The sequence below is a fragment of the Adiantum capillus-veneris genome, chromosome 12 (genome assembly GCF_014529385.1).
Source record: "Adiantum capillus-veneris isolate H3 chromosome 12, ASM1452938v2, whole genome shotgun sequence".
NCBI classification, from domain to species: domain Eukaryota; kingdom Viridiplantae; phylum Streptophyta; class Polypodiopsida; order Polypodiales; family Pteridaceae; genus Adiantum; species Adiantum capillus-veneris.
This window is the reverse complement of record NC_140942.1, coordinates 123236986-123381164: the sequence shown is the minus strand read 5'-3', so window position 1 is coordinate 123381164 and position 144179 is coordinate 123236986. Positions and strand designations below refer to the sequence as shown.

Sequence of the window (144179 nt, the reverse complement as noted above, 5' to 3'; positions counted from 1 at the left end):
AAATCACCAACTAGCTACAGACAGTAGCCTTTTGATATGATGCACTCTCAAAGGGATTCTCTATTGCAGCTTGTTGACAAGCACAATAGGATCAAGGCTATGGCGTTTTGAGATGCTTGTCAAAGCTGCAATTCACCAACCCCCAAAGGTCTGCATTCACTCCCCGCCTGGGCGTCTTGAAATGCAACTGCAATATCTACCGCCTACCAAACTGACAGCCTGCCTTTTGATATGCTGTTGCGACTACGGATTTTCTTGCGCTATGGACAACGTTTTGCGATGTAGTCTGCCTTGCCTGTGATGGCATCCACCTTGCCTAGGGCAACGTTTTGATATGCTGACAGTGCTCCTACCCGCCTAGGATCCGTCATTGAGTGTCTTGAGATGCTACCGGTGCTCCCTGCCTGTCCAAGATTGTTGCACCTTTGCCTGCCAATCCCCTAGCCACCGACTTGGGCTCTGATACCAATGTTAGGTGTTGGAACTATGGTGGGTGATAGCGGCTGCAAGCCATGGCGAGAGAGAACGTGCATAGGAGATTGAATGAGAGGAGGGGAGAGAGAGAGAGAGAGAGAGAGAGAGAGAGAGAGAGAGAGAGAGAGAGAGAGAGAGAGAGAGAGAGAGAGAGAGAGAGAGAGAGAGAAAGAGAGAGAGAGAGAGAGAGAGAGAGAGAGAGAAAAGAAACGCTATTTTATATCTTGTAAAGCCTTATAGTATAAAAGAGATTAGCCATGCAAACTTCTAACGATAACTGGAGTTGCAGCTGCATGCTACAAGGGGAGTTTCCGACGGGCTTGGAAACCCAACAAGGGTATGTGTGGACTACAGGAAATTAAATGCTCATACCATCAAGGACCCTTTTCCACTACCCTTTACAGATATGTTACTTGATGAAATTGTAGGCTATGAATGTATAGCTTTATGGATGGATACATCGGCTACAATCAACTAAAGATAGCACCAAAAAATAGAGCTAAAACAACATTCATGACTTAATGGGAAGTATTTATGTACCTAGTTATGCCTTTTGGCCTTTATAATTCTCCATCAACGATGTATGATGGAGATATTTAATGAGCTCTTACATAAGTTTCTACCTATCTTTGTGGATGATTTCACGATCTTTTTCTTAGAAGAATGCATCTACTATTTTTGGAGATGGCCTTTGAGAGATGTAGGGAAAACAAAATTTGTTTGAATCCTTTCAAGTCAATATTTTTAGTCTAGAAAGGGAAACTTTTGCAACATATCATTTCCAACAAAGCATTGCCTCTATATGAATTAACCAACAAGAGCAATAAGTTCATCTGGACTGAGGAATGTGAGCAAAGTTTCTAGTGCATAAAGGATGCGATTAGTAGGAAGCCATCCTTTGCCAACCAAACTAGGATGTGATATTCCATGTGCATGTTGATGCATCTGGAATGGTGATGGGGGCAAATACTAGCCCAGCCTAATGGGAAGACAGACTATCTAGTCTACTTCACTAGTCACTGGTTCAGTTCAGTTGAACAAGGATACTCTACTACTGGATGAGAAGCATTGGGAATTTAGTGCCACCAAATTCAGACATAACCTTCTGGGAAAATTGTTTCACTTTTATGTGGATCATCCAGTTCTATTATTTCTAATCAACAAGGTTGTTATTCAGGGAAGATTAATCAAATGGATGATATTCTTAATGGAATTTGAATTCAAAATCTTCCACAATTCCAGCAAAGGAGGAAATGTTGGCATGACAACAAAATTTAAGGTCAGGGAGTTCAAGAAAGGAAATTTGGTACTGTTATATCATTCAAAGTTGGGACCAAAAAAACCCAACTTGAAGATAGCATTGTCTGGACCCTATGAGGTTGGTTGGATATTCTCTAATGGAATAGTTTGATTGAGAGGTTTATTTGGATTGTTGTTGCCTAGAGTTTACAATGGGACCAAGATCAAACTATACTATGCTAGATCAAAAGAAATCCTGGAAGCATCAAAACCAGACAACCATTCAGACTCCGACAATGAACCAGTGGACTTGTCCCACATTAGACTAGTGGGGAAAATGAATTGTCAATTTGGAAACCAATGGAATAGTCATCACACCCTCCATATCACGTTCAAATAAGGGAAGAATGAGTAGGAACACTTTAGTATAATGGTCATCAGTGGCACATAAATGCGACAATCATTAAGGGAATTTTGTAAGTAATAACGACCAAACCCAACCAATGCATGAACAATGCGTCACAAATGGTGCACAAAAAACCAAGGCAGGAAAGAAGTACAACATTCAAGGATGTGTGAGTATAACAATGAGACGAGAGTCTAGTTCTCCACTTTACTCACAAAACCTTGTGTGACTTGCGTTGTGCCCTGTAGAGCTTACTCCTTTGCCCTCCACAACTTCATAGCCACATCAAAAATTCTCATCACCACTTAAACCTGCTCCATCCACAGTAATTGTTGCTCTACCAAACACTCCTCGATGTTATTTCTTTAACTCTCTTACATCTACAAGTGAGTACTCTCTCTCCACACAGGACTACTCACCTCAATTGTGTATGGGCAAGAAGAAAACACCTGAGAAGATGAAGGACACCATGGAGAAAATGACGGCATAGAATGAGCCTCTTTTGGCATTTGTTGCCAAAGCAATGTGCTCTATTGCACATAACAAAATCAAGAAGTATGTATTCCAGGACAAAGATTAGAAATTGCTCAAGTTATGGATTTTGGAGGTTATAGTTGAAGTTACACGCATTCCTTTTTATTCAGAGATTATTCAACAGGTCATCAACACCTTCAACCTAGATAAAGGAATGATACAAGTAAATGGGATTTCATTGGAGATTACCATAGGGGAGTTAGTCCATGCTTTTAAGCTGCCATACACCAATAAGGCCACACCAACTACCATTGATAAGGTCAGCCAACATTTGAAAGAAGATGAGCAGGCCTAGAAAAAGAGGAAGTGAGGTCATGCCATTTTAGTAGCAGCACACTCAAATGTACTCCTGTCTACAAGTTTATCATTTAAGCTACCATACGCCAACAAGGCCACACCAACTACCATTGATAAGGTCAGCCAACATTTGAAAGAAGATGAGTAGGCCTAGAAAAAGAGGAAGTCATGAGGTCATGCCATTTTAGTAGCAGCACTCGAATGTACTCCTGTGTACAAGCTTATTATTGAAGCAATGAGTTTAAAGAATAATCCAACTTATATTTTTGATAAGTTTTTTTTGTCATGCTGCTTGCCAAAATTCTCAATCCCATAGCCAGTATTAACATTAACTCATTCTTGTACATCAATGTCGTGCAGCAAATGGCCTGGGTTAAATCTCACAACCTATTCAAGGCCTAGTATGTGTGGCGGTTTCTTTATTGGGCACACTACTCTTCACCACACTCAAATGTTCAGACGGCTTGGGTAAAAGTAGTTGGTAAGAGTTCAAAGAAACATAAAATCACTTTATCATCAACTTAAGAAGACACAAAAATAGAGTTTATAGTTGAAGGCAAAGGAAAGGAAGTAGCAACAGTAGGTGTTAAAAGACCACCACCCCAGACAGAAGCAAGCTCATCTAGAAAAAGACAAAGGACCACAACTTTGCTACCAAAGTTTCAAGCTCATGTGCCAAAACCAGCAAAGGTAGCCAGTCTACCCCTCCAGCAGAAAAAGCAAACAAATCAGATGACAAGATCCCTACACCTATTATTAACACAGATACAATTGGTCTACAAAATGTCAAGGCCACCAGCATTGTTCAGACCCAGAATAGTACACAACAGAATCAAGTGTCTGAAAATAGTACGGAGCTAACTCAAGACATCGATCACATTTCAATGTAGTTAATTACACTAGACAGACTACAACACCTCCAAAACAACTAGTGAAGGGGTGACTCATTATGAAAAAGCCAGACAGAGCCCTACTGCCCTACTCATTTCCAATGATAGTCTATGAAACTGATCAAATAGACCCCGATACCATTACACAAGGGTGTCTAGTTGCTATTCACTTGGGATGGAATACCATAGTCAACACCATAGGGAAAATGATGGAAGCTCAAGCTTTAGTCTCCAATACAGAATTAGCTAAAGAGGAACTCCACTAGACCAAGGTAGAAGTAGCAGCATTAAAGAAGGAAAAAGATAAATGGCAAGAAACAAAGTCTGCAATTTCAAATTTAGCAGAATCAGCCTGCTCGAACAATATCGAGTCTCCAGAGGAGGTGGGTAGTCAAACCGCTGAGAATGTTGTCATGGAAGAAGAGAAGAATATTTCCCAAAAGTTAGTTAAACACTTCAATACTATGTTGAACACAAAGAGGGTTGACTACAGAACACTTCACGAAAACTATAATTTAATGAAAAAGGCTATCCTAGAAAAGTACATTTATCAGTCTTTGGTGGACATTTTTGATGCACATGGAGACCTAACTCTCAACCTGAATGATCTGCAAAGGATCATAGAATCTATTGAATTGGATCTCCAGCACAAGAAAAGAAGTACAACACTACACTGGTCAATGAAACCATTACAAAGTTCCTCAATAATCAGAAGACCTAAGATGAGGATTATGAAAAAGATGAGGACGAGCCTGAGGATGAGGGGGTGGAGAATAACCACCAAGAGGGCAAAGATGATGATGATGACAATGATACCCCACCATCTACTCCATCACCAAGATCAGTTGTTGCAGGAGGATCAAAGCCTAATAAGGACCACGGCTCTGATGGAGAAAAGGATGCAGAGGCTAGAAACCAACAACAAATAGGAGCGAATGACTCCTAGCATCGATACCACAAATTGACTAGCAACAGCCAAGACAGCAGGCTTGTATGAGTTTTTAGAACAATGCTAAGGACTGAGAAAGCTAAAAGCTCTCCAGATACAAGAATTTTTGCATGATGAGACTATCTACTCACATCTAGAAAGGTTTTTATATGCTATATGGAAGTCAATGAGTTATCATAATCAACAAGTTTGTCAACTGACTCCACATCCAAGTTGTGTACAGGTAGGTGCAAGAAAGAGTCCTAGAGTGGTGCATTACCATTGATGATTTGTAGTTAATCCCTTCATAGAAAATCTTGCCACTGATAATTTGAAGGCTCTATGATTACAGCTAAAAATGTTTCTAGGCACCAAACCCACTTACCATTGTATGAAGGACACATGGTTTTAGATTAAAGAAATTTTGATTCAAATACCTAGCACCATGGGAGTTTTAGATCAGCAAATTAAGGTCATGCTTGAAGACAATGCTACTAGTAGTAAGGTGCCAAAGACTTGGATGTCAATAAGGGAACATGAGATACATCTCAAGATTCTGTATCATCTGGTTCAAATCACTAGAAAGATAATGCATCAAAAAACCAGATGGTCCTAAATTTTTTGGAATTCATTCTAGATCCACCATTTCTGTTATATTCCATTCCTGCTAAAGAGGCTGAGCTGCTAAGTTTTTTTCCAGCTCTCTATCCAACGCATTGCTTAGAGAGTGCATATGAAGGAGCCACCACTAAATGGACAGCTTGAAATCAAGTATTGGATGAGGCTTTGAAGAGAGACCAGGTTGATGATCTAGTTAAAGCTTTCCATAACTTTAAGTTGAGATGGGCCAATAGCAAGTTCAAATTCACAGAATAATTAGGATAAGTAATCACCTGCTCCAACTCATAGTAGAGGCATCTAATATACCTAAAAAGGAGTTATCCAATAAGGAATCCTCTAAACTACAGTTCAAAGAAATGGCTGAAATCATCTTTTGAAGCGCGCATCAAATGCAATCAGCCTCTTCCTCAAGGGTGAATACACACAATCTCTTACTCTCATAAGCTTGTCAGAGCCCAACTCACTAGAGGCAAAAGAACACTTTACGATCCTGACACTAAAACCTAGAATGCACTAACTCCTTATGAATTCGAAATGAAGACAATGTTGGTCCTACTATTCAACAGGCACCTAAAGTCCTCTACATACCACTAAAGAAGAAATCTCCATATAAAAAGAAGCAGGTCCGTTAGGCTAACAATGTTTAATTGATCCATGCCTTTCAAAAAAATTGGTAGATACCAAAATTCAAGAAAAGGGGGAAGGAATGTAGATGGCAAGAACAGCTGCTTAGCAGGCGGCTAGACTAGTAATTCCCAGAGACAGTTACTGTGGTAATTGGTACAATGCATGATCAGTCAAAAGTCCAATTGTGAGGCTATAAATAGGGGCCACACTACTTCATTTTGGCATGAATTACTCCAGTGGTTCTTAGCTATGGTCGCCCAAAAGCATCCCATAGGCTCCTTGTACGTCTAGGACTAAGAAGCTAGTCTTGAGCTTCTCTTTACCGACTCTAATCTACATATTTGCAACTAGACCAATGGCTTGAACTATTTGGTGGTTAGCCATTCTCACTCTAAATGGTGCTCGTTTTAAATTGGTGATCCCCAATTTCTGCCTCAAATGTTCATCCAAGATGTTGACTCCAGCTCCCCCATCCAATATCACTCATGACAATGTTCCCATTGCTTTTCAACTTGTAGTTAATTTGAATAATTGGAACCTCATTGTCCCTGATGGCTATCAAGTCTACTACTCTTGCTTCTCTTGCTCAATTTCTACCTTTCTTTTTTGTCTAATGAACTTTGCAACTTTTGGTAATGTGCATGTAATATCATCTAATTCTATCGTCAACTTTTGAATCCTCTCATAGACCTTCACATATATTTTGTCATGTTCATTACCAAAGCTACAATCTCAATTGGAATTTTTCTCCTCTTAATTGCCTTCATGGTTCCAACGGGCTAACTTTTCTTGTCAAGTCGTTGGTTGATTGTGTGATGGACTGTTTGACTGGTCCTTTATCAATTCAGTACCTCTAGCTTCGATCAAGTCTAATATGACTTGTGGTACTTCTTCAACCAGACTTTGAAATGTGGCCATCATGGACTCATTCAATCCAAAGAATTCCTTCTCCCTTGTTTGCCATAAGTGCTCTTCATGAGCCCTTGAAGACTAAGGCTATAATTTCTTAATTGTCTGGGCATCTGAACACTTTGGTTGTTCTCCATTTTTCTTTGCCAGATTCTGTGTAAACTTGTTGCTAGCTCTCTCGTTGTTCTTGCCACTCATCAACCACATTTTGCTTGCCTTTGGTCTTCCATACAACTCTCTGCTACTCCCACTTCTTAGTTTGAGCAGTTTGCTTCTTCTCAAGTTCTTCTGGAATTTCTTCAATTATGATAGCTTTACTCTTGGTCACAATTGTGGACTGGCACTCGTTCTGGTGCCTTCTGTTCAAGTCCTTTTGGTTTGGTAGCATGTAGGCACTGAGCTGCAAAGCCTCCATATTTTGACATGTATAGAAATTTAAGCTTCATTTTCCAAAGTTGCCTCTATCTCTACCCTGGCCAGTTCCCCCCTGGAATCTGCCTCTGCCATTACCAGTTCCTGTGTTGGTCTCATTTCTTTAGAACCACTTGTTACATTTGCTTCTTTTGCCTTAGGATTCTTCACTGCAATCATTGATAAATATTTTCCCTTCTTGAAATGATGAATCCTAATGCCACAACTATTCCATACATGCCCATATGCCTTGCAATATGTACATTGTGAGAATTCATCAAATCTGTGGTCTCTCAATCTGCATTTTGAACACCAAATCTCTATCTTTTTTAGTGAAGGTCTTTTCTTAGCTATTTCACCGGTTTGATCTGACATTCCTTCTAGCTTTCTATCACGATCCCTTCTTCTTGGCTTTACCTTTTTCTTTCGAGTCACTCTCAAATGAGATTAAAGTGGTGCTAGACTCTGACCCTTCCCTCGATGACTCACTGTCACTCGATTGTCTTTTCTTGTGGCCCTTCTTCTTTTTGTCTTGCTGCTCCAATTTTAGAGTTTGAACCAGATCATTAAATTTCTTTGTGGGTGCCGAAACCTCTTCTTCCCTTAACTTCTTGCTTTAAACCCATTAAGGAGCAAGATCACATCTTTTTTTATGATGGAGGCTCCTACAATGGCCTTAATCTTATCCACATAGCTCTTGACCGACAATTTGCCGTGCTTGATTTTATCCAGTTCACACAGTATGTCCTCATCACCCCTATTACGTGAATACTGCAAGTAAAAATCTTTAGTCAACTTGTTGTAGGATCTCTAATGCCGAGCTAGATAATGGTAGTACCATTTTCTAGCTGCCTCTTTTAGTGTCTGAGACAATATTACACGCATTCATTCTCATCCATGTCCTTGAGTTCAGCATAATGTTCAAAGGCTTGGATGTGTACATCTGGGTCATATTTCTTTCCTCCTTTGACGACTGGAAATGAGATTTTTAAGTCAATAGAACGTTTGTGGTTACGTTCTCATTCTGTGAGATGATTTCCTATCTTTGGATCTTCTTTTATTGTTGTAATGGTAAGTATCAACTTCCCAATCATTCATATCTTCAACCTCAGTCATTGTGTCTTCTTCAATCTTCTTTGCTAGTTTATGTCCTGCTGATTAATGAGTTTGCTTCCTTCCCTCACTTTCCTCGTTATGTTTCTTGCTTTGCCTGAGATCCATGGGATCTGGTTTGTTTCTTTGCTCTCTCTACATGTCTTTGCCTGGAATGGGTCAAGTGATGTGAATCCCTTGATTCATCAGCTATTCCTAGTCCTAGAGGAATATAAGTCCCATTCCCATTTTCTCTCTTAGCATCAAAGCCTTGCTCTGACTCTTCTTGGATTGGGATGACACAGTCCGAATCATCCCTGAATCTAGTAGTTGTCCTTCTACCACGTGCAACTCATATGGGTGGCATGGTTGATTTTTGAAAGCTCTAACACCCAACTGGGAGATGGTCGTTTGTCAAGAGCAACTTAGCTCAAGCCATCGTGATTGCCAAAATGGAATGACACTTATGGCAGCTATTCCAAGTTGGTCAGTTAGAATTAGTTCAGATCAGGTTACACCTTCATATCAAACAAGACTCAAATGAAATGAAAAGACTGGAACTGAATTATAGATTGAGCACTGAAACTGGAGACTAGGACTAGATTATATTTAGATTAGTGTAAGCCAGTCTTATTTAAATCTACTCTAAGCTCCATCAGAGTTACAAAGATACAAGAGCGTTAAGAGCTCCAAAACACTAAACAAGGACAGTATGCCAAAAATGACTAGTCGAGAAGAGATTCCACAAAATGGATAGTGGGACCTATATATAGCCACTGGAATGGACCTCTGACTGATTGTCCATTGTGCCAGTAATTGCAATAACTAATAAACAAGGACAATATGCTAAAAATGACTGGTCGAGAAGAGATTTTGCAAAATGGATCGTGAGCCCTATATATAGCCACTCGACTGGACTTCTGTAGTACCTACCCTTAGGAAATACCAGCCTAGCCACCCATCTATTCCTTCAACTAGCGATTGTTCCTACCAACTACAATGACAGAATATATGAATCACTTTTGGAATTTGACCAAGGGTTTAGGTTGCTAAGACAAGAGCAAAGGTTCTTGGACACAATACAACCATGTATTCTTTCAAGTTTCACAACAATGCTACACAACTTGCTTTGATGCAAGTGACATGGTCCTGCATAGCTACATGGTAGTAGTTACAGGAAGGGTTAAAGACTAGTGTACCAGGCACATTCTCTGTTAATTTTTTTCCTATCATTATTAATTTTCCTTATGATGGAATCAAGGATCCACTCTGGGTATTCTCTACTCTTTTTGTGGCTGCCTCTCTTAAGATGAACATCGCGGCCTACAAGGTAGGGATTATTTTGGCATGTGTTGTCCGACACAAGGTGTATACCATGGTTTAAGAACTCATGGAGTTTGGTTTAGCCAGTGTGGAGAAATGAGGGTCCCTCTCACTCTTGTCGATGATGAGTGTTTTCAATTACCTCCACGCACAAGTACTTCTTGTACTTGATGGATGTCACATGTACTGGCATCACTATATGAGACATATTCCACATGTGGAGAATATGAATCTTTGGACCAGCATTGGTACCTTTTTCTTAATTATGTGTCATGACAAAGTCCCTATATGCTAGTTAAATCCGTTTAATAGACCGCTCAAATCACGACGTAGCAAGTGTTACCATATACATGTGGTAGTGATGTGTGACGTATCAAGTGTTACCATATACATGTGGTAGTGATGTGTGTGAACACACTAGGACCGCCGGGGCATTTTTTCCCTCTTTAGGAGGTTTTTCCCCCTGTGCATTGTATATACGCCCATTCCTCTAGGGCTATCAATCTTTCCATTGCACACTAAGTAATACACTCTCCATTGTGTGCCTTGAGCTTCCTTCATCTTCTCCAAGCTGTGTGTGTTTCTTTGCAACCCTAATTCCAACAATTGATATCAGAGCAGGTTGCGTCCTCCCGGGCTTAGTCGCCAGCTGCTCCAGTACACAACTGCTCACTTTCTCCGATTTCAGTGAGCTTTGGCGAGCGTTCGCAGATGACAAATACTTTGGGTGAGCTTGAGGAGCTCGGTCTGCTCAGATTTTCGATTTGGGCTTATTTCGGCCTTCGTTTCCACTATAGGCAGTACTGCACATGCTATTTTGTCATTTTGTGCAGAATTTTTGTTAGTGCCGTTTTCTGCCTAACAGGTGCCTTATAGTCTTCAACGGTTTGTGCTATATAGCACGTGTTGTTCTCGCTCCATTTCTCTTATTTTCGAGCAGTTTTCACATCAGGTGCAGCATTTACCATGGCTGACAACAACAACACAGATGTGTTCAAGATGTTTGCTGCTGAGGACAGGTTGGATGGGGACAACTACCCTATGTGGGCTTATATGATCCAACATGTACTTGTGTCTAAGGGCGTCTGGAACATTGTGCAGGGCATTGATGTACGTTCTGGTTCTGAGGATTTAAGTGATGTTGAGGATTTTACAGGTCTTGCTGTAAGGATTGCTGCTAGAGTTGTTTTGCCGACGGCAGAACAAGCTCGTTGGGATGTTAAGGATGCACAGGCTCATGCATTGATTGCGTTGTCTGTGAAGCGCACCATTGTTCCTCACATCCATTCAGTGCAATCTGCAAAAAAGTCTTAGGATATCTTGGCTGGTCTTTATGCAAGTCGCAATGAGGCTAAAATTGCTTTGCTGCGTAAAGAGTTGGAGTCGAAGATTATGCATGAGGAAGATGATATGGACACTTTCCTTGCTAGTGTCAAGGATATCAATGAGCAACTTATTTCTATAGGTGAAGTCATTTCAGACAGTTCCCTTGTGCAGACTGTTCTTGATGCCTTACCAGATTCTTACCAGACTTTTGCTAGTACTTGGAGACTTATGACCCAAGGAAATCCTGAAGTTGTCAAGTTTGATGCATTACGCACATTGTTGTTGCAAGAGTCACTTTCCAGAAAAAACAGGACTACGCAGCGTGCATTTGAACAGGCTTTTATTGCTTCTCAAAGAAAGGGTGGTAACAGCAATGCAACCACTTCTTATGGTTCTGCTGCGAGTGGCAAAAATTCTGTTCCTAATGCTTCTGCTGGCAGAAATTCGTCTAGAAATTCTGGTGATAAGGGCAAAAAGAAGATGCGTTGCCATTATTGTAAAGTCAATGATCACTTGATCAATTCGTGTCCTAAGTTGAAGGCCAAAGAGGCTAAGAAGAAAGAGGGTGGTTCCATTGCAAATGCTGGTTCCACTACAAATGCAGCCATTGTTGAGTCTTCTGTAAAAGGAGACTGTAATGTTGATGTTGATGCAGAATGTGCTGCAGAGTGCACTTACAATCCTGTTGTCCATGATGCATGCTTGTCAGTTGCTGCAGATTCACATGTGTGGTATTTCGACAATGGTGCTACAAAGCACATTACCTCACATCGTGAATTGTTTACCTCTCTCGAGTCTGTCCCTCATGGGAATTCAGTCGCTTGTGCCAACAATGCCTCTTATCCAGTTCAGGGAGTTGGAAAGATTGTGCTTACTGCTGCTAATGGTAGTTCTTTCACACTTGTTGATGCACTTTATGTACCTGGGATCAAGAAGAATCTCTTGTCTGTATCCGCACTTGCTAGACTTGGACTTGTAGTCAAATTTGTGGATGACAGATGTACAGTTCATGATCTCAGTTTTGGTGATGAAATTGTTGCATCTGGACTCTTGTGTCGTGGGATGTATAAGCTCACTTTGTATGACAAGTGTGGACAAAATTTTGCAAATGCTGTTGCAAATTCAAGGGCTATTTGAGATGCAAAACTTTGGCATCCACATTTTGGTCATCTGAATTTTGCCAGTTTGCTGCGTTTGCAAAAATTTGATATGGTTGCTTCTTTGCTGCCTCTTGAAGCACCTGTCAAACATGTTTGTGAAGGCTGTATTTTGGGTAAGATGCAGCATTCTAAGTTTCCAAAGGATGGTTCAGTTCGGGCCACATGCAGGTTGCAGCTTGTGCATAGTGATGTTTGTGGGCCCATGCAAACTCCGTCCTTGGGCAGTTACCTGTACTTCATGACTTTCATTGATGATTACTCCAAGCATGCATGGGTATTTCTGCTTAAAGCGAAGTTCGAAGTTTTTATGTGCTTCAAACAATTTCTGGCTATGGCTGCAAATGTCTCGAAATGTACTATGGGCACCCTCCGTTTTGATCGAGGGGGGGAGTATATGTCTCATGAATTTAATGCATTTCTGGCTAGTCGTGGGATAAAACACCAATGTACGGTGCCTTATACACCTCAGCAAAATGGTGTTGCTGAAAGGAAAAATAGGTCACTGACGGAAATGGCACAATGTATGGTCAAAAGTCAAGCTTTGCCGCATTCTTTTTGGCTTGAGGCCATCATGTGTGCCACTTATGTACTTAACAGGTGTCCTACAAAAGCTTTGCAGTCTATTACTCCATATGAAGCATGGCATGACCTTCTATTGAGCACATGCGTGTTTTTGGCTGTTTGGCATATGCTTTGGTGCCACAAGTGCAGCGTAAAAAATTGGATGATAAGGCTATCAAATGTATTTTTGTTGGTTATAGTGCTGAAAGCAAAGGTTACAGGTTGTATCATCCGCAAACAAAAGGTATTCTGGTTTCTCGAGATGTAATGTTTGTGGAAGATTCTGTTCAGCCCTTGTTGTCATGTACTAGAGACAATAATGTAAGCTCACAGGACATTTAAGACACTTTGTTGCCTCTTTTCAGTGGTGGAAATACAAATGTAAGTTCCAAGGAGGCAAATGTACAGGCTATGGGGGTTTCTGAAAATGTTCTAGATCAGCCTATTATTGATGCAGATGTACATGATGTACTTGATGAGGAAAGGGCTGAAAATGAACAGGCTAGAGGTATGCCAAAATGGCTTGTGCACACTTTGCGTGACAGTAAATTGGATGCACCTTTGTCTAGTCGTACTCGTTCAGGCTCTCGCCATGCATCTTATGCATCAGATTGTTATGCTTTGGCAGTGTCTAGCTTACATGATGTTGAGGAGCCTCTGTCTTTTGATGAAGCACATAATTCAGAAAATTGGATGACTGCCATGCAATCAGAATATGATGCACTCATAGAAAATGACACATGGACTTTATGTGATTTTCCTCCTGGCAAAAAGGCCATTGGTACGAAGTGGGTTTACAAGTTGAAACGCAAGTCGGATGGTGAGATTGATCGCCATAAGGCTCAACTTGTTGCAAAGGGTTATGCACAGCAAAAAGGCATAGATTATGAAGAGACTTTTGCTCCCACTTGTCGTATGAGTACTGTGCGTTTTCTATGTGCATTGGCAGCTCATTTTGGTTGGCATGTACATCAATCAGACATTGTTACTGCTTTCTTGAATGGTGACATATTTGACGAAGTTTATGTAACGCAGCCTCGCGGTTTTGTCATAAAAGGACAAGAGGACAAAGTGTGCAAATGTAAGAAGGCTTTGTATGAGTTGAAGCAATCTCCTCGTGCTTGGTATGAGAAAGCTGGCACTCATTTGGTCAAACAAGGCTTTCGTAACAGTCCAACAGAGAGCACATTGTATGTAAAGCGTGAGGGTGATGTACTTCTCATTGTGGTTCTTTATGTCGATGATTTGCTGATCACTGGACCAAATGAGAGACATATTGTTGAATTTAAGGCTGATTTGAATGCTACTTTTAAGATGAAATATTTGGGGTTGTTGCATCATTACTTGGGTATACAGTTTAAGCAGTGTGATGGTGGTATTGCCTTGTGTCAGAAAAGTTACATAGAGACATTGCTATGTAAGTTTGGACTTGAGGATTGCAAACCTATTGCCACTCCCATGGAAACAGGTTTGAAGTTGAGTCTACATGATGCTGGTGATCCTGTTGATGTCACTCTTTATCAAACTGCTGTTGGCTGCCTCATTTATGTATACAACACGATGCTGGATATTCAGTTTGCAGTCTCACAGGTCAGCAAATTTATGCATAGCCCAAGGTTTAAGCATTGGCATGCTGTCAAGAGGATTTTTCGCTACCTTAGTGGCACTTTACATCTTGGCTTGTTTTATCCCAAGGGGGGATCATTGCCGCCAGACTTACATGCTTTTTCGGACTCAGATTGGGCTGGTTGTTACGAGAGTGTCCACAAGTGGTTTTTGTTTCATGCTTGGCAGTTCATGTAAATCATGGTTGAGCAAGAAGCAACCTATTGTGGCCACTTTGAGTTGTGAGGCTGAGTACAGGGTAGTCTTCACAGCTACAATTGAGTGTGTATGGCTCAAACGCCTTATGGCTGATTTGGGTGTTGGACAGGACACTGCCAACACTATCTACACTGACAGACAGAGCGCATTGGCAGTTGTGAGGAACCCAGTTTTTCATGCTCGCACAAAGCATATTGAGGTGCATTACCACTATGTCAGGGAGAGGCTCTCAGCAGGAGAGATCAGCTTGGCTTATGTGCCAACACAGGACAACCTTGCAGATCTTTTCACAAAGGCATTGTCTCGTGAGAAGCTTGAAGCTTTCCGCAAAGCTTTGGGCTTACTCCCCTTTGTGGACTGATCATGTCCTTAGGGCATGCAAATTCCCTTTACTCATGTGCCAGCTCTCGTTCACCACATCACTCCAGTGGGGATTTGTTACCATATACATGTGGTAGTGATGTGTGTGAACACACTAGGACCACCGGGGCATTTTTTCCCTCTTTAGGAGATTTTTTCCCCCGTGCATTGTATATACTCACATTCCTCTAGGGCTATCAATCTTTCCATTGCACACTAAGTAATACACTCTCCATTGTGTGCCTTGAGCTTCCTTCGTCTTCTCCAAGCTGTGTGTGTTTCTCTGCAACCCTAATTCCAACATCAAGAACAATTTTGGTGGCCAAACATTGACAGATTATCTACCTAGTAAGACTACTTAATGTAACAAGTACTATTACACAACATTAACGGATGGTTGTTTCAACTTTTAGGCTGTAATTCTACATACCTATCCTACCTATAGCAAGGCTATGTCATGTCAATGGAATGTTCCATTATTTATACCTAGATGTGGTTTATGTTCACATTTTATTATGGTTTAAATGTTTTTACAGGGCTACCCCAAACACTACAAATTGCTACGATGCAATGAAGGAAGTACCCAGTTCTCTTTACAAGAGCGATTTACACAGGGCTACCTCAAATACTACAAATTGCTACAATGCAATGAAGGAAGTACTTAGTTCTCTCTACAAGAGCTATTTACATCTCTATTCCCTCAAGTCTTGTATATGGTATGAGCATAAACTAAGCCATGTGCATTGGCAAGCACAAACCACTCCAATCATGGAAATGCAAGCTCGTTGCTAATGCATTCACACTAGGTGTAATGTGCTCTAGTGTTTTAGCAACTGCATATCTGCAACATCATGAAAATTGGTACAGTAAGTGCAATATCTCTATGGATTTTATGAAGAGTGTGTGGTGCATGCGGAGTGCGAGAGAGAAGAAGAGCAAACAAAGAGTGATGGTGGAGCTCTTAACGAGGATTGGAATACCTCACTCCTCCTTATTATTCTATATGATCAAAAGAATAAATAAGGTTAGTACAGTCAGTATGATGGGTTTCCGACCAGTTGGCTTGAACCCTAACAATCTCCCACTTGAAGGCCAACATGGTCCATGTGGCCTATGTATTTCCATTTGTACAATTGTCAAGCATCCAAGTGGTTCACCCTACATCCATCATCTCCATGAAATGTGCAAACCACTCTGAGGATAGGCTCTTCATAAGAGCATTTGCAAGGTTATCATCCGTATGAACCTTGACTAGTTGAATGTGCTTGCTAGCCAATATGTCGTCTATCACATGATAGCGGACTTTTATGTGTTTCGACTCGGAGTGAAACTCGAGGTTCTTCACTAATGCAATTTCACTCTAACTATCACTTGAGTCTGAGTAAAGCCAAGATATCCCACTAGGCAAGCTAACCACAGAGCTTCCTTGCTAGCATCAAAAACTGCCACATACACTGTCTTTGTGGTAGAAGATGACGCACAGTTCTGGAGACAAGATCTCCATGACAAAGCTGCTCTAGCAAGCAAAAAAAAAAGCTAGATGTGGATCTTTGACTATCTACACAACCCGGATAATCCACATATGTGTAACCCACAATAGATGCATCATTGTTCTCAAAGCATAGGCACTTGTGTACCGTACCGTTTAGATATCTCAAGATGTGCTTCACCACTTCCGAGTGCTTTCTACCAGGATTTGCCATTAATATGCTAACCACTCCCACTCCAAAAGCAATGTTTTGTCTCGTGGCTACCATGGTGTACATAAGACTGCTACCAACGACTAAAGGATATGGTACCTTGGCCATTTTTGCTTTCTCAACATCAGACATGGGAGCATCATCATTGCTAAGTTTTTCATATGCTTACATTAAGTACTCAATGTAGCCTTACCCCCTGCCTATTAAAATGTTGCAAGACCTTGTGGATATGTGTTTCCTAAGACAACTCTAGTATTCCATGTTTTCTATGCCTCTTGATATGCATACCAAGAAAGTGACTTGCATCTCCCAAATCAATTGTGTGCTAAGTGACTTTATCAACATGGAAATACGTCTTTTGACTTCTCACCAATGAGTGTATCAACATAAAGTATCAAGATGATAAGTGAACCATCATTCAACTTTTGGGTATATGATCAGTGATCTTTTGGCTCCTTTATACCCTTGGGACTGCATGTACTTGTCAAACTTCATGTGCCACTACCTTGAGCCTTATTTAATGCCATACATACAATGCCTTATGCAATTTACACACCAATTTTGCCCTCATAGGCTTCTCAAGTTTGACTTCACCCTTAGGTTGTTTCATGTAGACATCCTCATCAAGATCCTTGTGAAGGAAATTTGTCTTCATGTCCATCTGGACAAGTTCCATGTCCACAAGACACGACGCAATCATCTTAACTACCGAAGAAAAAATCTCATCAAAATCCACGACTTTTTTTTGCTTACAACCCTTAGCAGCCAATCTAGCCTTGTACTTATGCTATAATCTTATGTCGTATACTTTTTCTTATACACCCATTTGCAAGGCAAGGCTTGTTTTCCCTCTGGAAACTCTGTCAATTCCCAAGTCTCATTGGCCATAATCCAATTAATCTAATTGCATTGCCTACTCCCACTTCACAATATCTTCCGTCTCAATAGCCTCTTGATAGCAAGTAAGCTCTTCGGAATCAGTGACCAATAGAAAGTCTAATCCCGACTAAAACTATTGAGGGGCACGAGATACACGTGTAGATCTCCTCGCTACCTGACTACTGGACTCTACTCTCTCAAGAGCATCATTAGCTCTATCTGGAGCACTACTTGTGGTAGGTACATCATAAGTAGATTGAGCTATTTGTGTAGCTTGACTTGAGGATACATCCTTGAATCTAACTTTGCGATACTCAACCTCTTTCACAGGATGTCTATACATCTTTGATTCATTAAAGATCACTTGTGAGTTGTGGATGACTCTCCAAGATCTCATGTGCCAAAGACGATAACCCATCTCTCCATTTGTACCATAGCCAATGAAAATTCATTTATGTGACTTGGGGTCTAGCTTCTTTCTAAGCTCTTTAGGCACATGTGAGAATGCCTCACACTCAAACATACTTAATCTGTCATAATTAGGCTTCTTGCTTGTCCACATATCATATGGAATCTTGTAGTTCAATGGTGTATTAGGTACCCTATTGATTATATGCACCACTGTCATAATAGCTTCTCCCCAAAGCTCTTGAGGTAAATCTACCATAGATAGCATGGAATTGACACTCTCCTGAATAGTCCTATCCATGCACTCAATAGCTGCATTCTGAGCAGGTATGTATGGCGTAGCAAACTACCTTCTAATGCCTCATTTTTTACTAAATCCCTTAAACATAGTGGAGACATATTCTCCCCCAATGTCAGTGCGCAAAGCCTTCAACTTCTTGCCTAGCTGGTTCTCAACCATAGCTAGGAATTTTGAAACATAGCAAAAGCTTTGTCTTTTCTCTTCAAGAGGTAGACCCACACCTTTTAAGTAGAGTTATCTATGAATGTTAGGAAATATAATTCCCCCCCTAGAGACTTATGCGACATAGTCCCACATAGATCACTATGAACCAAATCTAATGGATACCCTAACTTTCAATCTAATGTCAAAAAGGCAAGCCTAGTCTGTTTTCCATATATACAATGCTCAAATAAACTAAAACCAAAATAGCTTAACACGGGGATATACCCAAAATGCTGCAATTGCTTCATTCCGTTTTGACATATATGACCAAGCCAGCTACGCCACAACTCTGTAGGAGGCAACTCAGCTACATAGGTAGAGTTCTCTTTCACAAAAGAGACATCCAAGGAATATAATGGGCCAGACTTTTGGCCTTGAGCATGACCAAGTTACCTCTTTTAACAATTCAGGAACCATTTCCACAATGTAGTGTATCCAAGATCATCAAGCTATCCTATTGAAGCCAAGATTTTAGTTAGCTTTGACATATATCTGACACCTTGAAGTAGTAAATCAGTACCATTTTCACATCTCCAATGTCACATATCTCAAGTTGATAAGAATCACCAACTTAACTAAACCATGTGTAGAAGAATAATTGGAGAACCACTCCTGGTGGTGAGGAGTAACATGAAAACTCGCACCTGAGTCAATAGTCCAAATCTGGGCATAACATTTGTCAAGACGTAATAATGCCTTTGGACTCGAATCAAAAGTGAAGACTAGTACATCTGTGTTGTGGCACATCGGGAACAACATTAACATATGGGGACTCAACAACATTGAGCTTATTTATCTTCACATTGCTCTTAGGAGATGTAGGACTTACAACAATGGCTTTACCCTCCTCTCTTTGCAATAAACTAAAATCCTTTTTCATGTTTCTCTTCTTGTGACAATGGTAGCATTCAATGTTCGTTGTGTCACATCAACAACTCTTGCTATGTGCGTTCTTGTGATCATGAGAATGACTGCAATTGTGACTATGACCTCTCTGCCTTTGATTGTCTCTTTGCCTACTTCCACAACACTACGTGCGTTCTTGTGATTGTGAGAATGATCGTGATTGTGACTACGACCTCTCTATTGTTGATTGTTTCTTTGGCTATTTCCACTAGACATATATACATCACTATGCCCACTTGTGTCAAGAGACTGACGTCAAATCTCTTTTGTGATCAGAGCATTAGTAACATCATTAAAAACAAGATTTCCCTTAGGGGTAGAGTTACTGATGTTAATCTTGGGAAGCAAGTGGCTCGACTAGTAGCTCTTGGCATTAAACACAACACACTCCACTATGACACTTGATGTGCACTCTATCTACCAAAATCTTGGATGCTCTTTTGCAGACCTCTCACCTAACCACATGCAAATCCTTGAGCAAATCAACTCCAATTCACTCCAAACTTCATAAGCATCGTATTGGGACTATATAAAACATGTCTACGTCATTAGACTTGCAATACGACTCCAAAGAAAAATGCAATTTTCTCCTGGCAGCCTGATGTAGGTTGGATTTTCAAAAATTCAAATGTGCCTGTCGGGTTCTCCTAAGTGCCAAGAATCATGTGCAACTGGCGAAATCTCAAAACGACACTGAAATAGAGAGAAATGTCACCTAGAAGATCATAGACGTAGTTGCTCGGTTTTTACGCAACACTTGCAATGTAGGCATCTACACAAAATCCACATTTGATTGCAACTTGGCTCTTCCAGGGAAAAAATCGTGATTTTTTCCTGTTTCCCATATTTATCTTTCAAACAAGGTGAAATTCATGCCACACCTTATACTGAAAGTTATGAGCTAGCTGATGACTTTGCAGTGTGTTTTGAATCACCTTCATTGCTTGGGCCTAGTTTTAGGGCTTGTGTCTGAGGCTTCTGCCTCACAACATATAGAGACCTCCAAAATATAAGATCCCATTCAAGAGTTGTTTTTACCCTAACTTGGACATGTGTGCCAAGTGTACAAATCCAAATACCGAGTGGTTCAAGGTAGAGAGAGAAAAATGCAATTTTTTCTCTATCTAACAAAAAAATAAACTTTTTCAACCAAACAGTGATTCATACATACTTATACATTTATTTCAAACATTTTCATGGTGACTCATCATTGAACTCATTATCAAGTGGACCATGGGGCCACTATGTCCTCAAGAAAGAACCTCTAACTTTGACACCCAATCCCTCGGCTTGGTGTAGTACCATGCATCATTCCCCATTGTTTGGGAATAGTCTCTTGAAGCTCCTGGTAAGTTTTCAACCCATTTCATCATCCCATTATTGCTTTACATTGATTTTGGCGGTTTTTTGGGTTAGAGGAGTTTTTTTCCATTGAGGAAACCTATAAATCATCCCATCCATGCAAGTTTCTTTACCAAAGTTCAATGCTTTGTTACCCCAAAGCTACTGGCCAAATTTGGGTTCATTCTAGTAGCTGGTGAAAAATGCGATTTTCTTCTGCAGGGTTTTGCTAGTGGCCCAAAATTGAATTTTCAAGTTAGGGGTGTGTTACTCAACCTAAAATCAACCATCCCCTTGATTTTTGTGGTGATTGGTTGTCCCAACTCGGTATAGTCATCTTTTCTCGGTTTGAGCCACAATCGTTCTCTCCCGTCGCCGGATTTGACATGCAATACTGTCAAATGGCAGTGTACTAGGTAGAGAACATACCTCTAATATTTGGTGTCGAAGCTCGAAGTGTGATGGATGTGGGGATCACAAAAAAAAACCGCTCCAAAGTAGCTTTCTCTCTCTCACACACACACAAATTCACCACTGAAAATTAAGGGTTAATTGGGCCTTGCCTATACATATCCAGAGCTCCCAAGTCAGTTTTTCCCCCACCTCACAGTTAGTCCTACCTCATGTGTTGATGACCACCATGCCAAAAAAGTTTGAATTCGGACATCGTACGTCCCCCGATTCGTCCAATTTGTCTGATTACACTTTTCCAGCTTAAAAATATTTTTCGCAGCTTATTCAATTTTGGCCATAACTTGCTCATTGTTACCCCAAATCGGCTTTTGAAAATTCATATCTCTTCCTAAAGATTTTCTTCTAGTCCAAACAATTTATCCTTGTAAGAAATTTAAAGTTTTGACCCCTCTGATGGTATTTGGAGTCCTCTAACCTCCTTTTAGCCTGCTTTTTGAGTGGAATTTGTCTTAATCTCATGCACAAGAGAGTAATTCTAGATTTGGCTATGTGAGTGTGCTCCTTACTCTGGGGACTTCCTCTGGTGCAAGTATGGGCTCTTCAAACCTAGTGTGGTTAGGGTCAAGGAAAAAAAATTGCAATATTTTGCCCTCCCTAAGTGAAATGCAAATTTTCACTTTTAACCTTATTAGTGTAATCCACACCTCAACACAAACCCCTTGTATCAATTTTAGCCCAAAAATCTCCTTCTAGCAAAAGTTGAGGAGAAAATCGCAATTTTCTTCTTGACTCCAGCTTTTGGTTACTTTTTCCAGTTGTGGTCAATTCCCAAGTGTTTTACCCTTCTTCAAGAGTACTTGTGCCAATTTTCAACTCAATTGAGCAAGTGAAGTGATCTCAAGCTCTATTCCAACACTTTTTCTGACCTAATGGTCAAGTCTTGGCCCCAGACTCACTTTTTTATATTCAGTTTGTACCAAACTTCACACAAATGCTTAAACACATTAGTCAAAGACATTAATAAGGTCTCATGCACAATCTTTTCCTATAGCCTCACCTGTAAGAGAAAATTGCAATTTTTTCTCACAAATGCTAGTTAAGAGTTTTTTGAGTTAAGAGTTTTTTGAGAACTTTGTGTTGGCTTAGCAATCACACACTATTTTCCATGCAAACCATGCCAAGAATCATTCACTTCCTTGGATGAACTATCATTCTTAAAGATTTCCTTACCCTTGGCAAAAAGGTCCCTTCATTGATATGCAGATCCAATGAGATGTTGAGAGTACTTGTCAAACTTGCTTACTTATCTTACTCCTAAAACAAAAGAAATCAACCAAAAATAGATTCAGAATGCTTGACATAGACTCCTTGACTGAACTCAGAAATCTTTTCCATTTTCTTACGTTTTTCTTGCCTAGTGCAAGCTTTACCACTCTACCAGTCGATGAAGTCTTGCACTATGCTTCGATCATATCCAAAACTCTAATTCTAACTTGTCTAGCACTTTTGTAGTGAGAAACTCACCACGATCACGCATGAAACACAGATCATGGAAACCCTAGTCTCCTTTTCTCACCTATCTAACCTAAGATTTTGCTTAAGGCAACTCTGTTAAACTCAGTTGTGTTCACTCTAATCTAGGTACTGGTTTTTTGGCAATGGCGACAATGTGTGAGGGGTTCACACCACAAGTCAACATTTATCACATCTCTAAAAGAGAGGGAACCAAGATGTAATGTCAATCTTGGGAAGTAAGTGACTCAACTAGGGCATAGAGGCATGCCTAGAGGTGGTCAGGCTCTTGTTCGAACACAACACACTCCACTACGACAGTTGATGTGCACTCTATCTATCAAAATCTATGATCCTCTTCTTCAGACCTCTCACCTAACCACATGAAAATCCTTGAGTAAATCAACTCCGACTGACTCGAAACTTCATAGGCATCATAGTGGGCCTATATAGAACATGTCTAGGTTATTAAACTCGCAATACGACTCCAAAAAAAATGCGATTTTAACCTGGTAGCCTGATGTAGGTCGGCTTTTCAAAATTCAGATGTGCCTGTTATGTTCTCCTAATTGGGAAGAATCGCGTGCAATTGATGGAATCTCAATACGACACTTGGATAGAGAGAAATGTCACCTTGAAGGTCGTAAACGTAGTTGCTCAGTTTTTGCATGACACTTGCAATGTAGGTATCCACACTTAGAGTTTGACAAGACAAGCACAATGGTGCCCTTGGAATTCTGATGCGACAATGGTGCAGTGCGGTGTGAGCAATAGAAATACACAGTAGAAGAGAAGACACACGATGTACAGAGAAAAACCTTATCTAATAATTCATTCATAATAATGATCCTCCAAAAAACCTTACAATGTTTCCTTTTATACCTTTGCTCCGGGTTTCATGATACAAAAGCTAGATTTTCCATAATCACATCAGTAATTACATTCTTGGCTTCAAAATACATTCGGGTAAAAGATACAAGTTATGGGAGAGAATTGGGATTACAATTACAATTACATGGGGATAGAATAAACTGGAACTACTGTCAGAATCTTCCAACAACCATAGAGAACAGACATCAATGCCAAAAACACATACAAAAATCCAAATGTGCTCTCAAAAATGCATAGAGTTATTGCTAACGGTAATCTGTAACTTGTCTCTAAATACCAATAAATTGTCTCTTTGTCTCACTCTCTACAATGCCAGAGAGCGTGTGAAAATATGTAATCAATGTCAATGATGATGTTGAATGTCACTCCTTTATGAAAGAGGCACCTCATCCATGCATGACAATGTTGGGGAAGAAGTCAATGCCGCAAGCTAGGAAAACAAGTCATCAATGCTGAGAAAACTGGGTGCCGATGCCAGAGATGAAGTTATCTCTTTCTCTCACTCTACACACTCTCATCTCTTACTCAACTCGAATGCACAATTTGTCTTGACAAAATAGTTTTTATTTTTGACATTTATGCACTCCAAACTAGCTAACAAGTTCTCAACAAAGTCGTAGGGCTCAAAGAGATTTTTGTTTTGATTTAAAAAAAGTTTCTAAATCCAAGTTATGTAGCTCAAGTTATGAGCAAAACAGTGGCTTGTTGTCAATCTGCCCTAAACTGAGCAACGCGCTTCTCTCTCTCTTTGAGCTCAGAGAAAGCTTAATCTCTCACCCCTCGAGGCTTGTGTTGTTCAGCCCCTTTGCACAACCCCTTTCCACCTTGATATGTGAGTTCTATGTGTCGAGCTCACAATGCCTCCATATCCATGGAAGCTCTCAACTCCAATCCATTGCCAATGTGAAGCTCACAGAGAAGAGGAAAGCGTCAGAAGAGGAGAAACACCACAACCTTTGGCTCTGATACCACTTGAATAGTGCACGGTGTGTGCGGAGTGCAAGAGAGAAGAAGAGAAAACACAGTGTTGGTGGAGCTTTCAGTGAGGATAAGAATACCTCACTACTCCTTATTGTTCTATATGATCAAAAGAATAGATATTGTTGGTACGATCAGTGTGATGGGTGTCCGTCCAGTTGGCCTGCACATTAACATTCTAGTATGGATACCAATCATTGTAAGAGGACATGAGTCGGTATGGGTGATTGTAGGTAGGTTGATTAAACTTTGAAAGATTATTCCAACTAGGTCCTATTAGAGTTTTGGCATCAAGTGAACTGACCAATATGGTCCCATTATTTATTTTGGCTTTTAGGTATTTAATTTACTTACTTGTCAAAGTTTTGGTAGGGCAATTTATTGACGTTGCTATATAAGCAACCCCTTGCCTCCATTGTATACACATTCAATTATTCATTGCCAATGTTGATTGGTTCAAGAGTCTCTCTCTCTCTCTCTCTCTCTCTCTCTCTCTCTCTCTCTCTCTCTCTCTCTCTCTCTCTCTCTCTCTCTCTCTCTCTCTCTCTCTCTCTCTCTCTCTCTCTCTCTCTCTCTCTCTCTCTCTCTCTCTCGTCACGCTTTTGCATCGTCGAATTTGACATGGTATCAGATCTGTGTCATTGGTGAAGACTCTTGGTGGAGGCGGAGCTGCAAACAGATCTTGAGAAGATATTTTCATCATTGGCATTAGTCTCTTTGCTTGCTATCCCCAGCATTCCAAAACGCTCCCCAACCGGTGCTTATTTCCCCTAGCATTTTGTGTTTCAAAACACTGGGGATCAGTGTCCATCCTTTGCTTGTTGTCGGTCACTAGAACTCCTGACGGCTAGCATTTTGAAATGCTAGCCGGCAATCCCCTTTGGTGATGGCAATGAACACCCCCCCCCCCCCCCCCTCCCCCCCTCGAATTCCCATAGTGCGTCCTAAAATGCCCAATTGGTAGTGACTTCCACATACCACTCGCCCGCCGCCCATGTTTTAAAACGCTCGACTGGTGGCACATCAGCTCATCGAGTATACGACCCACCTCCTCCCTCTTGAGCGATCACCGTTTTAAAACACTGTAACCCTCTCCCCCCCTTCCCGACCTTGCTTTCTTTAACACTATCTTGCATTGGAAGGCTTGGCAATTGTCAAGGGGCACCAAAGCCATTCTTTTCACCGGTGTTGGAAGGTTTGACCTGGCTTTTGAAGGTGCTTTGACGTGAGGCTTGGGAGACAAAGAGACGGAGTTTAGAGTTGAAGAGAGGGATAGCGAATTTTGTGGAGCCACTTTGGAGCAGCATACGAATGGAACAGCTGGAGGATTATTTTTGCGGCCTGGTTCGTGTAGCCACCCTTGGAGTGCGAGAAGGTTTCCCGGAATTCCAGATCTTGCAACTTTTTCATGGCCCCCCTTGCTCGAGCACCAGTGACAAATTGAACAGCAATAACTACGCTCATTGGAATTTGATCATGCGACTCTGGTTCTCAAGGAAAGGCTTATGGGATGTTGTCAATGGATCGGAGCCCCATCCCACGGGGAATCCCCACAACAGGTACACCCGCCTTCAAGATGATGAATATCTCAAAACGTGTGTCGATTGGGATGCGGCTAATGCGAAGCCAATGTTGGCCATTGTAGAATCTCTTTCAAAGGAACTTTCTCCAGCGATTCAGATTTTGAAGACTCCAACGATATGTGGTTCAAGCTTGTTGGAGTCTTTGATCGGAATTCTATGATGCAAGCAGTCACCCTTCTTGGTGTGGACAATTATTTTCCATTCACTTTCCACGAAGAAGTTCCATGCAATCATTGATCAATTATCGGCTATCAAAAGTGCACTAACAAGTACTTACTCTGCTGCTTCGGTTTTCACAAAGTTGCCTAAGGAGTATTAATGGTGTTTAGGACACTTTGGCTATACAAGTAATGAAGGAAAAGCTGGGATTCAATGATCTCAACTCTTTTCTCATTGAGGAGGAAGGCGTGTTGATAATTTAAGGCAAAATTCAAATTTCTGAGACAGCAGGTGAGGAAGCACTTGTTGCTTCAGATCCCAAAAGGAGGACCAAAAACCATCGTTACAATTGTGGAAAGCTTGGTCATTTGGCCAAGGATTGTAGATAAAAAGGCAAAGACAGAGATTCTACAAAGGAAAAAGGTAAAAGCAAGCATCAGGATGAAAACAGTGGTAGTGCCTGTCATAAAAACTAATATCTAACCAACCCAAATGATTTTCTCATATTAAACTATTCATTTAATGTGGGAGAATAAATGGGAACAAGGGTTAGAGTATAGATATGTGCTTTCAGATCTATCTCGACATGGGGCCAATGGTAAAGGGGACCAAATGAGAGATGGTCTGTCAAAGAGCAAGGCTAGCTAATGGAGCTTAAAGACCTTATGGTTAGCTTCATTAAAGACCTCCAAAGGTTAGTGTTAAAAAGTCCTTTGACCTTAGGTAAGCTAGGGCTGAGCTTGAGGTGGGAACTCGGCCCAAGCTTGAGGTGCTTGTCGTGCTTGATAACTAGGGTGCTTGAGGTTCTTGTCGTGCTTGATGACTAAGATGCTTGAGGTGCTTGTCATGCTTGTCGACTAGGGAGCCTGAGGTGCTTGTGGGAACTAGCCAGGCTTGAGGTGCTTTGTCATGCTTGCTGACTAAGGTACGCAAAAGTCAACAATGATCCCTATAAGGAGGGGGCGAGCCCTACAAGAGGGGGGATGAGAGAGAACACACACACCCTCACACAAGGCAAGCTTGGTACAAAGAAAGCAAAAGGGACACTTGTCAAGTTTCTCCTCATGTTCCCCTTATGGTGTGCCTAAAGCCTGTTGGTTGGCCACCCAAGGGGTCCAATGATAATTTAGAAGATTTAATTAATTGTTTTTGCATTTATCAAGTCCTCTCTATCAAATGGGAAAGGGGGACACTTGTCCCAAGACTACCCTTGTTGCTTGTAATGCATCCTACATGTGATTGGCCGTTTTTGCAGGGGTCTAATGAGCATCAAGCTTGAGCTACAAGGGGGGGTCGGCCAAGGAAGCTAGGGGCATGCTTGGGAGGTATACTCTCCCACACATACACACACACACACACTCATTGTGTGAAGTGCAAAGTGCAAGATCTCCATCTCCTTCTCCAAGCTAGTAGAGAAGTTGAGAGCCTACACCAACACTCTTGGCTATGGAATGCAAATCCAACCAAGAGCCATTCTTCAATGCTTAAGCTTGCCATCTTCTCTAGCTTCATTACTATGCTATTATGTATGCTAGCAAGAAGAGTGATGATAAGTGAGGAACTAATTCTTTCTCCTATGAAATGTTTCTTCTTCCTCTTCCCTACCCTCATTCCCTGCTAGCTCTCTCCACCTTCGAAGGTGTTTGAGGTCTTGGGACTGAGGCTTGGGATAGTTAATGCTTTCCATTATGTTTATGTTATGCTTGTGATGCATGAAGCTTTCCATATTCATTGCATCACCTAGATCACAAGGAACACAAATATTGTATTGTAACAAGTTTCTCTTGATGGGAGAAACTACAATACAAATGCCTATTGGAGGGGGGACCAGCTCCACATAAATCTGGTCCTCAACTATTGCCATGTTCTCTAAACTCTCTCTCTTGCAAAAGTATTGTTCATGCCAAGTTAACTAAATGCTATGTTTATGTTGCTACCATCAATTAAGTTCACCCACTATGCTCTCAAAGTAATTTCCCAAAAGTACTTTCTCTAATTTCCGCTACTCTCAAAGTTAATAGGCCATTTCCATTACATTGGTATCAGAGCATTTGGTTTCTCTTTTCTTGCTTAAGAAGAGAGGTCCTTAAGTAGCCTATAAATGGTTGATTTTCTTAATTATATTAGGGTAAGTGGGACTGGGATCTATTATTGGTTTTGTTGAGCCCGCTATGTGAGATGTGGTGCACACCTCGGGAGCTTTGGACTTAAAAATGGAGTCTTTTTAGACTTGCCTACGGTTTTACCCATTATTGAGCCATAAGAAGTCCGAAAGGAGCTAGCCCTCAGCAACTCTGCAATAATAGATCCATATCACTACTCTCTATAATTAACCACTTGGAGTCGTGGGTGTAGATACTTAAGTGCCAATTTTTAAAGGCTAAAAGGAGTAGCAACTAAGGTTTTGAATTGCCAAAGTATACACTAAGTAAGTACACAAATTTTGTTAACATGGTTGACAATAATCAAGAGAGTAGAATGAACATTGATAGTTTTGATTTTGCACATGAAGGTGCTAATGATGATGCCCCCATGTTTGTCAATTATCTCATTACTAGGTTGCAGCAAGCTATGGGCAACCGTGCTTTGCAAGCCGAAGTTACTCAACAACTTCGCGCTTATGGGATTTCCCTTCCTCTCCAAGAGAAGAGAGATCTTAGGAGGCCTCTTGAAGAGACCCCCAAAACAAGACTCTCTCCCATACAAAAGGAGGAATCAAAATAGCAAGAAAGCAATGAAACTTTAAGTTCCTCTGAAGATGTGGCTCCACGTAGACAATGGTCTAGACGATCGCCAACTCCTCCCAAGAGGAAAAGATCAACAGACAGTCCTTCTCCTTGTTATTCCGAAAGGAAAGAGAGGAAACAAAGGAAGAAAATGTCAAGAAAGAGGTCACCCTCTTCTCCTTCTTCTTCACCTTCCTCCTCTCCCGACGAAAGCTATGGCTATTCTCCTAGAGAATACAAGAGGGGAGGACAACACAAATCATACCATGCATGGCGAAGGTCACCAAAAAATCTCAAGAAGTTCAAAGAGGGAGGAAAGAGTATCTCTTTTCTCACCTATGATGGCACCTTTGGTGCTATCGACAAAGTATTGACCTTCATCCAACAATTTGATGCGGCCTTTGGAGACGAGGGCTTCACTGAGTCCTCCAAGCTACGCCATGTAGCTATGCACTTCCACAAATCGGCTTGTCAATGGTGGGCTAGCCTTCCTGGCAATGGCCAAGCCCCAAAGACATGGAAAACTCTACAAGTTTCCATCATGAAGCAATTCCTTGCAAGCGATGCAAAGGATAAAATGCTCACCGAATGGTGCTGTTTGAAGATCCACAAATATGTAGACAATTTTGGGATTTACATCTCAAGGCTATTGTCTTCCAAAAGATAGACTTCACCAAGCAAAAGAAACAATTTTGTGCGGGATTACCTGAAGAGATGGCCGAATACGTCAACTCTCAACGGCCTGGTTCTATCACCGAAGTAATCCATCACACCATGGTTGCTTCACACATCAATTTCCAACAAGGGGCTAGACGGAATGTCAATCCCATGGAAAACAAAGACAAAAATGATGCAAAGGGGAAAACCAATGCCCAAAATTCTTCCCAAGGCACTTCCAACAACAACAACAACAACAATCGGTCCAAGGAGAAGGGAGTTTAGAAAGGCAAAAACAAACTCTCCCCTGAAGATCTTGAAGCTTTTCGTAAGGACCATAAGTGTTTTAACTGTGGGAAGCAAGGACATGGCTATCGTTCTTGCACCAAGAAAAATGCTCGCAATGAGACTCCTAGGGCTTCCACCATTGAAGCTCCAAAAGAGGATGCTCATTACAAAGGATCATCTCTCTCCTATGCTTGGGGAAAAGTAAGGGAGTATGGTGCCTTCATATTGTTTGACCCTGTCTCTACTCACAACTTCATATCAACGGAGTTGGCCACCAAGTTGGGCATTCAAGCTTTCAAGATGGGAGATATTGTAACGGTTGACACAACTTTCAAGGGACAGCAAGCCTCCGTTACTCCCTTGATTGGGAAGTTGAGGCTTCATTCCAAAGCTGTGTCGACAAAGGAGACTTTTTCATCTCTCCTCTCCAACATGCGGATGCTATCTTAGGGACGCCATGGTTTGATCGCATGGCTGCCAACATGAAGTTCCTTGAAAGGAGAATCTACTTCACCTATAGGGGAAAGAACATGTATATAGATGCTAGTGAGTGTGGTCGTATATACCACTTGTAAATCCTCCTGGTTTTGATAAATCAATGAAGAGCTCAGTTTTTGCGTACATGATTTTTGTCAAAGAGTCCCTAAAAGGTCCTAATGTTTCATCAAATGTAATTGGTAGGAATCAAGAAGAGTTAGACTTGTCTCATTTTCTAAAAGGATTCTAAGATGTGTTCATCGATGTTATCCCTATGGACTTACGTCCAAAACGAGGGGATGATGACCATTGAATTGAGCTCCTACCAGGAAGCTCGCCGCCTAACAAGCCTCCTTATCGAGTTTCTCAATCTCAACAAGAGGAGATCATGAGGCAAGTACAAGAATTGGTTGACAAAGGGATGGTGAGGCCTAGCTCCTCTCCCTGTAGTTCTCCAGTCCTTTTAGTGCAAAAGAAAGATGGTACATACCGTACGTGTGTGGACTATCGAGCACTAAACCATATCACTATCAAAAACAGATTTCTCGTGCCTTGGGTAGAATATCTGTTTGATAGCTACAAGGCTCTACCTACTTTAGTAGGATTGACCTTAAAAGTGGTTATCATCAAATAAGGATACTGGATGAAGATATCCTAAAGACCGAGTTTTGCACAACGTGTGGTTTTTATAAATATCTAGTCATGCCTTTTGGCTTGACTAATGCACTAGCTACATTCAATCGTCTAATGGAGAAAATCTTTAGACCCTACCGCAAATTCACTAGAGCGTGCTTTGATGTATCATCATCTACTCCAAGTCTTTGGAGGAACATCAGCAACATCTCCAAGTGATTTTTCAAGCATTGAGGGAGAACAAGCTTTTTCTCAACCAAAAGAAAAGTGAATTTTTCCTTCAAGAGATTTAATACCTAGGTCATATTATCTCTCAAGATGGTATCTGTATGGATCCATCAAAGTTTGAGGTAATAAAAGCATGGTCTAATCCAAGGAATCTACATGAGCTAAGAAGCTTTATTGGTATGTGTGCATACTATAGATGATTCATAGCAAAATTTTCTCAAATAGTAGGACCACTACATGACTAAGAAGAACATTAAGTATACATGGACTGCTAAGGAGCAAAATGCTTTTGACAACCTCAAAGAGAAGCTTACCTCCCAACTGGTCCTCATGCTTCCGAATCTCTCAAAGCCATTTGAGGTCCAATGTGATGCTTGTGGTGATTGCCTTGGAGCAGTTTTGCGGCATGCCATAGCATATGAGAGCGGAAGGCTCAATATAGATGAACGTGTCTTAGGCATTTATGAGAAAGAGCTTTTAGTTGTTCTACATACTCTAGACACATGGAAGCATTATTTATTGAGGAATCCATTTATTCTACAAACCTACCACCAAAGTCTCAAGTACTTCATGATGCGAACCAAGCTTTCCGACAAACAAATGAGGTGGGAAAATTTTTAATTTCCATATTGCTCACATTGCTGGTAAGCACAATCAAGTGGCTGATGCACTTTCATGACGACCAACAGTTAATGCGGTGTCTATAGCTACTCACAATGATCTATCTTCTATGATAGATGAGCATGCTACTGGCCCTGATTGTAGAGACACAATGTCAGCCCTTGATTTGGGGAAGAAAGAGGAACCATTCACCTTGCAGGATGGTTATCTTCTCCACGAAAATAGGCTATGTGTTACCCACTCCCTTCGTGAGAAAGTCATGTATGAATCCCATGCTCCTACCTTTGCGGGGCATAGAGCATTCAACCTAATCTCCGAGGAGTAAAAACCTACTTCTATTGGCCTACCATGAAAGTGGACATACAAGAGTATGTTTCAAAACGTGTAGTATGCCAAAAGACCAAGTATGATAGAGGGAAGAAACCTGGATTACTTCAGCCATTGCCTATCCCAAATTCACCATGGGAGAGGATATCCATGGATTTTATCTTTGGATTGCCCAAGTCTATCCATGGGAATACAGGAATATGGACAATAGTCGACAGGTTTAGCAAGCAAGCACGCTTTATTCCTGTCAAAAAGACTATTAAGGCACACCAAATGGAAACTCTCTTCATATCACAGATTTTCAAACATCATGGATTACCAACATCCATTGTGTCAGATAGAGATCATAGAATGACCAGTAATTTTTGAAAAGGTCTCTTTGAAAATCTAGGAACAAGATTGAATTTCTCTTCGGCCTATCACCCACAAACGGATGGCCAAAGTGAGATAGCCAATCTTACGATACTCAATCTACTAAAGACTTATGTTACAGAAGTAGATCAATGCTCACAATGGGAAAAGTAATTACCTCTTGTAGAGTATGTCTACAATAATACTGTACATACTTCTATGAAAAAAGCACCTTTTGAAATAATTGAGGGAAGACATAAAAGTTGCTACTTAAAGTACATGGGAAGATCTTCGCTGCCGATGAGTATAGCCGTGACCTACAAGAATCTTTTCAAAAGATTAAGGAGGCTAATCCATCTCTCAACAAAGGCAAAAATCTATTGTTGACAAGCACAGGAGGGCCTTAACATTCAAAGAAAATGATTGGGTCTTACTTAAGTTTCCTAAGGCTCGATTGAGGCAAACGACGAGCAAACATCCTACGAGCCGTCAAAAGTATTATGCTAAGCTAGCAAAAAGATACTATGGTCCTTTCCAAATCTTGAAGCCCATCAATGAGATGGCTTACCAACTCAAGTTGCCCAACCATTGGCTCATACACAATGCTTTTTATGTGAGCCTACTTAAGCCCTACAAAGGAGAGCCACCAAGTGAACCAATTATAGACCCTCCCAAAGTTGAAGACCAACCCGAAGCTATCCTTCCGCATGAAGACAAGGTGCTACAACATGGTAAGATTATCCGATGGTATCTTATTAAATTCAAAAGTTATCCTTTTGAAGATGCTAGATGGATGCAAGGAATACAGCTTAAGGATAGTATGAACCTTGTCAATGCTTACAATGCCACATTAGAGTAAGCAAATCTACAAATTTCTTTTAAATGACCAATGTTTTTGTCTTATAAGACTAATTCTCTTTTTATTGTGCACAAATTAAATAGTATGCATACTTAGAATCATGTTTGTGATGACGACATCTCTCAAACACCAAGTAGAATTTGTCACTCTACTTGGGAGAATTAAATGGACTAAAGAGCATACATGCTTGTAGCAGCTATGTCTCCTAAGCACCAAATGGATTAGTCATCCATCTTGGAAAGATGTCGTAGGGTAAAAAGGGATCCTCTACCCGCTAAGCAAGATTGACTAATGACTAAGGCTTTATCTCTTCTACCTCATAGTCGAGGACGACTATGATTTCAAGAGAGATGTAATGTCATAAAAACTAATATCTAACCAACCCAAATGATTTCTCATATTAAATTGATCATTTAATGTGGGAGAATAAATGGGAACAAGGGTTAGAGTATAGACACGTGCTTTCAAATCTATCTCAACACGGGGCCAATGGTAAAGGGGTCCAGATGAGAGATGGTATGTCAAAGAGCAAGGCTAGCTAATGGAGCTTAAAGACCTTAGGGTTAGCTTCATTAAAGACCTCCAAAGGTTAGTGTTAAAAAGTCCTTTGACCTTAGGTAAGCTAGGGCTGAGCTTGAGGTGGAAACCCGGTCCAAGCTTGAGGTGTTTGTCGTGCTTGATGACTAAGGTGCTTGTCGTGCTTGATGAGTAAGATGCTTGAGGTGCTTGTCGTGCTTGCCGGCTAGGGAGCCTGAGGTGCTTGTGGGAACACTACCCAGGCTTGAGGTGCTTTGTCATGCTTGCTGACTACGGTGCTTGGGGATAAGGTGTGCAAAAGTCAACAATGATCCCTACAAGGAGGGGGCGAGCCCTACAAGAGGGGGGATGAGAGAGAACACACACACACACCCTCACACAAGGCAAGCTTGGTACAAAGAAAGAAAAAGGGACACTTGTCAAGTTCCTCCTCATGTTTCCCTTATGGTGTGCCTAAAGCCTATTGGTTGGCCACACAAGGGGTCCAATGATAATTTAGAAGATTTAATTAATTGTTTTTGCATTTATCAAGTCCTCCCTCTCAAAGGGGAAAGGGGGACACTTGTCCCAAGACTACCCTTGTTGCTTGTAATGCATCCTACATGTGGTTGGCCACCCAAGGGGTCCAATGAGCATCAAGCTTGAGCTACAAGGGGGGGTCAACCAAGGAAGCTAGGGGGATGCTTGGGAGGTATACTCTCCCACACACACACACACACACACACACACACACACACACACACACACACACACACTCATTGTGTGAAGTGCAAAGTGCAAGAGCTCCATCTCCTTATCCAAGCTAGTAGAGAAGTTGAGAGCCTACACCAACACTCTTTGGCTATGGAATGCAAATCCAACCCAGAGCCATGCTTCAATGCTTAAGCTTGCCATCTTCTCTATCTTCATTACTATGCTATTACGTATGCTAGCAAGAAGAGTGATGATAAGTGAGGAACTAATCCTTTCTCCTATGAAATGTTTCTTCTTCCTCTTCCCTACCCTCATTCTCTGCTAGCTCTCTCCACCTTCGAAGGTGTTTGAGGTCTTGGGACTGAGGCTTGGGATAGTTAATGCTCTCCATGAAGTTTATGTTATGCTTGTGATGCATGAAGCTTTCCATCTTCATTGCATCACCTAGGTCACAAGGAACACAAAGATTGTATTGTAACAAGTCTCTCTTGATGGGAGAAACTACAATACAAATGCCTATTGGAGGGGGGACCGGCTCCATATAAATCTGGTCCTCAACTATTGCCATGTTCTCTAAACTCTCTCTCTTGCAAAAGTATTGTTCATGCCAAGTTAACTAAATGCTATGTTTATGTTGCTACCATCAATTAAGTTCACCCACTATGCTCTCAAAGTAATTTCCCAAAAGTACTTTCTCTAATTTCCGCTACTCTTAAAGTTTAGAGGCCATTTCCATTACGAAAGTGATTGCTGGTGTAGTGGAGTCTACACTGGCAAGGTCTCTCGCCTTCTAGTCACATGGATAATAGAGCGGCAACTCAACATCCATAACATAAAAGAGTGCATGATCCAAGGTAGCACTCAAATAGCACAATATGCACCTCACTACATCTAAGTGTGGCTCCCTAGGAGACTGCATAAAGTGATTTACCTATCCAACTATGTAACTCAAGTATGGACGTGAGATAGTCAAGTAGATCAAGCTACCCACAATCTTCGTATACATGGTATCATTCTTAAGCACTTGACTTGCATCACTTCCCAACTTCAAATGCTGATCCGAGGGCATTACAATAGGCTTATAATCAACCATACGATATTTTTTTCAACATGCTCAAAGCATACTGTCTTTGCAATAGTCATACATCCTCTTGTGTGCGAATAATCTCAATGCCTTAAACGTAGGGCAAATCTCCCAGATCTTTCACCTTGAACTCATGCATAAGTAGAGCGTGTACACCCTCTACTTCAGCCACATTATCTTCCCTCTTGATAAGGGCACCACCTCCCATGTTCCATTTGCATAAAGGGCAACCATCTCCTCTTTCATAGCTTGTTGCCATTTTGCACCTTTAATAGCATCCTCAAGATAAGTGGGTTCTACCTCCTTTGTAATCTTTGCCATATATTCACAATGCCCAACCACATATTGTCATAAGTCAATCTCTACACAGGATTTCTTACTCTCTTAGATCTATGTAGTTCATGATCACTTACAAGTGCTTTATTCCTTGCTTGCATCCTTCTTGCAACCAAAGCTTTCATAGAGGGTATGCCAAACTCCTCATCTAAATTATTCTTATAGCCATTGCTGTCACCATCATCATGACCTGCACTCAAATTTGGTAGCTTAGGGGCATCATCAAATTTTTTATTTCCTTTTTTTCGTGTGCTATTTTAGAAAAAACAACATCTTTGCTAACCCTCACTTTACCTATTCCAGGATTGTAGCAAGACCCACTCTTTCACGCAACCTGCCACTCCATGGCTTCTCACCATAACCTGCACTACGTGACCATTGTGCCTCAGAACCTGTGGATGCGCACCACTATTTTCTATGATCACATTCTTTCTTACATTAGCCCCTAAATCATCCTTCACATTAGCAGACCAACTTGCCATTTCATGAAAAACAACATCTTTGCTCACCCTCACTTTACCTATGACAGAATTGTAACACTTATACCCTTTTTGCTCAAGGGTCTTTCTCTCAAAATGAGGCGAGTGTCCCATTGGACCGGCCACAAGGCGGCCACATTGATGTGGCGTGCACATATTGGCTATGTAATGAGAATTTTTTGGGCCACAAGTACTTGTCACATGGGTGACGTCACCTCCATACCATCTTTTGGGGAAAACTTTGAAAGCATTCGCACAAGTGTAGTTCACAGGGCTTGAGTATCAATATGCAATGGAAAAGCTAAATAGCTTACACTTGGCCTACATCCTCTTGCTGTCAACAGTGGCCTGAATTTCATCTTTTTGCACAGCGGTGCGACAAAACGCTGCGGCTGGACACCTAGCGAGAGTTGTCTGGGTCAGTGTCCGAGCGTGACACCAGCCTATAACTAATGTGTGCTACAAAGTCAATAATCTGTCCGCCCGATTGTGAAAACACTAGCCCGATACATATACACAATTGTGCAGCTCAAATTTAATTAATTTAGAGGAAATTTTGCACAAGCCAGCGTGGAGACAGAATTCTTTCTGCTCTTCAGGCGTTGCCAGGTATGCAGCAGGCAAAACCCGCACTCGCGCGTAAAACTCAAAAGTTCAAAATGGGCTTGGAGAGTAGCCCAATTGCTGCTCTGCGCTTCTTAGGGTTTTTCTCTGTTCTTGATGAGCTTTTCTACTCAAAATTCTTGCTAATCCTTCTCTCGCCCTTGCTCTGCAGATCAAGCTTGCATTTTCCTGCCCACTTTGGAGTCGGCTGCGTTGATCCTGGGCGCATTAGAGTGTAAGGAACTCTTTTTCCTATGGTTTGATTTTGTTTGCTTAATTTAGTTAGCCAGCTGAGCGGTGTTGTATTTCTGATTTTCTGCTTGGCTTTAGAGTGATCTTTGCACTTGCGTCCTCAAACACTTCCTCACACATAAATACACAAGTTTCCTTAACAACAGTAGCCCCCCTATAATCATGCAGAGGCGTACAATTTCCTCAGATGCACATGTATATGCTGGCATTGCATATGGTGGTTAAGGTCAAGTTTGTTCTGCTGCATCTACACTGATTATGTTTCTTTGATCCCATACAGGAGTTTCCTATTGCAGAGATAGTTTGACTTGATTGCATATGAGTTATTATTGGTCTTGAATATAGTCACATGTTACTTCGAATGTGGAACTACATGAAATGTGGAATGGGCGAGGGCAGGGTAAAAAGGGGGAAGAGGAAATCTTAACATTGTGATGTTTCAACAATGGAGGAGGTTCAATGGTCTAGTTTGAAGCCGCAAATTGGCTCTTTTTATCTGAAACAGTTGTTATTTACTCACGTTCAAGCAGCACCTCTCTGGATAGACCTTGCTGGACTGGCTGTACATGTTCTGTTGTTCCTCGAATGCCTTTTTGCACAACGGAGATCCTTTTATCAATTTAAAAACTGCCAATTGGCTACATCAACTGCCACCATGAGGGATTATGTACAATAAGAGGAGACTTTCCAACATGGAAACAAAATACTGCCAATTTAAAAATTGCCAATTGGCTACATCAACTGCCACCTCGAGGGATTATGTATAATAAGGGGAGACTTTCCAATACGGAAACAAAATATCCGATGGCTACATCACAAAATGGAAGGAGACAGGTCGTCTTTACTGCCAACAAAACCGTGCTCCACCACAGGCTAATTAAGGCCTGTCGTCGCTTCTTAGCCCACAATCATACTGCCTTTTGGGTGCATAAATCAGTCCAAGACAGACAGCATGAATGATCACTGCAGGTTGCTTGGGTTGACCCCGGAAAACTAATCATGCTGCCTTTTGGGTGCATAAATCAGTCTGAGACAGACAGCGTGAATGACCACTGCAGGTTGCTTGGGTTGACCCTGGAAAACTCGCAAGAACCAACTTACATTGCAGAACCCTCTCTTGAGGCTGTGTTTGTGAGAAAAACCATGGCACTGATAATGGTGCCTCGTCTGAGGCTGAATAGCGGATTATCTGGCTGTGTCTCGTACCACATGCTGGTCCAGATAAGGCTGACCATGCTTCTGCCCTGTAAGTGCAGGTCACGTTTGGAAGGATAAATACTAGAATCCTGAGTGAGACTAGCTATGCCTAAGCCTTAAGGTGTCATGTGCACATTACATTGGAACCGCGTGGACAAGCTACGGCAACAGATTGGCATCAATCTTAGTCAGTATAGCTTAGGATCTAGCCTGGACATTTTGTGAGCCTCTAGAAGGATGTTCATGGTTAGGCAAGTCATAGTTGCATACCCTCACTTGCACAATATAGTCACTTAAGCATATAGGCATATGAACAGTCCCTTAAGTCATTTATTAATAAGTGACTTTGACATGACATCTATATAAAGTAGGTATGGCAAATGGCTGAAAAACCTATAAAAGAGTCACGCGGCCTTTAGTTTTAGGAAATCAGAACCCAGTACCTGCAAAGGGCAGCCAACATCCATAGTACCCACCAGTACCAGCATAAACGCGTTCTCACTGTGAAACTTTTCAGCCACAGTACCCGCAGCATCAGATTCAGCCCAGCGTTTTGCATCAGATCCAGCCTCAGCATCGGATCAGCCCCAATGTTTTTGCACCAGCAGATCAGCCTAGCGTTTTTGCATCAGTATTCAGCCCTAGCATTTTTGCTTTAGTATTCAGCCCTAGTGTTTTTGCATGATATCATCATCAGTATCTGTGCAAGTAATAAAGGAAGTACTTGCTCTGTCATCAGAGCAAGGGGGTCCTTGAGGGTGGTTGGGACCCGACATGCGGTGTGTGTGTGTGTGTCACAAACTGGTGACGTGGCAGTGCCCCCGGATACACACACACAGCACAGCCCCTGCTGACGTGGCAGCAGCAGCCAGAAAATGCACTGCAAGTCCCGTTGGAAAACGTGCTGACAGGCTGACGTGGTAGGCAGTACGGACCTCCGCAATTTCCGTTGACATGTTGACGTGGCAGTGTACGGACGCCCATAATTGCGCTGGCTGCTTTTGGCTGGCAGATTTTGGAGCAAAGCTTTTGGGGATAATTGCTTTTGAGTTAATAAGCAGTTTATATTTTTGGGGCTCTTCTTTTGGGGTAACCCTTGTAACAATAAATAGGTCTTTTGGGCCTCATTACTCAGAGCATCTGGACGCAGAGTCTGAGTGTGAGTTCCCAGGGACTCGCTTGTACTTTGCACACGGATGAATATAAAAAGAAATATCGAAAGGGGCGCTAGTCTTTGGGGCCAATACCTTTGGGCATGGAACTACGCTGGGCCGTGTCGTCTTTTGTGAATTGTTTTAAAGTGAATCTTTGTTGTGTCACGGTAGAATCTTGACTTGGGGTGTCCAAGTTTGTTACAGTGGTATCAGAGCATAGAAAGATTCTTCTTCTATGGAGGATTTGATCCTTTTTGCAGCGCACAGTTTTTGGGAAAGAATCTTCGTGTCCCGAACCCAGACTTATTAGCCACTCCCACCCTTCATACATCGCACATTGAGCGCACTCCCCTCTTCATCGCTCTGTCTTACAGGGCATAAAGCCATAAAGAATTTTAGATTACACATGGGTTCTCGTGAAGAATCTGGCAGAGATGACGCCTCTCAGTGGGAAGGCAAAGAAAAGTTGAAAATCCGGCGCGGGAACTGAAGAAAAGAATGAAGATTTGGGCATTTTTTTTTTCAACGGACAAGTTTGCCAGAACGGAGTACAAACGTCAAGTGTAGATTGGCATATGTGTGAACAGATTGATCAAGTACTCCAGGGACCCGAGATTGGTGAAACACCTGCAGACTTATCGATTGATACGATTTACTCGAGATGGCGTGGCGCCATTGCTTCTCCTCTCGGGTCGGGAGGAAAGGCGAAAGGACAGACTGGTGTAGAAAAGCAGAACATGTACTCGTAGAAAGAGATGGACAAGAACTCTTGAAAAGAAGATGAACCAAAGGACCACCAGAAGATGAATTTGAGCGTTACAGAGTAGCAGTCGAGTACGGAGGAAAAGGAAAGATGAAAGCAGAACTGGTACCACATTGTGTGGGTCCCGACTCGAATCAGATGAACGAAAGTACAAAACTTTGCCGCACTTGGGGCAAAGTGAAAGATCAGGAAGCCCTCATTTTCTTTGATGGAGGAGCCAATGCCAACTTCTTGAATTGGCGGCTCGACTTGGAATTACGCCCGATAGGCTGAGGCTACAGCGGAGGCAGTTCTATCGGCACCCGGACGGGATGTTGCCATTACACCGATCATTTGCAAACTTCGTTTGCAATGTCAGGGGTGTTTAGGGCACGAGGTTTGTTATATCATGTCTTTGGAAGGGTGTGATGTCCTTCGAGGAATCCCTTGGTACCACAAGAACAACACCGTGGTTGACTATCGGACTGAGAAAGCGACTTTGACAAATGAAGGGCAAAGAGATTGTACTTGATGAAATTTAGTTTCTTTACTCAAAACTGAATGATGATTGAAGGTCGAATATGTTTGACCTTGAAAAAGAACGACAAGATATTCTGCAATAGGGGCTGATTTTTCCTTTGAAGGCGTACAAAGCGAGTTACCTCCTTTACGTCGTGAAGATCACATGATTGATTCGTGATAGTACACCACTGAACCGGCCACCTTACAAAGTTAGCCGAGGCCAAAATAAAGAATCAATGAACCAGAACAAATTTCCACATTACGAGGATCGATGATATACTCGACAGACTTAAGAATTCTACTTGCCGAATTGATATGAAGAGTGAATATCATCAGATTTGTATTGCTCTTGGAGACGTCTACAAGACAGCTTTCAAGACTACTTTTTGGATTTTCAGAGCGTACCCATCATTTGTGGATTTTCCAAACATTAAGGAAGCATAAATTGCTTATAAATGTGAAAAAGAGCGAGTTTTTCTTGCTTGAGATACATTTCTTGGGACACATCGTCTCAACAGATTGGGTACAGATGGATCTGGCCAAAAGTGACACTATCTGCGATTGGCTTGACTTGAAGAATGTTCATGAAATTAGAAGCTTCGTGGGCTTGTGTTCTTACTACCGGTGGTTCATTCGAAAGCTTGTAGAGGTAGCTTCCCCTTCGCACATTTTGAGTCCCTTTCTCGTGGGGATCCACAGAGGTGACTGCCTTTTAGACCCTTAAAGAAAAAAACTGACTATTGGACCAGTGTTGGCTTTGCCAGACTTGCAAAAGCCATTCGAAGTATATTGTGATGCTTGTGGTCGTAGTCTGGGAGTGGTCTTTATTCAAGAAGGCCATGTGACTACCTATGAAAGCCGATTGTTTTCAAGGCCTAAATTGACAACATAGATTTATGAGAAAGCTATTGGCAGTGATCCATGCTCTTACTCAGTGGCGACATTACCTACTCGGAGCCGATTTCACGATCTTCACTGATCATTAGAGTTTACGCTACTTCTTGTCACAGAAGGAGCTTTCAGAAAAGCAGATGCGGTGGGCTAACATCTTGTCACAGTTTCACTTCCAGATTGTCCATGTTCAAGGACATAAGAACTTGGTGGCAGATGCTTTATCTCGGAAGCCGTTAGTCTTGGCTATTTTCGCGATTCATCATAGAAGCTTCGAGGACATGGTTGATCAGTACGCCACAGATCCGGATTTTTCGGATGTATTCACTCGAATACAGAATGGGGAGGTAGTAGTGGGATATTCCATACGAGATGGCTACTTGATGAAGAAAATAATGTTGTGTGTCACACAACCGTTGAGGGAAAAGGTTTTGACTGAGTGCCATTGTCCACCTTTTACGGGCACCGCGGCATCGACACCACCTTGAGAGGTGTGGAGCGTTATTTCTTTTGGCCGAGACTCAAGAAGGATGTGGACGACTTTGTTCGCAATTGTTTAGTATGCCAGAAGGTCAACTTTGACAGGCATAAGGCACATGGATTACTACAGCCTTTACTCATTCCCACCCGCCCCTCGGAAAGTATTGTAATGGATTTCATCTTTGATCTCTCGAAGACATAGAGTGGGTATGATGGCCTTTCGACGGTCATCAACAGATTCAGTAAGCATGCTCACTACTCTGCAGTAAAGAAAATAGTTAAGCCCGATCCTTTGGCAAAACTGTTCGAATGTATGGCATGGTTGAGTCCATTGTTTCGGACAAAGATCCCCGATCTACTAGTTGTTTTGGACGGCAATCTGGGAGAACATTGGCACGTGGTTGCAATTCTCGTCCACGTTCTACCCGCAGACAGATGGGCAATTTGGAAATAGCCAATTCAATGGTTTTGAATTTGTTGAAGTCTTCTTCTTTGGATCAGAAGACTAAATGGGAAAAGTATCTGCCCTTGGTGGAGTTTGCCTACGACGACACACGGGAAAGATGCCATTTGAAGTGTTCGAGGGTGCTAAGAAGCTTCTCAATTTCTAAGCACCTAAGACAAGATTCTTTTGATGAAGATTTTTGAAACAAAAGTCTAGAAGGCAATGGAAGGCCATTTAGCCGTTTAAAGGAGCAGAGGTCGTCCTCTTTTGACAATGACCAAATCAACAAGAAAACCAAGGAGTTCAAGGAAGGGATTCAAGCCAGGTCACCCATCGAGCCCTTGAGTTGAACAACAGTTTGACGTCCCCTTCTTTGGAGCGTGGTTCTCAGAACATTCCAGGGAGCGAAAGGCGGCATCTTAGTTGAAAAGAATGATAAATATGCAAGAGATGGCTGAAAATGACTGAGAAAGATTTATTGGATGACTATTGCCCAAAGGTTTTGGGATACTTGTCGATTCTTTTGAAAAACCAGATTGAGCGGTTTTGCTATGATTTGCTAAAGAGATTCAAGACTATGCTTTACACCGGAAGTCTGAATTCATTCAAAGACTTATGGGACATGACTAAGCAACGATTTGGAATGCATGCCGGCTCATTGACTTATGTGATAGGCAGGATAGTATCCACCTCAAAAAGGCAAGAGTGTGCCAGTGAAGAGAATGAATCAAGGGAACCAGCTGATAGCTCATCACAGGATTCTAGAGAATTAGAGGGTTCCGATGAATAAAGGGAATCAGATGCAAGTTCATCAAAGGATTCCAGAGAAAGAAGAATCAGATGACAGTGCGTCTTAGGATTTCAATGATCGACTCTGACGTGTCAATGGACAAGGGAAGCGAAAGACGCTACCCACAAGTCCCAGGGCACAAGGAAAGAGAGGAAAAAGGGAATCAACTGGTAGATCAGAGCATTCCTTAGACCCAGAATAAGAATTTTGAAGCCGACCAATACATGAGGGACTTGGACACTGCTTTTGTCAAGGTCCCGGAGGCTATACAGAAATCTCAAGAACGAAATAAGAAGGCAGCAGATCGACATCGTGGTGATTTGAAATTAAAGGAAGACGATTGGGTGCTCTTATGTTTTGAGAAGGCACGCCTAAGAAAGAAAAAGGGAAAGGAGCGGCTTTTTCCAAATCTTATCATGAGGTACTATGGCCCTTTCTAGATAAAAGAAAGGATAAATGATGTCTCCTTTAGACTGAAGCTGCCCAATACTTGGAAGATTCACAATGCTTTTCATGTGAGTCTATTGAAGCCTCTTAAAGGCGAGTGCCCGATGATGGGGAGCCAGATGAGCAAAACCCGAAGTGGAGGAATGCGAGGAGATACTTGTTTCAGAACAGATATTGGCACACAAGGACAAAAAGATTAAAGGTAAAGTGATTAGGCGGTTCTTGGTTAAGTTCAAGGACTATCCTGCATTGGATGCGAAGTGGATGGAGAAGGAGGACCTAGCGGATACTCCTCAGATGTTGGAACTTTACCTTGAAGCATTCGGTTTAGCATAGTCTACTCCGATAGAACCCTGATTTTAGCATGGGTGAATCTAGTGCCATGGGTTTGCACAAGAGGGGAGTCAATCCGCTCCTTTGACAACGGATTACCTCGATTTTGAATAGAGTCACTGATGTCCCCCTTTGGGTTTCAGGGATACTGGTGGGCTGACAGTATTCTGCTGTATGACTTTATGAACTGGAATTCCCGAAATGAAAATGATTGATCTGTACTTGACTTGTTTGAGTGCAGGAACCGAAAGACGAAATGACTGCAACATTTCGGTCTCATAAATCTCTATAAACATGGTTGCAATTAGGATTAGTTAATCGGGCATGGTGAGGTCCGGAATGGATCTAGATGCGATTGCTAAATACGTTGCGGATTAATCTTGGTCTGAGATTTGGAACGAATTTGTATGTGATTTGTCATGTGATGTCCTGTGATGTCCGGTGATGTGACTGTCGATTTGTACAAGTGCTAGATGTGTCGTGTCTAGTGCGTCGATACTAACAGTAAGTGTCTACCAAGACAGTTTATGGCCTCTATCTGTTTTGCAGGCGTAATAGAGGGCGATTACAATTCTTTCAAGAGGGGGGTATGTCACAAACTGGTGACGTGGCAGTCACAGTTACTTGGAACGGGAACGGGAATTGGGGGCTTTGGAACGGTATCGGAACGGGGAGGGGGACATCGGAACTGGGAACGCCAGAATGGTACACTAAAAAAACGCTAAAATCAACCTCAAAACACCTATAAGTTAGTAAACAACTATAAGCCAAGCTTCTAACATCTAGTTGCACAATTAGAATCATGGTTAGGCATGTTTCAACATGTTGCTTGTGCGCGTTAGTAGTTGCGGACGGAGCTTGAGAGAGAGGGATGGAGCTTGAGAGAGGGAGAGAAGGATGGAGCTTAAGGCCAAAGCCTTGAGAGAGGGATGGACTCCGATGGAGGGATGGAGCTTGAGAGCTTGTGGCTTCAAGCTTGAGAGAGAGGGTGAGAGTGGCTCCCCAACTTCAAATTTCTGAAAATGGCTTTTTTTTTCAAAATTTGCCCCCTGTTCCAGTTGCCCGTTCCGCCCATTTTGCTGTTACGTTCCTGTTCCAGAACGTTAAAACATTCCCGTCACCATTTCGGCAGACTGCATCGGTTGGAACGCTGTTTCGATACGGCAAGGGGCCGTTCCGCCCATTCCTTGTTACACTGGTGGTAGTGCCCCTGAATACACACACATAGCCCTTGCTGATGTGGCAGCTCCAGCCGGAAAATGCGTCGCAAATCCTGCCGGAAAACGCGCTGACAGGTTGACATGGCAGGCAGTATGGACCTCTGCAGTTTCTATTGACATGCTGACATGGTAGTGTACGGACGCCCGTAATTTGTGTTGGCTGCTTTTGACTGGCAGATTTTGGAGCAAAGCTTTTGGGGATAATTGCTTTTGAGTTAATAAGCTTTTGAGTTTATATTTTTGGGGCTTTGCTTTTGAGGCAACCCTTGTAACAATAAATAGGTCTTTTGGGCCTCATTATTCCGAGCCTCTGGACGCAGAGTCTGAGTGTGAGTTCCCAAGGACTCGCTTGTACTTCGCACAGAGATTAATATAAAAAGAAATACCGAAAGGGGCGCTAGTCTTTGGGGCCAATACCTTTGGGCACGGAACTACGTCGGACCGTGTCGTCTTTTGTGAACTATTTTAAAGTGAATCTCTGTTGTGTCGCGGTAGAATCTTGACTTGGGTGTCCAAGTTTGTTACTCTCTCTCTCTCTCTCTCCCCCCCCCCCCCCCCCCCCCCCCCCTCCCCCTCGTTGTGTTCAGTTCTCTCAATTGAAGTGAAGTAACCTCGTGTTTGTGCGGAGTACTGGATCTGAGCTAAAATACTTAAACCCTTCCGCTGCACCTGACATAAGGACAGTCCTATACAACAGTGCTGTTGAGGCTCTACTAAATCCACACTCGGGACCTCAGACACTAGCAGACGTCCACATAGCCAAGACAAAGTTTAATTGCTCTCGCTGGACGACCAACCACTAGAACCCAAGAATGCGGTGAAACTGGTGGCTGTTCCAAAGTTCAAAAATTTAAGAAAAAGTCCTTTGTAAGTCTTGCAATGGCCGATGCCTTGCTATTGTTGGTGTGGTCTCTTGTCTAGCCATCAAAATGTGATGGCCAAGTGAAACCGGCCCGTAGGGCGGTAGGCGTTGGCTTTCACCCGAAATTCTTTACTTTATACACACACACAGAGCACTTTGCAAAGAGAACCTGCGACGGGAGTTAACACTTGAACACACACACGGCTCGGAAGCTAGAATGCTCCGAGCAGACGCCGACAACCTGTAGGCCCCAAAATTGGCGCCCCTTTCGGTATTTCTTTATTCTTTAGGAGGGTAAATTACAAGGTAAGGTCCCGGGAATCCTTCACGTGTATCCACCTAGATACCATTTGATTTGGCCAAATTTCGGCAGCATAACAGCCCCAAAACTTGCGCGAAACCAATTCCCCTGCTGGAACTTGCTTGCACTGTTGTATACCCTCTGATTCCTGTCCAAAAACAGTAAATTCAGCACGCTGTATTTACTGGTTTTTGCCCTGTTTTCAGCCCCAAACAGTCCCCTAACTGTCCTTTGCCAGTGGGGCACGATTCCCAATGATCCTGGCGTCCATATGGCTGAAAAACAGTGAATTTACAGCGCATACACAGCGCTGATTTTGCACCTGTACGGTGAGGTTATGACCCTCACCAGTGCCTGCTTTGGAGCAGCAGTTAGCTACCCCTGTTCCTGCTCAAGGAGGCTCTTGCCTCAGCACAAAAGCATGAACCCACACAACTGTACATCAGTCAAATGAGTAGCCCTCTTGTGGGGCATCACATAACTGCACGTAGGGGAGAAAGAGAGCAGTATGTAGCGTGCGGGGCATCACTCCCGTCACCATACTGTACATAGAGGGCAAGGTAAGCATTCCATAGCTTCTGTACCTGTTGCAATCCGCCTGTGGCTGAAAATGGCGCCCCCTTTGTTGATATGCAGCTCGTTTTTGCCTCCCAGAGTGGCAGAATCGCTCACAAGCTGACACGTCGCCCAGTTTCCGAGTTTGGGCTTTCCCTGCTAAAAATATCTCAACTGGTGCGTCAGTTGACTTCGCGGCAGAGTTGTAAAGTGTTCCCCTAGTCATACCGAAGGTAATGACGCGAACACATTTCGTGGCCCAAAATAGCAGTTCCCTAAATTTTAGGAGATGCTTCCGTTGGGCTCCCACTGGTCTTCTGACCATCTACCCTCATTGGGACCGCATCCAAAAATGCAATGTGGCCCAACTGTCGGATACTTTTGGTTGGTAGTCCCACCTTGACTTTACGCCTTAATTGAGTTCACTTCCTAGTATCCACCAACTTGCTAAGTGCGACGGGGGGACCTATATGATCTTGCTCTGAGCCTAGACATCCTCTTATCATACGAATTCCAGTGCCGACCCCTTCCCGTCTGCGGGTGAATCTACCGTTCACATTGGCCATACAATGTCCGACCGTTTGCTACTTCAAAAAGAGGGTCTTAAACAAATAAAATAAACCCCATTGGAAAGAAACCAACAACCAAGGTTAGCAGTTGCCACATCTCTGTGACATGGTTAATAACTGCCACGTCCTCGTGACATACCCCCCTCTTGAAATCGCAAACGTCCTCGATTGCATACCATAAATACACGCCACTGATGATCTTGTGCTATTAACACTCTTTTATCATCGCATGTATCCGCAAGAAAGGTCGTAACATACATAGATACAAATGACTTAATGAGGTCTTCATACTTTTGCCATTTCCATCTATGGCACTGAATTCATATGTACATTTGATGTACTAGCTCTATCATTACCCCTCCTTTGCACACGTTGGGTTGGGGCATAAGTAGGCTGTAACCCAAAGGCTTCAAGGTAAAGCTGCAATACATTTGGTGACTCTGACAGTTCATGCTCTTCCATCCACTTTGCATCCATAGGCGGATAGTTCTTGAACTTCACCAAATAGCGTCTTGCAACTTGTCCTTTAACTTTTCTGTCCTTATGTGCCAAAACTTGCTCAGGTACCAGGATCTCATCAAGTTCCTCAACTTCTGGCTCATCCTCAACTGGCATATCTTCTGGCACATCACCCACGAAGGGTCTTAGAAGACTCACGTGAAACGCATTATGAATCTTCCATGCATCAGGCAATTTCAGCCTGTAAGCCACATCGCTGATCTTGTCAAGCACTTGAAAAGGCCCATAGTAACGCATGCTGAGCTTAGGAAACAGCTGTTCCTTGCCCTTCATCTTCTTTAACCTTGCCTTTTCGAACCTTAAGAGAACCCAATCACCAGGTGATAGTAGCAATTCACGACGGTGACGATCAGCAGCCTTTTTCTGTTTTGCCTGAGTCTTCTCTAAGGCAACTTTAATCTTCTTATACATCTCATCCATGTTCTCAACATATCGATCTGCCTCAAAGATCTTGTCCTTTGTGTGCAAAATGGGAGGAACCTTTTTGCCGCCTTCAACAATCTCAAAAGGTGCTTTGCCAGTAGACGAATGCACCGTATTATTGTACGCATACTCAAGCATAGGCAAATACTGTTCCCACTTGCCTTTAGTATCTGACACATAGCATTTCAGCAGATCTAAGACAGTAGAATTGGCCTCTTCTGACTGTCCATCAGTTTGTGGATGAAACGAAGACGAGAACTTGAGCGTAGTACCCATGTTCTCAAACAATCCTCTCTAGAACAAACTGGTCATGCGAGGATCACGATCACTGATAATCGATTGTGGCATACCATGGTACTTAAACACATTGTACATGAACAAGCGTGCCATCTGATCAGATTTTATCTTCTTCCTGACAGGGATAAAATGGGCCTGCTTGCTGAACCTGCAGATAATGGTCCATATACCATCATTCCCTGTTGGCGTCCTTGGAAGATCAAAGATAAAGTCCATAGCAATGCTTTCCCATGGCTTATCCGGAATCGGCAGTGGTTGTAACAACCCTGGTGCCTTTTGCCCGTCAAACTTGACCTTTTGGCAAAGTATGCATGCTCGCACAAAGGCATCCACATCTCTCCTCAAGGTAGGCCAATAGAAGAATGTCTCTACCGCCTTAACTGTCGCATCAATGCCACGATGCCCTGCATACGGTGGGACATGACTCTCTTCCATGACCTTATGTCGCAGTGGCCTAGTGACACAAAGTCTGCCATGCATCATCATAAAACCATCTCTGAGGAGGTAGTGCTCGTGATGTTGCCCCTCTTGTAACTGTTCAAAGATCCTTGCAAAATCTTCATCAGCAGTATACTGTTCCTTCATGTCATCTAACTCATGATGATAAGGAATTGACACGGCTGAAATTTGTGGCTTTCTTGATAACGCATCAGCCACAACATTCTTCTTGCCTTCCACATGCATAATCTGGAAGTGGAACATGGAAAGAATGTTTGCCCATCGCATATGCTTTTCGGATAACTTTGACTGTGTCAAGAAGTATCGCAAGGTCTGATGATCTGTTTGGACAACAAAATCAGCACCTAAGAGGTAGTGCTTCCAGCTAGAAAGCGCATGAATCACGGCCAAGAGCTCTTTCTCATAGACTTGCATAGTCCTCTCTGGCCCTTGCAAAATTCGGCTTTCATAGGCTACTACCCGTCCATCTTGCATAAGCACTACTCCGATGCTACTGCCACACGCGTCACACTGGACCACAAATGACTTCCTGAGATCTGGCAAAACAATAACTGGATCTGAAGTCAACTTTTCCTTTAAGAGACTAAAAGCTGAAATCTCTTTTTGGGTCCATCTGAAAGTGACCTCTTTCTTTTGCAATGCGTGAAGAGGCGATGCTATCTCTGCAAAATTTCTGATAAACCTTCTATAGTAGGAACACAATCCCAAGAAGCTTCTGACATCGTGCACAGTCTTCAAGTCTGGCCATGTCTTGATAGCTTCGACCTTTGCGGGATCCATTCTAACACCATCCTTTGAGACTATGTGGCCCAGAAAGTGGATCTCTTCAAGGAAGAATTCACTTTTCTTAGGATTGACAAGTAACCTGTGACTGCGCAGCTCTTCGAACACAATGGTCAAGTGACGCCTATGCTCCTCTTCATTCTTCGAATACACAATCATGTCATCGAAGAATGTTCCAACAAACTGTTGATGCGAGCGGAAAATCCGGTCCATCATTCTGTTGAACGTGGCAGGAGCATTTGTTAGCCCAAACGGCATCACTAGAAACTCATAAAGACCAAATGTCGTTCTAAACGCAGTCTTGTGCACATCCTCTGGGCTTATACGAATCTGATGGTATCCACTCTTCAGGTCTATCCTGCTGAAAATTGCAGCACCCTCTAAACGATCGAGAATATCATCAACTCGAGGAATAGGAAACCTATTCTTGATGGTATTCTTATTCAACGCACGGTAATCAATACACATGCGCCATGCACTAACCCTGTAGGGAGGTCTATTTGGTGGGCTACACCCTGGCACCAAATCTATCCGATGGTCCTCAGGTCTCTCTGGCGGTAATTGCGACGGTAATGAATCAGAAAAACAATCACTAAACTTTTGCAAAAATGCTGACCTTTCTTTATCTAACACAGATAAATTTGACTGATCCTTATCTGAGACATCACGTGCAAAAATCAAGTACACAGAAAGATGATTCTTTATTACAGAAATGATAGCAGAAGCAGATACAATAGGGATTGACTCTCCTTTAAGCTTTACATCCAAGATGTGAGTATTGCCCCTATGCTGTACAGTGATCTTTTTGTTGTAGGCATCCAAGACTCCATGCACTCGGAACATCCACGGGATCCCCAACAAGGCGTCACAACCTTCCAGCGGCATGATGTAAAACTCTTCAGTGTCCACATACGACTGAATATGCAGACGCAGTTTTCCAATGATGGGAGTAACACACTCGGAGTGGCCAGGACATGCCAACCCTGCCTCTGCTGTGTATCCCATCTCTTCAGCTCTGATGCCCAGCTTCATAGCTAACTCTGGTGAGATAAAGTTGGCTTTGGCACCTGGATCAAAGAAGATGAGTGCCGTCTGATCCCTAACTTTACCCCATGCCCTGCATAACTCATTGGCATCTGTGCTGGGCCTGTCACCCACCATGTCTGGCACTAAACCTGCCGTGGGTTTTGGCTTCTTGCCTTTCTGGTCTTCTTTATCCTCTGAGTCAGCTGGCCTTTTCCTTTGTGGACAATTGATAGAAATATGACTAGGCTGCTCGCATATAAAGCATTTGTTCTTAGCCATTAGGACCTTCTTTTCCTCGAGCGACTTGCGCACAAAAGGCTTCCTTTTCTGTTTCTTTGCCTGCGCTCCAGAAGTCCCAGCTGAATCCTTGTCTTTGGTGGCCTGTTCTGACCCCTGTGACGCATCAGGAGCCGTTTTCACAAAGGGCTTCTTAGCTGAATTTTTCTTTTGCTGCCCTCCTTTATCACTGCTCGGAAATCCACTGTCCTCTCCTTTCAACAGGGCAAGACCAGTGTTCGCAACTTCCATAAGCTGAGTAAGGGTAGCCACTCTATTCTTTGTACAGTAATCGCGAAGCCCTTTAGGCAGCCCACAACAATACTTCTCTATCTGCTCTGTCAATGGCACAAATCTGTAGGAGGTCACTGAGAGTAATGCTTTACAAAACCTCCTATTGTACTCCAGCAAGCTCTTGCACGAAGCTGCTGTAAGCTGGTGCCAATCTGTCAGGACATCGGCTTCAAATTCATTTGATAGCCAAGCAGATGCAAACATTTGCTTGAAGTAAACCCAAGTGGCGGGTGCCTGTCCTTGCATTAACAATGTCGTCCACCATGTAAGCGCATTGTCCTTTAAGAAAGTGGCAGCTTTCCTAACCTTCGAGGCCTCTGTAAAATTCCCTCCCGCATAAGTTGTATCAAACTGCTGGAGGAAAGTGAGTGCCTTAGTCTTGTCCTCGAAACCACTGAAGGTACTGAACTTTACCGCTGCACCACCTTCTTTGTAAGCCTTCGGCTTCTCTAGTGCCCCCAAGTTGTCATACGGAATGGTCTGCAACATGGGCACTGTACTAGGCATGATCGGCACGCCTTGGCCATTCACATTTTGCGTAAGAGGTGCGATATCTGGCTGCTGTCCAGAAAAACCAGCCATGCCAAAATGACCCTGTGGCACCCCAAGCTGGCCCTGGTTGCCGTGGAAACCTTGCTGCATGCCGATAGTACCATACATGGGGTTTGGCATGATGCCTTGCATACCCCCGAACACTGTTCCTGGCATGTACGGCTGACTTCCAGACGCATAACCAGCCATACTTTGGAACACTGATCCACCCCCGAAATACCCAGGATGTACCGTGGGTGGTGGAAAAACTGAGTGCATAGCCTGGTATCCAGCTCCCTGTCCATTCAAGACAGCATGCTGGCTCTGAAAGGTGGCGGGCTGAACTGGCATAACCTGTGGAATAGGCGTTCTAGCCACCTGTTCAAGCACGGGAGGAACCTGCTTTGGAGCCTCCGACTCCGCAACATGCGAGTGTTCCCTTTCCTCCTGCGCCTCATGAAGTACCTGGGCTTGAGCTTCAACAAGCTCCGTACGCGGCGTAGGTTGTCTATTTTGTTGTTGCACTGGTGGCGCTTGTAAGAATTCCATAAACCTCGGATTCTGCACCAGCTGCGAAAAGACATTCACCGCGGCAACTAACTGAGTCTTAAACGCATCATCCTCAAGTTGCCCTGTCATAAAGCCCTGTACTACTGGAGGGACATTCACGTTGACAGTAGGTACAGACTGACGTGGCCGTGAGCTCTCGCCAATCTCAAAAACCATAGGAATCTCCTGCCTGTCCTTTGGAGAGGAACCCTCTTCCATAATTCCCTTCCCCTTGTCGGCCATAGTGTAATCCCCGCGTTCTTGCACTGTGTGTCTTTACCCTGAACAATCCAGGCTCACTCTTTGAGGAAAAAGTGATTGATATCCCGGCAATGGAACCATGAAACCGGCCCGTAGGGCGGTAGGCGTTGGCTTTCACCCGAAATTCTTTACTTTATACACACACACAGAGCACTTTGCAAAGAGAACCTGCGACGGGAGTTAACACTTGAACACACACACGGCTCGGAAGCTAGAATGCTCCGAGCAGACGCCGACAACCTGTAGGCCCCAAAATTGGCGCCCCTTTCGGTATTTCTTTATTCTTTAGGAGGGTAAATTACAAGGTAAGGTCCCGGGAATCCTTCACGTGTATCCACCTAGATACCATTTGATTTGGCCAAATTTCGGCAGCATAACAGCCCCAAAACTTGCGCGAAACCAATTCCCCTGCTGGAACTTGCTTGCACTGTTGTATACCCTCTGATTCCTGTCCAAAAACAGTAAATTCAGCACGCTGTATTTACTGGTTTTTGCCCTGTTTTCAGCCCCAAACAGTCCCCTAACTGTCCTTTGCCAGTGGGGCACGATTCCCAATGATCCTGGCGTCCATATGGCTGAAAAACAGTGAATTTACAGCGCATACACAGCGCTGATTTTGCACCTTTACGGTGAGGTTATGACCCTCACCAGTGCCTGCTTTGGAGCAGCAGTTAGCTACCCCTGTTCCTGCTCAAGGAGGCTCTTGCCTCAGCACAAAAGCATGAACCCACACAACTGTACATCAGTCAAATGAGTAGCCCTCTTGTGGGGCATCACATAACTGCACGTAGGGGAGAAAGAGAGCAGTATGTAGCGTGCGGGGCATCACTCCCGTCACCATACTGTACATAGAGGGCAAGGTAAGCATTCCATAGCTTCTGTACCTGTTGCAATCCGCCTGTGGCTGAAAATGGCGCCCCCTTTGTTGATATGCAGCTCGTTTTTGCCTCCCAGAGTGGCAGAATCGCTCACAAGCTGACACGTCGCCCAGTTTCCGAGTTTGGGCTTTCCCTGCTAAAAATATCTCAACTGGTGCGTCAGTTGACTTCGCGGCAGAGTTGTAAAGTGTTCCCCTAGTCATACCGAAGGTAATGACGCGAACACATTTCGTGGCCCAAAATAGCAGTTCCCTAAATTTTAGGAGATGCTTCCGTTGGGCTCCCACTGGTCTTCTGACCATCTATCCTCATTGGGACCGCATCCAAAAATGCAATGTGGCCCAACTGTCGGATACTTTTGGTTGGTAGTCCCACCTTGACTTTACGCCTTAATTGAGTTCACTTCCTAGTATCCACCAACTTGCTAAGTGCGACGGGGGGACCTATATGATCTTGCTCTGAGCCTAGACATCCTCTTATCATACGAATTCCAGTGCCGACCCCTTCCCGTCTACGGGTGAATCTACCGTTCACATTGGCCATACAATGTCCGACCGTTTGCTACTTCAAAAAGAGGGTCTTAAACAAATAAAATAAACCCCATTGGAAAGAAACCAACAACCAAGGTTAGCAGTTGCCACATCTCTGTGACATGGTTAATAACTGCCACGTCCTCGTGACACCAAGTCATACATGTTGGAAAGATGCCATCACCAGATGACATCCTAGGTTGCATGCCATGATAGTATGGCCAATTGGGGCATCAGCCTCTCGCGTTTTTGGGTAGCCTAGGAGGTGTTGCAGAAATCGTCGGCAACCCATTCCACGCCTTGTGGTGATCAGAAGTTGGTTGTATCCCTAGCTTTTTTCCTCAGGGCAGCTCAAGGAGGGCTTGGAGAGGAGATCCCCGATCTCCAAGAGGGATGCCATGCTCTCATGGTTGCCTTGAGGCCCAGTCTCTCTCTCTCCATTCAGATTTGCCTTCCAGCCAGGAGGAGTTGCATGTTGCTTTGTTCCCAAAGCTTCTGTAAGGATTCTAGGTACTAATCCTTAATTAAGTACTTAAACTAATGATTAAGATTTAAGAAACTTGAACTTGACTAAGAGATAAGACTCAGAAGACTCTGTGTTTCATTCATTCATTGATTGATATGTGTTACAATGGCGTTCTTATATAGAAACTGAAGAGACACGATGAAAAGACATGACCATAGGTCAAGAGACATGACTCTAGGCTAATAGTCGTGTCCTGCTGTAGAGTGGCGACCCTTCGGCGTAAAGGTGCAACCATTCGTTGAAGAGGCATGGCTATTCGCCGAACAGGTGTGACTCTTGGGCGAAGGCCTTTGGAGAATCGGGGGTCTTGGATTTGGTGCGTCTTCGTATCTACAAAAGAATCAAGCAAAAAGGTAATACCAAGACAAAGAATACGTCACAACCGTGACATTCCCTACCATTTAAAATAAAACCTAGGGTAGTTGTAGAAACTTTGGGAGAGGGAAAATGTATTGTTGTAGTGCTTTTGCATCCAAAGCTCTTTCTGTTAAGTCTCACGTCATGGCACTGTTGTTGACCATAACTATTTTTCCAAACTGAAAACTGATCATATCTGCAACTTGTCTCATCTTTGTCAAAAGTATCAGTATCACATCTGCAACTTGATTAGTGTTTTTGTCAAAGTCATCTGTAACTTTGAGCTTTGTCCAAGAAAAGATTGAGTCTTTATCTGCTTCAAGTAAAACTATTGGTAAACTAACTTGAGTTTTCTGTTGAGTGATAATCATTGGTTGGAAATCTGCAAGATATTCCATTGGTTTGTTTGGAACAGTAAAATCCTTTTGAAGGGATGTTGTAGACTGAAACAAAGTAGCGTTTGAAGGTACATCCATCTGTAAAGGTTTACTTGTGGAACAAGTTGTGTCTAGAGATTCAATTGCAACGACTCAAGTCGTGCTGCAAGAGTCTGCATCCGATTTATCCTTTGCACCGTTGAAGGTAAGGAAAGGAGTCTTCAAGTTTGAAAAATTATCATTCGCCACTGCTTTTGGTATCTGTTCAGAAACAAAGACTTTATTCTGCAAGGGCGGTGATGAGGTGACTTTTTCTACCTGGATCACGGCCATAGAAGGGGTTATGTGCTTGTCCATTGTCACACAAGAACCGGAATCTTTTGAATCTTCAACGGTTTCAACGGGTATTAAGGCTTCCAATTGAGAAGAGGGAGGTCGAGGGAGTTGTTGCCTCTTAGACCTCTGAAGGATTCTTTTGCACAAGGAAAGGATCAATAAATCTTCAACTTTACCACCATCAGACAAGAAAAACTTAAATGTAGGGCATGGCTCGCGAGGGGAACTTGTCCGGCGTCGCAGCATTCACGACTGAGTACTCGACTAGGGTCGGATATATGTGCCACTAAGTAAGCCCATCTTGATATCGCTGATGATCCTTTGGAAGCTTCATATATAGCTGATCAACTAACCCCATTGTAGCTTAAGAATAGGCCAGCAGACAGCCCCTTGTTTGGAACCCCTTGGTTAGTACTAAGAGAGGCCACTTGGTTGATAGGCCTCATGTTTCTTGGGGTCCCATGGTAGAGGGTCTAGCCCCACTCTTGGTGACTGGCTTCAATTTTTAGGATTGTTTGAGGAGGTTCAGAGCATCCAGCTACGAGGCATGAAGGGTGTGCCAAGATATCATAGAGGCTTTACCAGCTGATTGGCTCACCTCTCTAGAGGCAGCAGCTCCCAGATGGATGGGGGCCTTCACACAATTGGGGTCCTCATAGCAATCCGTGCTTGCTTCGAGTCTGTACCCCACATATTCCACAGGTTGCAAAGTGTTCTTTCAGAGGATACGAGTTTTGGGCATCTTTGGGAGGACCCGTGTCATAGATCGTGACCCAATAGATCTTGAGACAGGAGAGTGGCGGCTTTGGGCTTGGGAGAACTGCCCTCTGGCACGAGTGTAGTGGGACCCTCGAGAGTGGTTTTGGAAATCATAGTCGTCCAACAGGATGATATTGATCCATGGGGGTCGACCTACACTTCAGCCTGCCACAGAGCTTACCCATAGGAGTGGTGTAGTGAGAGAGAAGTGTGTGCTAGACTTACACCACTCTGCTGCTTCACAAGTCTAGGGCATACTTGTATGGCTAGTATGTCTCCGGGCTAGCCACCCATAGTCCAGGTTGCTCCTGGTCTGTGGCCGCTCGAGTTTGGGGCCGGCCGCCCACCTTTGTCCGGGCGCCCACATGTATATTTCCATATATCATTTTGTCTTGGGTCGTGGGGATTTTTATCAGGCCTTGCCCTACCTCCCCTTGGGCACCTATTTATGGGGCCAGGGGGCACCCACTTCCACATCTCATCTCATAGAGATCATCTGGTTATTGTGTATTGGGTCTTCTACTCATGGTAGTCATGGGGGGCTGATCGCCCCCTCTTCACCATCTCTAGTGTTTGTGTCTACTGTCTCTCTCTCTCCTCTCCTTTCTCATGCTTCCGCACACGTGCACTCTCACATGGTATTAGAGCTGAGGCATCACATGGTATCAGCAACTTCAGGCTCTCGATGATCCAAGGCGCGTCTCCGCATCAGGTCCTCACTCCCAAGAAGAAGAAGACCAGCCAGCGTTTTCCTTGAACAACAGTGTTTCCGTCATTTGCCTGCAAGAGGGGGTGGCGCCACCTTCTGGACAACTTCCATCGCGACAGAATGCTTTGCCATCTGCATTTTTACTGGAAACCTTCAGATCTGCTGTTCCCTCTGCTAGCGCTATGGCTTGGACCCCTTTTCCTCGCCAGAAATGCCTTCTCTCCATTTGCATTTTTGATCCAAATCTGCGTTTTTGGACAGCTGCTGGTTTTTTGCGGCAGGAGGGCAGCGCTCAGCTTTGCTCCACCAGATCTTGCCTACTCGACCCGGCTTGGCATCCGGTGCCTTGCCGGTCTCGTTCCTCTTCAGATCTACAGATTTCAGCGGTAAACACCTGCTGTTTTCTCTGTTTTCAGCCCACTTTGGGTTGCTACATTGATTCCTCGCCCTCCCCACACCCTCTGCACCGCTCCGGACCATGCCTGGAGCGTACGAGCACACTGAAAATCGCTGGACAGCAGCGTTTTCATCACCTCGCAATTGCGTTTTTTGGGTGGACAGCAGCCACATGGTTTGTGTTTTTCACAAAGGATAAAGTTACCTCCTGCCAGGACACCATCCGGTGGTGGTCCATGCTGTCTCTCAGTGACTGTTGCAGTACACGGTATCTTCAACATCGGCTTGATCATCTATGGGTGTACGATCCTTGGGAGATCCATTCATTCCAGCCTTTCTTTGGCGGTTGCGCACTCTAGAGGGGGTGGTGACTTGTGGCTTGCTATGGACACACCTATGCACTCATCAGAGGAGTTCACACGAGATATGGCCATGCTCATGGCATATGGGATTCCGACATTCCCAGAGAAGACACCACCATCTTGGGTGGACAAACACTTACACTAGACCTCAACACGTCAGATCACTTGCTTACATAGGAGCATCTACATGGACTTACGTAGAGGATCTTGGATCTCTTCTTGGACAGGTTCATTGCTTGGATCTACAGACTAGAGTGGGACTCCAATGCTTTGGACTCTCTTGGAGAGATTACCCGTGAGATGCGGGAGATCAGGCATCCCACGACTACATCCGGAGTCACTCGGAGCTTGGCTTGGATGGTAGTGTAGTTGCTCTTCTACACTCCTGATCATTTGGATTGCTACCTTCAGAGTTTCTTACACTCACCCTCGGCAACCTTACAACAGACTTATCACCCGACCTAGGTAGTAGGCCACTCCCAGCTCATTCTGAGAGCCACACCGAGTTGCGGTTTGGTGGCGGTGTTGGTGTTGATTTTGTTTTGGTTGACATCGGAGGATTGGAGGCAGGAGATACAGGCAAGACGGCGCAGACATCTTGGTCTGGCCACTTCTGAGCGCAGACTGCTTAGTCTGGCTTCCCTACTTCTATAGATGATCACGGTGCAGATAGCTTAGTCTGACCACACCTCTTCTTAGAGGCCCTTCATAGCGCAGACTGTTGAGTCTGGCTTTCCCCTCATCTTGGATTACCCTACCTATTGACAGGACACCATCTGGTGGTGGTTCTTGCGGTCTATCGATGATTGCTAAAGCTTACGGTAGCTTCTACAGTGCAGACTGTTTAGTCTGGTTTTCCTTTATTCGGAGGACGTTTATGGCACATATTGCTACATTTGCCCTTCCTGGAGTTTAACACATCTTAGCCACCTGACCACCTAGTGTTACAGGTTCATGCATTGACAGGCTTTCAGTCATTCTCATGACGGTTCCTGGGCTTCTCCATTTTCTCCAGACGGTTTGACTACAGACACCACATATCCTATTGGGCAGGACATTCGCAGGTCTATTGGCACTTCTTTTACGACAAGGAGTTGTTTTCACACTCAGTTCGGGACCTTCACGCAGTATCTTCACCCTGTATCGGCGGAGTACATCAGTTTGCTACACTGCTTGTGACGACACTTTACATGGAGATCTCTCGGAGGTTGGGACACCCGAGACTGTTGCTACACTCATCATTCATGGAGTATCCTTCAGTGGACATTGTAGAAGACATCTTCATCATTTGCCTCACATCTTCGACTTCATACGGTTTGTTCAACATCAGGTGCTGAGAGGGGGTGTTAGACTTACACCACACTGTTGCTTCATAGGTCTAGGGCATACTTGTATGGCTAGTATGTCTCTGGGCTGGCCACCCATAGTCTAGGTTGCTCCTGTTCCGGCCGTCCGAGTTTGGGGCCGGCCGCCCACCTTTGTCCGGGGCGCCCACATATATCTTTCCATATATCATTTTCTCTTGGGTCGTGGGGATTTTTATCAGGCCTTGCCCTACCTCCCCTTGGGCACCTATTTATGGGGCTAGGGGGTACCCACTTCTACATCTCATCTCACAGAGATCATCTGGTTATTGTGTATTCGGTCTTTTGCTCATGGTAGTCATGGGGGGATTGATTGCCCCCTCCACCATCTTTGGCGTTTGTGTCTACTGTCTCTCTCTCTCCTCTCCTCTCTCACGCCTTTGCACACACGCACTCTCACAGTGTGTTGGGAACTCATCTGTGGCTTGACACTCTAGTTCATTTGGCGTGCGTGCTGCTTCTGCATCTTCGAGGCTCGCCTATTCCACCGGCAGAGACTGCTCGTGATTTGTGGTTGGAGTTGATTCACACTCTAAAGGGTCACTTTGAGAGACTCCAAGGCAGCTCCGACTGGATGCGAGAGCGCAGACAGGCTTTCCTGTAACTTTGGCGCCCAGAGCCTTTCTTCACCATGGTCCATGGTGCGCCCACATGGCACTACCGTCCACCTGTGTAGCTCTTTCCTCCTCCCATCTTGTGATTAGTCCCCATTGTACACTTTCTGTTTTCTCACTAGGAGAGTCTCCCCTTGTTTTTTGATGTAGCCTTCTCTAGCAGAGGTGGTTGTAGCCCTATGGGCAGTTTTATTAACTAATGGAAGGATCTTTTTCTCGGAAAAAAAAAGAATAGGCCCAAAGTCAGAGAAGTAGGGAAGAATGGCAAATGGGCAGTATACAAAGGTGGGAAAGCAATCATCGGAGAGTTCCACACCCCACTCCCGAAAGGGGTGAATCCACATCCTACTTAGATTTATAGCTATTTTCAACCCATGTAATGAATCGCATTGTAATGTAAACTCTTATCGAAGATACTACTCCTTTTTTTGATTTTTGATTTTTTCTTCTTAGCGATGCCCAAAGTGGAATGTAATGAAATATCCTTGTCCCATAGGTCGAGTTCGGCCTCCCGTGGACGTTAATAGATGTGTGTGCGCGCGTGTCACTCTTACTATGATGTATGCATGAGCTCATGACTTCCTTGTGTTGACAATTTTAGAGGCCACAGGTTATCATGATATCCTGCATCATCTGCAAAAAATCGTTAGTCCCACATGATATTGTGAGAGGATAACTAGCTACGTCACCCATACTAGTAGAGGCCCTCTTCCGGACAGTACGCTTCATCCAGTAGTGTCACGTGACACATCCAACCCTATGTGTCCGTGGACAAGCTACAGCATAACCAGGGTTCAGTTAGTCAAGTCAGTCTAGAATAGGAAGTGATCTGGCACGTTTGTGAGTCTGTTCGCAGACCGTGCATGTCCAGACACTTAGATTAGATGCATATCCTCTGGTTGCACATAACATGATCATCAGATTACAGTCAGAACCCATTAGTAGCAGTTTTACAGTGCATAGACCTATTTTCCCTATTTTTGACATTTTTCACTTATTATTTTTAAGTGACTTTTGTTGGAATGTAGGTAGGGCAAATTGAGTAAGTTTGTATATAAGCAAACCTAGGCTAGCACTAATTGGCAGAAGAGGCAGTAGGAGCACCTTGCTCAACAGGAAACTTCTCAGCAAGATCCCTCCCTTGGTCCTCCAAGCAGAGACCTCCTAGCCCTAGTGTTTTCATCAGCAAGCTTCATCGCCCAGAAGACCTCAGCCCTAGCGTTTTGATCCAGTTGCATCGCCATAGCACCTCATGGCCCAGTGTTTTCTTTTCCCAGCATCATCGCCACAAGTTGCCCCCTTTTGCATGGCAATTTTCAGCAGATAAGCAACAACAGATTTCAACCTTGACCACCACAAAGACCAGCAGTTTTCGGCCATCAGAGATCAGCAACCGTCAACGTTTTTGGTCCCGGTGAATTTCAGCCAGTAGCGTTTTTGGTACAGCAGCAAATCAGCCGCAGAATTCAGCCAATAGCGTTTTTGGACAGCAGTACAAAAGCTTCAGTTTTCAGCCCTTCGATCTGTCTCACCATCCCCGCCGTCGTCATCGATCTAGCCTAGACTTGCATCAGTCACATGCATTCAGTTTGTACCAGTTTGTGCAATCAATAGTAGACCACTCTCGCCGACGAAAGTGGGGCCTTCGGAGGAGGGTTTTACAACGTCTCTCGTGTCGTATTTATCTCTCTATCTCTCAGTTTCATACACTTGCGCGCATAGTGTCCATTCACTTTGTTATGATCATTGCACTCTCTCATTAAGAACGGAAAGCTCTCCCTTCCATAAGAACAAAAGGAACCTTGAGCACAATTCGGAGCACTCATCTTGAGCAAAGTTCAAACATTCATTCCGCTGCACCTAACATTGGTATCAGAGTTTTGGCAGTGTTTTGTATTACTCAAAGGGAGAGCCACATATTTTTTTTTGCTTGTTGGGGTCGCACGAACCCAAGTTCACTCGGGCGTGTCGATTACTATTCGTGTTTTTGAAGAGTGACTGGAATCCCAGGAAAGAAGGGCTTGTCCAGCCTCCCCTTGTGTCTCTTTTCACTCATTGAGAGTGGACTGTGCACTTAGCGGCCGGCCAATCGACGTGAGGTGGGAAAAAGTAACCTTGGTGTGAGCGCAAGGTTGCCAAGGGGTGCGCCCGCAGAAAAGAGCAGAACTCGAGAAGATCCTTCTTTAACACAGATTGCAAGCGAAAGAAGAACCTCAAGAACCTCAAGAACCTCAAGACCCGCAAGAACCTCAAGAACCTCAAGAACTCAAGAGCCCCAAGAACCAAGACCCCCAAGAACCCAAGTTCCTTGTGAACTTAAGAACCCAAGACCACAAGAACCCACGTCTTCAGTGGATGGTCATGACTCGAAGCAGAATGGATACTTCGCTTGGGGGTGATGAGCATGAGAGAGGCGACGAAGAATTTTTCCCACCAAGAGGTTTTTCCGACCCTCCCTCTTCTCCATCTACGCCAAGGATTGCACTAACTCCTATTAAGGAGTTGCCGCAGTTGTTATGGAGAAGAAGTTAGACTGAAAAGCAGAAATAGAGCGTGAACACGAAGGAAAGATGACAGCCATAGAGCGTCAATACACAGAAAGAGTGGCAGCCATACATCGTGAGAACATAGCAAGATAAGTAGAATATAACTGCGAGACCAAAGCACGACAAGAGAAGAGCGATCAACACATGAAAGAATTCTTGCGACTCTTTTCTCAAGTTCAGACACAGATGCAAGAGATTCGGGAAAAGGAGACTCTCTCAGTCTCTTCTTCTCCAAAGCATGACACACAGGATTTGCATGATTATGAGAAGCATGATGAATTGCATGATAATGATGAGCATGATGATTTGAATGATAATAATGAGCATGATGATTTGGATGACAATGACAAGCATGATGATTTGCATGATCAAGATTTGATTTCTCACAAGCATGATGATTTGCATGAAGATGACGTGATTGTTCACAAGGATGATGAGTTAGTTGATGCTTTTTCTAGCGAAGCTAACCTCGTTGCAAATCCGATCAATCACGAAGGATCGATCTTGGCTCTCGAGCCTAGGTCCAAAGAACCCTCACGGGAAGTATTATGTGTTCGCATGATTAGTACGCACGCATTGATCGAGTGTTTCATTCGTGATCGTTTCCTGTATGTTAGTCAACGTCCTTATGTGATCCCTTTTACTAGGCATGACATATTGTACGTTGAGCACGTTTCACTCATGAATGAGCACGAATGTATGCGGATTGTTCATGAAAAGCTGGAAAGTATGCATTCAAGGATGCCACATTCCATGTCGCTTCCTTGGAATGACATAGTTGTAGAAAGAGCACATGAAAGTATGAGCACCAAGCATGGGCATTTCCGTTGTGAATTGCCACAGTTGATTGCTTTAGATCATAAGAGACAGATTCGATCTCATTGTTTGTGTGTGTGTGGTGAACGGTTTGGCACTCCGTCTCTTTGTTCATCTACATTGCATGCACAGTCTATTAGGACGACATGATTTTTTCCACTCACTTTACGTGGAATAGGTATGTTCATGGTTTTGTGTTTAAAATGGTTTTAGGAATTTTCAGCCATGGAGATTCTTGAAGAAGAAAGAAGCATGACTCTAGATGAAGTTCAAGCATCGAAGAAGCCTCAAAAGACTTTGTGTCGCTTTCGGCGCGGCCCAAAGAAGAAGACTTTGCAGACCTTTATGAAGTTCAAGTACCGCATGACGCACACATCAGAGTGGGCCGGCGAAGAGTCTCTTCCAGGATTCCGGATGCTATTGGCGATCCCCCTCGACGCCATACAGTTCGGTACCAGTACCTCACTTTGAAAAGGAGGGGATGCCACGTGACACATCTAACCCTATGTGTACGTGGACAAGCTACAGCATGACCAGGGTTCAGTCAGTCAAGTCAATCTAGAATAGGAAGTGATCTAGCACTTTTGTGAGTCTGTTCGCAGACCGTGCATATCCAGACACTTAGATTAGATGCATATCCTCTGGTTGCACATAACATGATCATCAGATTACAATCAAAACCCATCATTAGCATTTTTACAGTGCATAGACGTATTTTCCCTATTTTTGACATTTTTCACTTATTATTTTTAAGTGACTTTTGTTGGAAAGTAGGTAGGGCAAATTGAGTAAGTTTGTATATAAGCAAACCTAGGCTAGCACTAATTGGCAGAAGAGGCAGCAGGAGCACCTTGCTCAACAGGCAACTTCTCAGCAAGATCCCTCCCTTGGTGGCGATTTTCCTCCAAGCAGAGACCTCCTAGCCCTAGCGTTTTCATCAGCAAGCTTCATCGCCCAGAAGACCTTAGCCCTAGCGTTTTGATCCAGTTGCATCGCCATAGCACCTCATGGCCTAGCGTTTTCTTTTCCCAGCATCATCGCCACAAGTTGCCCCCTTTTGCATGGCAATTTTCAGCAGATAAGCAACAACAGATTTCAACCTTGACCACCATAAAGACCAGCAGTTTTCGGCCATCAGAGATCAGCAACCGTCAACGTTTTCGGTCCTGGTGAATTTCAGCCAGTAGCGTTTTTGGTACAGCAGCAAATTAGCTGCAGAATTCAGCCAATAGCGTTTTTGGACAGCAGTACAAAAGCTTCAGTTTTCAGCCCTTAGATCGGTCTCGCCATCCCCGCCGTCGTCATCGATCTAGCCTAGACTTGCATCAGTCACATGCATTCAGTTTGTGCCAGTTTGTGCAATCAATAGTAGACCACTCTTGCCGACGAGAGTGGGGCCTTCGGAGGAGGGTTTTACAACGTCTCGTGTCGTATTTCTCTCTCTATCTCTCAGTCTCATACACTTGCACGCAGAGTGTCCATTCACTTTGTTATGATCATTGCACTCTCTCATTAAGAACGGAAGGCTCTCCCTTCCATAAGAACAGAAGGAACCTTGAGCACAGTTCGGAGCACTCATCTTGAGCAAAGTTCAAACATTCATTCCGCTGCACCTAACAAGTAGATAGGAGAGGTAGCATAAGATAAGACTCTCATATAGAGCTTTTAAGTTTTGAGGCATCTAGACAACTAGTGGGGGTCAAGGAGACCAGATTTTGGTAGGCACAAATGCAGAGTGGTTCAACACACATGGAATTGATATAGAGCAGCTCCTGCCCTTGCAGTGGAGATATCAAGGACATTTGTGTTAACCAAGCATTTTGACAATTTCTTTTGGTACTTGCTTTTTAGTAAATCTTTGGAATGGTGTATGGACATGTGAACATTGAGCATTGCTGCATAAAGGTTATGTGGGCTTAGAAATTTCAAGCTTGGGATACTTGTTGACATAGTTTGTTTTGAAAAGTCTTATTAGTTCTTAACGTGAAACTTAGTCTCCTGTAGGTAGTTTGAAATTAGGTGCTCCTCGCAACACGCAGTTTCTCCTAGGATTTTAAAAAAAAACTGATATCAATATTAAAGCACCATAAATATTGAGATTGCTAAATAGCCTGGCAGTCAAACTTAACATTGTCAAAAAATTCTACTTCTTGTCGCTGTCTCAAAAGTTGACATTTATCTTGAGACATAGCTACTAGTTGTCCCAAAAATACAGCAGATATGCGATTATGATTTCATTTTTGTTGCTCATTTTTATTGAAAACAAATTTGTTATGCTAATTTTGCGGACGTGCCTGGTTGTGCCTTATAGTATTGATTGTTTCAAATAGATCTCTATGGCATCTTGTGGAACACCCGGGTCTCATCTTCCAGGAGTTGGATATTCCCCTTCTTCATTGCCTCAGGTAAGTTATGATTGACTTATCTTCTTCATTGAAAATTTCAGTATTGAGGGATGGGAAATTTCAAAGGCAAGCTAGGTTAGAAAAGATGATCAATGAGAACAGCACACAATACATAATGTGCAGGTTTGGGGTTTGTCCTAGTGTTTACTTTGTAATCATATACGGTGCAAAGTTCTTTAGCATTGAGATATTTTTCTTGCTGTTAAAGAGGGGTTTTCATGGTGTTGCTGTATGCTTGTTTGTGTGTGTGTGTGTGTGTGTGTGTGTGTTATCTCAGGTGCATATTTTAACACCTAGTTCTGCTCACTATCCGGCACCGATTGTGACGTGTTAGGGTGGATGTTGTAGTCTTTAGTCAGCACTATGCTTATGGATCCGATTGTTTACATTGTCTTGTGGATGACAACCCTAAGGCTTTGACTTGCACTTTCCTTTTCGAATGAATCTGGGGTTTTCTAGGTTTCATGTAGATGTATGTAAATAGGGAAGGTAGACGAAAATTTAATTCATTTGAGATAGTTTAACATGCCAATGTTCTTGCTGTGTTGGTTTATCAAGGTTATGGCTTTAGATGTACAAAACAGTTATATTCAACCCTTTTTTGCTAAGTGTCACAAAATGGTGACGCATCATGATTGTACACGATTGGACAGAGTGGGGTGGATCTGAAGCAAACCTCGATGCTCAAGTCTAAGCGGAGCTGCACAAACGAATTGGTGCTCGATTCTTGGGATTGTACAGGAAATACTGACATGGCAACATACAGACTGATGATGTGACAGCTGCGTCCGGATGTGCTGTGGCAGCTTTTACATTGGGATTTGCTTTCAGGGCACCAGTTTCTTATGCAGTTGACTTCTAGTGCTTTTTAGCACTCTGTTTTAAATAGCAGATAAGTGAGTTGTTTTTAGGGGCCAATTGCATATAAGTGCCATAGCACTGATATCATGCGAGTGGGCTTGTGCAACCAGTTGTTGTTGAGAGTTGTGGGCTTTGTCCTACGTTTTGTACCTTTTGGAGTGTACTTTCTCTAGTCTACTAGGATGCCCAGGTTGCATAAAGCATGTGATTGACCATGTGAGGATGATGATGTACATCTTTCTTGCATGATGACATGTTAGACACGTAAGTCTCCTCCTGCCATGTGCCCCACTTTCCACTTAGTGAAGCCTCACTCTTGAGGATGTGAATTTCTGATTAATTTTCATGTTGAGGACAAATGTTGTCCTCTCATAAATATGTTTCACACAACCTTATATTGATTTTGTCCACATTTTAAAAAGATCATATGTAGGGCTCCCCGTTGGTCACGTGGGTTGCACATGCTGGCCACGACCTGAGGTATCAGCCTTGTACTACATAGTAGTAGGAGTCACTATGCTATTGTTGTTGGCTATGCCCATATACACAGCTGGTTTGACGGGCAGTGTGTTGTCTGCTTATCAGAGTTGGTATTTCTGATGGGGAGGGCGGTTGCATGGCTATTGCGAGTTCCAGGGTCACACTCATTATAGGAGGGCTCTCCCACATATCCTGTCTTCACGCTTACATCTTTGAGTTATAAACATGGATCTCTTGATATGTTTCCATCCATTGTGCACCAGTTTGATCTCCCTCCGCATGATATAGTGTTTGCTATGATTTGCTGCATTATGATATGAATTATGTTGAAGGTTTTCTATGCTCATATATTGGGCTGACAGCCTTCTTTTACATCTACTACCTTGATGGCTATCTGGTTGGAGTTGGGAGCAGAACGACGGAGACGCTTGTTTCTTGGAGGATAGGCGTGTTCCTTATTTGTTAGTATGGATCGGGGACACATTACATGGCACTAAGCACCTCCAAGGCCGGTTATATTGCACTCATCCTTTATGCCACTTTGATGTATAGCTAGTACACATAGTGGTCTCCTCCAGTTTGTACTTCCTTTGGGAGATTGGCTTCATTGAGGATCCCGAGAGGTCTCTTGTACATAGTATATAGCTTTTTTTTTTTTTTTTTTTTTGAGAGAGAGAGAGAGAGAGAGAGAGAGAGAGAGAGAGAGAGAGAGAGAGAGAGATGAAATGAAATGAAATGTTATATTAACGTCTTCAAAAGGCCAAAGTGACCTATGAGACCAGAAAGTTACAATGTGGTGGATCTGATACAAAGTCAGAGTCAGAGTAACAAGATGACAACAATGACAAAAATCAAATGACAAATGTCACAACAAATACTATGAAATCCTAAACTACTAGGTGTGAACTAAGCAGCTAGCTAGGATAGCTAGATCACAAGAGATCCAGCATCGGTCGCTGGCGGATCTCATCAATCTCCTCCATGGTCAGTAGTCTAACCGGGCGTCGTGCATGTCGAGCCAAAGTGATCCGAATCCTCTGATGCAGCCTCCGCCGATGCTGTGTAGTCCTCCGCAGTCGTGGGCGTCTGGATCTTCCCAGCTCGGTCGATGAGAGAGAGAGAGAGAGAGAGAGAGAGAGAGAGAGAGAGAGAGAGAGAGAGAGAGAGAGAGAGAGAGAGAGAGAGAGAGAGAGAGAGATATGAAATGAAATGTTTATTAACGTCTACAAAAGGCCTAAAGGACCTATGAGACCAATACATCACATACTCATTAGGTGTGTCAAAGTGTCCAATACAAAAATAAAGTACTGAAGTAAAGACTGAACCACTAAGAAGGGGGGGTGGGTGGGCTGGTATAAGGGCAGCCCATTGAGCTCGAGGTGGCTGGGGCCTGGTCCTGTCCTTTGTCATCACATGAACTCTCTCATGGGTCTCTGCAACATGATATCAATCTCATGCTCTGTGAAGAACCTCGTAGGAGTCGCTTTGTATCTCCCAATGATAGCGTGGATACGTCGTTGGTAGACAAATCGGCGGCGTAATCTGCGAGGAGGCCGTGGGCGCTGGGATCTGCTGATCTTTGTCTCTCTAGCAGAGTCCCACGTGATGCGGGGCGGGCTGTCGTGTAGTCTGTTGCCTGAGGAGGGCCGCTTTGGAAGTAGTCTGTGACTGGCCTTTGGATGGGCCCTCGCCTGGAGCACCTCATCCTCTGTAGTAAGTCTTGTGTGGGTCCCCGTAATTCCAATAGGAAAAGCCCAAGACATCTCTGATCAGTGTAATCCATCACTCTAGACAAGGGCTCGAAGCCATCTTTGAAGAGAGAATGAAAACGTCCCCTAATCTCATAATTCATCGGACATTGATAGATATAGTGTTCCTCCGTCTCTGGCTCAATGTCACATAGCTTGCATATCCGCTCCTTTGCTGGTGTCGAAGTATATCTCCCTGTCTCTATGTGTAGCTGATGAGAGGAAGTGCGAAGCTGACCTGTCACGCATTGGAGCCCATGCGAGAGGTGTGAGTCCATGTATCTCGGCCACACAACAAAACCATCCTCGGAAGTGTGAAGAAAGTGCTCTCTATAAAAAGCCATTTTCTTTCCCAACTCTTGAGGGGGGCTCAGCAAGGTCCTCTGTGTACCGAGCTGTGTAAGATCCCGTCTGACTATCTTGCTGAGAGTCAGTGCGAGCAATGGTGCGTCCAAGGAGTACTGAAAAGTGGCAATCTGTCCATTGTGAAACCATGTAACTGAAATCACGCTGACATCTGTGCGAACCAACATCTGGAGTCGCCCTTTGAAGCTAGTTGGCGGGGGCTTGAGCTGCCACTTCAGCTTGAGGAGCTGCACACAGCTCTTAGGGCCCTCCCCCATGGCAGCCGGTGAGGATGGGTTGACTCCCAGTTTTTTCTTGGAGTACTGGGACCTGCTTGGCCTAGATCTCTGTAGTGCTTTTCAGTACATTTTGCACACAGGAGTGATGCCTGACAGCATGAGTGAGGGCCTGATCTACCTCATTCCCAAGGAGGGTGGCTCCTTGGATGAGATTCGACAGTGGCGCCCCATCACCATCCTCAACTTAGCCTACAAAATTCTTGCCAAGGCTCTGAGTTTGAGGATTCAGCCACTTCTAGGGAGCCTTATACATGGGACTCAGACAGGTTTTGTCAAGGAACGCAGTATCCTTGACAATATCTTTATTTTTTGGGAGGCTTCTGTCCTGGCACGGCTCCGTGGTGAGGACCTTGTGATTCTTCTTCTCGATTTTGAGAAGGCATACGACAGAGTTGACTGGGACTTTCTAGAGGGCACTCTATGCAGGATGGGCTTCTTAGATGCTTGGATCAGAGGGGTGTCAGCTCTGCACAGACATGCTCATAGTCAGGTACTCTTGGCAGGAGGTAGAGGTGATCGCTTCATGCTTACACGCTCGGTTAGACAGGGCTGTCCTCTTGCTCCCTTCCTCTTTCTGTTCTATGCTGAGGCGATGAGCAGGTTGTTGGTGTCGCAGCAGGTTGGTCTACGGGGCTTAGCACTCCCTATTCGGGGAGATGAGCTACTGGATGCTGAGTTTACCGACGACTCAGTCTTGTACTTAGATGGCCAGGAGGCCAACCTTCACAGGTGTGAGCAGGCTCTGGAGACCTGTTGTGCATCGGGCGCACTGATCAACTGGAGAAAGACAATGGCTTTCTCGGTTGGTAGTGCTCCTATGCCCGATTGGATGCCAGGAGAGGGTTTTAGGTGGATTCCCCTAGGGACTGCAGTTCGGTACTTAGGGTTGTCAAGTGGGTTTGGACTTGTCTCCCGAGCAACAGATTGCTCCCCTTCTCCTGTCTATCAGGAGAAAGTTGTTACATTGGAGCTCAGCACGACTTTCTTTGGCAGGCAGAGTAGTAGTTGCCAACCAGGTGTTGTTGGCGACTATGTGGTACATCACTTCTTGCTGGATCTTCTCGAGTTCTTGTATCAGTCAGGTAGAGAGGCTGATCAGGAACTTCCTTTGGTCAGGACATGACACTCGGATAGCCCGAGCCAAAGTGGCTTGGCAGGTCATCACTCTTCCTTGTTCACAGGGAGGGCTTGGGATCATTGATCCAGCACAGCAGAGCAGAGCCCTTAGAGGACTTCTTCCAGGTGAGGAGCCCTGGAAGGAGTTCTTGCTACAGCGGCTTCGTGCTAGGGTGCCTCAGGCAGGAGGCCCTTGGCAACCTTCGACCCGATGGATCTTTACAGAGATGCGCAGAGTTGGTTTGAGCAGGAGACTGGAGGACCGCTTTGCCGTGAGCTTGCTTCGATCTTGGGAGCTCTTGCGGCGTGGCTTGGAGCAGAGACAGCCTACGTGCACGAAGGAGCGCCTACAGCAGCCCCTCATATGGAACCCCATGGTTAGCACTCAGAGAGGCCACTTGGTTGGTAGTCGGCCTCATGTTTCCTGGGGTCCCATGGCAGCGGGTCCAACGCGCTCTTTAGGTGACTGGCTAGAGTTCACAGGTTTGTCAGAGGAGGTGCAGAGTCTCCAGCTCTATAGGGCATGAGAGGGGTGTACAGCATGTGCCAGGACATCTCAGAGTCAGTTCCAGTTGAGTGGCTCACGCCTCTCAAGCCAGTAGCACCCCGGTGGATGGGAGACTTCACACGACTGGAGGTTCTCATCTCAGTCAGGGCCTGCTCAGAGACTGCTCCCTCCCTTTTCTTCGAGCTCTAGGGTGGGGGACACCTTCAACGAGTTGCAGTAGAGGCCCCACAGGTGGCAGAGTGCTGTTTTCAGAGGATGCGAGTAGTGGGCATCTGTGGGAGGACTTGTGTCATAGATCCTGACCCAGCAGCTCTTGAGACTGGACACTGGAGGCTGTGGGCTTGGGAGTGTTGTCCATTGGCACGAGTACAGTGGGATCCTGGTGAGTGGCTATGGAGAGATCCCTTCTCTTCTGCACACCATCCAGGAGTCCCGTTCTTCCAGTACACTGTTCATCTGGGACGTCATATACTAGCAGCACACAGAGAGGCCCGCAACGCTGCAACACCTCATTGGTAGGAGGAGGGTCTCACAATTGAGTTCTTGACAGCATTTTGGGAGAGGTTGTGGGACTCCAGACAGTCGAGGTGAGTCACCTTGTTTTAGTGGCTGGTCGCACACAGAGCTACATCAGTTGGGAGCTGGCTAGTGCATAGTGGTCTCTTGGCCGCAGGTGCAGCTTGTGACCATCTGTTGCTAATTGGACTATTTTCTTATTTTTAATGATTAATTTCTTTTTTAGGATATTTTATTATGTGCACTAAGAACTGTTAAAAGATTGTAGCTACAGGAACTGCCATCAGGAACGGACAACTCTGATGTGTCATTTGATGGGTGACGGTAAACATCGCGAAGGAGTTTCTGTAAGTTCGGTGGAAAGGGCCGGGTTACGAGTGCCCCTAATGCGTCACATGATGGGTGACGGGTGCATCAGTAAGGGGGCATCCCGTAGGCTAAGGAGGAAATCCGAATTGAGTAAGCAAGCACAAGAATAAAGATGGGTTCAATGAAGCTTTTTACGAAAAGCAGGAACAATCGCGGGAAGGTATACGCTTTCCCGCGAGGAATCTATGTTTGCATTGCATTCGTGCATGTGGTTGCATCCAGGGACGCCTGGGAAGTGTTGTTAAATGCATTGGTTTTAACTTATAAGGTTTTATTGAGTTTTTGGGCAGGTTCAGACCAATTTTAAAATATGCCGGCCGCCCACTTAATAAGTAGGGAGCCACTTAAAAGATAAAGCAGCAAAACCAGCCAGTGAATTCTCTCTCCCTATTTCGGGTAGAACAATGCAAAAAAAAAAAAAAAAAAAAAAACGGCCACGATCTCTACGCGAGCAGTTATTCGTGCCGTGGCCAGGGAGCTATAAAAGCACCACATGCCCTCACTCACGAGAGGTACCAACATCAGCAAGAGAAGGCTCTGCCGCAAGAGATCGCGAGACTACGAAGCACGGAAGTCGCTTTTCCCGCGCAAGAGCAACAGGTATCTATTGTGGATTCGCCATACGAATTGTTGTCGTGTGTTTGTGTGGTTTGTTTTGCAGGAATCTCCCGTCTTACGGGAAGGCCCTTCACGGGAAGTACGGCTTCACGCCTAAGTCCCTTACGGGAAGGAACGGCCTTGTGCTCAAGCCCTTTACGAGAAAGCACGACCTTCGGGTCTAAGATTACAGAACGGAGGGGTTTCCTCGGGTTCTCGTGCTTGTATAAGAATTCTCCCTGAATAAAAGAATACTCTTAACGGAGGGGGGACCAGCCCATCTTCTGGTCCCCAATACTGTGTCGATCTTCTCCCTTCTCTCATGTTTTCAAAGAATTATAATTTTCAGATTTTCTAAGTGGTCGTGTACGCTCCCGTTTTGTGACAGTGGTATCAGAGCTCGGACTCCTCTCTTTCTCTGCAAAGAAAGACGATACCGGGAAGAACGGGAAGAACCATGTCGAGCCAAGGGAGAAGCGTTGAAGAGGAGCTTCAACAAGTGCAAGCTCAGCTTGCGGAGTTGCAACAAATTTTACTGTTGCCAGACGTCCAAAAGCTTTTGGGCGGAATGAAGAAAACAAATGGAACTGATGCAGCCAAGCATCCAGACAACACTGTTGGCGTGAGACCACAGGAGGCAAGAGAAGAAGAACGTGCCGAGGTGCACAAAGGATCTACGGATCGGAATGAACGGCCTACTTCAAGGAAAGGCCAGGAAAAAGCGCTCTCTTTGCTAGACGAGAGCAAGGACATCTCTATCTCATCTCCATCTTACTCTCCTGATTATACTTCTACTTCTCGATCATCTCGTCAGAAGAAGGAAGCCGCTACTACTGCCACTACCCTACATCAACCTAAAGATAAACCTCGATTCAAGAAGCATGGTCGCAAGTCTCAACATCGCATGAGAGTCTTCAAATCGGGCGACAAGGACATCAAGTTCGAAACCTACAACGGATGGAGAGACATCTCCAAAGCACTGTCCTTCATCAGACAGTTTGAAGTCGCCTTTACCAATGGGCACTTGATAGAAAAATCCAAATTACGCCATGTGGGGATGCACCTCAAGGAAACGGCAAGTAATTGGTGGTTAGCCAAGATTCTGGAAGGTTCTCAGGCCAGAACTTGGGAGAGCTTCAAATCTGAATTTTATGAACAATTTCTTCCACCTGACTTCGAACAGGACATACGGAAGGAATGGGACTGGCTTGCCCAGAAGGAACATGAAAGAGTAATGACCTATGTGGACAAGTATTGGTCGGTTCTTCTGAAGGTCACTCCCTTCATGAAGATTGCCGACGAGGAAAAGAAAAGAAAGTTCGAAGCGGGTCTCTAACCGCAGCTTCGAAAGAGTATGAAAGTGTATCCGCATGATACTCTTCAGAGGATGATGGAGCCAGCAATCATTGCTGAGGATTTGCACTCAACTGGGACGCCCAGAAAGATGGAGCATAGCACTTATCGTGCAAGACAAAGAGGGGTCTACGATGACCAAGGGGGCCAAGGAAGAAAACGTCCTCCATCTAGAGAGGATGATCATTAAGAAGCCAGAGGGCACTGGCAAGCGAACTAAGTACCTTTCTCCTACTCAACTTCAAACTTTCAGAGAGGAAGAAAGATGGCACGTTTCGAATGTGCATAGACTACCGGTCTTTAAACAAGATCACAATCAAGAATCGCTTTCCGATCCCTCGGATTGATGATATACTTGATAAGTTGCAGGGTGCCAGTGTCTTTAGTCGCATAGACTTAAAGAGTGGGTATTATCAGATACGGATCGCCCCTGAGGATGTCCATAAGACTGCTTTCCGCACAACCTTTGGACTATATGAATTCTTGGTAATGCCTTTCGGCTTGACCAATGCTCCTGCGACGTTCAATCGCATGATGGACCGCATTTTCAGCCCGTATTGAGCTTTTACGGGAGTATTCTTTGACGACATACTCATCTTCTCTAAGTCAAGAGGAACATCGGAAGCACTCGGACTTAGTGTTTCAAGAATTGCGAAAGCATGAGTTGCATGTGAATGCAAAGAAGAGCGAGTTCTTTCTCTCAGAGATACACTATCTCGGCCATATAGTCTCTCACAATCAAGTGAGTATGGATCCTGCCAAGATCCGAGTGGTAGAAGATTGGCCTATTCCCACTACGGTACATGATGTACGTAGTTTCCTGGGATTATGTTCGTATTATCGAAGGTTTGTCCGAGGATTTGCCCATGTAGCAGGACCACTTCATGATTTGACAAAGAAAAAGATTCCTTTCAGATGGGGATAGAGACAACAAGGAGCTTTTGATCGGCTCAAGTACTTGCTAAGCCATGGACCTATTTTGATAGTGCCTGACTTAAGGAAACCATTTGAGGTTCACTGCGATGCTTCAGGCGATCGCATCGGAGCAGTGTTAAACCAAGAAGGCCATGCAGTGGCTTATGAAAGCAGACGGCTTAAGGATGCAGAGTTGCATGCATCAATCTACGAAAAGAAACTCTCGGCTGTGATTCACGCCTTATCCAATTGGAAGCACTATCTTCTAGGAGCGGATTTTGAGATCAAGACTGATCACCAAAGTTTGCGGTATTTTCTTACGCAACGGAAACTATCTGAGAAGCAGATGAAGTGGGCAAACTTTTTGTCTATGTTTCACTTCCAGATCCTTCACACGGCTGGGAGTAAGAATGTGGTCGCAGACGCATTGTCTAGGCGGCCAAGGGTGAACGCTATCACTTCGGTGTATCACCAAGAATTAGAAGCACTACCGGATTTGTATCCGAATGATCCAGACTTCTCCACCATTTGGGAAAAGCTACATCGTGGAGAGAATGAGTTTCGCTATTCCATTCGGGACGGTTATCTCTACCACCATCAGGCCATATGTGTGGCGGAACCATTAAGAAAGAAGATCATGGATGAAGCACACGCTTCGCCTTATGCGGGTCATCGGGGTATTCTCCCTACGACCTTAGCAATGGAAAGATATTTCTTTTGGCCTAGCCTTAAAGCAGACATTGATAAGTATGTCAGGGAATGCTTGGTTTGCCAAAAAGTGAAGTATGATCGGCATAAGACGCCTGGGTTGCTACAACCATTGCCTATGCCTAATGAACCTTGGGAAAGTATTGCCATGGACTTCATCATGGACCTCCCTAGAACTCAGACTGGAAATGACTCGATCTGGACCATTGTGGACCGGTTTAGCAAGCAAGCACACTTTATACCAGTCAAGAAAACGATCAAAGCAGATCATATGGCTAGGGTCTTTCTAGCACAGATCTTTAAGCATCATGGAATGCCTAAGTCTATTGTGAGCGATCGAGATCCTCACATGACTGGAAATTTTTGGCGTGCCTTGATGGATAATCTTGGTACAAAGCTGAATTTTTCATCTGCCTACCATCCTCAAACGGATGGGCAAAGTGAGATAGCCAATTCCACAGTATTGGACATGTTAAAAGCTTATGTGTCAGACCGGCAATCTGACTGGGAGAAATATTTGCCTCTTGTCGAGTATGCGTATAACAATACCATACACTCATTGACGAGGAAAGCACCTTTTGAGATTCTCTATGGTAAGCCTTTGCTTCCACCCATCCTTTTAACTAAGGATAAGATCTTTGTAGCAGATGAGTTTGTCCGAGATTTGGACACCGCCTACGGGCAAGTTAGGAGAGCTATTCTACGCTCTCAGGAAAAGCATAAGAAAGCTGCAGACAAGCACAGAAGGAATCTAGACTTAACAGTCGGACAGTTAGTCTTACTCAAGTTTGAGAAGGCAAGACTTAAGAAACAAGCGTCTCATAAGGGGAAGGTGGTAAAACTTTCTACCCGTTACTATGGGCCGTTTAAGATCACTGAGCGAGTGAATGATGTCACCTTCCGATTAGAGCTACCGCTTAATTGGAAGATCCATAATGCTTTCCATGTCAGTTTACTCCGGCCGTATGTGGGACCGCCTCCAAGCCAGCCTAGTGCTGAGGAACCTCCTGAGGTTGAGGAAAGAGAAGAAATACTCCAACCGGAGCAAATAGTAAGTCATCAGGAGCGGCCTCTCAAATCCGGAAAGATAACACGGAAGTATTTGGTTAAGTTTAAGAACTACTCGAATCTAGATGCTCAGTGGATGACGCAGGAGGAATTAGCAGCTTATCCCGAGATACTCGGGGTATATGTCCAAGCACTACAGTTGAGGTCAACTGTTTAGAAGCCAGAGGGATGTTGCTAATTGGACTACTTTCTTATTTTTAATGATTAATTTCTTTTTTAGGATATTTTATTATGTGCACTAAGAACTGTTAAAAGATTGTAGCTACAGGAACTGCCATCAGGAACGGACAACTCTGATGTGTCATTTGATGGGTGACGGTAAACATCGCGAAGGAGTTTCCGTAAGTTCGGTGGAAAGGGCCGGGTTATGAGTGCCCCTGATGCGTCACATGATGGGTAACGGGTGCATCAGTAAGGGGGCATCCCGTAGGCTAAGGAGGAAATCTGAATTGAGTAAGAAAATACGCGTAAGAACGCAAGCACAAGAATAAAGATGGGTTCAATGAAGCTTTTTACGAAAAGCAGGAACAATCGCGGGAAGGCAGATGCTTTCCCGTGAGGAATCTATGTTTGCATTGCATTCGTGCATGTGGTTGCATCCAGGGACGCCTGGGAAGTGTTGTTAAATGCATTGGTTTTAACTTATAAGGTTTTATTGAGTTTTTGGGCAGGTTCAGACCAATTTTAAAATATGCCGGCCGCCCACTTAATAAGTGAGCAGCCACTTAGAAGATAAAGCAACAAAACCAGCCAGCGAATTCTCTCTCCCTATTTCGGGTAGAACAGCGGAAAAAAAAAAAAAAAAAACCCGGCCGCGATTTCTATGCGAGCAGTTATTCGTGCCGTGGCCAGGGAGCTATAAAAACACCACATGCCCTCACTCACGGGAGGTACCAACATCAGCAAGAGAAGGCTCTGCCGCAAGAGATCGCGAGACTACGAAGCACGGAAGTCGCTTTTCCCGCGCAAGAGCGACAGGTATCTATTGTGGATTCGCCATACGAATTGTTGTCGCGTGTTTGTGTGGTTTGTTTTGCAGGAATCTCCCGTCTTAGGGGAAGGCCCTTCACGGGAAGTACGGCTTCACGCCTAAGTCCCTTACGGGAAAGTATGGCTTCGTGCCTAAGTCCCTTACGGGAAGGAACGGCCTTGTGCCCAAGCCCTTTATGGGAAAGCACGACCTTCGGGTCTAAGATTACAGAACGAAGGGGTTTCCTCGGGTTCTCGTGCTTGTATAAGAATTCTCCCTGAATAAAAGAATACTCTTAACGGGGGGGGGACCAGCCCATCTTCTGGTCCCCAATACTGTGTCGATCTTCTCCCTTCTCTCATGTTTTCAAAGAATTATAATTTTCAGATTTTCTAAGTGCTCGTGTACGCTCCCGTTTTGTGACACCATCTTGTGGAGAGTCAGCGTCACTGTCTTTGGGACTGTCCCTCCGCCCAGCAGGTGTGGCTACGAGTTCTTCGGCTGATGCGTGCTCTCTCCACGGCTCGACAGTATACTTGGGGAGCAGCGGCTTGGTCCACCCTCACGGGCCCGGCACTTTAGTTTGAGCTATCCTCCACCAGCAGGATGATAGTGATGCAAGAGGGGCGACCTACACTTCAGCCTGCTACAGAGCTTACTCCACAGGAGCGGTACAGTGAGAGAGAGGAGTGTTGGGAGCTCATCAGTGGCCTGACACTCTGGTTCATGTGGCGGGCCCGTTGTTTCCGCATCTTTGAGGCTCGCCCTGTGTCAACAGCTGTACGTGATTTTTGGCTAGAGCTGATCCACACTTTCAGAGGACAACTCGAGGGACTACATGGCAGCTCCGACCGCATGCGGGAGCGCAGAGAGGCTTTCCTTCGACTCTGGCGTCCTTGGCCTTTCTACACCATGGTCCAGGGTGTACTCCGATGGCACTACCGACCACCTGTGTGGCTTTGCCCTCCCCCCATTTCTTGATAGCCCCATTGTACATATGCTGGTTTTTTCATTGGGAGAGTCTCCCACCATGGTTGTTGTAGCCCTCTCTTGAAGAGGTGGTTGTAACCCTATGGGCAGTTTTAGTAACTAATAGAAGGATCTTTTTCTCGAAAAAAAATATTTATAGAGCTCTCAATAAAATCACTATCAAGAACAGATTTTCGATTCCCAGGATCGATGATATTCTTGATAGACTTCAAGGATCCTCTTGTTTCAGCAGGATTGATTTGAAAAGCGGATATCATCAGATCAGAATCGCTCCGGGAGATGTCTACAAGACGGCCTTTTGGGACAAGCTTTGGTTTCAACGAAACCATTTTTTTTGCCTTTGGTGGAATTTGCCTACAACAACACAATTTACTCTTTGATGGGGAAGGTGCCATTTGAGATGTTTGAGGGTGCTCAGAAGGTTCCACCCTTTCTCAGCACTAAAGACAAGATTTTGAAGCTGACCAGTACACGAGGGACTTGGACACTGCTTTTGCAAGGTCCGCAAGGCTTTAGAGAAGTCTCAAGAAAGACATAAGAACGCAGTAGATCGACATCGACGAGATTTGAAACTAAAAGAAGACGATTGGGTGCTCTTACGTTTTGAGAAGGCACGCCTAAGGAAACGAAAGGGAAACGAGCGGCTTTTTCCAAAGCTTAGCATGAGGTATCATGGCCCTTTCCATATTAAAGAAAAGATAAATGATGTCTCCTTTCGACTCAAGCTGCCCGATACTTGGAAGATTCACAATGCATTCCATGTGAGTCTCTTGAAACCTTTTAAAGGTGAGGTGCCAGTTGATGGGGAGCCTGATGAGCAACCCGAAGTGGAAGAGAGCGAGGAGATACTCATCCTTGAACAGAGTTTGGCACACAAGGAAAGAAAGATGAAAGGTAAAGTGATTCGGCGGTTCTTGGTTAAATTCAAGACCTATCTGGCATAAGATGCGAAGTGGATGGAGGAGGAGGAGGAGGACCTAGCACATACTCCTCAGATTTTGGAACTTTACCTTGAAGCATTCAGTTTAGCATTGTCTACTCCAATAGATCCCACAGATCAGCAAGGCTGGTGCAGAGAGATTGCACAAGAGGGGAGTCACTCTGCTCCTTTGTCACAGATTACCTCGATTGAATAGATTCACTGATGTCCCCTTTGGGTTTCAGGGATACTACTGGGCTAACAATATTCTGATGTATGACTTTATGAAGCTGGCAGTCATGGTTTGAGATTTGGAATAAATTTCTCTATGATTGATTTGTCATGTGATGTCATGTGCAGTGATGTAACTGTCGCCTTTGTACAAGTGATAGATGTGTCGCGTCTAGTGCGTCGGTACTTAGAGTCAGTGTCTACAGAATTGGTTTATGGCATGTGTGTTTTGCAGGCGTAATCGAGGGCGATTACAATTCTTTCAAGAGGGGGGTATGCCACAAACTGATGACGTGGTATGCCCAACTAATAAGTTGTGCCAATTTATGGGCAATTGCCAAGGGGCGACTTTTGGGATTGAGTTGCTTTTTAGTTTCATGCGTTTGGGGCTCTGCTGCTTTTAGCACCCCTTGTAATGTTTATAAGTGACCCAAGGGGGCTCACTTCTCAGAGCATCTGGACGTAGAGTGCGAGAGCGAGCACCCGTGGGAGTTGTACTTTGCTCAAAGATTAATATCAAAGAAATACCCAAAGGGGCGCTAGTCTTTGGGACCAATCTCTTTTGGCACGGAACTACACTGGGCCGTGTCGACTCTCTCTTGAATTGTGAATTGTTTTGAAGTGAATCTCTGTTGTGTCGCGATAGAATCTAGACTTGGGGCGTCCAAGTTTGTTACAAGAGCAATCTTTTTGTAAACGTGCTCCTTCTCTTCTTTACATAGTCGAAGGAAAGCCACTTTCCATTCTTCCATCTCCATCCTCCATTCCTTCATCTCTTTCTGGACGGTGGAGAGCCGCTTGTTTGTGATCATGAAGGTTGCTTTTTTGACCATAGGTGAAGCCATCTCCTTCCTTTGGTGTTGGTCTTCTCCTCTAAAGGCCTTCCATTGCTTTGTGCATGTGTGCACGCGTGCGCGTGTGTGTGAGTGAGAATGTGTATATGCTCTAATGTGTGCTTTTATGTGTAGAGGGAGATAAGGTGGAGCAATTGCCAGCATTGGCGAGCGCGCGCGCGCGCACACACACACACACACACACACACACACACACACACAGAGAGAGAGAGAGAGAGAGAGAGAGAGAGAGAGAGAGAGAGAGAGAGAGAGAGAGAGAGAGAGAGAGAGAGAGAGAGAGAGAGAGAGAGAGAGAGAGAGAGAGAGAGATATGAAATGTTATATTAAATGTCTTCAAAAGGCCAAAATGACCTATGAGACCAAACTGATACAATCCTTGTGGATCTAATCCAATGTCTGGGTACAAAAATAAAATGAAGTAAAGTGAAAAACTAAACTAAAAGACTAAATTTTTCAGACTGAAATCACCATCATCATCATCCATGCCCGAGGATGCCTGGCATCAGGCGTGTCCGAGAAAGTATTACATTGGTCGTTGAAGAGCTTCGTCAATGTCCACCTCTGTAAATAGTCGTACTGGGCGTCTCCCATGTCGTGCTAGAATAGTCCTGATTCTCTGATGGACCCTTTGTCGATGTTGTGGTCACCCCCGTAGACGTGGGCGTCTAGCTCTCCCGAGCTCAGTGGCTCTGTCCACTAATATACCTTTGGTAGAAGTGGGCTTTGAAGTGTGATGTGAAGCATGCTGATCTGGCTGCTGAGTCCCTGCTCTAAAGAAGTTAGTGATCTCCCTTTGTGAATGTCTCCCATTGCCTAGTCTCCTCAAGAGACTCCCTGTGTCTTCGCAGCTCTAGCAAAAACGACCCAAGGCATCTTTGATCCTGATATCTCATGACTCTAGAGGGCGGGGCTCAGGAGGAGTGGCAGTGTTATTCAGAGAGGAGTTGCAGCCATTGATACATATAGCTCGTAGGGATGAGCAAGCTAGGCACATGTGGGTGAGATTGAGAGCAGAGACTGGCAGATATCTTTACATTGCTATTTGCTACTTTCCCTCGAGTACGTCAGTATATGCACCATTCAGAGGACAATCCCCCTTCTCTATTTTGGATGATGACATATGGGAATTCTCTAGAGATGGTGACATTATCATTTTAGGGGACTTCAATGCTAGGATTGCCCATCATCAGATGGTATTTTATGATATTTTAGAGGAGATGCTGAGAGAGCTGGATGTTGCAGAGACGGGCCTATCCAGAATATCACAAGACGGGGAACATACTGAGTATGGACGACACTTGATAGACATGGGGACTGCACATGGATTGGCCATCTTGAATGGCCTACAGGGATTTTTCGCTGCGGGAGGCTTCACATGCTTTTCACATAGACATGGAGCAAGCACAATAGATTATGTCATGGCACAGCTGAGCCTCGTCTCTAGTATCCAGGATCTCATAGTTGGGCCCAGACCTGTTGGGGTGGCAGTGGATCATGCTATTGTGTCGTTGACCATCTCCTTCCAGTTCAATGTAGCACACATTCCATAGGTAGCGGTCCCTACACGCTACACCTTCACGTGGGCGACGGATTGTGTATACATAGACGGGATCTTCATACGCCTATCCACTGAGGAGCTAGGGCGACCTCTGGAGGAGCTTACTACTATACTGATACAGCCATTACAGGATGCAGCAACAAAGGCATACCCACACACACAGCCTGAGCAGAGACGTCGTTCTGGGAGCATGCCTCAGAACAACTGGTATGATGAGGAATGCCGTCAGACTAGAGCTAAACTTCAAAGGGAAGTGCTTTTGGGGGACATCACTCACAGACAGTCACAGATTGACTTCCGATGCCTAGTGCGGCGGAAGAAGAGGGCATTTTTGGCTTGACTAGAGCAAGATCTATACCAGCTATTCTTGAGTCAGGACTCGCGTGAGGCATGGCGGCTCTTTCATGAGCTGTCCCTCCCCCCCCTTGCCATTACCTCTACAGAGACCTGGGGTCAGTACGCATCATCTTTGTACACAGTTTCTGGACAGCAGCCCCTTCCCGCCGACCCACCCGATCCATGCCCACACACATGTGCTTTTTTCACCGCTGAGATGGTGAAGAAGGCCATTGACAGGATGAGGACTGGGAGGGCATATGATCATGATGGCTTAGTGGCTGAGCATTTCATGCATGCCAGAGATCTACTAGCAGAGCTTCTAGCAGTTATGTTTAACCGTGCCATGTGTGAGGGCTTACCTGATACCTGGAGCCTATCTACGATTGTACCTATCTTCAAATCAGGAGACCCTATGGAGCCTGGGAATTATTGCACTATCATGATTGGACACACATTGGCATGGTTGTACGCATCCATTCTTGAGGAGCAGCTGAGTAGATGGGCAGAGAGAGAGAGAGGGAATGCGTGCAGCTGGGCAGGCAGGATTCAGGAGAGGTTTTCTTACTCTTGACCATATCTTCACACTGAGGGCCATTATCGAGGAGGGTAGATCCCGTGGGAGACGGATTTATTGTAGCTTTGTGGACTTCCGCAAAGCATTTGACACAGTAACCAGAGCTAGATTGATGCGCATATTACAGGAGATGGGAGTACCCACAGAGCTCGTTTGGGGGATCATGGCATTATATAGATGAGTAGTAGGGCATGTACGTACTGCAGAGGGTCTATCTACACCGGTTCACTCCACTATTGGAGTGAAGCAGGGTCGCCTGCTCTCTTCTACTCTATTTGGTATGAATGTGGATGAGGTTTCTGACTACATTGAGAGAGATGGTGATAGAGGTGCACCGCTGGCAGGGACATGGATTCCGCTATTGTTATATACTGATGACATTGTGTTGATCTCCGACTCTCCGGAGGGGATGCAACGTTACTTGGATGCTTTGCATAGGTTTGTCCATGAAAGTGGCTTGTCTGTCAACCTTGGTAAAACCAAGGTCATGGTATTTAATACCACCCCACAGTGGATCAAGAAGTTAGCGCCCGCATTCACATATGGCCAGGAGACAGTGGAATATACAGATGCTTACACTTACCTTGGGTGGTTTTTAGTGGACCAACATTTTCTTTGAGGAGAGCAACAGAGACTAGATTGATCAGAGCCCATTCGACATTGGGGAGACTAGAGAGGATGTGTTAATAGGTTCAGTTTCAGGAGCCTCGGACGAAGCTTTGGCTCTTTGACACTTTGGTGGCTTCTGCATTGCTCTATGGAGCTGAGATATGGGGGCCTTCATTGGATCATCACGCGAGAATAGGTCGCACTGATGGATGGGGGACATGGAGAAGCCTCTGGTCTCTATGATCTCGCGGCTCATTAGAGCCAAGGCTTCAGTACCACGTGCCATTATCCCAGCAGAGCTAGCTGCCCCCCCACTAGTAGTTGAGGTGCTCACCAGATCTGTTTCCTTCATACACCGCATGTGGGAACTTCCAAGAGACAGATACGCCCACCTTGCACTTGATTCCTCTCGACAGTTAGCCATGCAAGGAGTCACAACATGTTGGTATGGGGAGATGACGTCATGGTTCCAGGCACATGGGTTCAGTATAGATAGATTGCCCCCCTTCCAGTACTCACTGGATGCACCCTCTCTGACTCTTACACAATCCGAGACCACTAGGTTCATTCGCGAGGACCTGACTCAACCAGACACCAGGAGGACATGGATACAGCTAGCACAGGAGCTCGGCACGAAGATGGCTTTCTACAAAGAGCATCTTCTCCAGCTTACAGCGGATGGTTTTGTGACGAGGCCCAAATACATGGACACCCACTTGTCTCATGGGATACAGTGTGCTATTGGGCAGATACGCACATCTTCACACCAGCTGCGGATCGAGACTGGGAGACGGAGACACAGCGGAGTACCAGCAGAGGCCAAGACATGCCCCTTGTGTGACATGGAGCCTGAGACAGAGTTACACTACACATGCCACTGCCCTGTCTACTACGAGATACGAGGCCGCTTCCCCTGCTTGTTCAGAGAGGGCTTTGGACCACTCTCCAAAGTCATGAGGTACGAGGATTAGAGATGCTTGGGTTTGTTTTTGCTCGAGCTGCGCAGACATAGAGAGAGCCTGATGAGAGGAGAGGCTAGCAAGTCTCAGAGACACATCACAAACTTCTTTAGAGCAGACACTGGACACCCGGAGGAGCTACTACCACAACACATCTTGTCGCCTCACACCAGAGGTGTTAGGTGCAGCGGAATGAATGTTTGAACTTTGCTCAAGATGAGTGCTCCGAACTGTGCTCAAGGTTCCTTTTTGTTCTTATGGAAGGGAGAGCCTTCCGTTCTTAATGAGAGAGTGCAATGGACACAAACAAAGTGAATGGACACTATGCGTGAAAGTGTATGAGATTGAGAGATAGAGAGAGAAGAGAAATACGACACCAGAGACGACGTAAAACCCTCCTCCGAAGGCCCCACTCTCGTCAGCGAGGGTGGTCTACTATTGATTGCACAAACTGGTACAAAGTGGATGCATGTGACTGATGCAAGTCTAGGCTAGATCGATGACGACGATGGGGATGGCGAGACCGATCTAAGGGCTGAAAACTGATGCTTTTGTACTTTCTGTAATGGTTCTTTGGACCGAGGCGCGAGAGCCAAGATCGGTTCCCTGAGGGGGTTCTTTGGATCTAGGCTCGAGAGCCAAGATCGGTTCTTCGTGACTGATCGAATCTACAATGAGGTTAGCTTCACTAGAGAAAGTATCAATTAACACATCATCCTTGTGAACAATCACGTCATCTTCATGCAAATCATCATGCTTAGGAGAAATCACGTCTTGATCATGCAAATCATTGCTTGTCATTGTTATCCAAATCATCATGCTCATCATTATCATTTAATTCATCATGCTTCTCATAATCATGCAAATCCTGTGTGTCATGCTTGGGAGAAGAAGGGAGTGAGAGAGGCTCCTTTTCCTGATTCTGTGCAAAGTACGCCTACACTTGAGAAAAAAAGTCTCCACAACTCTTTCATGTGTTGGTAGCCCTTCTCTTGTCTTGCTTCTCTTTCTGCTTTTCTTACTTTGGATTCCAAGCGTGCTTGCTCGCTCTCATGCGCTATGGCTGTCATTCTTTCTTGGTATTTGCTCTCTATGGCTGCTATTCTTTCTTCGCTTTCTAACTTCCTTTTCATCATCCTCTTGTCGAAAGCCTCCATAGGAGTTAGCACAATCCTTGGAGTAGATGGGGAAGGGTCGGAAAAACCTCCTGGTGGGGAAAATTCTTCTTCGCCTCTCTCATGCTCATCATCTCCAAGCGAAGTATCCATTCCGCTTCGAGTGATGACCATCCACGGAAGTCGTGGGTTCTTGTGGTCTTGGGTTCTTAAGTTCACGAGGAACTTGGGTTCTTGGGGGTCTTGAGGTTCTTGGGTTCTTCTTTCGCTTGCAATCTGTGTTCGAAAAGGATCTTCTCTTCACCCGAGTTTTTCTCTTTTCCGCGGGCACCCCTTGGCGGCCTTGCGCTCACACCAAGGTTTCTTTTTCCCACCTCACGTCTATTGGCCGGCCGCTAAGTGCACGGTCCGCTCTCAATGAGTGAAAAGAGGCACAAGGGGAGGCTGGACAAGCCCTTCTTTCTTGGGATTCCTGTCACTCTTCAAAAACACGATTACACACCCAAGCGAACTTGGGTTCGTGCAACTGCAACAAGCAAAAAAAAATCTTGTGATTCTTGTGGTTCTTTCCTTGAGTGATACAGAACACTGCCAAAGCTCTGATACCAATGTAAGGTGCAGCGGAATGAATGTTTGAACTTTGCTCAAGATGAGTGCTCCGAACTGTGCTCAAGGTTCCTTTTTGTTCTTATGGAAGGGAGAGCCTTCCGTTCTTAATGAGAGAGTGCAATGGACACAAACAAAGTGAATGGACACTATGCGTTAAAGTGTATGAGAGAGAGAGAGAGAGAGAGAGAGAGAGAGAGAGAGAGAGAGAGAAGAGAAATACGACACCAGAGACGTTGTAAACCCGCCTCCGAAGGCCCCACTCTCGTCGGCGAGAGTGGTCTACTTTTGATTGCACAAACTGGTACAAAGTGGATGCATGTGACTGATGCAAGTCTAGGCTAGATCGATGACGACGACGAGGATGGCGAGACCAATCTAAGGGCTGAAAACTGATGCTTTTGTACTGCTGTCCAAAAAAGCTACCGGCTGAAATCTGAGGCTGATCTGCTGCTGTCCCAAAAACGCTAATGGCTGAAAATCGCCGGAACCAAAAACGCTGATGGGGGCTGATCTCTGATGGCTGAAAAACGCTGGTCTTTAGGTGGTCGAAGGCTGAAAACCTGCTGGTGCTTTATCTGCTGAAAAACGCCATGCAAATAGGGGCGATTTGGGCTTCTGGAAAACGCTAGGCCATGAGGTTGTCTTGCGATGCAACTGGATCAAAAACGCTAGGGCTGAGGTCTTCTGGTGATGCTAACTTGCTGATGAAAACGCTAGGGGAAGGTCTTCTTGCTTGGAGGAGAAAACGCCACCAAGGGTTCTTGCTGAGAAGTTGCCTGCTGAGCAATGGTGCTCCTGCTGCCTCTTCTGCCAATTAGTCTAGCCTAGGTTTGCTTATATACAAACTTACTCAATTTGCCCTACCTACTTTTCAATAAAAGTCACTTAAAAATAATAAGTGAAAAATGTCAAAAATATGGAAAATAGGCTAAATGCACTGGAAAATAGGCTAAATGCACTGGAAAATTCCCTTGAAGGATTCTAATGGGAATGCTTATGATCATACTGTGTGCAACCAGAGGATATGCATCTACACTAAGTGACTGGTCATACACGGTCTGCGAACAGACTCACAACAGTGCCAGATCACTTCCTATTCTAGACCGACTTGACTGAACTGAACCTTGGTCATGCTGTAGCTTGTCCACGGACACATAGGGTTGGATGTGTCACGTAACAAGAGGCACACTGATCGATCGAGCGACTGAGCTGGGGAGATCCAAACGCCCACGACTGCGGAGGACTACACAACATCGACGGAGGTTACATCAGAGCATTCGGATCACTTTGGCCCGACATGCACGACGCCCGGTCAGACTGTTGACCGTGGAGGAGATTGATGAGATCCGCCAGCGACCAATGCTGGATCTCTTGTGACTTGTGATTTAGCTATCCCAGCTAGCTGCTTAGTTCACACCTACCAGTTTAGGATCCCGTAGTACTTTTATTTTATCATTTCATTTTGTTACTCTGACTTTGTATCAGATTCACCACATTGTAACGCTTTGGTCTCATAGGTCATTTTGGCCTTTTGAAGACGTGAATATAACATTTCATTTCATTTCATTTCTCTCTCTCTCTCTCTCTCTCTCTCTCTCTACATAGATGGTATTTACAGCCGCTTATGCATAGTGTCACAACTGTGTGACGTGGCTGCCCAATACTCACACAATACCCTCTTGCACATGATGCTTAATTTTGCCAAGGACACGAAAATGGAAAAATATATGAGCAAGACCTCTTTGGAGGAGGTGCACACACAGTGACAGAAGACCACTGAACCACCCCGAAAACCCGCTCTCAAGAAACCTCCTACTCCCAAGAAGTATACAGAGAAAGAATTAGAAGAGGTGGTTGATGCACGAATTGCTCAGCTTTTTGACGCGCAGAACAAAGCTAAAAAGCACGGCAAAAAGTAGAAGAGAGGCGCTGATTTCTCGGGTTATTTGGGTCGTCAGTCTACTTTCTTCTTCTTCTTCTTCTTCTGACAGTTATAGCTCATCTGACTCGAGCGAAGAAGACCGAAAAGGCAAAAAGCGAAGCAAAAAGCAACGCTTCAGAAAGGGCAAGAAAAAGGCAAAGAAGTTTAATTCTACAGAGGACTTTCTATAAAGAATTAGCTAACCAGTATGACTTTCTGGAAGACAAAAGCAAGAAAGTCCGAGAGTTTAAGGAAGGTGGACAATCAATTAAATTTGACACGTTTTCTGGTTATAGAGATGCTTCGAAGGCTTTGACTTTTGTACAACAGTTTGACATTGCTTTCGCGGGAGGGTGTTACTCAAAGCACTCTAAGATTCGGAGAGCTGCCTCTTATTTTAAGGGGAATGTTCGAACTTGGTGGTCCACTCTTCTATTAAGCAAGACTGCGCCAGTTAAATGGTTGAAATTCAAGAGGCTTTTTATTTCTTCTTGGTTGACTCGTGAGTATGAACGTGATATACGAACTGCTTGGAACCATCTTCGGATGACCAAGAAAGATACAGTAGACGCTTATTGCCAGAGATTTTGGAGCTCTTTTCTACCCACCTCTTCATTTAAGAAGATCTCGTTCAAGGAACAGATTGAGCGGTTTACCTTGGGTCTACCTACAGAGATCCGAGACCACTGCTTGGAACAGAAGTCAGCTTCCATTCAAGAGTTGATGAGTCATGCGAAACGGGGTTTTGCCATTCAATCTGGCAGTCTGACCTACCCCACCGATGAGATCATGACACAAGGAGTCGAACAGACTTCGACAAATGAAAGTAGAAAGAGGAAGAGGAACCCTAAAAAGAAAGATGCACGACCCAAGCTTATTCCTCAGGAGAGAGCTCGTTGCATTAGGGAAGGGAAGTGCTTTGGATGCGGGGAAACTAGACATATCTCCGCGAAGTGCCCTAAAAAGGCACAGAAAGAACAGAACGACAAGGACAACGAAAGGCTTGAGAGTTTGAGAGCAGAAGTTTGCGGGGAAACTAGACATATCTCCGCGAAGTGCCCTAAAAAGGCACAGAAAGAACAGAACGACAAGGACAACGAAAGGCCTGAGAGTTTGAGAGCAGCCGAGGAACGTGGAAGAAAAGGCAAGATGAAAACAGGACTCGTTCCAGATTGCGTGGGTACCGATCCCAACACGGTGGACTAGAGTACAGAACTTTGCCGAGCTTGGGGCAAAGTGAAAGATCAAGAAGCCTTGATCTTCTTTGATGGAGGAGCCAAGGCCAACTTCATTTCACCAGAATTGGCGGCACGGCTCGGGATCACTCTCGATCGGACGGGACCACTTGTGGAGGCTGTTCTAGCGGCACCCGGCAGGGACGTAGCCATTACACCTGTCATTGGGCAAACTTCGGTTGCATTGTCAGGGGTATTTGGGGCATGAGGACTTTTACATAATGCCTTTGGAAGGTGGTGATGTTCTCTTGGGAAATCCCTGGTACCACAAGAACGACGCCGTGGTCGACTATCGAGCTAGGAAAGCAACATTGACCACAGAGAAGGGCAGAACCATTGTACTTGACATTAAACTTAAGGGAGAGTCTGTCCCTATTGCATCGGCTTCGGCCATTTCAACGTTAATGAAATCTAGTCTGTTTGTTTACTCGATCTTTATGAAAGAGTTGAGTGATGAAGATAGGACAAATATGTCTGAACTTGATAAAGAACGCCAAGATTTTCTCCACTCTCATGCCGATTGCTTCTGAGAGGGCCTGCCAGGCGAGTTACCACCTGTTCGTCCTGAAGATCATACCATTGATCTGATACCTGGAAGCACACCACCGAACCGGCCACCTTACCGTGTGAGCCGAGCACAAAATGAAGAGATTATGAACCAAGTGAAAGACCACTTGGAAAAGGGTCTTGTCCAGCTTAGTACTTCACCGTATTGCTCTCCAGTGATGTTGGTTTTGAAGAAAGACGGATCTTGGAGAATGTGCATCGATTATAGAGCTCTCAACAAAATCACCATCAAGAACAGATTTCCGATTCCTAGGATCGATGATATACTCGACAGATTACAGGGATCCTCGTGCTTTAGCAAGATTGATTTGAAGAGTGAATATCATCAGATCCGAATCGCGTCGGGAGACGTCTACAAGACAGCCTTTCGGACGACTTTTGGGTTATTATTTGCGTTTTTGGTGATGCCTTTTGGCCGTACCAATGCTCCTGCGACATTTAACCGGATGATGGACATGATTTTTCGAGAGTACATGCTATTTGTTGGCAGACGATATCATTGTTTTCTCCAAGAATGAGGCAGAACATAGAGATCATCTGCTTCAGGTCTTTCAAGCATTGCGAGATCACAAGTAATTGATTAATGCAAAGAAAAGTGAATTTTTCCTACCAGAAGTACACTTTTTGGGACACATCGTGTCAGCAGCAAGAGTGTAAATGGATCCGGCCAAGATAGAGACTATCCGTGATTGGCCCGATTTGAAGAATGTCCATGAAGTCAGAAGCTTCTTGGGATTGTGTTCGTACTGCAGGCAGTTCATTCGAAAGTTTGTAGAGGTTGCTTCCCCTTTGCATGTTTTGACACAGAAAGGAGTCCCTTTCTCGTAGGGACCACACAAGTGACTGCCTTTCAGACTTTGAAAGAGAAATTGACTACGGGACCAATTTTGACTTTGTCGAACTTGCAGAAGTCATTTGAAGTATATTGCGTTGCTTGTGTCGTAGTCTGGGTGCGGTCTTAATGCAAGAAGGCCATGTCATTGCTTACGAGAGCCGATTGTTCTCACGGCCGGAATTGACAGCACAGATTTATGAGAAAGAGCTTTTGGCGGTTATCCATGCTCTTACTCAGTGGCGGCACTATCTACTCGGAGCGGATTTTACTCGACCAATATGCCACAGATCCGGATTTTGCAAATGTTTTCACACGGATACGGGATGGGGAGACAGTAGCGGGATACTCCATTCGGGATGGCTACTTGATGAGGAAAACCATGTTGTGCGTTACATAGCCGTTGAGGGAAAGGTTATGACTGAATGCCACTGTCCGCCTGTTATGGGTCACCGTGGCATTGCTACCACCATGAAAGGGATACAGAGATATTTATTTTGGCCGAGACTCAAGAAGGATGTGGACGAGTTTGTGCGCAGGTGTTTGGTTTGCCAGAAGGTCAAGTTTGACAGGCAGAAAGCACAGGGATTGTTACAGCCTTTGCCCATACCCACCCGTCCCTGGGAAAGTATTACAATGGATTATATTTTTGATCTCCCGAGAACATAGAGTGGTCACGATGGTATCTGGATTGTTATTGACAGAGTTAGCAAACAGACTCATTTCATTCCCGTGAAGAAAACAGTCAAGCCGGATCACTCTGCGAGACTGTGTGGCCCAGATTTTCAGATCATTGGCATGTCTGAGACGATTGACTCTGACAGGGACCCCAGATTTACGAGTTTGTTTTGGAAGGCAATTTGGGAGAACATTGGCACGCGGTTGCAGTTCTCGTCATCTTTCCACCCGCAGACTGACTGGCAATCTGAGATTGCCAATTCAATGGTTTTAGATTTATTGAAGTCTTATATCTCGGATCAAAAGACTCAATGGGAAAAGTATCTACCTTTGGTGGAATTTGCCTACAACAACACGATACACTCTTCGTCGGGGAAGGCGCCATTTGAGATTGTTGAAGTTGCTGCGAGGGTTCCACCCTTCCTAAGCACATAAGATAAGATTTTTGAAGCTGGCGAGTATACGCGTGACTTAGACACGGCTTTTGCCAAGGTACGCGAGGCTTTGCAGAAATCTCAAGAACGATAGAAAAAGGGAGCGGATCGCCATCGTCGCGATTTGAAATTGAAGGAGGATGATTGGGTGCTCTTACGTTTTGAGAAGGCACGCCTGAGAAAGAAAAAGGGAAAGGAGAGGCTTTTTCCAAAGCTTGGTATGTGATACTATGGACCTTTCTTGATCTCCGAAAAGATCAATGATGTCTCCTTCCGACTGAAACTGCCTGACACTTGGAGGATTCACAATGCATTTCATGTGAGTCTCTTGAAACCTTTTAAAGGTGATGTGCTTGAGAATGGGAAGCCCGATGAGCAACCCGAAGTGGAAGAAAACGAGGAGATCCTTGTTCCTGAACAGATTTTGGCACATAAGGCACAAAGTATAAGGGTTAAGTAAGAAGGCGGTTCTTGGTTAAATTCAAGAATTGTCTTGCGTAGTCTATTCCAAATGGAACCCATAATTCAGCTTGGCCGAAGATCTGATGCAGTGGGATGCACAAGAGGGGAGTTACTCCGCTTCTTTGTCAATAGATGCCTCGAGTTTTTGAATACCAAAGTCACTGATGTCTCTTTTAGCTTCAGGGATACTGAGAGCTCACAATATTCTGCTGTATGACTTTATGAAATGGAATTCCGGAATATGAAACTGATTTGTTCTTGACTTGTTTTTAAGTGGAGGAACTGATAGAAGAAATGACTGCAACATTTTGGTCTGAATGATCTCGAATAGACATGGTTGCAATAGGGGTTAGTCAATTGGGCATTTATGAGGTCTTGAGTGGATCTAGATGCGATTGCTAAGTGCATTGCCGATAAATCATGGTCTAAGATCCGAATGAATGTTAAATGTCATGTGATGTCTAGCGATGTCCTGTGATGTCGTGTGATGTGACTGTCGATTGGTACATGTCCTAGATGTGTGTTCCTAGTGCGTAGGTACTAACAATCAGTGTCTGCTAAGGCAATTTATGGCTTCTGTCTGTTTTGCAGGCGTAAGCGAGGGCGATTACAATGCTTTTAAGAGGGGGGTATGTCACAACTCTGTGACGTGGCTGCCCAGTACTCACACAACACCCTCTTGCACAGGACTTTTCCCCCGGCTGGATTGCTGACGTGGCTGCCCATGGCACACACACTCTGGTTAGGGCTGCTGGCTGAAATGCTGACTGCAGCAGTGACACGTGGCAGCGCACCGTACAGATAGGCCCGCAGATGGTGGAAGGCAGCGTACGGATAGGCTGTACGTGGCAGAGTTGTACGGCATAGTTTTTTTTCACGCTAGCGTTGGCTGCTTTTTGGTGTAAACTTACGCTGGCAGTTTTTGGGATTGCTTTATTTTATTAAAAGCTTAAGAAAGAGAAAGAACTCCTTTGCTTTATTTTAAGGGCTCAAGAGAGCTTGTGAGAGAAAGCTTTTAAGACATTTAACAGCTTTTGATTTTTAAAGCTTTTGGGGCTCTGCTTTTTGGGCATCGCTTGTATTCTTTGAATAAGCAGGCAGGGCCTCACAACTTAGAGCATCTGGACACAGAGTCTGAGTGTGAGTGCCTGCCCACACTCTTGTACTTTGAACACAGATTAATACAAAAAGAAATACCGAAAGGGGCGTGGGTCTTTGGGGCCAATATCTCTAGGCATGGAACTCCACCGGGCCAGTGTCGAATCAATTGTGAACTATGAATTGTTTTGAAGTGGTTATTTGTGCTGTCGCGGTAGATTCTCGGCTTGGAGTGTCCAAGTCCGTTACACAGAGGATTCGGGGAGACCTTTAGGGGAGCTCACTTATAGAAGAAGAAGAAGAAGAGTTATATCAAACGTCTTCAAAAGGCCAAAACTGATACAATCCTGGTGGATTTAATACAATGTCTGGGTACAAAATAAAATGAAGTAAAGGAAAAGCTAAAATGAACATCAGTGTCCGAGGATGTCTGGCATCGGGTGCTGTCTTGTACTGCATTTGTTCGCTCAAGTGTATCGTCAATGTTTGCCCTGGTAAATAGTCGTACGGGACGTCTACCATGTTGTGCTAGATTAGTCCTGATCCTTTGATGGAGCCTCCGTCGATTCGTGGTGGCCCTTGTAGACGTGTGCATCTAGCTCTCCCAAGCTCAATGGCTGTGTCAGTCAATATACCTCTGGTATAGGTGGACTCTGAAGTCTGTTGTGCAGCTTGCTCATTGGTGTGCTGACTCTCTGCTCTAAAGAAGTGAGTGATTCCCGTTTGTGAATGTCTCCCACTGTCTAATCTCCTGAAGAGACTCTCCCTGTGTTTGCGCAGCTCTAGCAAAAACAACCCGAGGCATCTTGCATCTTTGATCTTGATATCTCATGACTCTAGCCAGTGGTCCAAAGCCCTCTCTGAAAAGAAAGAGAGAGAGAGAGAGAGAGAGAGAGAGAGAGAGAGAGAGAGAGAGAGAGAGAGAGAGAGAGAGAGAGAGAGAGAGAGAGAGAGAGAGAGAGAGAGAGAGAGAGAAGGCCAAAGTGACCTATGAGACCAGAAAGCTACAATGTGGTGGATCTGATACAAAGTCAGAGTGACAAGATGACAAAAATAAAATGACAGAATGACAAAATAAAATACTATGGAATCCTAAATTGCTAGGTGTGAGCTGGGATAGCTAGATCACAAGAAATCCAGCATCGATCGCTGGTAGATCTCATCAATCTCCTCCATGGTCAGTAGTTTGACCGGGCGTCGTGCATGTCGGGCCAAAGTGATCCGAATCCTCTGATACAGCCTCCGTCGATGCTGTGTAGTCCTCCGTAGTCGTGGGCGTCTGTATCTCCCCAGCTCAGTCGCTTGGTTGATCAGTGTGCCTCTGGTGTGAGGCGACGAGCTCTGCTGTGGTAGTAACTCCTCCGGGTGTCCAGTGGCAGCTCTAAAGAAGTCTGTCATCTGTCTCTGAGACCGGCTAGCCTCTCCTCTCATCAGGCTCTCTCTGTGTTTGCGTAGCTTGAGCAAAAACAAACCCAAGCATCTTTGATCCTCGTACCGCATGACTCTTGAGAATGGTCCAAAGCCCTCTCTGAACAAGCAATGGAAGCGGCCTCGTATCTCGTAGTAGATGGGGCAGTGGCATGTGTAGTGCAACTGTCTTAGGCTCGATGTCACACGGGGGCATGTCCTGGCCTCTGTTGGTACTCCGCTGCATCTCCCAGTCTCGATCCGTAGCTGGTGTGAAGATGTGCGTATCTGGCCAATAGCACATCGAGACAAGTGGGTGTCCATGTATCTGGGCCTCGTCACAAACCATCCACCGTAAGCTGGAGGAGATGCTCTCTTTAGAAAGCCATCTTCGTGCCCAGCTCCTGTGCTGACTGTATCCATGTCCTCCTGGTGTCTAGCTTATTCAAGTCCTGGCGGATGAGCCTGGTGATCTCGGACTGTGTAAGAGTCAGAGAGGGTGCATCCAGTGAGTACTGGAAGGGAGGCAATCTGTCTATGCTGAACCCATGCGCCTGAAACCATGATGTCATCTCCCCATACCAGCATGCTGTATCTCCCTGCATGGCTAACTGTCGAGAGGACTCAATTGCAAGGCGGGCATATCTGTCTCTAGGAAGTTCCCACATGCGGTGTATGAAGGAGACAGATGTGGTGAGCGCCTCAACCACTAGCTAGCTCTGCTCGGACAATAGCACGTGGTACTGAAGCCTTGGCTCTAATGAGCCGCGAGATCATAGAGACCAGAGGCTTCTCCATGCCCCCCCATCCATCACTGCGGCTTGTCCTCCCGTGATGATCCAATGAAGGTCCCCAAATCTCAGCTCCATAAAGCAATGCAGAAGCCACCAGAGTGTCAAAGAGCCAGAGCTTTGTCCGAGGCTCCTGAAACTAAACCTATGAACACATCCTTTCCAATCTACCCAATGTTGCGTGGGCTCTGGTCAATCTAGCCTCTGCTGCCCTCCTCAATGAAAATGTTGGCCCACTAAAAACCACTCCGAGGTAAGTGTACGGATCTGTATACTCCACTGTCTCCTGGCCGTATGTGAATGCTGGCGCTGACCTCATGATCCACTGTGGGGTGGTATTAAATACCATGACCTTGGTTTTACCAAGGTTGACGGACAAACCACTTTCCTGAGCAAACCTATGCAAAGCATCCAAGTAACGTTGCATCCCCTCCGGAGAGTTGGAGATCAACACAATATCATCAGCATATAACAATAGTGGAATCCATGTCCCTGCCAGCTGTGCACCTCTATCACCATCTCTCTCAATGTAGTCAGAAACCTCATCCACATACATACCAAATAGAGTAGGAGAGAGCGGGCAGCCCTGCTTCACCCCAATAGTGGAGTGAATCGGTGTGGATAGACCCTCTGAGGTGCGTACATGCCCCACTACTGACCTGTATAATGCCATGACCCCCCCAAATGAGCTGTGTGGGTACTCCCATCTGCTGTAATGTGCGCATCAATCTAGCTCTGGGCACTGTGTCAAATGCTTTGCAAAATCCACACAGCTACAAAAGATCCGTCTCCCACGTGATCTACCCTCCTTAATGATGGCTCTGAGTGTCAAGATATGGTCAAGAGTAGAAAAACCCCTCTTGAACCCTGCCTGCCCGGCTACGCGTATCCCCTCCCTCTCTACCCATCTACTCAGCTGCTGCTCAAGAATAGATGCGTACAACCGTGCCAGTGTGTGTCCAATCATGATAGTGCGATAATTCCTAGGCTCCATAGGGTCTCCCGACTTGAAGATAGGTACAATAGTAGATAGGCTCCAAGTATCAGGCAAGCCCTCACACATGGCACGGTTAAACATAACTGCTAGAAGCTCTGCTAGTAGATCTCTGGCATGCGTGAAATGCTCAGCCACTAAGCCATCATGATCGTATGCTCTCCCAGTCCTCATCCTGTCAATGGCCTTCCTCACCATCTCCGCGGTGAAAAAAGCACATGTGTGTGGGCATGGATCTGGAGGGTCGAGAAGGGGGGGTTGCTCAGGAACTGTGTACAGAGATGATATTAGCGTACTGGCCCCAGTCCTCTGTAGAAGTGAGGCCGGGGGGGGGGGGGGGGGCTCCTGAAAGAGCCGCCATGCCTCACGTGAGTCTTGACTCAAGAATAGCTGATATAGATCCTGCTCTAGGCGAGCCAAAAATGCCCTCTTCTTCCGCCCCACTAGGCGTCGGAAGTCAATCTGTGACTGTCTGTGAGTGATGTCCCCCAAAAGCACCTCCCTTTGAAGTCTAGCTCTAGTGTCCCAGCATTCCTTCTGGGGCATGCTCTCGAGCGGCGTCTCTGCTCAGGCTGGGTATGTGGGTATGCCTCTGCTGCTGCATCATGTAGTGTCTGTGTCAATATAGTAGTAAGCTCCTCCAGAGGTCGCCCTGGCTCCTCTGTGCATAGGCGTCTGTAGATCCCATCTATGTATACAGAGTCCGTCTCCCGTGTGAAGGTGTAGCGAGTAGGGGCTGCTGTCCGTAGCCTGTGTGCTACACTAAACTGAAAAGAGATGGTCAACGACACAAGAGCATGATCCACTGCCACACCAACAGGTCTGGGTCCAACCATGAGATCCTGGATACTAGAGATGAGGCTCGGCTGTGCCATGACATAATCCACTGTGCTGGCTCCATGTCTGTGTGGAAAGCATGTAAAACCCCCCGAAGCGGGAAATCTCTGTAGGCCATTCAAGATGGCCAATCCATGTGCAATCCCCATGTCTATCAAGTGTCGTCCATACTCAGTGTGTTTTCCATCTTGTGATAGTCTGGATAGGCTTGTCTCTGTAGCATCCAGCTCTCTCAGCAAATGAGAGAGAGAGAGAGAGAGAGAGAGAGAGAGAGAGAGAGAGAGAGAGAGAGAGAGAGAGAGAGAGAGAGAGATTGATTGATTTGATATTTACGTCCTTGGGGGGCCAAAATGACCCATGGGACCCTCGAAAACTCTAAGCAAACTCCCCTTGCGGGGGTGTGTGGTGTGTAGCACCCTTTGCCTTTTCCATGAGTAGTGTGTGATGTTCTAGAATACTGGCTAGGTATATGCCTAGAGCTGTAGGAGATGGGTCGGTTTTAGAGAGAGAGAGAGAGAGAGAGAGAGAGAGAGAGAGAGAGAGAGAGAGAGAGAGAGAGAGAGAGAGAGAGAGATGATATATTTACGTCTACAAAAGGCCAAAATGACCTATGAGACCATCACGGTTACAAAATGGTGTATCTGATACACTGTCTGTAGAATTGAAAAGATGAAAAAACTATGAAAGAAAAACTAGACTGAACGCTGTAGTGACAAGCTTGGGGGGGGGGGGGGGGGGGGGGGGGGGGGGGCATTGACTAGAGACTCTCTAGCCAGTACAATAATCCAATGATACAAACTCATGCACATGAAGAAACTGAGGGTGAGGGAGCATCTGCACATCAGGGTCCCAAGATGTCCAGCATCGGCCGCTGGCGAATCTCATCAATGTCCTCCATAGTAAGCACTCTGGCTGGGCGTCTCCCATATCGTGCTAGAATGATCCTGATCCTCTGATGAATCCTCCGTCGATGCAGTGATGATCCTCGCAATCGCGGGCGTCTAGATCTCCCAAGCTCCATGGCCCTGTCAATCAATATACCTCTAGTGCAGGTAGGTCCTGGAGGCTGCCGTGGATCCTGCTCCTTTGATTGGCGCGTCTCCACACGAAAGAAATCAGTGATCTCCCTCTGGGACTGTTTCCCCCTATCTGATCTCCTCAAGAGGCTCTCTCTGTGTCTGCGCAGCTCTAGCAAGAATAGCCCAAGGCATCTCTGATCCTGGTACCTCATAACTCGAGATAGTGGCCCAAAACCATCCCTAAAGAGGCAATGAAAACGGCCTCATATCTCATAGTAAATTGGGCAATGGCATATATAGTGCAGCTCTGTCTCTGGCTCCAAATGGCATAACTGACATATCCTGGCCTCTGCTAGTACTCTGCTAAATCTACCCACCTCAATCTCCAGCTGATGAGAAGATGTGCGTATCTGACCAATGGCACATCGTAAGCCATATGACAGGTGTGTGTCCATGTAGCTAGGTCTAGTCACAAAACCGTCCTCTGTGAGCTGGAGAAGATGCTCCCTGTAGAAAGACATCTTCGTGCCTAGCTCATGGGTCGGCTCTATCCAAGTCCTCCTGGTATCCAGCTGAGTCACATCTGCTAACCTCTGTCAGAGTAAGGGACAAGGAGGGTGCATCCAGCGAATACTGGAAGAGTGGTAGCCTGTCTATGCTAAAACCATGAATCTGGAACCAAGAGGTCATCTGTGCATACCAACGTGCTGTATCTCCCTGTGAAGCCAGCTGCCGAGAAGACTCCAGTGCTAAACGTGCATACCTGTCTCTGGGGAGCTCCCAGATGCTATGTAAAAAGGAGACTGATCTAGTTAGTGCCTCTACCACCAGCGGGGGGGCAGCCAGCTCTGCGCGGATAATCTCATGTGGTACTGAGGCTTCGGCTCTAATCATCCGCGAAATCATGGAAACCAGAGGTCTCTCCATGCATCTCCACCCCTCAGTACTACTAGGGCGACTGCTATGAGCCACAGAAGGGCCCCATATCTGAACTCCATATAGCATGGCTGAGGTCACTAAGGTATCGAAGAGCCAAAGCTTTGTACGAGGACCTTGAAATTGGATCTGTGAACACATCCTCTCTGATCTCCCCAAAGCTGTATGTGCTCTTGTCAGTCTCATCTCTGCTGCTCTCCTCAAAGAAAACCCTAGGCCGCTAAAGACCACCCCCAGGTATGTGTATGCATCTGTATACTCCACTGGCTGATGGCCACAAGTAAATGCAGGAGCTGACCGTTTGACCCACTGTGGTGTGGTGTTAAAACACCATAACCTTAGTCTTGCTAAGGTTTACAGACATACCACTATCGTGAGCAAAATTATGTAAAGCATCCAGATGACGCTGCATCCCCTCTGGAGAATCAGAAATCAAGACAATATCATCCGCATATAACAGCAAGGAAATCCATGTGCCCGCCAACTGTGCTCCGCTTCCACCGTCCCTCTCTATGTCTGAAACCTCATCAATGTACGTCCCAAAGAGAGTAGGGGAGAGTGGGCATCCCAATTGTGGAGTGAACTAGACCAGACATACCCTCTGGAGTGCGTACCTGTCCCACTACTGTCCTGTACAGGGCCATAATCCCCCAGATCAGCTCTGTGGGCACACCCAGCTCATGTAATCTGTGCATCAACCTGGCTCTAGGGACCGTGTCAAAGGCTTTGCGGAAATCCACAAAGCTACAGTAGATCCTCCTGCCGTGCGCTCTACCCTCCTCAATGATAGCTCTGAGCGTCAGTATATGATCAAGAGTAGAGAGTCCCTTCCTGAAGCCAGCCTGTCCTAAAGCCCGTATGCCCTGTCTCTCTGCCCATCTACTGAGGTGATGCTCGATAATAGATGCATACAACCTAGCCAAAGTGTGTCCAATCATGATGGTACGGTAGTTCTCTGGCTCCATAGGGTCTCCTGCCTTGAAGATAGGCACAATAGTGGATAAGCTCCGAGTGCTAGGAAATCCCTCACACATGGCTCGGTTGAACATCACTGCAATCAGCTCTGCAAGCATATCTCTAGCATGTATAAAGTGTTCGGCCACCAAACCATCATGGTCATAAGCTCTCCCAGTCTTCATCCTGTCAAGGGCTTTCTTTACCATCTCAGCAGTGAAGAAAGTGCAAGTCTGTGGACAAGGCTCTGGGGGATCAGGTAAGGACTGCTGCCCTGGGATCGAGTAGAGAGAGGTTGCATATGTACCCCAAGTCTCTGTAGATGTAATGGCAAGTGTAGAAGAATACTCGTGAAAACGCCTCCACGCCTCCCCTGAGTCCTGGCTCAAGAAAAGCTGATATAACTCCTCCTCGAGCTGAGCAAGATAAGCTCTCTTCTTTCGCCGTACTAGGCGTCGAAAGAGAACCTGCGACTGTCTGTGTGTGATAATCCCTAAAAGTACCTCCCTCTGAAGTGTAGCTCGTATCTCTCTGCACTCATCATCATACCAGCTGTTTTGGGGCATACTCCCAGTGCGGTGTCTGGACTCAGGCTGGGTGTGAGGGTATGCCTCGACTGCTGCAGCATGTAGTGTATCTGTCAAGATCTGAGTGAGCTCGTCTAGAGGGCGGCCTGGCTCCTCTGTACATAGACGCCTGTAGATCCCATCCATATAAACTGAGTCAGTCTCTCGTGTAAAGGTGTACCGGGCATGTGTGGGTGGCCGTGCCAGAGACGCTGAACTGAAACGAAATGATATGGTGAAAGTCAGGAGTGCGTGGTTCACCGCTATACCAATAGGTCTGGAGCCGACCGTGAAGTCATGAATAGAAGATATGAAACTGGGCTGGGTCATAACATAGTCCACTGTACTGGCGCCATGCCTATGTGGGAAGCAAGTAAACCCCCCCGCCTCTGGAAATCTCTGCAAGCCATTCAAAATGGCAAGACCATGTGAAGTTCCCATTTCTACTAAGAATCTCCCGTACTCTGTGTGCTCCAAGTCCTGTGAAGTCCTAGACAAGCCCAAGTCGTTGGTCTCCAACTCCCTCATCATCTCCTCTGAAGTATCATAGAAAGCAGTCAGCATCTGAGCTGTCCTAGCATTGAAGTCACCCAACAAGATAATGTCACCATCTCTAGAGAACTCCCAGATATCATCATCTAAGACCGAGAAGGGGGACTGTCCTCTGGACGTAGCATAGGCTGAAGTACTAGGAGGAAAGTAGCATATGGCAATGTAAAGAAAACGGCCAGTCTCTACCCTCAGCCTCACCCACATATACCTGGCCTGCTCATCTCTGCGAACAATGTGTATGAGCGGTTGGAGCTCCTCCCTGAATAAGACAGCTACTCCTCCAGATCCCCGCCCTCTGAGCTCAGATCTAGTTTCTGCTCTGCATGTCGTCTCCCACCTATATCCAGATACATGTGGCATAAGCTGTCCCGGAGCCTGGTGTGTCTCTGAGTAAAAAACAATGTCTCTCCCAAAATAGCTGTCCTGAAACGCCCCCACATCCAACCGGAATGATCCATTGCAGTTCCATGCTGCCATATGAAGAGTGGTCCCATAGGTCTCGCACCGTCATGCGGAGCGGCGCTCTAAAATCACTACTCTCCCATCTCTATAGAAAGCAATCTTTCCCTTCTCTCTTGCCGCTTTTATCTCTGGCATGACCTCCTTCATGTGTGCGAGTTGTGCTAGCGTGAGGTCATCTCCAAGGAAGATACCTGTCTTCTTGAGAGTGGGTCTCTTCTTCAAAAATTCTTTCTTTTCCTCCATAGTTGGGAAGCGTAAAATGAGTACTCTTTCCCTTGAAGATTCTCCCCCTCCTTCACTTCTTTTGCCCACTCTCCAAGCTCGCGTATGCAAAGGGCTTGTGATGCCCATCATGAGCAAGAGCTCCTTTGTTTCCTCCTCCACCTTGTCTCCGTCTCTGAGCCCGGTTACACGTACATGTAGAGCTCTTGTCTTTCTTTTTTGTTCTTCTTCTAATGTCATGTTGATGATGGTGGATGGGGGTGTGAGACTATGTACTCCCCCTTTTCCTTTCTTTGCCACTTCAATCCACTTTTCTGCTTCCTCAGCCTTCTTTTGTGTTCTAGTGAGAATATCAGCCCATGATGAAGCTTCCTTTGTCTTTTGATGCTCTTCTTCCTTGAGGGTTTTAACCTGCTCTTTAATGCTTTTCAGCTCCTCCACCATGCATGGCTGATTTTCTCCCTCATTTGTAGGTTTGCTTTTACAAAATGCGATTTCCTTACGTAGTTCTTCAATCGTTGCATCCTTCTCACCAATTGACTTTTGCATCTCGGTTTTCCATGATATATTAACGTCTACAAAAGGCCAAAATGACCTATGAGACCAAAATGATTACAATGGTGAGTCTAGTACCAAGTCTGGGTACAAGCAAAGAAAACTACAAACTAGAAACTGAGATAGGAGTGCTACCGACTCCTATGGGTGGCTGGTAAGCTGAGCAATGGTATAACGCCACAAAGGTACAAAGTGGGGATAAGTGTCACCATGATGTGTGTGTGTGTGTGTGTGAGAGAGTGAGAGAGAGAGAGAGAGAGAGAGAGAGAGAGAGAGAGAGAGAGAGAGAGAGAGAGAGAGAGAGAGAGAGAGAGAGAGAGAGAGAGAAATGAAATGTTATATTAACGTCTTCAAAAGGCCAGAATGACCTATGAGACCAAACTGATACAAAAGTGGTGAATGTGTTATAGTGTCTGGGTACCTTAGTACTAAAGTACTAAGTGTGAAAGTGTGAAAATAAATGTGAAAAAACTAAATACAAAGGATTAAGTAAACTTCTAAGGAGCATTCTGGGTGTCTGGCTAGAATGCTTCTAATCCTTTGTTGTAGTCTCCTCTGGTGAAGTGTGCTTTTGCATCTCGGTCGTGGTCGTCTCGATTTTCTAAGCTCAATCTCCCTGTCAATGAGGGTGCCTTTGGTATGAATGTGGGTACTCCTTTGTGCTGGCTGCTGGCCTCTTGCTTCTCCTTCCACTCTTGCTTCTCTTGATCCGAAGAAATCTGTGATCTGCCTCTGAGGCTGTAGTGCTCTTTGTCTTCTCATTAGATTATCCCTGTGCCGATGTAGTTCGAGTAGGTACAAGCCTAAGCATCTTGATCTTGGTATTGCATGACTCTATCTAGAGGTCCAAAGCCTTCTTTAAATAGGCAATGGAAATGTCCACATATCTCATAGTATATGGTGCAATGGCATATGTAGTGTAATTCTGTCTCCGGCTCCATCCGCATAACTTGCAAATTCTGCTCTCAGGTGGGATTCCCCTAAATCTGCCAAATTCAATTTCCAGCTGGTGTGAGGATGTACGAATCTGACCAATAGCACATCTCAAACCATGAGACAGGTGGGTATCCATGTAGCTCGGGCGAATCACAAATCCATCTTCAGATAGCTGTAGGAAGTTTTCTTTGTAGTCGGCCATCTTCGTGCCCAATTCTTGTGTAGGGTCTACCCATTTCCTCTTAGTATCCAACTGTATAAGATCCTGACGGATGATTTTATTAATCTCCGTTCGTGTAATTGCCAATGATGGAGCCTCAAGAGAGTATTGGAAGGGGGGTAATCTTTCCATACTGAACCCGTGTCTTTGAAACCACGAGGACAGTTGCACATACCAGCATGATGTATCCCCTTTCATTGCTAATTGTCGAGAGGATTCGAGGGCCAGTCTAGTATATCGGCAATTATTTGTATCCCACAAACCATGTATAAAGGACGCTGATCTGGTAAGAGCTTCAATTTCTATCGGAGGGACAGCTAGTTCAGCTCGGGTAATCGCGTGTGGTACGGAGGCCTTGGCTCTAATCATTCGGGAAATCATAGAGACCAAAGGTCTCTCCATTGACTTCCAATTATCTTGATCCACAGATGGTCCCAAATCTGGACCCCATAAAGCATAGCCGAAGCCACCACAGTATCAAAGAGCCAAAGTTTTGTTCGTGGTTCCTGAAACTGCACTTGTGAACACATCCTCTCCAACCCTCCCAAGGCCGCAGAGGCTCTTGACAATCTAGCATCCGCTGCTTTCTTAAGAGTAAACTTCGATCCTGCAAATACCACACCAAGGTATGTGTATGCATCTGTGTACTCTACTGTATCCTGGCCATATGCAAATGTAGGTGCCGATCTCCTAACCCACTGCGGTGTGGTGTTAAACACCATAACTTTGGTTTTACCCAAGTTTACCGACAATCCACTGTCCTCCGCGAATTTATGTAATGCATCTAGCTGCCTCTGCATTCCATCTGGTGATTCTGCTATCAATACAATATTATCTGCATACAACAACAAAGGGATCCATGACCTTGCAAGTTGAGCACCTCTGTCACCCTCTCTATCAATGTAATCTGATACCTCATCTATGTACATACCAAATAAAGTAGGGGACAGTGGGCATCCTTGCTTTACTCCAACGGTGGAATGAACAATGTCGGAATCCCCTTCTGGAGTACGTACATAACCAGTTACTGACCCGTATAAGGCCATGATCCCCCAAATAATCTCTTTGGGGACCCCTAACTCTTGCATCTTGCGCATCAATCTGGCCCTCGGTACTGTATCAAAAGCTTTCCGAAAATCCACAAAGCAACAATACATCCTTCTCCCGCTTGCTCTTCCTTCCTCAATAATGGCTTTGAGCATAAGAATATGATCTAAAGTGGAATAACCCCTCCTGAATCCAGCTTGTCATGTTGCCCTTATGCCCTCATTCTCTACCCATCTACTCAATTTTTGTTCAAGAATGGATGCGTACAGTCGGGTCAATGTGTGACCTACCATAATGGTACGGTAGTTCCCGGGTATCATAGGATCCCTTGACTTGAAAATAGGTACGATAGTAGATAATTTCCAAGATTCAGGTAATCCTTCACACATGACCCGATTAAACAGACGAGCAAGGACTTTTGAAAGTAGATCCCTGGCATGGATCAGATGTTTTGCTACTAAACCATCATGATCATATGCTCTTCTTGTCTTCATCTTATCAATGGCTTTTTTCACCATTTCCGTAATAAAGAAAAGTACTAGTAGCAGGGCATGGCTCTAGCGGATCTGGTAATGGAGGCTGTCCAGATACCATATATAATGATGTTACATATTGACCCCAAATCCCAGGAGAAGTAATCGTCGGAGGCGGTGAGTGCTCGTGAAATAAACGCCAGGCCTCATGTGAGTCCTGACTCAAGAAGAGCTGATATAAATCCTTCTCCAGTTTGGCTAAAAATGCCCTTTTCTTGCGACGTACTATACGCCGAAGAGCAATCCGAGACTGCTTATATGTGATGATCCCAAGTGTAAGCTCTTTCTGGACCTGGGTTCTTGTCTCTCTGCATTCCTCGTCATACCAACTGTTTTGAGGCACGTTCCCAGATCCTCTCTTCTGATCAGGTTGAGTATGTGGGTATGCCTCTTGTGCTGCTCCATGTAGTATCTCTGTTAACTGAGAAGTAATCTCCTGTACAGTATATACTGGCTCGGCTGCCCACAGCCTATTATAGATCTTTTCCACATAGATTGAATCAGTCTCTACCGTGAAAGTATATCTTGTGTGTGTCTTCTTCCTTTGTACTTGAGAGGCATTGTATTGGAAGGAGATTGATAAGGTCAAGAGAGCATGATCCACTGCAATCCCAACCGGTCTGGGTCTCACCTTAAAGTCCTCGATACTAGAAATAAAGCGTGGTGAAGTCATGACATAATCCACTGTACTGGCCCAATGCCTGTGCGGGAAGCATGTGAATCCCCCAGATAAAGGGAAATTCTCTAGACCATTAAGTATGGCCAAACCATGTATAGTTGCCATCTCCATGAGATGTCTCCCATTTTCAATGTGTTCTTTATCCTGTGAGTTTCTAGTAAGCCCCCTCTGTGATAAATCCACTTCTCTGAGCATTTCCTCAGAAGTATCATAAAATACTGCTTGAGAGTTGGCCGTTCTGGCATTAAAGTCTCCTAAGAGAACTATCGATATATAGAAATCTACCTGTCTCGGCTCTCATTCTCACCCACATATACCTTGCTTGCTCATCTTTCCTGATTATCTGTAGTAGTGGTTTCAGCTCCTCTTTAAATAAGACTGCTACTCCTCCTGAACCCCGGCTACCCCGTAGAGATCTCTTGTCTGGTCGACCAGCTGTTTCCCATAAATAACCCTTCACATGTGGCATAAGCTGTCCCGGTATCTAGTGTGTCTCTGAGTAGAAAACTATGTCTCTGTCCCTAAACCTGTCTTCAAAGGCACCTACATCTAGCCTATATGATCCATTACAATTCCACGCCGCTATCCGGAGCGTCGCCCCATAGGTCTCGCACCGTTATGATGAGCGCTTTTCCAGAACCACTACTTTCCCTCCTCTATAAAAGGCGATTTTCCCCTTTTCCCTTGCTGCCCTGATCTTTGGCATCAACTCTTGCATGTGTGCCACTTGTGCCAATGTAAGCCTTAAGGTCATCTCCCAGGAAAATACCGGTTTTCTTAAGAGTTGGCCTCTTCTTTAGAAATTCTTTCCTTATTTCTATATTCGGGAAGCGGAGAATAAGTGCCCTATCCTTTACGTTTCCCTTCTCATCGATTCCTTTCTTGCCCACTCTCCATGCACTTGTGTGAGTAGGCTCTGTGATGCCCATGCGTTGTAGCAGTTCCTTCACTTCATCTACATTCTCTTTGTCTTTGACTCCTGTGACCCGCACATGCAGAGCCCGATTCTTCCTTTTCTGCTCTTCCTCAATGGTCATATTAATAATGGTGGAGGTAGGCGTGGTCTCGGGCATCTGGGCCTTCCCTTTCTTCGCATCCTTAATCCATTTCTCTGCTTCATCAACCTTTTCTTGTGTCTTAAAAAGACGTTCCGCCCATGAAGATGCCGTTTTCGATTTCTGTTCATCTCCTTCCCGTAGAGCTTTCATCTGATCCTTCATGTCCTGAGCTCCTTCAGCACCGAAGGTTGGTCGTCTCCCTTCTCCTTAGTTGCAGATTTGCAAGCTACAAGTTCTCCTTAGTTGCAGATTTGCAAGCCGCGAGAGAGAGAGAGAGAGAGAGAGAGAGAGAGAGAGAGAGAGAGAGAGAGAGAGAGAGAGAGAGAGAGAGAGAGAGAGAAGAGAGAGAAGAGAGAGAGAGAAGAGAGAGAGAGAGAGAGAGAGAAGAGAGAGAGAGAGAGAAATGAAATGAAATGAAATGTTATATTAACGTCTCAAAAGGCCAAAAATGACCTATGAGACCAATCAGTTACAAAATAGTGAATCTAATACCATGTCTGGGTACAAAAGAAATAGAAAAGAACTAGAAGTGGAACAAAATACTACTACTACTACTACAATCTAAAACTACGTGGGTGTAGCAGCTGATACAATAGGTACCGGTAAACTGGATGTAACAGTGTGTGAAACAAAGATGGAGAAATGGTGAGGATCCATCCTCATCTGCACTCTGGATGTCGAGAGAGTATGGCTCGAATCTTCTGTTGTAGTCTCTGTCGATGCTGTGTAGCTCCTCTCCTCAGTCGCGGTCGTCTGTATCTCTGTAGCTCCAATGCTCGGTCGATGAGAGTGCCAGTAGTGGTCAAATGAGTGTGGGACGAGCTCTGCAGTGGTGGCTGCTCCTCTGGCTGTCCCATATCTAGTGAAAAGAAATCTGTAATGTGTCTCTGGGACTGCCTCTCTCTAGCTCTCCCCAGTAAAGTGTCTCTATACCTGTGTAACTCAAGTAGATATAGTCCAAGACATCTCTGATCCTCATAACTCATGACCCTAGATAGAGGACCAAAAACCCTCTCTGAATAAGCAGTGGAAACGCCCCCGTATCTCATAGAACACTGTGCAATGACATATGTAGTGCAACTCTGTCTCTGGCTCTCTCTGGCATAATCGGCATATCCTGCTGTCTGCTGGTATCCCTCTGAATCTACCAGTCTCAATCTCGAGCTGATGTGAGGATGTGCGTATCTGACCAATGGCACAACGCAAACCATTAGACATATGTGTGTTCATGTAGCTGGGTCGAATCACAAACCCATCTCCTGTGAGGTGGAGAAGATGCTCTCTATAGAAAGCCATCTTCGTGCTCAACTCCTGAGGCGGCTCTATCCATGTCCTCCTGGTGTCGAGCTGGATCAGGTCTGACGAATGAGTCTAGTGATCTCCACCCGTGTAAGAGACAGCGAGGGTGCCTGAAGAGAATACTGGAAAGGGGGCAACCTGTCCATGGTGAAGCCATGCGTCTGAAACCATGAAGTCATCTGTGCATACCAGCATGAAGTGTCCCCCTGTAGAGCTAACTGTCTGGAAGACTCAAGGGCCAGTCTAGCATATCTGTCTCTAGTAGTATCCCATAGGCTGTGCACAAAGGACACTGATCTGGTAAGCGCCTCAATCTCCATGGGGGGGGCAGCTAGCTCTGCTCGAATGATCGCGTGAGGTACGGAGGCCTTGGCTCTAATCAATCGGGAGATCATAGATACCAAGGGCCTCTCCATACGTCTCCAACCATCCTGGCCTACAGAGAGAGAGAGAGAGAGAGAGAGAGAGAGAGAGAGAGAGAGAGAGAGAGAGATATGAAGACAGCCTTCTGTGTGTATTTACAGCAAACAAATCCGTCAGTATATGAGGTGAGGCCCAAAATTGAGGTGGTGAAACCAAAAACAAGAGGAATCGCTGTGGGGGATGCTGCAGTGGATGAGAATCTGAGTAACCGACCGGTTGTTGGTCAAGCTCCACTAAGGTAGTATCTGTCCATTTTGATAGCGAACTTTTGTTTCATCTGTCTGTGACTCATGCTGTACTCATTTAACGCTGCAGGGAAATGGAAGGCCAAGGAGAAGCCCAGAATCAATACGAAAAGCATGGAGAGGTTAAACATTTCTGCAGTACATATCCAACCGTGAAGCTATATTTGCATACTATATATTAAGGGAATTGACTTCGCAGGTTTCGCAAAAACGAAGCTTTGATCAGGCTTTCGATGGCAGTAAGTAATTCCTGATAATTTTTGCATGAAAAAGAGTGCCTTTGAAAAGGAGGGCTGGGGGGTTGCTGTTATAGGTTGTATTGCATGCCTTGTAGGAGAACACCAGGAACAGGGTCTTTGCGTTATGTCTGATGCTTATGAACTAAAGTCTTTACATGTTTGGACATGAAGCTTCTCTGTCAAACGGGGATGACGCATCCAAACTAGTCATCCCGACTGGGCATACTGATGCGAATAACAGTAGTACGCCAGTTGCTGCACCCACAGCTACTTCATTGCCTGCAAGCATGGGGATGCCGAAGCCAACTGCAAACTATGGGGTGGACTATTGGAATGGACAGGGAATGGTTGTTGCTCAGGATGTTGCTCGACCACATGCTGTGCCAGGTACTTACGTACATGCCACAGGGAGCATGAGCTTTCATAATCCCAGCAGTGATGGAGGCTCCACTGACTATTGGATTCAGGTCAGAACAAGGAAGAAATTTCTCCTTGTTTGTGGAGTTTTTGTAAGCCTTTAGTAAGATAAATTTCCCTTACAGGATGAGAAGGAGCTGAAACGACAGAGAAGGAAAGAAGCAAATAGAGAGTCTGCAAGGCGATCTAGGATGCGCAAGCAGGTGCACTGCTTCTACTTTCTGGCATAGAATTTATTATTATTATTATTATTTTTTTGGTTTAACACAAGATCTGTAAAGAAATTCAACTCTTGCGAGACTTCTGATAAGGTGACCATCCAGCAATCAAAGTGGCTAACATGTGGCCATTGTGCAGGCTGAGTGTGACGAGCTAGCTGAGAAGGTGCAGGCCCTTACTGCGGAAAATGATTCTTTAAAGATGGAAGTAGAAAGGCTAAGTGAGCTTTGCCAAAAGCTTTCAGCTGAAAACCTTTCTTTACTAGTAAGCTTTATGATTTGCTGCCCCCCCCCCCCCCCCCCCCCCCCCCCCCCCCCCCCCCCCCCCCCAAACACACACACACACACACACACACATTCATGTTTTTTTCTAGTAAATCGCTTTTGAATTAGTAGTGGGAAACCTCAAAATGAGGAAAGTCCATAGAGTGTTTCATATAAGAAATGGCCAAGTTCATAGTGAACAAAGGCATAGTCAAAACACATCTGAGAAAAGGGCATACAATGATGGGTCAGTCTCCTGTAGAGATAGACAGTCATAAATACCGATGCAAAGATCGTCTGAAAAGAAGAAAGTTTGAATTGGAGACTCTCTCTCTCTCTCTCTCTCTCTCTCTCTCGCTCGTCGGATAGATCTTTAAGGTCTCTTGGGATAGTTTCCTACGACGTTAAAACAATCTTCTTCTCCTTCTTCTCTCTCTCTCTCTCTCTCTCTCTCTCTCACACACACACACACACACACACACACACACACACACAATTATATATATATACACACATTTACACAACATTTGTGTAACACCCATGCAGTAATGGCATACACACTCAAAAACACACGCAAACATAATGTCATACATACATGTGTATCATTTGACTTGAAGCATTCTAAACTCAAAAGGTTTTGTACAAAAGAACTATGCTTTTCTTCGACAAGAATATGAGTGTCATAGGTTTGATAGGTGGATATGTCTAGCTGTTTTACTGTTGCAATTTTGTGGGTGGGTCCACACACACACACACACACACACACACACACTTACTTTTTGCACGCAAAACGAAACCCTGGAACAGAAACACAGAGATGATGCTGCAAGCCATGATTAATGATAATAGCTGCCCTTGTTTGCTCATGGTTGTTACAGGAGCAGCTGAAGAAGTAAGCTTGTGGTCGACGTTCTTTCCTCTTTTACACCACCCACGACAGTCAATTGTCACCTGAAGCCCTATGGATGTTTTGCTGGTGTGAGCTTGCCATTCTTTGGAACGAACTTCTTCCCCTTCATCTTACTTAGGCTGACATTAGGATAGCTGGTATAACTTTTAAGGGTCTTTAGGACAGACGTCAAAAGCTGAAGCCAGCATAGAGATGGCAGTCTCACCTGCTTTCCTTTATCCTGAGTGTAAGCCTTTTTAGGGATTGACTTCAGGGAACTTAGGCTTTTGCATGATGCATGTGTAAAAATTTCTTGGGTCTAGAGTGTACCATTATTGCTACCAGACAGTTTGTAGGTGACTGACCTTTATGCATACTTGGATAAAAGGGATGATATCATGTCGCTATTTTGGAGCATGTGATTCAAGAGTTGCATTCTTCAGAATGCTGGTGGTTTGGTATGATTATTTCTGAGCGAGAGTCTAGAGCATGCCTTCACTGATATGTTTCTTTGGACTGCCACTGATTGTGATGGTTTAAGGGAACATTGTTACCAAATTTAGTTTTGCTGACCAGAACACGCAAGAAAGTGGAATCGAAAAGTAATTGGGGATTCGTTGCACTTTATTATCTTCTCAATTGTAAAGGTTTTAGCCCTTTTGTCAATAGACTTCCGAAGTGTATATACTTTTTTGTTGCTAACTTGTAGGGGCACTGATGATGGTAGTGGGGATTCTGTAGCATTTAGTCAATACCATGCATGATGAAATTGATGGTTTTATTGTCGTATGGGTGGCTACATTCGATCTCTAGCTGCATTTTCCTTCATAGGTGAATTTGGGCTCTTCCTAGATTCATCTAGGTATTTAGTTGTATGAAGGGTCATAAGAATTCAATCAAAGTGAAGAATTTTCAATGATGTGATCACTATTCGCTTAGAAATCGGAAGACCCTTGCACCATGCCTGTTTTCAATTATAATTCTCATCAAAATCATTTGATGAACTTTTGTTTGTGTATTCATAAAATAAATTTGACATTAGAATAAAAAACTTACCAGGTAGCATTTTCATGAATGTATGTTTTGTTTCAATTCCATTTAAAACCCTTCCTAACAAAGTCATGAGTTCCATTTAAAACCCTTCCTAACAAAGTCATGAGTTCCCCTTTCAGTAAACCTGAAAGCCAATATCATGGCATAACAGACATCAATCTGCTTATTGGGGTAGCACTGTAGTAGTGCTCGTAGCTCTGGTGAGATTTTTAATGGGTGGTTTACCAATGTGCTTGTTTGAGGAATTCGAAGCGGCAATCAACCTCTACATATTATCTTTGATGTAATTGGTGGGGCTATTTGAAGAGCCTTGGACTATTGCTCCATCTCGAAAACCATCCTATGTTTCTCACCATGGTCAAGCCTTGCGGTGCTGAAGCTCTTCAGAATGTTAAAATTTTCCACGAAGAGAGCTGCGCTATTTTCCAAATAGCTATGTATTCTTAGGTTTGGATTGTAACTCCTTGCAATAAAAAGGGGTGAGATTTGCTTTTGTACTACCAAAGGTCTTTTATCCACAATTTCATGTACCAAAATAAAACTTTCTACACCGTCTTTATTGTCTCTGAAATTCTTAACTTATAGAAATAAGAGAAGATAAATTTGAGAGGCATTTAAAGTACGATGGTGAGATAGGATTCATCATGAGGTCAACTTGGTCTTCATAATAGATAGCTATTAGACTTTTGTTTTTGTAGTAGGTAGCTAATACACTCTCTTTGCTCTCTCCTTGTGCTAATTTTGACTAGTATCTTGTCATTTTCTTGTTTTGGGCTGAAGCTGTATCAACAGCTGTTCATCTTGTAAATAGATCTCCTAGCAAGGTTTTGCAGAAGGATTCAGTGCCAGAGATGGTATGGTCAGGCAAAATGCCCTCATACAAGCATCTCAGAGTCTTTGGCTATGAGGCATATACTCACGTTCCAAAGGAATTTAGGAACAAACTTGAGCCAAAGAGTAGAAAGTGCATCTTCCTAGGCTATGGTAATTCTGGTGAGATGGGGTACAGACTTTGGGATCCCGAATCCAGAAAGGTTGTCCGCAGCAATGATGTTCACTTTAATGAATCCAAATATCATTCTAAACCAGAGAGGGTTGAGGAGATTAGAAGAGTTGTCTTCCAAGAAGATGGACCTGCACGTGCAAGACAAAATGTCAGGGCTCAAGAGGAGCAAGGACAGGATAGATTGGAACCACAGGTTGTGGTTGAGCCTGAGCCACCTATTGTGCGTAGATTTAGGCGTGTCACGCGACCTCCTGATAGGTTTGTTCCATCTGTGAACTATGTCATGTTGACTGATTGCAATGAGCCTTCATGTTACAAGGAAGCAGTGCAAATGAAGGACTCCGGGAATTGGCAATTGGCCATGCAGTCAGAGATGACAGCTCTCTTGTATGGTCGTATTCATCCTCTCAGCAACACCATTTCGAGGAGGATTGTAAGGAGCAGTAAGTTCACGTTTTATACCTTTTGACTCACAAAAGTCCTGAAAGGCCTTTGAAACATACTCTCCACCATTGTCAGTGCGTAAGCATTTAAGCTTCTTGCCACTCTGATTCTCCACAAGTGTCACAAACGTTTTGAAAACACTAAACGCTTCATCCTTGTGCTTGAGAAAGTAAACCCATACTTTCCTCGAGTAATCATCTATAAATGTCATAAAGTAAGAAGCTCCCCCTAGAGATAGGTTAGGCATAGGTCCACACAAATCACTATGAACAAGTGCCAACTGTGTATCTCTTCTACTGCTTCTATGCTTATGTGGCTGCTGTGTTTGCTTACCATACAGACAATGTTCATAGAATTCAAAATCATTAAATGAAAAGCCAGGCAAATAACCAGAACGAGACAAGATTTCCATTCCCTTCTTGGACATATGTCCTAACCGGCTATGCCACAAAGAAACGTTCGGCTGCTCGGTTACATTGATTACATTTTTAGAGACATTTGATACATAAATCATGTAAAGTCCTCCAGACTTTACTCCATGTGCTACTGTCATAGAACCCTTGGATATCTTCCACATGTTCTGTCCAAAAGTGGTGACGTAGCCAGCATCATCAAGTAAACCTGTGCTGATCAAGCTCTTTGTAATTGCGGGAACATGTCTCACATTCTTTAGCGTGAAAGAAGAGCCATTCTGAAACTTCAATTGAACATCTCCAACACCTAAGATCTCACATGTCTGCCCATTGCCTAGCGGAACATAATCTTTAGTGGTCACATAAGAAGTAAACCACTCCTTGTTTGGAGACACATGAAGTGATGCTCCTGAGTCTATAATCCAGTCACTCAGTGCATTTCCATCAGATGTTGTAAGAAGAGCTGAGTCCATTGTATTCTTCAAGAAGTAGATGTCTCCTGACACTAGACTGTCATCCTTTGCAACAGTGTTTGTCACATTTATTTCTTGAATCTTCACTGAGGACTTGTTCTTCTCACCATGGTCTTCAGCTTTCTCTTTGCCTTTTTTTGCTTTCCATTCTCTGCAGTCTCTTTTCATGTGACCCTTCTTGCCACAATGGTAGCATTCTATGTCACTCTTGCCTTTAGCACTGCGGGACTTGCTACGAGACTGATTCCTCTTTCCACCTTTGTACTTTTCTTTGGTCCTTCCCCTGACAACTAAGGCTGTTCCTTTGCCTTTGTCCATTGTCTTTCTATTGGTTTCTTCAGTAAGCAGACTTCCTTCTACACCTGCTATGTTCAAACCATCTGGAGGTGCAGAATTACTCAAAGCTGTGCGAAAAGTGTCCCAACTTTTCGGCAATGTGATCAACAGGAACATAGCTCTAACAGGTCCATCAAACTTGACACCTTGAGCTGACAACTGATTGTAGATGGTGTTGAATTCATTCAGATGATTGGACATAGGTGTCCCTTCTTTCATCTTCAAGTCAACAAGCTTCTTAAGCCAGTATACCTGTGAAGCTGCACTCTGCTTCTCATAAAGATCACTCAGCTTTAACCATGCTTGATAAGCCGACATCTCGTCTGCTACATTGAAGTAAACACTTTCTGCCAAAGTCAGCATAATGGTAGAAAGTGCCAATTCATCCATTTCGCTCCATTCATCTTCGTCCATATCTTCTGGTTTTATCCCCTTGAGCTTTATAGGTTTTATCTGCTTCTTTTGTACCAACAGGTGCCAAATCTGCTTCTTCCACAATGGGAAATTGGTTCCATCCAGCTTCTTGATATTGTAAAGAGCAGTGTCCTGTGATCCAGCCATAGCTACGCTTCACAGTGGTTTGCTTTCCTGGGGAAAATTCGGCAGAGTTTCCCCTGTAAACTGACCTCTGAACCAATATCAACCTGTCAAATGAACCAAGAAAGCTTCAGATTCTACATAAATTTCGGCAGAGTCTCCTTTGTAAAATGGCTCTGGTGTACTCAAAAAACAGACGAAAAAACAGCTCAAAAAACACTGTCTCTCTGACACTGTAAGCTGCGTGTAAACCTGTCTTGCACCTGTAGTGTCTCTCACTGTCCTGTCACTGTCCTGTAAGCATAGACTGTGACAATGCCTCAACGGCAGTAAAGCAAAGATGCAATCCCAACTGTCTAACTCACAGTCAATACATCCTAGCTGCCTATCTAAGGGTGCTCGAGGGATCGCTCCAAGACCTGTATCACCGAAAGGATCTCAACATTCGAGAATCCCCCAGCTCAATAAAACCTCACTCGACCCTCAACAAAGGCTGCAGTAAATCTGACAGTACATAGACTTCCCACAAAGTCATACATCCACAAATTTCCCACTATATGCTGTAACCGCTGCGGCGGTTGTTTGCTGCGTGACTCACAGCCAGCAAACCCTCAACAAACATACATCATCTCTGACAATACATCCCATGTGGAAGTACCTACAATGTCACGATGAAATCTGGAATATCAAGCAGCAAACACAAGCTACCTGATGAACTAGTGGATGTCGCCTACAGTCTGTGTGTAGATGCGGCCGTGTCATATGTGACACGCCTCCAAGAACTGTGAGCCGTCCTTCGATGTGTAGACAGCCACAAATCAACACTCTGGGAGTGTTGATATCCTCAGCACCTGCAGTCGTAGGCCGAAAATCCCAAATTTGCAGAGTCGGATCTGCACCCGCTGAGACCACGTAGTCGAAAATGGCCTGCGCAGACCTTTGTCGAAGCCGAACGGTGGCCGAGATGACCTCAGAATGAAATTCTGACAACACCAAGCCCTTCGGGCTATCCCACAGGATTTGGGGCCGTGTCTTCGCCTGTCGAATTTTACTCCAATCTGAGTTGGTGACTCTAGCCTCCTGCAGTGCTGCCCCGAGCCTCGATCTGAGCTCTGATACCAGTTGAAGGAGTACGAGCGGAAGTGCGACGCGAGAGAGAGAGTGCGAGAAGAAGAGCACGACGATATGGTAAACTCGCTCTACTGTAATGTGTAGAGCATAGTGAGTTCTTATTAGGTTTTAACAAAAGAATATGTGTACATACCTGGCGGCCCGCCCACTTACCTGGGCGACCACATTGGGCTTTATACCCCAACACAAATCTGCCTAGAACTCGGCCATCGGCCAAGTAAATCCGGCCATCGGCCAAAGACCACGGACAACTGGTCACCGGTTGGTTGTTTTTTGATTGTCTATCGTCCGTCGCCTAGCCAAGATATTCCAACGAAACCAAAGTTGGCTCTGAATTTTCTCCGTGCCATCCACGATCACAAATAGAGATCTCATTAGTGTGCAAAGCTAGAATCCACCAAATATATGTGCACCATTGGCTTCTCCTCATATGGGGGCCTTACAAACTGTGCACCATATATTTTGGTGGCAAAATTGAAGAGGTGGGCAGTGCATGCATACCAACAAAAAGTATGACATACTTACTTGGAGGTGAAGAGAAAATTTCAAGCCTCAAAGGTACATTACCAAAATCCCAACCTCAAAAGGCCCAATATTCCTTTGACCTGGTAAACACTAAAAGTAGAGATTAGCGAAGATAAACAAATGTTTAATTGAGAACCCTGGGTGTTCCCTTGGCATTCTGAACCCCTTGGATAGATTCTGCAAAGAAACTACTTTAACTATTAGGTAAATGAGACCAACATAGGCTACCATGCTACCAATAGTGATTGTAAGCAGCTTGATAAAGTGAACTTAGCTACTACCCCTTGGTAGTTGAGAACTTCTTTCCTTGAAAGTACAAGTGTAAAGAGGCTAATCAATGACCGTCAACACTTATGGAGTAATCTGTCATTAGCTGGGTCATACCTTTGAAAATACCACTCCTATAGACACAATCAGTGCTATAGATGAAGCAAGAGATCCTCCCAAGTTGGAATCTTATTCACAACTAGATCTTTGAAGCAATCATATCTTTCCATTGAAATAAGAGAAAGATTCCCAAAATAAGAAAGAAATTCATACTAGGTATTCTTTGGCTTTTGAAACAAGAGGTTGCCTGCCTTGAGGCTCTCTTAAATTTTTTTATCACATGAACTAGTTGCTTGATATATTGAGGCAATGCCCACATACAAAAATCATCATCTCTAGTGCATGCACATTGTGCATATAACAAATGGTATATAAGTGCCTGTTTGATGCATTGAGATGCAACAAAGACAAGAGAAGATACTATCTCAATTGCTATTGACAATCATCAATAAAAATAATTGGAAACAAACAAGATTTACCTTGTCTTAAAGAAGCGTGCGAGTCTAGTTTCTGTGGACATCACATCAAGGGGAATCCATAGTGACCATTAGGCAAATAATGATGTCCTTGCAGAGTAGCTGGTGTTATAGAGGAAGCTAGATAGTGCTTGAGTGGAATTAATGGCACACCATGCATGAAATGCGAGAACTAGATTGATAAGCCCTTGGCTACAATGACGGCCTCAATAGTTTGAGCCGATATCATACGTGCCTTGCACGATCTATACTGGCATGGATACATCACAGTTTGACGTTGCCATACATAAAATGTGAGATTATATCTCAATATTTCCAAGGCCCCTCGAAACCTGTGTGCCATTGCCCTTGATCCTAAGTTAATGAGCAATACCTTGGCATGGGGTAGAAGCCTTGATTCTTGTTATGTACTTCAAATCACTTTGCTTTGCAAAGCAAGATAGCATTTGAAATAAAGGTTAAAAACACATACGAATAAGAAGTTGAAGTTTTCTAACCTTGTCGTCCATCGGGTGTTATTCGGGTCAAAATCCAGAAGCACAGGTTGAGAGTGAATTATGGTTTGCTTTTGTTGTCCTTGCTTGAATCTATCTCATACCCATGGATTCTGATAGATTGAGAGCTGTCATATGTATCATGTAAGCCCTCTTGGCTTGGTTCATGCCGACACCGAGACCATTCAAAAATGTTGAAAAGTCCCCCCAAGTTCGTATGCTAGTAGAATATCTCAAAGTTTTGGAAAGATTCTATGCAATAAGCCTAAATTTGAAGCCTTACTTCACATAAGTACATTAAAAGAATAAAACATGATGGAGCTTCTGTGCTCATAGCCAACGGATTCTTTTGGCGACATGCACATGCCATGCATAAGAAAATTCTTAAGAGCCAAGCCATGATAGCCATACTTCATGTACAGAGCTGAATGACAAAGAAGGAGAAAATAGAGAGATGGTTGTCACCACGAGCCGCTAAACGGCCTTTGCAACAACGTGTTTGCCCCCTCTCATCCTTTCTTCCTCGTTGAGCCTAGCCTTGGTTGATTTCGTGCAGGTCACAAGCACCCCAAGTTCCAACCTATGCATCAAGGCTCCTATCCACATTGTATTTGCAAGGGTTGCTTCGTGTGGTGGCTGTTTTGAGTCCACCATAGAAGCTCAAGGAGGATTGAGAGAGAAAGAAATCTATACAAGGCCATGACCTCACCTTTGCGTCCCTCCTCCATGTCCGCCATGAGCTTTGATACTAGTGAAAGGTCAAAAGGACTACCGCATGTTAATCATCACCCAACCTTGCCCCTATATAGACCCCTGGTCCCTATTTTAGGATCCTCCTTGACCAACATGCATAGATTAGGGCCTTGCCCCTTCAGTGCTACCTTAGGCCTGACATAGCCGTACTATGTACCTTGATTTTCTTCTTCATGTTTTTGAGAATATTGTTCTCTTCTTTCCACAACCTATTGATGACATCATCCATTTGCGGAATGGGCTTCCTTTCCTTAGGGACAATGAATAGTTGGCCAAAGTTTTTAGTTGCCTTGAAGGGCCTTGAGCAACACAAAAACCTTGTCATCCTCCTCAACAATACACTCCAAATAGGTTAATTGACTGCAATGGAGCTCAGCCTCCTGACAAGGCTAAATACATCTCTGGCTTCTAGCGACATTCAACTAGAGAAAGACATTTCTAAAGAAATGTTCAAATTCTTTAGCCCCAAAAAGACTTTCCATCTTTTTTCAACCTTCAAAAGTTGCATTGGCATCCATGAACAATGTGAACATCCATGGGAGTGTATACGATTCCAAGTGCTTGCTTAGATCTTTTTGGAATCTTGGGCACCCTCCCTTTGGATAGTCTCACAAAGAAACCTCAAAGGTCTTCTTCATAGGACAATGTGACTAATTTGTATAGTGTTTGAAGAATGGAGCGAAGAGTTGAGCGCTTATTGAAACTACAATAATTTTGTTCCATCGAGAAAAAACAGGGGCCTTCAGTTGTTAACTACACCTACCTAAGTACTCAAGATTGGGGCCTTTCATCATTAACTACACTTACCTAAGTACTCAAGAGAGTAATAAAACTTAGTCAACATTATGAAAAGAAGGATTATTTGATCGATGCAAAGCTTGATACAATGCTTTTTCAAATGTGTGTAGAGATGGGGCCTTTCATACGAGCAAGGGAACCCCTTGATTAATGGATACTTTACCTAGTAATGGAGAGAGTCATGAGGCTAATTTGGTGCCGCAATCCATGACCCACACAAGTGATTTTTGCTAGGTTCGTTTAAGTGGAAAAGATTGCACACCTCATGGGGTACACATAGCCATGACAAGCTAGAGAGGATACACATGGGAAGGAACAGGGAGTTCTCATCCCAACATCCGTTAGTGTAGCTTCTTGTGCAACGAGGCGTACTAAACACGTCCGTGCAAAGAACGAGGCGCAATCAACCTGGCACGTCGTCGAGATTTGAACCGGGGACCTCACAACTCGGGTTTAGAGTCACATAGGCTAACCACCTCACCCGTGCTTGCATCATGTATCACAATCGTTTTTATGATCTTATATTGTAAGGTGACATGCATTCTCTAGGTTGTTCAGGTTTAGGGCGTGTCCAGGTTTATGTTTTTGATTTGATGTCTGCGACTGTGATCTCCTCGGCCTTTGTGCATGGACTTCCCCCCGGGCCTAGTGCTGAGGCTCGTATGGCCGAGTGAATGCACACGATCCGCCAAGTTTGATCTCAGCTGTGGATCCTCTCGAGGACCCTGGAGAGAGAAGAAGAAGAGAATTTTAACGTCGTAGGAAACTATCCCAAGAGACCTTAAAGATCTAGTCGAGGGGCGAGAGAGAGAGAGAGAGAGAGAGAGAGAAAAGAAGAAGAAGAAGAAGAAGAAGAAGAAGAAGAGAGTTTTAACGTCGTGGGAAACTATTCCAAGAGACATTAAAGATCTAGCCGACGAGGAGAGTTGAACGAGAGAGAGAGAGAGAGAGAGAGAGAGCGCTCAGAGAAGCCACCCGTCTTGACAGATGTATACGCCTTAGTCCCTTGACAAATGCATACATTTGCATTTACTGATACAGTAGTGTTACAGGTTTTTTTTTTTTTCAAATGATCAAGCTGTGCCTGAGGCTGGCAACGAGCATCTCTACAGGTTTGTTGAGCACGATTTGGTCACATAATGATAGTGCAATTGGTTAGGAATGAGTTTGGAACTTGAGGGAGAGGTTGTTGAGGAGGCAGGGTAGGTTGCCAAGCTTAGTTTCACCTCAGGATTTTGCTTTAATAGGTGCAACCTATTCCACGATTTCTACAAGGAGAAGCAAAATACAAGTGGCATCCCATGAGTGGATACATAAATGTGGATGGGTCGATGAGCAAGTGCATGACGACATATGAGGCCATGATTGGAAGAGAGAAACACCTTTACTTTTACTTTTACTTTGCAATAGCTCTCTCTCTCTATTTCTTTCTCTCTCTCTCACACACACACACATACATACACACACACACACACACACACACTTTTTTTTTTTGTTGTAAATCTGATACAGTAGTGTTACAGGTGCCGTCGAAGTTTGGCAGTAGTGTTACAGGTGAGCTAATTCCGAGCCTTCCTGACGAGCTAGTGCTTTGGTCACAAGGTTGCCTTGGCTTGTCCGGCCTGTTTGCAGAGCTGTCTCCAAATCATGGAGAGCCTGGATGGATACCAGATCTTCAGCTGAAATCCCTGCTTCTTAATATCGGTATTAGGCACCCATATTTTCATCACACAGACTAATGAAGAGCTTCGCGGAGCAGGAGGTTATATTAGTGTTGAATCTGATGACAATGACAATGTGTACCTGATTCACAAGCCATGGAGGAAGGTTCCATGCCTGCGAGGACTCATTCCCGTCAAACTGCTGCCCGCAAAACTAGTAGCGAGCTCCGGTATGGTCTACGTATGGTCGTCTGATGTCCTGCTGGAACAGTTTGTATTAAAGATGGATATGGGTTGTGGAGATTGGACATGGTAAAAGGTTTTTGTCCCACATCCTTTCATTGGCTTTTCCTGTCCATGTCAATGGTAAGATCTATGTTCGTAGGGGTTGGACAGGAGGTCAAGAGAAGAAGACAGTGCTTGTGTATGAGTGAAGGCACGGGATCATGACAATCTGAAGGTGCTTCACAAAAAGAGCTCGTTTGCATCATCTTGCGACGAAGAGAACCCAATCACTCACTTCACTTTGATGGCTTCATACTCTGTACCCACTATGCAGCAAATTTGATTTTGCAATGCCTGTGTGGTGGCGGGGACGGGGGTAGAAGAGCATGTTAAGAGCTCCTTTAGAAGGACCCTTTTTTTTAAAGCAATCGAAGGAGTCTGGAAACGTGATTCCAGAATTATGCAGTAATCATTCGAGTTTTGAATTTCGAATATGCTCTCAAATGGCCTCTTGCTTTTTAATCGAAAGGGTAGTAGAGTGCACCGCCTTATTGTCTAATGTAAAGACACACCAGCAGACCAATTGAAACAGTGCTTTGTTCTGAATTAAGTATTTATCAGCATGGTCCTACTGCGCATCGTCTTTATTTCTGTCCCTCTCTACGGGACCTCGTTTACCAATGGTGTAGTCTTGGCTCTTATGGGCACCTCCACTTTTGGAAACAGCTGATGATATGCCACTGGGAAGGTGGGTAGAGATATATGTGCAACACCAACATCTTGTTCATTAATTGTAGCTCCTTCACCCTTACAAAGGTGAGTGTTTGAGGAATTTATGTCACTACTCTGTTTGTCCATTTGATGAAGTCACTTGTCTAGTGGTCACTTGTGCAAGCTATGGCCACAAGTGTTACACAACCCTCTACATATTAATTACCATTATGTCACTACTCTCTTTGTCCATTCCATCAAGTCGCTTGTCTAGTGGTCGCTTGTGCAAGCTATGGCACAGATGTTGGTATGTACAACAGGATAACCATATTGCACTCTTTTGGAATGACTGGCGGCTACATGGTATGCATAGCAGGACGACTATCTTAAAAAAGATCGGGAAACATTTAATGAAAGATTTTGCACAGAAAGATGTGGCAAAAAGTGCTTTGTCTCAGTTACAAGGTTGCAAACAAGTACAACATGAACCAGTTTTATAATTTGTTGTCTGTTTGAAGCAAATCTTGTTATGAATTGCTCCTCAAATGTAACATGTTTTATGGTCACGATTGTGACATGATCTTTTGCGACATGATCTTTGTATGCTAGTAAAACATCAAGGACTAGCAACATTTGCACATGCTATTAAAATAGCATTAAGAATTGATGGGAGTACTTCAGATACAATCCTTAGAGGAAATCATGATCAAATCGATAAATAGAACGTACAAGAAGGTTTTTGGATATGTGATGCATAAGAAAGACCAAGATGCTTCAACTACAATATGTTTGGACACGTGTCACGGCATTTGCAGGTGTCCTCATATGTATGTGAGAAGACAAGTACAAAATGCAGAAGTAGTCGATGCGGCTAATTTGGCAGCGGTACCAGAAAACGTTTGAGTGGGTAGATTTTGGAGGTCACCCATTTGCAAGTGTAGGCCTCTATGTGTATCAAAAGTCAAGACAAATGTGTTTGATTAAGGCAAAATTATGTGAGGAAGTTGTTCGTTTCTTTTGGATTATGGTAGCCAAAAATAATGTCCCTCATGGGAATTCAATCACTTGTGTCAACAATGCCTCTTACCCTATTAAGAGAGTTGGAAAGATTGTGCTGACAAGTGTGAATGGCACTTTTCACACTTGTTGATGCACCTTATGTACCTGGGATCAATAAGAATCTTTTTTGCTAGACTTGGAGTCGTAGTCAAATTTGTGGATGACAGATGTATAGTACATGATATCCATTTCGGTGATGAAATTGTTGCATCTGGCATTTTATGCCATGGACCGTATAAGCTCACTTTGTATGACAAGTGTGGGTAGAATTTTGAAAATGCAGTTGTAGATTCTAAGGCTATTTTAGATGCAAAACTTTGGCACACACGTTTTGGACATCTGAACTTTGCCAGTTTGCTACGTTTGCAGAAGTTTGATATGGTTGCTTCTTTGCCGCCTCTTGAAGCCCTTGTCAAACATGTTTGTGAAGGCTGTATTTTGGGTAAGATGCAACATTCAAAGTTTCCAAAGGATGGTTCAGTTAGGGTTACATGAAGGTTGTAGCTTGTGCATAGTTATGTTTGTGGGCCCATGCAAACTCTGTCCTTGGGCAATTACCTATACTTTCTGACTTTCATTGATGATTACTCCAGGCATGCATGTGTATATCGCTTAAAGAAAAGTCCAAACTATTTATGTGCTTCAAACAATTTTTGGTTATGACTGAAAATGTCTCGAAATGTACTATGGGTACCCTCCATTCCGATCGAGGGGGGGAATATATGTCTCATGAATTTAAGTCATTTTTGGCTAGTCGTGGGATAAAACACCAATGTACAGTGCCTTATATGCCTTTGCAAAATGGTGCTGCTTAGAGGAAAAATAGGTCACTTACAAAAATGGCATGATGCATGGTTAAAAGTCAAGATTTTTCGCATTCATTTTGGCTTGAGGCCATCATGTGTGCCACTTATGTACTAAACAGGTGTCCTACAAAAGCTTTGCAATTTATAACTCCATATAAAGCATGGCATGATAGAAAGCCTTCTATTATGCACATGCGTATTTTTGGATGTCTGGCATATGCTTTGGTGCCACAAACACAGTGCAAAAAATTGGATGATAAGGTTGTGTTTTTGTTGGTTATAGTGATGAAGAAAAAGGTTACGGGTTGTATCATCCGCAAAAAAAGCGTAGCTTGGTCTCACAAGATATTGTGTTGGTGGAAGATTATGTTCAGCCCTTGCTGTCACATACTAGAGACTGTAATGTAAGCTCACATGACATTTATGACACTTTGCTACCTCTTTTCAGTGGTGGAATTTCAAATGTAAATTCCAATGAGGCAAATGTACAGCCTGTGGGGGTTTCTGACAATGTTACAAATCAGCCTATTACTGATGGAGATGTACATGATGCACTTGATAAGGAAAAGGCTGAGAATGAGCAAGCTAGTGGTATGTCAAAATGGCTGGTGCATACTTTGCATGATAGTAAATTGGATGCATCTTTGTCTAGTCGTACTCGATTAGGTTCTTGCTAGGCATCTTATGCATCAAATTGTTATGTTTTGGCTGTGTTTAGTTTACATGAGGTTGAGGAACCTTTGTCTTTTGATGAAGTACATAATCCAGAAAATTGGATGGTTTCCATGCAATCTGAATATGATGCACTTATAGAAAATGACACATTAAATTTATGTGATTTACCTCTTCGTAAAAAGGCCATTGGTACAAAGTGGGTTTACAAGTTGAAATGCAAGCCGGATGGTGAGATTGATCACTATAAGGCTTGACTTGTTGCAAAGGGTTATGCACAGCAAAATGCATAGATTATGAAGAGACTTTTGCTCCCACTTATCGTATGACTACTGTGCATTTTCTATGTGTATTGGCCGCTCATTTTGGTTGGGATGTACATCAATTGAACATTGTTACTGCTTTCTTGAATGGTGACATATTTGAGGAAGTTTATGTAACACAGGCTCGCGATTTTGTCAAGAAAGCAAAAGAGGATAAAGTGTGCAGATGTAAGAAAGATTTGTATACGTTGAAATTATTTTCGTGCTTGGTACAAAGTTCTTATAAGACAAAAACATTGATCATTTACAAGAAATTTGTACATTTTCTTACTCTAATGTAGCATTGTAAGCATTGACAAGGTTCATACTATCCTTAAGCTGTATTTCTTGCATCCATCTAGCATCTTCAAAAGGAAAATTTTTAAACTTAATAAGATACCGTTGGATAATCTTCCCATGTCTTCATTGAGAAGGATAGTTTCGGGTTATAGCATCTCTTCTTGGTCTTCAATTTCGGGAGGGTTTTCAATAATTGGTTCACTTGGTGGCTCTCCTTTGTAGGGGTTAAGTAGGCTCACATGAAAAGCATTTTGTATGAGCCGATGGTTGGGCAAATTGAGTTGCTAACCCATCTCATTGATTGGCTTCAAGATTTGAAAAGGGCCATATTATATTTTTGCCAGTTTATCATAATACTTTTGATGGCCCGTAGGATTTTTGCCCGTCGTTTGCCTCAATCGACCCTTGGGAAACTTAAGTAAGACCCCAAGAAGCCCCCCTTCTTGCTTTGGCTGACCCCCCCTTGTTGCTCATGCTTGAAGCTCATTGGACCTTCCCAGGCCTCGCCATTCACATATAAGAAGCATATCAAGCAACAAGGGTAGGCTTGGGACAAGTGTCCCCCTTTCCCCTTTCAGAGAGAGGACTTGATAAATGCTAAAACAATTAACTAAATTAGCTAATTTATTATTGGACCCCTTGGGAGACCAACCAATAGGCTTTAGGCACACGATGCGGGCAACATGGGTAGGGGCTTGGCATGTGTCCTTGCTGCCTCTTGATGCTTGGGCTTTCTTTGTGTGTGTGCGCGTGTGTGTGTGTGTGTGTGTGTGTGTGTGGTTCTCTCTCATCCCCCTAGATTTAGGGCTTTCCCCCTCTTGAGTAGGGATTGGATTTGACTTTTAGAACACCTTACCCTCAAGCACCTTAGTCAGCAAGCATGACAAAGAACCTCAAGCTTGGGTAATGTTCCCACAAGCACCTAAAGCTCCCTAGTCGGCAAGCACGACAAGCACCTCAAGCACCTTAGTCATCAAGCACGACAAGCACCTTAGTCAGCAAGCATGACAAGCACCTCAAGCTTGGGCCGGGTTCCCACCTCAAGGTCAACCCTAGTTTACCTAAAGTCAAAGGACTTTTTAACACTAACCTTTGGAGGTCTTTAATGAAGCTAACCCTAAGGTCTTTTAAGCTCCATTGGTTAGGCTTGTTCTTTGACAGACCATCTCTTATTTGGACCCCTTTACCATTGGCCCTGTGTTGAGATGGATCTGTTAGCACATGTCTATATTCTAACCCTTTTTCCTATTTATTCTCCCACATTTTAAATGATCAATTTAATATGAGAAAATCATTTGGGTTGGTTAGATATTAGATTTTATGACAACACTAAAATGGAGCTCAAACAAATTATACATGAGACAACTACAGCCTATTGAAGAATCAAATTATGATTCCAAAATGGGAGAAAGTTGGCATGTCAATTACAAGGGGGAATGTTTTCAGAGAAACTAAGAGTAAAGAAGATAAAATATCGATAGCATAGTTCCATCCACATCCTAATCCTCTTGGAACTTCATTTTTTCTTCGATTCTCTTTCCAGTTCACAAACATTCAACATAATTGAGCCAATGAGTGTAAGACTTTGTAGGACCAAAACGCTTCGGTGAAAACATCCTCACTTTGTGACCTTGGATATGAAATTGAGTTTTTAAAAGGTCCTCAAAGCCCATGATGGTTACATATTCTCGTACATTCCTGAGAGTCCAATGCTTGTTCACTTTGGAGGTTTTTAATGAAGCTAACCCTAAGGTGTTTTAACCTCCAATGATCATAGTAAAATCGTATGTACAATGAAGTGCAAGATTTTAAATAGCACATCAAAATATTTGATGCTCCAACCCTACAATGGTACCTATCTCCATTGTGTAGAATTCCCTTCACAAGACCCCAAATAACCTCCCAAAATCCTCATAGTACACATCCTTGCATATAAGCATAGTCCCAAATCTTGGGTTGCATTTATATGGCCATTTCAAAAAAACATACGTATAAAACACCATTATATGATGTATTCCCGAATATTCTCTGAATACTTGTATTTTTATCGTTTTGATTGAATAATTTTTCGATCGAAGTCCTTTTTGATTGAAGAAAATACTTATACAAGAAATAATGGCGATTTTGATCAAAATCAGCGAGTGTCATTTTCATCGTCAAATTTTCAGATATTGACAGTAAGAGTGGTCACCTAGATCCAATCCAGTCACCAATGTGCAAAGCACTAATGAGGTATACATTTTATTTCAATGTACTAACTTGTTTTTCTGTTTTGTGCCAGGCTCATGTGGTGCAGCAGTTTCTTTGTCACCTTAGAGTTGGCTTGCAAGCTATAGGCCACTTTGTGGTGTGCAACCATACGGCTCACTCCAGAAGTGAGTAGGATTGAGTTGCTCTTCCTATGTTGTGCAACCACATGGATCACTTCAAGGAAGGGTTTATGATAGACCTAGATTCTCATTGGTTGGTGCGGTAGTTTATCTCTCACTTCAAGGAAGGGTTTATGATAGACTTAGATTCTCATTGGTTGGTGCAGTAGTTTATCTCTCACCATAGAGTTGAGTTAGAATCTAATGGTCAACTCATGGAGTGCATTAGGCATGATGCTACACCCCTCACTTCACATTGACCTATAGGATTCTCTATTTTAGATTAGGACACATCATCATTTGTACTACATAGAAACGCAAGAGTGCATCTCATCAAACAGAGAGTGGAGAGATGCATAATTTATGCCCTCTTCATCTTTTTGTGACACATTGTTTACCCTTGTGCTTTGAACTCCATACACATGCCATTGTTCATCACTAGATGACTTGGTGTTGTCTTGGATACATACGATGTCTAGCCTATATCTAAGATTGTTAAGTTGTACGATTCAGTCAATTATACGTATTCTCTAACGCTCTACATTCCCCCCTACACACATAACAGGGTCCAGTTCTTGTGATGAGCATACCTCACACTCCTAGCATATTCCTCTCTCTCTCTCTCTCTCTTTGTGTGTGCTTTGTTGTTCCTTAACCTTTCAATCATTTATTGTATAATGTGTGATTTGCTATCATAACATAGTATTTTTTGCTACAAATTTTCATTGTTTATGGTTCACAATCATGACATGATTTTGATAGTTTTCGAATGTTTAAGCTTTGACATTATATCTCACAGATATGGCAGACACCAAGCTGGTAAAACATCAGTGAAAGTTTGTCTTCGAGGTTGTAGTACACCACATTCACCACCCGAACTTTGTCGCTGCCTCAACCCTTCAACTTTGGTGCATTATTACCAATTTAACGAGACTTTAACAAAGTTTGTATTTGAGTAATTTCAACTTGTATTTGCACCCACTCCTTTTGACATATCTAAGATGAAATCACATTCATTATTGGACTTGGTTAAGTAGTGTATTGGGAAGATCTCAAGGACTTTTTAAGAGCTAAAAAATCATGAAATAGCCAGGCATAGCTACTCGCATACAACTTGTGCAGTAGTTGCATACTGAGTTTAAGAGCAAGGAGAACCTGGAAATATCAACAAAACATACGAGAGTGCAAGCCATCTCTTCCAGTGTTGCCAAAGATTCATGAGCCAATGTAAGATTAGAGCCATATGATAGTGCCGCTATTGCTTTAGACCAGTCACAAATCCCCCCTGTCTTATATCTTTTGCTTGATACTGCAATCTTCAACATACATGCTCCAAAATTGGGAGAAGGAAGACGGGAACACGTGAAGCGTGTAGGTGTCATTCATCCTTCATTTAAAGATCCATTGTATGTTTTGAATATCTTCAAAGTCCACTTGCATGGACCAACAATGGATCAACAGGTTGAAGACAAAGCCACAGTTTTGGACATCGTTCATTGTGGAATTATTTATCTACTTGCCATGGTTTGTAATGTGGAGCGTCCAATGCTCATTTCACGTTTTTGGAATGGTGGCCATGTAGTGTAGATGATAGTCAACCGGCTATTCGAGATTATGTAACTACTGAAGGAACAATAGAGCTATTCCAATGTAACATTTTGTAGATAATTAATGCTCTTCTTCAAAACCTGAAGTATCTACATGCACATGAGTACCTCCACAATGACGTGCACTCCAGCAACATGATGCTCCATTTTGGACATAAGGGCATCTATGTAGGCATTGTGGATTGGGGGTCATGCACAAAGACCAAAACAACGTCCTCCTTTCCTCCTCTTCGTGATCTGCTATGATAGAAACTAGAAAGCAAATCTAGAGAAATTTTTTGTGGGCCACCCCTGAATGTATATCTACTAATCCCCCCTCCTAGACTAAAGCCATGTATGTTTTCTCCATGTGCCATACTTGTAAATAGCTCTTAAAGTGCATGTCTATGCCCTAGAGCAAAAAAAGGGATTTTTTGAGCAATGTACTTACACATCTTGAGAGTGGCAAGAAAAATAATCCATCAACCCAACCTAACACTTTTGATCTGTGTGTGTGTGTGTGTGTGTGTGTGTAAACGGTGCCCATAGAGTGGGTTATGACATTGTAATGGCTTCTGGTCTACGACCAGCTGATTGTTGAAGATGATGAAACGGGAAACAGAAGGAAGACAGCAACTCAGAGTAGGAAGAAGATGGAGAAGGAGAAGACACAGAGCTTGCGTACGAGATCTCTGTAGTCTATCTCTCTGTATTAGAATAATAGAGTATGTAAAAACTCAGAGCTACAAAGCTTATATGAGACCCTAAGAGATAAGGTGTCCTTTCACACCAGATGTCCAAGGGAAAAACCTAGTGGGAGAAAAGTGCCCCTGGTGAAGCGCGTATACACACTAACACTACTACATGTCTACAAATCCCCCCTGTAGTGATAGTGTGAATCCGTACAAGGTAGCAGATCATCATGTGTATGAGAGTAAGCCCAAAGCTTTTCGGAAAGCTTCAAACTTTCTCGTGATAACGCCTTCGTAAATAGATCTGCAATGTTATCCTGTGTAGGACAGTAAGTTAGTGTGATCTCCCCTGCATGTAGCCTTTCCCTGACATAGTGGTAGTGAACCTCTATGTGATTTGTTCTTGCATGAAATACTGGATTCCTTGCAACTGCCATAGCACTCTGACTCTCAGTGAAAATGGTAGTGGGTGCCTGTTGACACTCACAAAGATCTGTGAATAACCTGCGTATCCATACACAATCAACTGTTGCCGTGAAAGTTGCCCTGTACTCAGCTTCACAAGTTGATGTAGCCACTGTGGGTTGCTTCTTGCTTAGCCAAGATATACATGCATTTCCAAGGAAAAAACAATTCCCACTTGTGGAATGCCGTGTGTCAAAATCACCAGCCCAATCGAATCGCTGTAACCAAGAAGTTGCATAGAACTGTGCTTTCCATACATATCCCCCCTTGGAAAGAACATGGAAAGATTAGGGGTACCTGAGAGGTAACGAAGTATGCGCTTCACAGCCTACCAATGATGTATACCTGGGCTGTGCATAAATCTACTTGCTTGTGAAACCCCAAATTGAATGTCTGGACGAGTGTTGCCTGCCAAATATATCAAGCAACCAACCGCTGCTGCATAAGTATGTACATCAAAAGGTTCTCCAGCATCGTGCATGCTCAACTTTGATCTAGTTTCTACGGGTGTAGAGTTTGGTTTACAATTTTGCATACCAAACTTGTCCAAAATTTTATGCAAATATTTTGCATGCAACATGTATATGCCATCCTCTGATTGCACAAACTGAATACCCAAGTAATAATGTAGCAAACCAAGACCAGACATCTCAAAGGTTTTTCTCAAAGCATCTTTAAACGCTTCAATTTCATCTGCAGTATTGCTTGTAAGAAGCATATCATCCACATAAAGTGTTAGCATAATGAGAACTCCATCTCTCTTTTTGACATACAAAGTACTTTCTGTTGGACTATTCTGAAATCCCTGGCCAATCAAATAAGTATGTATCTTCTCATACCATGCTCTTGGAGCCTGTTTGAGACCATACAAAGCTTTACGCAATCTACATACCTTTTGCTCTTCACCTTTTACAACAAAACCACTTGGTTGACTTACATAAAATTCTTCCTGCAAATCACCATTCAAAAAAGCAGTTTTGATATCCAACTGATGAGCACCAATTGCAACTAGTGATCTAACTGTGGACGCACGAGAAGTAGGAGCAAAGGTTTCATCATAATCTATGCCTTTCTGTTGCGCATAGCCTTTTGCCACAAGCCTTGCTTTGTACCTGTCAACAGTACCATATTGTTTCCTTTTTACCTTAAAAACCCACTTTGTACCAATAGGCTTTTTACCTGTAGGCAAGTCCACTAGATCCCATGTATGATTCTTATGAATAGAATTAATTTCTTGCTGCATAGCATCTTTCTACTGAACACACTCTAAAGCTTGTTCAAATGAATCAGGCTCATCTGCATCACAAAGAGTGCTAAAGCAAGCCAAATCTACTTGCTCTCTGCCAAAAGTAGTACCAGCACATGTTTTTCGTGGCAACGGTGCATCCAACTTGCTATCCTACAAAGTTTTTTGAACCCATTTAGGAAAGGTTCTTTCTTCCCTAAGAACTTCTTGCTCTTCACGCACAATTTCCTCTACATCATGAGGTGTCACATGCTGATCAAAAGATTGATCAAGATTATCAACCTGTTGTGATTCTTGATTCTCCACAAAAGAAGGAAGCAAACCTTCAAATACATCATGTGTCTGCATATGAGGTACATCAAAAGCAACCATAGGTTGAGCAGTAGTTTTTGCAAAAATTACATCACGACTTTCAAAAATCTTGTTTGTAGCACGATTGTAAAGTCTATAACCTTTACTTCCACTACTGTACCCCACAAATATACATTTGATTGCCTTATCATCAAGCTTCCCACGTAACTGCTGAGGGATGTGAGCATAAGCAAGACAACCAAAAACACGAAGATAACTGACTGAAGGTTTTCTGTCATACCAAGCTTCATATGGAGTAATGGTCTTCAAGGCACAAGTAGGACACCTGTTCAAAACATGTGCTGCACAAGCAACTGCCTCCATCCATAGCTTATGAGGCAAACTCTTAGCCTTGAGCATACATCTAGCAGTCTCCATTAAAGACCTATTCTTCCTTTCTGCAACACCATTCTGTTGTGGTGTGTATGGCATAGTGCATTGGTGTTTAATGCCTTTCTTTCCCAAAAAATCCTTAAATGCACCTGACATGTATTCACCTCCTCGATCGGTACGAAGAGTCTGTACTTTGCAACCTGTTTCATTTTCAACCATGGCGACATAATGTTGAAAAATTGCAAATACATCTGACTTTGCTTTGAGTGGATACACCCAAAAAAACCTAGAAAAGTCATCAATGAAGGTCACAAAATAAAGGCTGTTTCCTATAGATGGCATCCTCATAGGACCACATACATCATTGTGTACAAGCTGCAACTTTCGTGTCCCTCTAACTGTACCATCCTGCGAAAATGCAAATCTGTGCATCTTTCCAAGAACGCAACCTTCACATACATGTCTTGGTGGCATCTCCAATAAAGACAAATCATGCACCATATTATGACGTTGTAAAGTCATCAAACTGCCATAACCAACATGCCCAAATCTAGCATGCCACAACTCAGCATCCTGCATGGCCCGAGTCTTTGTTTCTACAATACATACCTGAATTTGCTTTTCATAACGATCTAGCACAAATAGTCCATTTTCCAACGTACCTGTAGTGATAAGAGAATAACCATTCTCTCGATCTCGTACAACGCATCTGTCATCCTCAAAAATGACCCAAAGACCATTTTTTGCAAGAGAGGATACATACATAAATTCTTCTTGATCCTTGGAACATATAAGACATCTGGCAAGCATAAATTTGAACCATCTGAAATGGTAATCAAAATCTTACCAACATCTTTGATTGGATAAGAAGCATTATTTGCACATGTCACCTTCTTTCCTGCTGGAGCTGCATCCAATGAACAAAACAAATCCTTCCTTGAAGTAATATGCCTGGATGCACCACTATCAAAGTACCAAATCATTTGTGTCTCGTCAACACTGTAAGCAGAAAAATCTGAATATACTAAGAAAGCATAAGAATCCTGCACAAAGTTTGCAGACTCTTCTTTAGCTGTAGAAGAATCACCGGAAGCTGAAACAACCAAACTTGACTCTTTCTTCTTTTCTTTAGCAATTCGCTTTTTACACTCACTAATGTAGTGACCAGGTTTCTTGCAGTAGTGACATTTACCTTTCTTCTTGGACTTGTCGGAATCACCTTTAGACTTCTCTGAAGACTGTCCTGCACCAGACTTGGAGTGATGAGCACTCTCTTTACCCTTGTTTTTGTTCTGTACAACAAGAGCATGATCCATACCATCCACCTGTAAAGACTTGTTCTTACATGATTGATCCTCCTGCAATAGCAAAGCCACTAACTCTTCAAAATGAAGAGGCTCAGGATTAGCTCGCAAAGACAAAGTCAAAGAAGTCTGAAAAGTCAAATAAGATGGTGGTAGTGAATTGAGTGTTTTGGAAACCAAGTCCTTCTCTAGAATCACTTCATCAATGCTAAGCAATTTCTCTTTAAGATCCCTGATTTTTGTAAGATGCTCGATGATATCGTCACCTTCGTCCATCTGTATTTTGTCAAGTTGTTTCTTCAAAAACTCTATTCTGGCAGCGTTTCTTCCTCCAAACATAGCTTGCAGAGTGTTCCAAGCATCCTCAGAAGTTCTGCAAGATCTGATATGTTCTTTATGGTTAAGGAAATCACAACCATAGCTTGTGCATCTTTAGTATCCCATCTCTTTTGCTCTGGAGTGACTTGTGAGGGTTCTGCACCAACAACTGCACCACGACCAGGCGTGGCAGGTGCAATGCTACCTGGACGAACTTCATCTCCAGAATCCCACAATCCTTTACCAAACAAAACATTTTTGGCCATAAAAGACCAAAGAGAATAGTTGGTACCATCCAATTTGTCTTCGGATGTAAACGCACCAAAAATCTCTTTCTCCGTAGATTGAGCCATACTGTGGATGCACACAAGAGAGCAAAAGAACCTCCAAGAGATTCAAAAATCTCCTCTCCAATGTAAGCAAAACTCTACACAAAATCTGATCACAAAGCTAAGACAAGCTGCTTCCCAAAAGAATTGTTTACCTGAAGAAAATCTGTCAAAAAGCACACCCTCTTGATCTAAACGCCTCCAAAAAGTAACTTTTGCTACGCTGCTCAGAACAAAATTCTGAGGGCTCGAACGGCTTCAAAAGGGCGGTAAAACCGTAGGTCACTTGTTCAGAATACTCCCGGAACGTCGAGGATGCTCCCACGAGCAAATTTTTCAAAAACTGCGTGAAAACTGCGATTGCGCGCGCGGACGCGAAAATGCAAGTAGAGGCTCTAGAAATCACCTTGCTCTGATACCAATTGTTGAAGATGATGAAACATGAAACAGAAGGAAGACAGCAACTCAGAGTAGGAAGAAGATGGAGAAGGAGAAGACACAGAGCCTGCGTACGAGATCTCTGTAGTCTATCTCTCTGTATTAGAATAATAGAGTATGTACAAACTCAGAGCTACAAAGCTTATATGAGACCCTAAGAGATAAGGTGTCCTTTCACACCAGATGTCCAGGGGAAAAAACCCAGTGGGAGAAAAGTGCCCCTTGTGAAGCGCTTATACACACTAACACTACTACATGTCTACACTGATGACTAAAGTGATGAATAGATTTTTGTCTTATCTCTAGTGGCAACATGATTAAGTTATCCTGTCTCTTTCTTGCAACTATATAAGTGGTATTCAATAAGTGGTTTTAACGTGATAATTTATTAACTCCACATCCAAACTTTCTAATAATTGCATGTTCACTTATTTGCAAATATGGAAGAAGAAATTAACCACGCTAAAGCTCAGGTGATATATAAAGAAGAGAGAGAGCGGTATGGTAAGGAGAAAGAAAAACCTTGTAGCTATTGCCAGCATCAAAGAGGATGGGTCCTAGCTACAAGGTGAGCCACTCAGCCTCAAAGAGTGCAAGAAGCTATGCCCAAACCACTTTGAACGTCGCAAGTATTTTAAATCAACCATGCAAAGGATTCATATCCAGTTTAGATGTCAAATTTGTAGCACAAAGGGCTGGGACAAGTTCCACTACAAAGATTCGTATGAAGAGAAAGAATCATGCCCATTAAATAACCAGATGGCACTTTACTTCGTACAACAATGTTATATTTATGACATCCTAGGGAGACAGGTAGATTGGTCAGAACACCCAACAAATGCTAGCATTGGCCGTGGTCGCATTGCAAAGAAAATGGTAGTAACCAACAATAATAACCCAATGCTTGCATGCAAACGCCCTATAGTTCTACTTTCCAAAGAATCAGAGACTCTCATTGAATTAGCAAGCCATGCGCAGGATCTTGCAAGCCAAGGAGAGACATCTGACATGCTGCGCGATCGAATCCTTGAGCTTGTGATAGAGTTATCGATGGCCCAAGCAAAGCTATATGCCTCGATGTATGGACCTCTTCCAAATGAGGCTGGTCCTTCACAACAAGGACTTTTAGACCAATCTCTCAAGCCTGGAAGTGCTGAGTTCAACACAGATGACCTATTGGATGAGCTGACACAATCATTGGCTTAAGCACCCCTCTCACTTACCCTCTATCTATTCTCTCAAGAAGCCAATGTATTGTATCACAAATTTTGTAATCTCAAAGAAGAAATCGTATTGTATCTAACTGTATTTATGACTCTTATTGCAAAAGCAACTGTAATCTACCCCTTTTTGTAATCTCAAAAAGAAATTGTATTGTATCTAGCTGTAACTTTGACTCTTATTGCAAAAGTTACTATAGAACTTGAGAGAGAGAGAGAGAGAGAGAGAGAGAGAGAGAGAGAGAGAGAGAGAGAGAGAGAGAGGTGTGAACATCAAGTAGCATAACATTGTATTCCATAACACACTGTTATCAAACTGAGAAAAAGTTACATGGCTTTAGTCACAGATCTTCATCGGCACCAAACCCAACAACCATATCATCTATTTCATCCATAAATGAGCATATTGAAATTATTTCCCATTACATATCATCATCAACTTCTATAGCCATAGCTTCATGGGTTTGGAAGACACCGTAGTGCTTTTGAGCTACTCATTTTGTAATGTTCACTAGCTTATGGATAAGTCTCATGTTGTCATGTTCACTAGCTTATGGATAAGTCTCATGTTGCAAAAACCATACACCAAATCAGCAACCCATTTAGAGTGAAACCCGTTTTATTTTTTGGTATGCATAAAGTCAAATACCGATCAATTTCTCTCACAACTTCCACTTGATCCTGCAATTGATAAAACCCTTACTACAATGTGTTGCAGCTCCACCTTCTCCCCACCATACTCCTTCCACCATAGAGGCGCACTTGTTTTGGCAATGGCATCTATATGCCATGGATCCTGACACATACAGGTTCTATTGGCACGATCAACTTGTTGATGAAAAGAAACTTTTCCATCCTCTAGCTCCAAGAGTTTAGAGCACACTCTTTTGAGGTCGGCTATGGCTTGTTTGTTGGACAATTTTTGATGCATTTGGAATTTAGGATCCAATATAAATGCCACACCATGCAACAATGTATGCAACTGCACCCATCGCTTGTTGGCAACCGTGATTATGGCAGCTTTGACCTTGCACCAAAGTCAACATGCTCTCTTACTTTGCGTAAGGCCTCTCACATATACCAATAAATTTGAACGAAGAGAAAAGAGTCTTTGTCAACTGTTCACAAAAGAAAAATTGGTGAGCTCAGAAGCTGTACACATCTTGTAGCTACTTCTTAATAGCTAGGATAATTGCTAAGCCATGCATCCCATCATCTATCAGCTATAGTTTCAATCAAAGCAGGATTTAGTTCTTGCAAGGTGGCAAGAACATAATATGCAGTAGCAAACCTTGTCACACAAAATATTTGTAGAGTTTTATTGGGTGACTTTGTTCAAAAAAGAGCACAAGAAAATTGATGCTCTCTAATAAATTTTACCATATGATTTGCATCCACAAGACACAAAATCTTGCGTCCGTCTCAAGTACAACTCAAGCAACCATTGCTTATCTAAAGCCTTGCATAGTGTCTATCCATTAAATGATGCTTTACTGGATTTAGTTGTGCTAGGACCAACTGCTGACATTGAAGCATGCCCATCAAGAGGAGTTGATTGAGGAGTTCAAACATTTTCTTGCATATATACATGCTCCATCTCCTCATTGCCAACTGACATTTCAAATCCTTTGGAACTTTTTTAGGATCACCACCTTTCTTTTTAGCTGCAATAATCTTCTCTAGTATGCGAGAGTACTTGGATAATCTAGCAAAAAACTTTATTTTGGATGGGCCGTACACTCGGACACATTGCTAGGGACTTTAAAAAGGTTCTCTTTGATTCTAGTCACATTGTCACTGAACTTGTGGCGAGAAGACTTGCATTTCAACTGAGATGTATTCTTCTTGGCACGTAGCTCGTACGCATAGCTCCACTCATGTCCTTTCACCATACTGCACAAGGATAATCTGCTAGTAGTTGAATTGAATCTGCTGATAACAAAACATAGAGCTATCAATTTCAAGGTCAAAAACAATCTAAGCAACAAACTACACTAACAATGCTCTATCTATCAATCTAGTGATCAAAATATGTATACATTATCAATTACACTCACACTACATTATCAATTTTCAATAAGCAATGAATATGGTCAGTCGTTCTCCAAGTATAAACCCATGTCAATCAAGTTATCACTCCAAACACATAATAACATAATCACTTAAGACAAACAATTCAATCACAATCTCTCTCGCTAAGTCCGATGGATCCTCCACGTGTTGTTTTGCTAGGGGTCTCAGTGCAATCTAAGCGCACAAGTGATAGCTGTACTTTTCTAAGTCTAGCTCATCTTTCTCTTGGTGACACCAGGGCTACCATGCCTACCCCAATGATGGGCATGCCAAGAAACAAGCCATAGACCTCATTTGTTAGTAAAGCACTGCTACATGATAGCTCAATGCCGACAACAGCCCTGCAAGTGTGTATGAATCGTATGCACCTATGGGTCCTCATGCTCATGTACCTCCTACCCCTCCCATTGTTTCAACAACTTATGCTCCACAACTACAACATCCAAGCTCTTATTTCCATGGGACCATACCGGCTAGCATTAGCATGTCACATCCGACGCCTGCTATGCCTAGGGCCACACATATGAACTTTGGGCCGTCACATGACACAACACCGTACCAAACGTGGAACCCAAGGGCTTCCTATGCGCCAAGCCCAATGCCAATACCTACTCCACATGTAGTCTCTGGAGCGCCTTCACCCATGGTGCCTGCTCTCTTAGGTGACCTGGCAACATTTGCTCAAGCTATCGATCGATCTATTGCTGAGAATATGCATAACATGCCTGATAGAGAAGATAGAAGTAAGGCAGTACAAATAACCAAGCTCACATAAAAATTTAGTGGAGACGGGGATGCAAGAAAGCATATCGAAGTGTTTGAACAAACATGCAATTCTCTAGGAGAACACAATGACCTGCATAAGAGTAATGCTTTAAACCTAACCTTAAGTGGGAAGGCAGGGGATTGGTATAGAAACCTAAGGGTAGAAGAAAAAACGATTTACCCTACTCTTAGGAGACTGTTCTTGAAAGAATACATACGAGAGGGAGTGCTTTGGGGTGTAGCCTCTCAGCTCTAGAAAGCCCAACATGAGGAAGGAGAGTCGGTGAGAGACTTTATTAGTCGCTTAAAGCATTTGAATTCTCGTTGTAATCCAAATGAGTGCTTCAATAATAATCAATTGCTTGATAGATTCATTAGGGGATTACGACATGAGGATATGTACAATGCCCTAGTCATTAGAGGTATCACCACTTGGGAACCACCAATGCAATCCAATTGGAGGATAATTTAATGATTCAAGGGGAAAGAGTGTCTGTTGAGCCTAAATCTATTAGCTCACAAGAATTGGGGCATCATCCAATGACCCTAAAGCCTATTGCTAAGGAGCCAAAGAAATCTGAGATGACCTTAGCAGATCTCACCAAGGCCATTCAAGAGAGTCTTAGAGACAATCGTGCTCCATAGTAGAATCATATGTATCCAAGAAGGGAGCAACAATGGTTCTTAGTATGCTATGGACCTCATAGTGCAAGTGAATGCCCTACTTTTAGAGTAAAATTCAATGGGAACTGCAATGCCTATGGGAGGTATGGTCGTCAAGCTAAGGATTGCATAGTATTTAAGCATGCGATGGCCAATAGACCAACCTTAGCATGGACAGATACACCTCAAGTGATTGCATTGATGCCGGCCCCACCTCTTGAACAAACGTCACAACACATGGTCCCTAGGGCCCAAAATGTTGTTCAAACAACACCCTTACCACCTCCAGTGCTGGGACCGCAACCACCACATCCAAGAATCACTTCTGTGAATCAAGTGGGTTGTGAGTCATCCATTGCTTGTTTGGAAGGCTGTGAGGAAGATATACACCTTAATATTGCCTATGGGATGGATGTGCTTGAAGAAATTCCATGATACTAAATGGAGGACTTTTGGAGACAAGTCAAGCTTGTCTATCAAGTAGCTTCTCTTGCTGCAAGAGGCCAAAATATCAATTACACTGCTAAGAGACTACCTCTTCAATGCTATGAGTGTGGATGTCCACATCGTGTGGCCGAGTGTCCTATTAAGCTATAAAAGAACGCCACACTAATGCAAAACAATCAAGCAAGCACGTCTACAATGCCGATACTCATGTGTAATCGATGTGTCATAGATCATTTGATTGCCCAATGTCCAAATAATCCAAATGCACCGAAGATCATGCCATTAAACTTGATTGAGGTTACCGAGGAGCCATCACAAAGTACACCTATGGTACCAATAAACGTACTCACACGATCGATGCTCCAAAAACAAATTTATATTCTTAAGGAAAGAGACACGGCGTCATTTGCCCAATCTCAAAAAAAGAAGAAAACATGAAGGACGAGATCGCAAAAAGCAACGAAGTCAGACCCCAGTTCAAAGACCAACATAGGGACTGGTGACGACCCCGTATATATGAACAACACTGAAGAGGATTCTGATTTAGGTGAAAATGGAATCATTGTGAAAAGACTTTGGGGGATCAAAGAAAAGGAAATAAGTCAGGCGATGATTTCATTTGCAATTCCTTTTATCGTAGCTTAACTACAAGGTCTTCTAGGTATAGCCTCTAGTCAGCCCTCGGACATGAAATACTTGGCTCTCACGATTAAACAGCTTAATTGACCAGAGAAAATTAAAAAGGTTTCCCATGGTATTAATAGTTGATCTCTAGTGCCTTTCGACCGTTAAATTAGCGACCCAGACTTGTTTAGTTTTTGACCTTTACAACTGTTTATGCGTTGGATTATATTACAACTTAATGTTTATTACCAATCAATTTGTCTGCCTACAACTGCATATGATTTTTTATTGTATATGAGAATGAAATTACTGTGCCAATGTTGTTTGATTTTGCAGTGACTGAAGAAGGCTAAGGACATTCATCTCAAATGCTCTTCCACCTCGATGAACGAACTTCAATTCAATAGATTCCAAGGACAGAATCTACATCAGGAAGGGGAGCATGTTAACCCTCATGCACATTCCTATCACCTATGACAGACGCCGTATTATTTATTTGCTAGAGTCAAGTACCGGGCTTGTCAATCCAATAGGAAAAGTGTAAGAGTGATCGCCGATGAGAGGCGCACTCTAACAGGAACATTCAAGGGTTAGTTGGCTAAGTATGGATGCCCAAGTGTGAATGGGGCAAGCTCATATAAAAGTCACCTAAGCCTAAAAATCATGCATTCTTTCATTTGTGCAATGAAGAGTGCTCTTGCTCCATCTCCATCCTCTTCTTCTTCATCTCCTTGTGTGTGTGTGTGTGTATGCGTGTGTGTGTTAGAGAGAGAGAGAGAGAGAGAGAGAGAGAGAGAGAGAGAGAGAGAGAGAGAGAGAGAGAGAGAGAGAGAGAGAGAGAGTGATTGAGCATTGCGACAACGGCACGGTGGCGGTGAAGCGGTTGAGCGCGGCGCAGCGGCGGCTCCTTCTTCTTCGCGGCGAGGAATCCTCCACTAAGGCAAGCGTAGGGCGGTGAGTGACACACCCTTGCTCTCTTGAGCTTGCTAGATGAGTTAGTTGTGTGCTTGGAGCCATTTGTGGCTCGCACACAGTGTATCGGCAAGTCCCTTGCATTGACACGTGCGATAGATGCGCACACAACCAACATGAGCTGCCAATGCACATAGAAAATGCACAGTAATCATATGAAAAGTGGGAGAAAAAGTGTCCTCATAATCTATGCCTTTTTGTTGTGCATAAACCTTTGCAACAACCGAACCTTATAGTGATCAATCTCACCATCCGGCTGGTATTTGAGCTTGTAAACCCACTTCATACCAATGGCCTTTCTGACAGGAGGCAAATCACATAAAGTCCATGTATCATTTTCTATAAGTACATCATATTCAAATTGCATGGAAGCCATCCTGAATTCTATTCTTCATCAAAAGATTGAGATTCCTCAACATCATGTAAGCTAGACACATCCAAAACATAACAATGTGATGCATAAGATGCATGGCAAGAACCTAAACGAGTACAACTAGATAAAGGTGCATCCAATTTACTATCACCAGAGTATGCAACAACCATTTTGGCATACCTCTAGCCTGCTTATTCTCAATCCTTTCCTCATCAAGTACATCTGCATCAGTAATAGGCTGACCAGTAACATTTTTAGAAACCCCCATACGCTGTACATTTGACTCATTGGAATTTACATCGAACGTCCACCACTGAAAAGAGGAAACAAAGCGTCATAAATGTCTTGTGAGCTTACATTACTATCTCTAGTACATGATAGCAAGGGCTAAACAGAATCTCTACAAACACAATATCCCGTGAGACCAAGATACACTTTGTTTGCAGATGATACAACCTGTAACCTTTGCTTTCAACACTATAACCAACAAAAATGAATTTGAAAGCCTTATCATCCAATTTTCTGTGTTGTGTTTGTGGCACCAACGCATTTGCTAAATAGCTAAAAACACACGATGTGCTCAATAGAAGGCTTTTTATCATCCCATGCTTCATATGGAGTTATATGCTGCAAAGATTTTGTAGGACACCTGTTTAGTACATAAGTGGCACACATGATGGCCTCAAGGCAAAACGAATGCGGCAAAGCTCGACTTTTAACCATGCATCGTGCCATTTTCGTGACCTATTTTTCCTCTCAGCAGGCGTATAAGGCACTGTACATTGGTGTTTTATCCCACGACTAGCCAAAAATGCATTAAATTCATGAGACATATATTCTCCCCCCCTCTGATCAAAATTGAGGATGGCCATAGTACATTTTGAGACATTTCAACCATAGCCAAAAATTATTTGAAACACATAAATACTTCAGACTTCGATTTAAGCGGATACACCCATGCATGCCTAGAGTAATCATCAATGCAATTCATGAAGTAAAGGTAATTGCCCAAGGACGGAGTTTGCATGGGGCCCACAAACATCTCTATGCACAAGCTGCAACCTGTATGTGGCCCAAAATGAACCATTCTTTGGAAGCTTTCAATGCTGCATCTTACCCAAAATATAGTCTTCACAAACATATTTGAAAGTGATTCGAGAGGCGGCAAAGAAGAAACCATATTAGATTTTTGCAAATGCA

At 43.9% G+C, this 144179-nt stretch overlaps 1 protein-coding gene and 1 pseudogene across 2 annotated transcripts; both read left to right on the top strand.

Annotated features, from left to right (window-relative positions):
* Positions 1-37063: 37063 nt before the first annotated feature.
* On the top strand, positions 37064-112522 carry LOC147446455 (uncharacterized). 2 transcript variants are annotated; one of them, XM_086526237.1, is made up of 10 exons: positions 37064-37163; positions 37330-37392; positions 66236-66310; positions 109739-109875; positions 109953-110004; positions 110082-110121; positions 110293-110588; positions 110664-110741; positions 110896-111021; positions 111899-112522. In XM_086526237.1, the coding sequence occupies exons 3-10, from the start codon at positions 66242-66244 to the stop codon at positions 111914-111916; spliced, it is 816 nt and encodes a 271-aa protein (XP_086382363.1). In that variant the 5' UTR covers positions 37064-37163; positions 37330-37392; positions 66236-66241; the 3' UTR covers positions 111917-112522. The 2 variants fall into 2 exon arrangements, with proteins under 2 accessions (XP_086382363.1, XP_086382362.1); XM_086526236.1 differs by lacking the exons at positions 37064-37163; positions 37330-37392; positions 66236-66310 and having other exon boundaries at positions 109694-109875.
* Positions 112523-120829: 8307 nt separating this feature from the next.
* LOC147446454 (uncharacterized) lies at positions 120830-123418 on the top strand (annotated as a pseudogene).
* Positions 123419-144179: the final 20761 nt, after the last annotated feature.

Excerpts from the sequence above, each read along its gene's own strand:
- LOC147446455 (XM_086526237.1), top strand. The coding sequence starts at position 66,242 with ATGGCATCTTGTGGAACACCCGGGTCTCATCTTCCAGGAGTTGGATAT. Across the intron at positions 110,005-110,081 it reads AATACGAAAAGCATGGAGAG|GTTTCGCAAAAACGAAGCTT; the intron begins GTTAAACATTTC and ends TTGACTTCGCAG. Across the intron at positions 110,122-110,292 it reads TGATCAGGCTTTCGATGGCA|CTTCTCTGTCAAACGGGGAT; the intron begins GTAAGTAATTCC and ends TTGGACATGAAG.